The sequence below is a fragment of the Leucopleurus acutus genome (assembly GCF_964270905.1).
Source record: "Leucopleurus acutus genome assembly, chromosome: 3".
Taxonomy (NCBI): domain Eukaryota; kingdom Metazoa; phylum Chordata; class Mammalia; order Artiodactyla; family Delphinidae; genus Leucopleurus; species Leucopleurus acutus.
In genome coordinates, this window is record NC_139145.1 from 13,852,526 (window position 1) to 13,991,885 (window position 139,360).

The 139,360-nt window shown below is 52.0% G+C and overlaps 6 protein-coding genes across 9 annotated transcripts in view; 5 read left to right on the forward strand and 1 right to left on the reverse strand.

Moving 5' to 3' along the window:
* Nucleotides 1-5,131: 5,131 nt before the first annotated feature.
* BRD4 (bromodomain containing 4) lies at nucleotides 5,132-48,304 on the forward strand. Of its 2 annotated transcripts, XM_082836724.1 has the most exons (20): nucleotides 5,133-5,227; nucleotides 13,926-14,244; nucleotides 17,975-18,112; nucleotides 19,240-19,375; nucleotides 21,006-21,295; nucleotides 21,975-22,340; nucleotides 23,225-23,353; nucleotides 28,941-29,150; nucleotides 29,904-30,103; nucleotides 30,449-30,744; nucleotides 31,851-31,961; nucleotides 41,177-41,229; nucleotides 41,368-41,731; nucleotides 42,356-42,949; nucleotides 45,049-45,161; nucleotides 45,261-45,423; nucleotides 45,557-45,687; nucleotides 45,832-46,037; nucleotides 46,120-46,360; nucleotides 46,700-48,304. In XM_082836724.1, the coding sequence occupies exons 2-20, from the start codon at nucleotides 13,960-13,962 to the stop codon at nucleotides 46,766-46,768; spliced, it is 4,095 nt and encodes a 1,364-aa protein (XP_082692850.1). In that variant the 5' UTR covers nucleotides 5,133-5,227; nucleotides 13,926-13,959; the 3' UTR covers nucleotides 46,769-48,304. The 2 variants fall into 2 exon arrangements, with proteins under 2 accessions (XP_082692849.1, XP_082692850.1); XM_082836723.1 differs by having other exon boundaries at nucleotides 5,132-5,227; nucleotides 45,049-45,423.
* A 3,535-nt stretch (nucleotides 48,305-51,839) lies between these two features.
* Nucleotides 51,840-54,665, forward strand: EPHX3 (epoxide hydrolase 3; the record flags this gene model as incomplete). The annotated part of the gene is made up of 7 exons (XM_082836701.1): nucleotides 51,840-52,082; nucleotides 52,259-52,344; nucleotides 52,715-52,872; nucleotides 52,985-53,113; nucleotides 54,029-54,132; nucleotides 54,210-54,346; nucleotides 54,440-54,665. The coding sequence occupies 7 exons, from the start codon at nucleotides 51,840-51,842 to the stop codon at nucleotides 54,663-54,665; spliced, it is 1,083 nt and encodes a 360-aa protein (XP_082692827.1).
* Nucleotides 54,666-63,909: 9,244 nt separating this feature from the next.
* NOTCH3 (notch receptor 3) lies at nucleotides 63,910-96,139 on the forward strand (the record flags this gene model as incomplete). The annotated part of the gene is made up of 33 exons (XM_082836613.1): nucleotides 63,910-64,024; nucleotides 66,699-66,777; nucleotides 70,029-70,171; nucleotides 70,252-70,590; nucleotides 70,683-70,805; nucleotides 70,883-71,116; nucleotides 71,952-72,107; nucleotides 72,196-72,381; nucleotides 73,005-73,118; nucleotides 73,361-73,474; nucleotides 74,037-74,270; nucleotides 74,391-74,501; nucleotides 74,989-75,181; nucleotides 75,257-75,408; nucleotides 75,629-75,742; nucleotides 76,193-76,348; nucleotides 77,254-77,479; nucleotides 77,869-78,070; nucleotides 78,277-78,430; nucleotides 78,810-78,994; nucleotides 79,580-79,712; nucleotides 79,798-80,055; nucleotides 80,137-80,255; nucleotides 80,701-81,266; nucleotides 82,688-83,020; nucleotides 84,927-85,081; nucleotides 85,180-85,402; nucleotides 86,325-86,409; nucleotides 89,081-89,243; nucleotides 90,367-90,671; nucleotides 90,937-91,084; nucleotides 94,183-94,280; nucleotides 95,093-96,139. The coding sequence occupies 33 exons, from the start codon at nucleotides 63,910-63,912 to the stop codon at nucleotides 96,137-96,139; spliced, it is 6,963 nt and encodes a 2,320-aa protein (XP_082692739.1).
* Nucleotides 96,140-114,951: 18,812 nt separating this feature from the next.
* OR10H2 (olfactory receptor family 10 subfamily H member 2) lies at nucleotides 114,952-118,681 on the forward strand (the record flags this gene model as incomplete). The annotated part of the gene is given in 3 exon segments (XM_082836538.1): nucleotides 114,952-115,011; nucleotides 117,705-118,260; nucleotides 118,263-118,681. Coding segments are annotated over 3 exon segments (1,035 nt in total).
* An 8,126-nt stretch (nucleotides 118,682-126,807) lies between these two features.
* ILVBL (ilvB acetolactate synthase like) lies at nucleotides 126,808-136,455 on the forward strand. 2 transcript variants are annotated; one of them, XM_082836651.1, is made up of 16 exons: nucleotides 126,808-126,903; nucleotides 127,442-127,586; nucleotides 128,820-129,021; nucleotides 129,143-129,270; nucleotides 129,356-129,494; nucleotides 129,583-129,694; nucleotides 132,345-132,444; nucleotides 132,579-132,676; nucleotides 132,786-132,922; nucleotides 133,893-134,027; nucleotides 135,078-135,192; nucleotides 135,282-135,451; nucleotides 135,528-135,598; nucleotides 135,681-135,752; nucleotides 135,929-136,034; nucleotides 136,164-136,455. In XM_082836651.1, exons 2-16 carry the CDS (start codon nucleotides 127,452-127,454, stop codon nucleotides 136,340-136,342), a joined length of 1,899 nt encoding a protein of 632 aa, XP_082692777.1. In that variant the 5' UTR covers nucleotides 126,808-126,903; nucleotides 127,442-127,451; the 3' UTR covers nucleotides 136,343-136,455. The 2 variants fall into 2 exon arrangements, with proteins under 2 accessions (XP_082692777.1, XP_082692778.1); XM_082836652.1 differs by lacking the exon at nucleotides 126,808-126,903 and adding an exon at nucleotides 126,930-127,154.
* A 1,075-nt stretch (nucleotides 136,456-137,530) lies between these two features.
* SYDE1 (synapse defective Rho GTPase homolog 1) overlaps nucleotides 137,531-139,360 on the reverse strand; it is a 6,260-nt gene continuing 4,430 nt past the window's right edge. For both annotated transcript variants that reach the window (XM_082836645.1, XM_082836646.1), the window contains exons 6-8: nucleotides 139,161-139,321; nucleotides 138,336-138,561; nucleotides 137,531-138,034 (exon numbers count right to left, since the gene is read on the reverse strand). In XM_082836645.1, coding sequence (XP_082692771.1) covers nucleotides 137,631-138,034; nucleotides 138,336-138,561; nucleotides 139,161-139,321 — 791 coding nt within the window. In that variant the 3' untranslated portion in view covers nucleotides 137,531-137,630. The remainder of the gene's footprint in view (nucleotides 138,035-138,335; nucleotides 138,562-139,160; nucleotides 139,322-139,360) is intronic.

The window sequence follows — 139,360 nt, forward strand, 5'->3', positions numbered from 1 at the left end:
GCAGGGGTTTTGGTTTCTGATGGGCTGAGAGCTCCTCACCAGTGAGCAACTCTTATTTTCTTAAGTGGATGCTAAGGACAAGCTGACCTGACCATGTCTGCCAAGGAGTAAACTTGGGCTGTGCAGCAGAATATGAGTCTGTGAAATTCTGCTGCAGCTGAGGTCCCCTGGGGCACAGCACATAGGGATGACTTTGCCAGTGGCCACTGCCTGCGGCAAGGCCCAGCTGCCCAGAGCAGAGTGGCTGGAGGCTTGGGATGGGAGGATGGGGGGCACCCCACCCCCACCCCCCACCTTAGAGATCAAACATACTTTGTGGTGTTTGACCTTTTCTCTTCAGCACCTGTATCCACTTTTCTGTCTGTGTCAGAGTTGGGGCACTTGACCTCTGTGGATCATTTACTTCAGTGGGAGTTAGGTGGAATTAATGGCAAGCAGAAACATTAATTTTCACAAAGAAACAGATCCCTGTCAAGTTCTTTGCTTCCCTAGCTGTTCTCATCTGAAATAGTGTGAGTTTTGTCCCTGATTGTCTTCTTTGCACTCTGAAAGTTGCTGAGATCTAGAGGAGGTTGGTTATTTAAATCCACACATCCATCTGAAACTGACATGGTTAGATCCTGAGGGCAAAAGTAAACATTGAATGTTTGCTGAGGGCAGAGACCTCCTTGCAGTGCATGGAGGTGGCTTGCCCTTACCTGAGAGGAGAAGCACCTGTCTGGAAGTCAATGGTGTGTGGAAGCCAGGGCCACTCGGCTTGTTTCCCTGGGGCTGCTTGACTGTTAGAGCACCAGCCTTTGCTGTAACCTTGGCAGTGCATGTCTAGTTTAGACACTGTCAGCTCTCATTGTTATTTGGGTTCTGTACCTGATGAAAGGTGAGGCAAGGTAAGAGGGAAAGTCATCTTAGCTGGAGCCACCTCTTGAGAGTGCCTGATAATGACAGATGTATCCTTCTTTTTCTCAGATCTTTCTTTTAAAATTCAGCTTCACAGTGAAGGTCAGAGGGTAATATCATTAAAGAAGAGGTCACCCATAAGCCTTAGCTCTTCATCAAGGTAACTAGGCTCTCCTGCATCTCTAAACTCTGAGTCAGTGTGTGCCCTTGTCCTTGATAGATGTGTCTGTTCCTGGCTCCTTGGTGTGTCTCCATGTCTCCTCTTGGCCTTTGAGGGGCTGATTAGGCCTTCCCTCTCAGTGAGGAGTCTTGGTGGTCAAGGCTGAAGTGTCACTTGGATGTCAGGATAATGGTGTCTCTGGAAGCTCTTGTGTTAGCCATCTTCCTGGGCCCCTTTTTTCCCCAGTAAGTGTAGTCTTGAGTCTGCCTCTCAGCTACCATTCTGCTGCTTTGAAGAGAAGCTTAGAGACATGATGTGCTCTTGTGGGGATATCTCTCACCCTGTTAGCCTTGCATACTCATGGAGGTTGCTTCCCAGGGAATGAAATTGTAGGAAAGTTGGTTGGAATGTCACCTTTCCCACTTATGGGTCTATTCATCAGTTTTATGTTGTTTCCACTTAAACATAGCAGGACTAACTGTGTGCCTGTGAGCTGGCATGTTCTGGAACATTTCAGCCACAGACAGTAAACTACCTCTCGCCCATGTGCTGCTACCCATCGGCTCTTGGAGGTTGTTCATCATCTGCACTTCATTTACCTTCCTCTTTGCCTCCCAAATTCCCAAACAGCTTGACTTTGACCACTTGCTTGGAGGTCAGCACTAACATGTTTCCCTGGTGTTTGGCGTGCTAGAAAACACCATAGTTGTTTTTTTTGTACTAGTTTTAAATTTCATTCATGAGGACCATGAGCTTGGATTTTATCCTTTTGTTGGAAATGGGAGGGTTCCAGAGAACCAATGTGATGTCACTCTCAAAAGCTTTCTGATCTACACCCAGGCCACCCAAGACTGTACTTTGAGCCTTGTTTGGTTAATCCTAGTTTCTCACTCTTAGACATTTTCTTCACTTCAGTACTTTATCTTTAGCGAAGTGAACACCATCTCCCATTCTTGCTTCCTTGCAGATTCTTCTGTTCTCCATCGTTACCTATGCTTCCTTCCTACTGGGGAACTCTCATCTAGGCAGAGGAAGTGCCTGGCGTCACTGCCTGCCTTGGCTTTGCAATCCGCATGACTCTGTGGCTATATTGGAGTCCACCTCTCAAAGCAGGATTTTTCTACATGAAATAATAGCCTGTTTTGTTGGCATTTCATATTGTAGTGTCGGTTAATCTCAGTGTTGCATACACCAGAACAGCTCTTTTGGAAAACAAAATCACTTAAAAATAAAAGGTTTAAAAGTAATGGCAGACAGAGAAGTAGGAGTAATAACTTTACAAGAGGCAACCAGAAGAAAATGTCAGTCTTACCTTACCTATGAAGGGCACAACCTGAGACCTAGGTCAGTGGGAATGCAGAGTTTGAATTAATGGCACTGTATTTCTGTCAGTCTTCCAGCCTCTAACTTGGAGACTTGGCCAGGTCAAGCCTGCTTTGAGAAGCAGTGCCTGGAGGCCAGCTCACCAGGTAAAGAGGCAGACAGATCAAAAGATCACACTAACAGGTCAGTGGGGGCTTGTGAAAGGGGGCAGATTGTTAGTTGGTTGTTTTTTGTTGTTGTTGTTGTTTTTAATTTATTTTTTCTTGGCTGTGTTGGGTCTTTGTTACTGCGCGCGGGCTTTCTCTAGTTGCGGCGAGCAGGGGCTACTCTTTGTTGCAGTGCACAGGCTTCTCATTGCGGTGGATTCTCTCGTTGTGGATCATGGGCTCTAGGCACGTGGGCTTCAGTAGTTGCGGCACACAGACTCAGTAGGTGTGGCTCACGGGCTCTGGAGCACAGGCTCAGTAGTTGTGGCGCACGGGCTTAGTTGCTCTGCGGCATGTGGGATCTTCCCAGAGCAGGGGTCAAACCTGTGTCCCCTGCATTGTCAGGCAGATTCTCTACCACTGCGCCATCAGGGAAGCCTCAGTTCGTTGGTTTTTAAATGTAAATAGGTGTAGTGGTCCACAGACCCACCACCATATCCCACTTCATTTTATGGTTTCACGTACTCACCCACTTGTATATCTTTACCTAATTTCATCTGTATTGTGCATTTTGCTTTTCTAACATAGCATTTTGTCACCTACATTTCCCTCACCTTGACGCAAAGTCTAGAAATGTATGGAACGGGTTGCAAACTGAGGCCTGTGGGCCAGTCTGAATTTTATGGGCACATGGCCATAGCTATTTGTCTAAAGATTGTTAGCAGGCTGCGTTCATGATATGGCAACGGTAGAATGAGGAATTGTAAAGACTGTATGTCTTGCACAGCTGAGTATATTTACTGTCTGGCGCTTTGTAGGAAAAATTAGCCTCCCCCTGCTGTTTTAGTAGTTTTGATCTTCTCCATATCAAAGTATTGCTTTCTTTTTAACTGCATGCCCATCTCAGGAACATTTTAAATTCACACATTGTCTGCCCAGATTTAACCATCAACACCATGATGTAAGCCGTGTGTCATGGTGGAACCTTTTACTGTACCTCCAGCTGCTGGCAACTTTCATAGGGAAAAGATGGTGCAAAACTTTCACTGCCCCTAATTTAATGTGCCTGCTGATTGGTTTCTAAAGCAAAGGGACTGGAATTCTCATTGACGGGGCGGGATTTGTGGCCTGCTGGGGTCTGGCTCCTGGTCTTCCTGGCTGCAAGGTCCTTGTGGGCCTGGTTCCCTCCAGTGGGGGACAGAGAGCTAGAGTGTGTCTACACACCCTTAGCAGGAAGGCTAGCTCGTCTCCGCTTTGGGTCCCCTGGTTCAAGGCAGCTGCCAGCTTGAGTCTGAGGTGATGGGGCCCTGCTTGGCAAGTCCATGGGGCAGGGGGACGGGGCATGTACAAGCTGCATGAAGGAGGATTAAGGCTTCTAAGAGCTGCCTCAGCACACAGCCACTGGCCAGACTCCAGACACGTCAGTCTGGCTGATGACACGAGCACTGTTCTTAGCAGCCGCCTAAGCCGGTCAGATGGAAAAGTAATCCTGTTTGTGCTTCCCTTCTGACACAGATCACACTGTGGAACGGGCCTTCACTGTGAATGGGGGAAGTAGCTTCTGCTCTGGGACCAGGAGGAAAACATACCTTCTGATATTAGTGTTCCATAGTCAGTGTAACTAACATTTCAAGGAAGATGTTCCTAGCACAGGATAAGATTTACTGCAGATTGACTAGTATTGAGAAATTGCCAGGTTTTTACCAAAGTCAGGGTCCCCCATCCCTTTCTCTGTCTGTGGTTAGACTCTTTCTCTTGCCTCCCAAGTGATTCTTTATAAGAGAACCTTGCAGTGATGGGGAAGGGTCTTCCTTTGTCTGAAGGGTGAATGCTACTGTGAACTTGTAATTTCTTGAGAGACTGGGGTCAGCTGGCATTGGCCAGCATTTTTCTTGACATGAAACAAATTCAAGCCATAGCCACTCTGACCATTTACTGCTTGGGAAGCATAAATAATTTGGTCTCTACTCCTTGACCACCTCCCCTCCATGGCATCAGCAGGGAAGTGTACCGCTGATTTCACCCATGATGTGGGCCAATTCACAGATAGCCAGGTGCTGCGAGAATTATCTTGACTTTGATTTGTTTGTGGGGGTGAAATTCTTTGGAACTTGCTTGAGGGTCATGTGACATTCAGCTGCTTCTGCAGAAAGGGAAAGTCTGTTGATTAATACATGCCAGGACATGGATGTAGGGTGCCCTCAGCCAAACAACAGACCCTCTGGGTCTGTTTTACAAGAGGCAAACAACAGACCTCAGCCAAACAACAGACCCTCTGGGCCCAGCAGTTGACTAGGCCTTTGCCCCTGGGCTTGGTGAGCAGAGGCAGCTGTGGAGCAGAGCACTCAAGAGACAGACAGCCCTAGGTGACCTTCTGCTGACCAGACCACCACCCACTCTGTTTCTTTGTTGCCAGGAGGATGAAGATGAAGGTGATGAGGCCACCACCTCCCATGTAGGCTTGCTGTGAGGATTAAATAAGTGTTCAGTACAGCGTGTCAGCCCAGGAAGCAGCAGTTACCTACTGGCGAGCTTATCTAGGCCCTAGCAGAGATGTGTGTGTTGGTAGGTCGCATAAAGCTCTGCTGAGTATGGTCACTGTATTTCATGGGAGAGTTCATGAAGCTTTCCAGTTAATCTGCACTGTTCCTGCCTTCCCTTGCATCTTGCTCCCGGCGTGCTGTATCACTTTAGGATGGAGGTGAGTGAATGGACAGGACAGAGTCAAGGTGGGGTCACTGGGCTTCGTGGGCCCTCTGGGACACCAGGAGTTAAGGTGGAACTACAAGTACAGAGTGTAACTGTCAGCCTCTCACAATGGACAGAACTGGAACTGAATCTCCAGGAATCAGCCTTTCTCTTTTCCTCTGTTGCTTGCTTTCAGAAGCCTAGACCCAAGCCTACCCCATGTCTGTCTCGCCTCCTAATCTCCAGGAAAGAAAGTGTTTCTGTTGCAATTTGAAAAACATTGCAATTGTGTTGGCTGCTAAATACTATCTGTCCTTAGATGAGTTGGAATGATAGCAAACAATATCCTTGAAAGCAGGAGTGCTTAATCAGGGGTCTATAAACATAGGAAAAGAACTGACATTTTTATTTTCATTAGCGCACCCAGAGGTTCCCGAAGTTTCTTGGTTCACAGCATCATTAGCATCTCAATTTTTTCATCATGATCTTAGGCCAAAGGAAATACCTAACAATTTTGTTTATTAGGTAGTTAGATACAAACAACTGAATAAATACTAATGTCCCAACAATGGTATAGCTGTTTTGGAGGGGAGGGCACATAAATTGAAGGGAAAAATATGATATTCTTGGATTACTACAGCCAGTTCCTTATGGAATGTGTGTGCCTGTTGGGTACCGCACAACTCCTCAAACCTTAGAACCAGAACCTTAGACACCTGCCATCCACATTTCCTATCCCACGTTAGTTTTTACATGGTACAGTTGTCCCTTGGTATCAGTGGGGGATTCATTCTAGGACACACATAACAGACACACACTGCTAGGCACCCAAATCCGCAGGTTCTCAAGTCCCTTATATTGCAGCAACATGGATGGACCTAGAGATTTATATTAAGTGAAGTAAGTCAGACAGAGAAAGACACATGTTGCTTATATGTGGAATCTAAAAAAATGATACAAATGAACTTACAAAACAGAAAGAGTCACAGGTGTAGAAAACAAACTTACGGTTACCAGTGGCGAAAGGGGAGGGGAGGGATAAATTGGGAGATTGGGATTGACATATACACACTACTATGTATAATATAGATAGCTAATAAGGACCTACTGTATAGCACAGGGAATTCTACTCAGTACTCTGTAATGGCCTATATGGGAAAAGAATCTTAAAAAGAGTGGATGTATGTATACGTATAACTGATTCACTTTGCTGTACAGCAGAAACTAACACAACATTGTAAATCAGCTATACTCCAGTAAAAAAAAATTTTTTTTAAATGGCATAGTGTTTGCATGTCCTCTGTCCTGTACTTTAAATCATCTCTAGGTTACTTATACCTAATACAATGTAAGCACTATATAAATAATTGTAAACACTGTGTAAACTCTTTGTAAATAGTTGCCAGTGCACAGCAAATTCAAGTTTTGCTTTTTGGAACTTTCTAGAATGTTTCCCCCCAAATATTTTTGATCTGCTGTTGGTTGAATCTGCAGACACCAAGGGCCAACTATTTGCTTTTTATCACAGCAACCTAAATTCAGGCTTTGTAAGATATGATACTGTCGAAAGGAATATGGTGCAGTCTAACATTATGAATTACCTTGTGCTGCTGGTTCCCACAGTGCCTCTCTGAGTTACTGTAACACCCTGTGGTCCTTCAACACTCAGTTTGGGAACCAGGACACTGACCATCTAATGTCTCTTCATCTTTTTCTTCTTATTCCTGTAAACTGGGAATATGTTGTAAGATACCTGTTTGGAGTAGATCCAGAAATTAGACACACAGTTGGGTCATGCAGCCTTCTTTGGGTTGGAAACAATAGGTGAAATTCTCTTCCTGTCCCTTGACGTTCAACTATCTCAACACAGTACCTGCTGGCTCCCACCTCGACCACAGAACAGTGTGAAAACAGAGAGGGAAAAGCATATTTGGATCTTTCAGATGTAAAACTTTTGAAGACGGTATACTTTGTCGTGAGAATCCAATTAATTCCTCCATATCTGCAGATAGATTTATAAGTTTGAGTTTTCAGCCTCCTTTCCCCATTGAGCCATGGTGCTGAGAGCCATTCATTTCCTGTAGGACTGAGAGCACACAGAGAGCACCCTGCGTGCACCCTCATTGATTAACTCTGTCCCCACGCATCCCATCTTTTGCACCTGTAAACAGCGTGCTGCTGTGTGCAGGTATAGTTGAGGATGAACTTACTATTCCCTACCCCACAGTCTGGGACTTGTGAAGAACAAAAGCCCAACATGGTCACATGGCCCTTGCACTGTCCCATCCTGCCTGTCCTCCTTTAAGCTCTTCATATGCACTGGTATCTCTCCTGCTTACAGACCTGTGCCTGTGTTATTGCATCAGTTGTGCCTTCCCCTGTCCATCACAAGCCTTGTCTCTCTCTACCTTACCCACCACAGGAGTGCACACCCTCTCTGTCCATGGCCACAGCAACCCTGCCATTCTTTTTCACAATACTCACCCAGGTATTGCTTAAGCACTCAAAGAACATCATGTCGACTGCAGAGTCCCTAAGCCTGGCATGTAGCTCTGATGAGATGCATTGGCTGAGCAATTTTCCGTGTGAGACTGTGAGCTGATTTCCTTTTCCAGAGCTTTGAAATTGAGCTAGAAGCCCCAGGGTGACAATCGTGTGTGGTCACTGTAGCCCCTGAGTTGTTCACTGAGTACTTGCTGTGTACTGAAAGGACAAGAGAAAAGTAAAGATGGCCCTGCCCTTGGGCTCCCAGGTGTGTGTGTGTGGGGGGGCTGACCATCAGAGTCACTAGACAGAGATCAGGGAAGCACCAGGTACAGCAAATGAAAGGCATGAAGGTGACAGAGAAGGTGCCCATTGTGGCCACCATGTTGTTCGGAGTGTTGATGTCAGGGGCTGGGGCAGTGCAGAGTAGAGGCGACCACTGTGGGAAGAATTTACCCAAGGTGTCAACCCAGTTGGATCTGTGCCTTAGAAGAGTCGTCCTGTGTGGCTTTCACATAGCACTGCTCACCAGTGCCTCTCTTTCTTGGCCCACAACAGACTAGAGATTCTGGTGTTCTGCTGCAATATGCATGAATGGCTTCTTAAAGTTTCCCAAGGAGTTTACTTGCCCACAGTCCTGGGAGGGCTGAGCTGCAAGCTACAGACTGTCTGGGTGTGGTTTCTTGAGGTGCGAGTCCTGCCTGGGCCCCAAGTGGGTACAGAACAGAAGTCCAAAGCATCCCATGATTATCCCCATGGCTCAGTTTTCGTATTTCATGATCCCTCACATCGGGGCCATGGGTGTCACCTGTCATTGGTTGTCCTCAGAGCATCGTAAGACAAACTGATATATTTATGGATCCCATCTCATCTGTCACAACCACGTTATCATGCCTTCTCATTTGAGCTGGCAACCTCCAGCAATTTTTTTCCTTATAAATTGACCTCAGTTGTTACAAGTATGTGGGTCTTGTGCTTAGTTTTTCATGTTACTTAAGATGGGCCAGCCCATCCTGGCTGTTTGCATTGGACGCTCCTGGGGGTGCATGTTCAGCTCACAAATGGGGATTTCTCAAAGCTCAACTGAAACTTCCCAGGAATCATGTCAAATTATGGGCCACAGCAGCCCATAATAGAAGTGGCCTATCTTTCCACTTCCTGGGTAAGTTACTTCTCTGTGCCCTGGTTTCCTTATCTTTAAAGTGAGGATGAGGCTAGAAGCAATCTCAGAGTTGTGAGGATTTAAATGTCACTGTCAGATGTGAGCTGGCAGGCTAAAAAGGGTGTTTTAGCCTCTGTGGTAGAGGTAGTGATTTAAAGCAGAGATAAGACAAAGTTAAAGGGTCAGATTTTCTGTAGAAAAAGGTCTGTTCATTTTCTGAGCAGAAAATTCAGCTTCCTTGGCTCAAGGGCCCATGTGGGCCTGGCTTGAAGGTGAAGGAAAGTGATTGTGTCCAGAGTCCTCCATCCTTTGGCTTTGCTGAGAGTCCATTTGGAGAGAGAACAGGCACAGCCCAGCCCGGAAGCTCCAGAAGTCATTTACCTTGATTTCAGCTTGCCTCGGGGACACTGCTTGAAGGGTTCCAGAATGTCATTACTTAATAGGAAATTTATGGGGCTGCTTCCTCCTGGTGGGATGGGCTTGTCTCGCTCCCCTCCCTCCCCCCAGCAACCTGCGTCCTTGTGGCTGACAGAGCTCCACTGTCCTAGGGCCAGAGCGTCTCCTTCAGAGTGGGGCTGCTCCTGTCCTTTGTGTGCCATAGCTCACCTGGCACATGCTTGGCTGTGTAATTCCTGAGCTGCTTTCTAGGAGACCTCTAGTAGAAACCAAACTGCACATCATTCTTGATCCTCACTTAATGAGATCCTCACTTAATGCCACCCTCCCTCCCATGCTTGCTTCTCCAGCACATCCAAGACTCCCTTCCTGATGGAGCCAGAGTTACATTCATCCCCTTTTGCTCCTTTGGACATGTTGATCCTGCTGCATGAAAACCCCTCTCCCAAACGACTCCAAGGTGTCCTTAAACCCCAGTGACATATTTCCTTCTCTGTGGTGCTGCCCCTCTGTCAATACTTGTGTCCAAGCACTCAGCATATCCTGTATCTTTCTGTATCTGATTTGTGGCCACCGTCTCCCCCTTCTGTCTTACTAGCCCCAAACCCCAGTTTCTGTTGTTGCCCAATAAATGATCGTCCCCATCCACTTACCTATGAAGGGTTTGCGAGGGAGAGTCTCTGCCATCTTGTGGATGCCTCTCCATCCTCCCTCCTTCCAGCAGTTTTCTACAAATTCTTCTAGCCCACTGGCTTCCCCACCTGGAATCTGCAGTAAGTCTTGGCTGGCTCTCCTCTGGAGAGGGTCACAGAGTGAGGCCACAGGCCAGGCTGCCCTCACCACTCCCACTTTATCCTTGTCCTTCCCTGTCTTGATACTTGCATCCTTAACTGTGGGGGTTTTTTTCTTTTTTTTTAAATGAGTTTACTGTTTTGTTTATAGTACCTTTATTTTGAAAGGAAGCTAAATCAGGAGCCACACATGGATATCAGTAAAATTAAAAACCACAAGAACAGGGCTTCCTGGGTGGCGCAGTGGTTGAGAGTCCGCCTGCCGATGCAGAGGACGCGGGTTCGTGCCCCGGTCCGGGAGGATCCCACATGCCGTGGAGTGTCTGGGCCCGTGAGCCATGGCCACTGGGCCTGCGTGTCTGGAGCCTGTGCTCCACAGCGGGAGAGGCCACAACAGTGAGAGGCCCGCGTACCGCAAAAAAAACCCCAAAACAAAACCACGAGAACAAAACAGTGATGTTAAATTCCATCCAAATAATAGTATCGTCTGCTGACACCTCTGAGCACAACCTTTCACACTGGCACAGACAGGGACTTTTCTTGTCAATGCTGGAAGGAGAATAAAAAGAAATGAAAAGAGGGGAGTAAGTAATTAAATGCCATCTACCTAAAGGCAGTCTGTGCTTCCCTGGTGGCTTCAGGGACACGGTTCTGTGAACCCTCCTATGGCCCCACCTGAGCCCTAGCATGTCACTCTGCAGGTGGCTATAGACACTGCTTCTCTGAGATTGAGGTCCCACTCTTTATCAACTAAACCTCATAACTTGGAGAAATCTTTTCTCTTTTCCTTGCCCAGTCACTTTAGGAATGAAGGCATGCTTTTTGTCTGCAAAGCTCCATGCACAGCCAAACGCAGCTTCCAGGTACTGCCTCCTTCTGTCGCCTCCTTAGGCTACCCTCACATCCTGCCTTAGGTCAGCAGTGACATGCTCTCAGCCAGATTCCTCCCTTCCTCCCACATTACACTCAGTGTCGAGTGATTCAGCCTAGCCCCTTGTTCTCTCTTCCCTCTGTTCTCTTCTCTGAGCAAGCCCTTTCTGATGATTCTACACCTTATCCCAGCCTTTGGATGCTCCCTCTCCCTGGATCTGTATGTGGCCTCATCCTGCTTTCTTTGGGGTATGTTTACTCAAGTCAGGGCTCCAGGATCCACCCTGTCCTTTCCAAGCTCCCAGCCAGGTGCACTTCATGTACCTCCCTTCCACCAGTAGCACCTCCATCCCCTCTGTCCCACCTTGATTCATTGCATGACACTTCTTCCCAGGACCACATGGTGCTTAGTTCTGGCCATATTTGTACCAGAAGTACCCCTGATGGGAAAAGGAAAGTGCCTTGTATCCCCAGAGCCTGAAGCAGGCCTATCCAGTCATGTCTGCCTTTGGAAACTATTGTAGTCCACAGTGCTCCTTCGAGGTGGTTGTGCTATTGCAAAGTTTCATCAACCCATCATCAAATTAAGTTGCTTCGGGAAATGTCCCTTCGTGGTCCTGAACTCCTAGCACACTGCTCTCTTGGCTTCAGGGATGCTTTCACAGGCTGCTGGCCAGCCAGTCTCCACCTCCAGTCCCCATCACATTCTTATGCCAGATGCCCATTTGGTTTTAGCTTTGGGTGTCACTTCCCCATCTCTAGCACCGTGTGTGCAAGAGAGGTACCAGGGATCGGCTTTGCACCTACAAACCCTCCTTCCTGTAAGTGTTCTTCCTGGGCTGGTGTTCTCCGTGTAGAAAACTTAGAAGTTGTCATAGGAGCTGTCCCTTCCCTCTTGGGTCTTGGGAGTTACCTGGGAGGGCGTAAACTCTAAATTCTTGCTGGCATCTTGAAAGCAGTTGGACATCATTAAATAGTTAAGTTTAGCATCAGATGCAAGACCACATCTAGACACCTAACTCACACTGCTGTAACACGCCCTTCCTCCAGCACTGGACAATTGCTAAGATCCAGAGTCTTTTGCATGCAGTGGCCATGGGCTGCTCCTGCACAGGTTCCCGCCCTGCGGCAGCGTTTTCCTTGGGGCAGCACTCTCTTCATGTATGCTCTCTGGCCATTTGATAGCTAGACCTGTAATCAACCAGAGCACCCTGGAAGGAAAGCGATCTCCTTGGCCATGTCAGTTTTGTCAGGCCTCGGGCCAAGAGGTCCAGCTCTCCACAGCCCCCCATGATGAACTCACCACTGAGTTGCTTTTACATAGCAAGTTCTCCCTTGTGCTTTAAAATTCGGTAATTTGCTGGAACTGCATTTACAGAAACCACTGTGAGAACCTTGTTTCAAATTACACTTGGACTGAATTATAAAGTAATTCATCAGCAACTAGAGTGCCTAGTATGTGCTAAGTGTGTTCCAGAAAGAAAGCTGTGACAGAGACAGCCAGCTTGCTGTGTTTTTTCTTGTGCCCTCTGCCTACCAGCTCCTGTGGTCCTAAAAATCTTCCCTCTTTTCCTAAGCCCTTGCCTGACTTCGTCAGCCACAGAGGTTTTCTTACCCTCACTGAACTCCTAGGTTTATTACTGGAGTTGCTCATTACATGCAGGCAGCTCCTAGCTTACTTTCAGTCTTTCTTCCTGCAGGGACTGATCATTCCTTTTTCTTGCCCTCAGAAAGGTGTCGGAAAAATAGTGCACAAAAAGTGCAGATGATCAGTACTTTTGAGCAGATGTTTCTTTTCATTAATAGAGTGAAGAAACTCGACATTCTGAGTAAGGGGTGAGTTAGTGCAGGGGTCCCCAACCCCCAGCATCAGTCCGCGGGCTGTTAGGAACCGGGTTGCACAGCAAGAGGTGAGCGGCGGGCCAGCAAGTGAAGCTTCATCTGTTTCTCCCCATCTCTCACATTACCACCTGAACCATATCCCCAGCCCCCACCCCCACCCCGCCTTCCGTGGAAAAATTGTCTTCCACGAAACCAGTCCCTGGTGCCAAAAAGGTTGGGGACCACTGGGTTAGTGTGTTTCTGAGGGACAGTTTGACATTAAAAACATGAACCCACTGCCCTGTGGTTGTCCTGTTAGAATAACTGGACAGGTGCACAAAGTCGCCCTTGCAGTGATGCTCATGGTGTGTCTTGAAGCAGGTGTTGTTGAGGGCAGTGCACAGGACAGAGTGCTAATAAGGCACTGATGGAGGGGGGACGCTCATGTGCCACCCCCAAGCCCCTAGCGGATCACAGGAGGTGCCCCTCTACACCTTTATAAATAAGCTTCGAAAAGCTGGTTAATAGAACAGTAGGTCAAGTATGGATTCATTTTTATGTTACCACAGTTACCTTGTGGTATTTCTGTAATCAGCAAACATATTATTTAAGTTACCAAGAAAACGTTCTTCATAAGCGTGAGCACTCAGCAGTGGACTGCGTGGGCTAGTCAGGAGTGGGCAGCCTGGCCTTCCTGCTCCGTCCTGCCTGGCCCCCACTCACCAAGTGGAATTACTCACTTGGCTAGATGTTTCATGAACCACAAATACAAATAAGAATTTTAATGAAAACGACATGATTTGGGGCTTGCAAATCATCCTCTCTCATACACAGTGTCCCGTAAAAGCTCTCAGATGTGAAAACTTGGTTTGTCGCATATTGTACCCACTTCCCTGTGAACTCCATAGCTCCCACAGACCCTTCCAGCTCCTGGTTGACTCTAGACTCCATGTCCCGGCCCTCGGAGTTGGTACCTGATCTCTCTTCCCTACTGGATGATGAATCTTTGAGGAGCACACTCACTGGGGCCCTTTTAGTCAGTGCATGGAGTGTCTCCCCAGCCAACCTGATCAGTCTTCACCAGAGGAGCTCAGCCTTTGGAGGCCACAGCCCTGGGGGATGTGTCATTGTGAGTGGCACCCATCTGCTGCCTGGTCTCTGATGGTAGCTTTTCTCTTCCCTTGTAGAGTGCCCAGTGAAGAATGTGATGGGATCAGTAGCATGTCTGCGGAGAGCGGCCCTGGGACGAGATTGAGAAATCTGCCAGTAATGGGGGATGGACTAGAAACTACCCAAATGTCTACAACGCAGGCCCAGGCCCAACCCCAGCAAGCCAACACAGCCAGCACCAACCCCCCTCCCCCGGAGACTTCCAACCCCAACAAGCCCAAGAGGCAGACCAACCAACTGCAATATCTGCTCAAAGTGGTGCTCAAGACACTATGGAAACACCAGTTTGCGTGGCCTTTCCAGCAGCCTGTGGATGCCGTCAAGCTAAACCTCCCTGTGAGTAACTTGGGCAGGGTCCGGGGCTGCCGTCCTCAGGTCTCCTCCTGTGTTGCTCCTGGTGAGGGTGGACTTACGGGAGGGTGGAGATGCCTTTGGAGTCATTGTGAAAAGCGCGAGGTCCAGCTCTGAACTCCAGCACGCACGAGGCCCTTGACTGAGTGGTTTCAGCAGTCCTGATGAATGGAAGTGGGGAAGGAGAGAAAACGTGCTCATTGGCCTAAATAATAACTGGTTTCTTTGATACTAGCATTCTGGGAAATATTCTGTAGAGATGTTGAAACGGGTAGAGGGCTGCTTGCAGCTTGCCTTTCAATTCCATGGGGAGCTAAAGTGGGGTCACTTGGTGGTCCGGGCCCTCCCTCCTCAGATGTGGTCAGCTCACTTGGCCCAGTAGGTTCAGCAGACGTGGTTGGTCAGATTGTGAGAGGGATTGGCTTGCTGCAGTACCTCTTCTGGTACTGGTGCTGTCATCATCACCCAGAGCACAGGGCAGGGAAAGGTAGTAGAATAACTCCCAGGGAGCCAAGTACATGGAGGTGGCCTGGATGGAGAGAGGGAGTATGGGTGCAGCTTTGCCTCTGGCTGCCTCTGCACACCCCCTCACACCTGCCCGCCTTGTTGTGGCCATGCTGCACTTGCCTTTGTTCTTTTGTACCCCTGTTCCTCTCCTTTTTCCTTTGAGAGCTTTCCATATGCCCACATTCCTAGCAAATGTTTCTGGAAACTCAGCTTGTACCTTTAACTGAACCTCGGGAGCAAACAGGATAAATGTGTTAATTTTTTCCTTTCTTCAAAGCATCAAGGACTAATTGTCTTTAAATTGCCCTCTGCTGTTTGCCAAATCCCACACACTGACCTGGGCGAGGGAACTGGAATCAGATGATTGTTACAGTTGACCCAGACGTGGGTTTACGAGTTAGAGCTGCATGGGTATAGGATCCTCAGCCTCTGCCAGGCGTCCGGTTTCAAGGAGGAGGGACACACCAGTGTGACCTTCTCCTTGCTTGAAAGTTGCTATGTCTGTAACAGCTGGCCAGTACTCTCTGTCCATTGAATACCCATCATATGCACTCAGGGGAAGAGAGTCAGGAGGGGGAGCTGCAGGTCTGGGTCACGAACCAACTGAGGAAAGGGTATGGGAACAAAAGAAGGGTCCTCACCAAATCTGCACTTCAGAGGTCACTCTCATCATTGACCACAATCAGGAGTAGAGGCAGCGAGCCCGTCACTGCGGGGAGTCTCTTGGGAGAGCTTGCTGTACCAGTTTCTAGCTGGGCTAATGGGCTGGGCCCTGCAGGGTCCACAGGTGAGGTGACCTTCCCAGAGCAAATGCAAAGAATGGGGAGAGAAGGAGCTGGGGGTTGGAATCCAAGGGGGGCCCACAGCTCTTATAGCACTGGAGGGAGGCGGGAGGCCAGTAGAATCAACCGCAGAGAGCAGACCCCCAAGTTTCTACGTCAGAGACTACAGGGAGGTCAAACAGATGAGGATTCCGACCTGACCCTACTGTTGGCCTTTAGGAGGGCATTGGTGACCTTAGGAAGATGTGACGCAGAAGTAGAAACCAGATTCGCGACGGTGTGAATAAGAAGGTGAGGATGTGAAGCCATCATTTCAAGAAACTTGGCTTTGAAGGGAAAGCGCGGCAGGGCCAGATGGAGGAGGGGTTGGTTTGTTACAGGAAGATGCAGAGGGTGCAGAGGCAAGGAGAGCTGAGAGGGTGAAAACTAAGGGGAACTGGGGGGCTTGAGATCCTGAGAAGGCAGCATCCCAGCCAGCAGGACAGACACGGGTGGGTAGTCTGTTAGGCCAGGGGGTTTGGGAGTTTGAGGTCATTCTCTGAAGTGGAGGCCAGGCTCCCCAGGGGCCACAGTGTGACTAGATGTCACCCTCAGCAGCTCTGATGTAGGAAGAAGAGAGGTGGGAGAGCTAGGGGCTAACCCTGAGGGGTGGGGCAGGGCTGTTTGGCTGGGAGCAATGTCATACTAACGCCCAGTTTTCCAGGGACACCCCCTTCTCCAGGAAATATTAATAGGGCCACTTCAAAAAAGGGTTCATTCTTTTTCTGTTTTCTGATGCCTTCCAGATCTTTACCTGTGTTTTGGCCCCTGTTCCTTGCTGGGCTTCTTATTAGAATGCTTGTGCCTCTTTCATTCAGAACACATGTACAATTGGATTGTCATGCCCCTAAACCCCTGTCTCCCTTTCAGTCTTCCCAGCCCCCATCCTCTTTTGTCATCGTCTCACCTCCTCCTTCCTACTTTGTCCTCAACCGCTATCCTGTTGGGCCTTGAACCACTTTTGACACACTGAGGCCAATTCAAGCACCTGACACCATTCTAAGTAGACCTTTGGCCGTGGAATAAACTCTAAATTTTCCCTGGGGCAGATATATTTGGACTTGGTTCTCTTGGGAAAGGTGGTCAGAGCAAATGTAACGTAGGAAGTCTGGTTCAGTCGCCCCTTGCGGCTGGGCAGGGCTGTGATCTTCGCCAGCCCTATGTGTATGCCAGTGGCTTCTGTTCCTTTCTCATGATTGTCAGAGCAACTCAGAACCTCACACCGCTTGCTCACCTTTTCAGTATTGTCCACCACTGTTCCTGGGCAGGACCTGGGGGCTTGCTAAAGCATAGGCCTGCCCCTCTGCTGTCAGGCTTCCCCTTGGACTTGGTTCTGATAACTTCACCTGAGTCTAATTGTGGGAGCTTCAGAGAATGTGGTTCTCAGTGGGGCCGGCTGGCTGTATGCAGGTCCCTCTTCTTGCCTGGCTCTCTGTGGTCCTTCCACCTGGAAACCTGAGCACTGCCTGATCTGTCCCCAAATTCTTCCTGTGGTTGATTTTAAAAATAAGCGTTTGGTTTTAGAGTAGGTTTAGATTTAGAAAAAGTTACGATGGTAGAAGAGAGTTTGATTTGAAGGGCTTTAGGACATCTACACCTGCCATCTGGCTTCTTCTGTTTAGCACTTGTAGAGTAAGATTTGAAGGTTTGAGGAGTGGGTCTGCTGCCGGGTGGGGGGTCGGGGGGCAGGGGGCAGGGAGGGTTGTGTGGTGTTTTTTGTTTTGTTTTTACTAAGGATTGTGAGGGCAGTCCATTTGATTCCTCATCTGGCACTTAACCTGGTTAGTTGTTGAACTGTATCCAGATACTAGTGGATCCTTAGTGGTAGACTGCAGGTAAAAGAAATGGAAGTGCGATGAACTGAAGGTAGAGGCTTTTGCTCCTTGGTTCTTTAGTGTGACAGGAAGCAAGGGATCCAGTTGTTATGGGTGGGCTTGAATGCTGGTTCTGTAGGATTTTGCATTTTATTGATGTGGAAAATTTGAAGCAGGGAGAAAGTAGAAATTACCATGGGTTATTTTACCAGATAAGAACCACTTTTTTTTAAAGGTTGTATGCTTTCCGCATTACTTACTAAAAATGAAAGGATATTTTAACATCAAAAAAAATAGAGGAAAACATAAATCTCAGTTAAGACAGCGTAGCCTGTTCCCAGACAGGACAGTTGGCAGACTTGCACATTTTTTCTCTAAATTGCCACCCAGCTTTTAGTAATCCTTCCCTGATCCACTTTATCTTGGGGTCCCCATGAGATGGCTCACTGATACCATGGAAGAGCTTAGGTCTGCATGTCTGTAGAATGACCTGGAGTGACATCTGCAGGCCCACCTGTGAGTACTGCATGGCTGCAGAGGTGACATTGGCCTTTTGCTCTCTCTGCTCTCCAGGATTACTATAAGATCATTAAAACACCTATGGATATGGGAACAATAAAGAAGCGCTTGGAAAACAACTATTACTGGAATGCTCAGGAATGTATCCAGGACTTCAACACTATGTTTACAAATTGTTACATCTACAACAAGGTGAGATGTGGGGGCTGATAGAGAAGGAGAAGGTAAAGGAGGAGGTGGGCATGTCTGGAACCCATTGGGCAGGGGTGCTGGGTGCAGGTGGGATCAGAGTCCAACGAGAGGAGACCATTGGCGACAGAGGTAAATGGGACCGCTGGTTTTGCCTGTGACTGGGTGTGTTTCTTTTGAGGCCAAAAACATTTTGGTCATGTTTCCAAGCTGTCCTTGTTAGCTGGAAGCGTGTGCTTCTGATACCCTTGGGACTTTGGTTCTTGAGCATGTCTAGTAGAGAAGGTGTGAAAAGGACAGTGACGACGCATTAAAAAGTCTGTTTGGATGACACAAATTGTCAGGAAGGAACCTACCAAGATATAGTTGTACAAAGGTGTGCTCAAACAGAAACCTAAATATGAGAGAGGGTACAGTGGGGCCCACCCGCTGCATCTGGAACTGTGGACATGACCATTGATAGCTAATGGCCATAGAATCAAGTGTTCCCTTACAGGGTCTTACATGTAGACATAAATATCACTTAACCCAGTAGCCAAACCATTCAGCTCGATTGTGCCTTGAAGCCAGATCATTTGTTTAAAGTCTCAGCTCTCACCACTAGGTTTAAGGGAAATGTGGACAGATGAGGTTCTCCATTTAGAGCTGAGTGGGAACAGCATGTGGCAGAGTGGGGACCCATAAGGCAGTGTGAAGTAGACATTTCCCCAAGCCCCAGTGAGCTGCTTTGGCGATATACTAGGGAACATTATTGGAGCCCTGTTCATGTATCTATGGCAAGAAATCCTGTGTAATTCAAATAATTCTAGTGAAGTTGCATTATGTCGAAGGAGGCTCTAGTGCAAGGAGGGCCCCTGTGTGTGATTGGCAGTGCTTGATAGATACTTAAGGCATTGGGATGGTTTCTCAAGCCAGAGGTTAAAAGACTAGAGAGGCAGCAGACCTGCAGGCATATGAAGCTTCCATGATGCCAGTTAGGATAGCTATGTTTTGACCCTTTAGGGTTTAGATTGGGGAAGGACCCTGAATATGATGCTCCACACTTTGGGGCATAGGGTGGGGAGCTCTTGTTCTGTCTAGAAAGGTGGGGAGGGCTTTCCAACCCTCACCACATGTGTCTCCTCTTTTAGCCTGGAGATGACATAGTCTTAATGGCAGAAGCTCTGGAGAAGCTCTTCTTGCAAAAAATCAACGAACTGCCCACTGAAGAAACTGAGATCATGATAGTCCAGGCAAAAGGAAGAGGACGTGGGAGGAAAGAAGCAGGTAGGGTACCTTCCGTGTCCCCAGCACTGTTAGCTTCACACTGAAATAGCCTGTGGCAAAGTGGGGACCCATAAGGCAGTATGAAATGGGCATTTCCGCAAGCCCCAGTGAGCTGCTTTGGGGCTATACTGGGGAACAGTAAAGCAGGGAAATTGGCTTTATTTCTCCCTAGTCTTTGCCAGCCTTCTCCAATTTCACTGGGAGACTGGGAGTGGTGGGAAGACAACTATATTATACACTCCCTGCCTTGTTGCTGTTTGGGTATGGTGAGGCCAGGTTCATCAGGGGAACCAGCCCAGAGGGTCATATGACCATGTGACCCTCCAGCAAAGTAGGAAAAATTGAGCCTAGCCTTTTTTGATGGACTTCAGTTAAAAAGAAAGTACAACTTCTTCAAAGCATTTTTAAATTATTTGAATTCTTCATCCCACCAGTGCTATAGTCAGTCTTTGTTTTTCATTTTAGATAAATTAACCTGATGAAGGGCAGTTTTAATTAATATTCCAGTCCTAGAGCCTTAAGGTTTATTATTTGAATTATTTATTAATACACTTGTGTTGGAGCCATGTCTGCTATTTGATAGTCTTCTGAAGTCAAGCCCTCTTTGTCTATCTTAGCACCTACCCCTGCCCCCAAGCCTGACACGGGATTCCGAAGGCCAGCTGGTAGGGAGTAGCCTACTCATGAAATGTTTCTGTCTAGGAAAAGTTTAAACAGCTGCCTTCTGCATCTTGCCATCCGCAGCTCCGTGCTGCAGAAAGGTGATGTTTGCAAGGTAGCCTGTGCTGTGAGTTGTTTGCTTCTCTAAGGAGTGGGCTTTCACGTGACTTCCTATCCCACGTGGAAGTGGTGGCTTCATGGGAGCAGAGGGGGTTGGCTAGATCCCCTGTAGTGCTGAGGGGTGGCCAAGGAGAGCTGGTCTTGAGGGTCACCCCTTAGCCATGGAACCTGCCCAGAGGCGTCCAGTATCCTTACGACCAAGGAGCCCCATCCTCCCTTCCTGGGACAAGGGGTTTGGTCTTTACATGGGGTGGATGTAGGGCCTCGTGTGTTTCGGCTCACCCACACAACTGCAGGGAGGCAGTCTGAGCCGGTCATGAAGGGCAGCAGCCGTCCAGCCTCCCCCTGTGATTCAGAGAGGTGGGGGTAGCCAATTTCCAGAAACCTTGGCCAGGGCTGCCGATTCCGTCCCCCTGCCAGAAATGCTTACTCAGAAGGCAGTGTTTCTGGGAATGAGGACAGCTCTGCCTGAAAGTACCAAGGAGCATTTTTTTGCTGTCACTGTCCTGGTGCTGACTCTCAGCGCGTGTTTCCTGTGCCTTTGGCTCAAGCCTTCATGCTCGTGAAGGGGTCTCTGTGCCTGAGTCCCCAAGTCAGGACTTGGAGCCAGGACACCCCAGGAAGTGTGGAATGTGGTGTGCCACTGCTCTCAGAGCCCCCTGGGACAGGTGGACAGATTTGGCTGAGGTCCAAGGTATTTAGGCTGTTCTGTCTCTTAGACAAATAGTTACAGAGACACTGTGTGCCATGCCCACGCCGATGTGTGCTTGCCACGTGTGGCAGTGTCCCCACAAGGTCAGCCGGCATGCAGACATGGCATCTAACCACCTGTCCCTTTTATGATTGGTAGGGACAGCAAAACCTGGCGTCTCTACGGTACCAAACACAACGCAAGCATCGACTCCTCCGCAGACCCAGACCCCTCAGCAGAATCCTCCACCCGTGCAGGCCACACCTCACCCCTTCCCCGCTGTCACCCCAGACCTCATCGTCCAGACCCCTGTCATGACAGTGGTACCTCCCCAGCCACTGCAGACGCCCCCACCGGTGCCCCCCCAGCCACTGCCCCCACCCGCACCAGCCCCCCAGCCTGTGCAGAGCCACCCGCCCATCATCGCGGCCACCCCACAGCCTGTGAAGGTGAGCGTCCTGTGCGTGTGTGTGGCCTAGCCTGACCACTGGCTGACTCCGGTCACCTCAGCTAGATGACCCTTGCCTCCCCTTCCACTCCATTATAGTGAGGCTTACAGAAGACAGTCACCTATCCTTGCTGATGCTTCTGGCTCCCAGGGCACTTGTGGGTAATTAGGACCTGGGGGGATCAAGCTGTGTTTAAATCAGCACAGCCTAAAAGCTGTTGTCTTGCTGACCCACAGATCCCATAATTGTGTAACACCTCCCAGGGGGTTGCTGCCCCCCTTCCCATTTCTAATTTAGACTGCATATTTGCAGATGCTGTCTAAATAGTCTCTGAAATGTGCCTCCCATGGGTGGCCAGAGTGACAGAGGTTGGCTGTGGGAGAGGTCCCTGGCATGTAGGAAACTGCTTTCAAAAGTCTCTTTGGCCTCTGGTGAGCAGATCCCACACTTAGTTGTGTGCTTTCTCCTGCCACTGGCAGGGTCCTGTCCCAGCTGCAGAACAGAGTGGTGGGACAGGGTTTCCCTGTCTTCAGTCCTTCACCTGTGGAATTTACCTTTGGGCCCTGTTCCCTGTGAGTGTTGAGACCCTAGAAAGGACCTGGCTTCAGGAGTGACCCTGAGGGCCCGCTGTGCCGGCCGCTGCCTCTGACCGTGCCTATCGCGCCTGTGCTCTCGGCAGACAAAGAAGGGGGTTAAGAGGAAAGCGGACACCACCACCCCCACCACCATCGACCCCATTCACGAGCCACCCTCACTGCCCCCGGAGCCCAAGACCACCAAGCTGGTGGGCCCCCGGCGGGAGAGCAGCCGGCCTGTTAAGCCTCCGAAGAAGGACGTTCCCGACTCGCAGCAGCACCCAGCGCCAGATAAAAGCAGCAAGGTCTCAGAGCAGCTCAAGTGCTGTAGTGGCATTCTCAAGGAGATGTTTGCCAAGAAGCACGCAGCTTACGCCTGGCCTTTCTACAAGCCCGTGGACGTGGAGGCGCTGGGCCTGCATGACTACTGTGACATCATCAAGCACCCCATGGACATGAGTACGATCAAGGTTAGTGGGTGTGCCCCTGGAGCTGGGGAACGGGCTCCCCGGGACAAGGAAGGCCAGCACCTCTGAGGCCTGTCCAAGAGGAGGGCCCAGTCTTACTAGCTGTCTAGGCTCTTCTCACCAGCCCAGGGAAGCCCAGTGCCCCCTGCTGGAGATTATGGGGACATCATCTGAGATCATGTGGTCATTTTGGTCACAGACAGCAATGCTGCCCTTTCCCTCATCTGAAGATGAGCCCTTTTGTGGCCTTGAGGCCCAGTGCCCATAGATACGTTCACTCGGTAGATGCTCCTGGAGAGTTTGGGGAGTGGTGACTTTGCCAGGCTCTATGTCATGAAGAAGGCCTTGGTGTCTCTTAGTAAAGGGCACACAAGTGCTGGCATTTTCACTGTAGTATTCTGAGGCCTTTTTGGTTTTGTTTATTTTAAGCCTTTTGGCACTTTTTTCCTTCTGAGAGTGGAGTAAGCCTGCCCAAACGTGGGATGGGCAGAGCAGGGGACATTGCTGTGTTCCTTTTGACCAGCCCTGTCCGATGTCACCAGGACAAGTACAGGCCAAGTCAGAACTGGGCCCAGCCCTCCCTTTGCAGTTCTGGCTTAAGCAGTACCTCTGTGGCTTCTCTGTCCACTTGCCTTTTAGCCAGGCACAGTGGGTGGGTTTGGATGCTAGCAGGGCAGTTCCTCGCCCTGAGACTTGGTGTTGGAGTATCTCCTTGTCCACCTGGTGCTGAGAACTGGGGTGATAACCTCTCCCCACTATGGTCTGGGTTAAACCCAGAGCCATTGAGAAGTTGACTTGCTCCTTCCTACAGGCAGCCCTCCTTGCTGCCACCTCCCCATTGGAGTAGGGGCAGCCATGGCTAACCAGGACCCATCCTGTCTTTCTAGTCTAAACTGGAGGCCCGTGAGTACCGTGATGCTCAGGAATTTGGTGCCGATGTCCGATTGATGTTCTCCAACTGCTACAAATACAACCCTCCTGACCATGAGGTGGTGGCCATGGCCCGCAAGCTCCAGGTGAGGCTCTGGGGGAGCTCCGGGTGTGGGATCCTGCAGAGGAGCAGGCTGGCTGGGGTCCTGGGTGGGCCAGGCCACTATGGGCCTTGGCAGATTTTGTCACTTGCTTTGGTATAATGCCATGTTGCTTTGGAAGAGTGGACTAAAGTCAGGATAACACATAAATTTTACATTAGGATTATTTCCTTATAATTAAAGCAGGGTGGTTGGTTATGGTCTTGGGCATTTTGGATTTTGGGGTGTTCCACTGAAAGCCCCCCACTCCCCTGCATTCGGTTGCCCTTGGCTGGAAGAGTGCGTGTCCTGTGCATGGCCCAACCTCTTCTCCAAAACAGACCTGTCTCAAGTCGGCGAGGGACACTCTTGCCAGGTAGACAGTTTGTCACAGTTCTGAGCTGAAGTAACTGCCCAACTGTGGGCATTTCTTCACCAGAGCCTTCAAAGCCTTTGTTTGCCTTCCCGCTCCAGGGCGGCTGCTTCTAGATGTTCTGTGTGGCCATGATGCACTAATGGGTGGGATTCGTAACCCCTTCAAGTTGATTCTGGGTGATGTACGCTGTGGAGTGCACACATGGGTGGAAGGGAGGGGCAGATTACAGCATAAATATGTGAACTAACTCCACTTTTTTCTATTTAAAAAAAAAAAAGGAAAAGCATATACCCAAATTTAAACAGAGACATATATTTGGGTAGAACAATGAGGAGTTAAAAATTATGGAGAAAAAAGTCGATATTTAGTACTGTTATGATCTGTTTTATTATTATTTGAAATTACACATAATAAAAATTCCCAGCCTCTTCTCCCCAAGGTCCCACTTTGCACTTCTGCTTTCAGGGTCAAAGCAGACTGTGGGCTGAGCCACCTGCTGTCACAAGGTACAGGTCCAGTCTGCACATCCTGCATCAGGTCCTCTCCTGGCACCTGGGTGGGCCTTTCTCAAACCAGGCTTTCTCAGCCAACTGTGAAATGCTTCCAGAAGCAAGGCTTGCAAAAGGCCTTTAGTGACCTGTGGGTTGGTGTCTATCAGGGGTCACCTGAGCCCTGCTTGCCCACCTGCCTTCCAGCTCTGTTAACTCCACACGTTGTCATGCATTCACCAGCATAGTGTCTCCTATGTCATCATGTTGGAGCCAAAGCATGGTCCTCTTTGTTCTTTCACTGCAGCCTGTCTGGGTTAGCCTTTAGTGCTCTGAAACTCTAGGTGTTTAAAAAAAAAAAAAACAACTTACTAGCATGGATCTGGCTATCGTTAAACACACACTCAGACTTGATGGTTTGTATTTCTACTGGCTGTTTATTAGTTTTATTTTATCTGAGGTTTTTTGTTTAGTTCTGTTTTATGTTTTTGGAAGGGGGACTCTCTTTAATTCAGTGCTATGTTGTCTGCTTTCTTCACAAAGCTTCCTTTTTCAGTATTTACTTTTGCATTTCCCATCCTTGAAGCAGATCAGGGTTTATAACTTTTCTGCAATTCTCATATGTAGCCACTAGGTGGCAGTGGTGCCCAGAGAGAGAGGGGGAGGGAGGGGGAGAGGAGAGAGGAGAGAGGGAGGGAGGCACACCCACCCCCTTTCCCCATTCTCTCTCTCCTTCTCCTCCCTGAGGACTTGGATAGCATTTGCCCAGATTAATACCCGTGCCCTTTATTTGCCCTCATGCAAACAGCTAAACCAAAACAAGTTCTCTGTCAGCACCAAAGATCACTATTTTGAGCGACTTTATTTAAAAAGAAGAAAGAAGATATTCTCTGATATATTTTAGCTCTTCGTCTTCCTAATTTTTGTGCCTGTTTTAAGGCTTTTTTTTGTTTCTTTTGCTTTTTTTTCCTTCTGGGAGTGGCATGAGCATGCCCAGACACGGGATTTGCTCATAGCAAGGGCACTGAGATATTTGCCACAAAGCAGCCTCTTTTCTAAACATTGACTCCAGACACCAGGCTGGATGGGACAAGGTCCTTGCTCTCGAGGAGGGTCCACTTCAGGTGGGGGGAGGGGGCAGTGCGCAGTGGGCCACTCAGCACGAGGCTGCCTCTGCCCCCAGCTTGCTTTGTCCCTTGCAGGTTGGGTCTCCACGCTGTTGAAAGTAACATGCCAGGAGGCAGGTGGGGGTGCCTGATTCAGCCCAGTTGACGTGGCAGGCCCCCTGTGTGGACTTTTCCTCTAGAAGGCAGTTCCTGTATTTTGTAGCATCTTGAGCTGTGTTTTCTTCTTTCTTTCGAAGCTTTCTAGGATCAGCATGGTTTAGGTGGCAAGATTACCCACTGGGGAGGAGGAGTAACAAAATCCCAGCCCTTGTTTGCCTCAGTAAGAGGTGTTCGGATCTACTGTCTCTTAATTAGGCTGTGCCCAAAGACTGGGATTTACCCAGAAAGTTTTACGGGAAATGATCCACTTTATATTCCTCCTTCAGCCTGTAAATTCTGGGCCTTTAGAAAACCCACATCCCGCCACCTGGCAGCTGTGGTCACAAAGGTAGTCAAGAGCCCCTGGGCTCAGGGTTTCCTTGGGAGCCTGAGTGTGGCTTGAGCTGAGGGCTGCTAGCCTAGCTGCTGGGCCCAGAGCTGCTGGTGGTACTGTCCTCTACCCTCTGTTCTATTGTGAAGTGAGGAGTAATTTAGGAAGTTTTGCACCTATGTGGATTACCAGAGTTTTATTTTGAGAGAAAGTGCAAATTCATGGTGGTACGCAATTGTTTTTACGGCAAGGAAAAAAATTAAACTGAGAAAAGTGTGTTGGGGTCCTGCATTAGATCCCAGAGGTAGGAAGCTTGTGAAGCGTGTGTGAGAGTGTGTTTGTGTATCTGAGTGTTCACTCACGGCCGCATCCCCACCACCTGGCACCTCGTGTGCCTCCACGGCCTACATTGTACTCCCCACCTCTGTGCCCTGGTTTTGCCCAGGTATGGCTAAGCCTCACAGCAGTATCCAGGCATGGCCAAAGAGGGGCCGACTGGGCAACACCTTCTCCTTGGGTCTCCACCTGTGCTCAGCTGCAGGCTGATTTGCCTGGGAGTCTTCGGACACTGCAACCTCCCAGCACCTGAGCATCTCTGTTTCACTAAAGGGGAAGGGGGGAGCTCCCTCCATGAACCTGATGTAGCCCAGAGTAGATGGCCCTGGTCAACATTCCAGCGAGAGGAGATACTTACTCTCTGAAACCAGTGTTCTTTCTGATATTGAGAATTGCGACATGGCTCAGATTCTTGGAGTGGGGTGGAGGTAATGTCACACCAGGCGGAGTAGATGGGTTCATCTGAATACACTGCCAGCTCTGGTGCAGGAGCCCTGAGCCCCTGCTCCCCTGGTGGGTGCTGGTTGTTGGTGTTCACTGCTCCTTTCTGTCACTGTCCTCCCTCATGACATACTTGCCCTGGGTGCATCTCATCGGGTTTTACCATCCTCTTATCTGCCCCCACGCCCCTTTGATCTTTCTTTTGTACCATCCTCCTGGGTGTCTACAGCTATTGTCCTCCTCTCATTCTTAGGTCTCAAGTTCCCCAAAGGCTCTTTGCCACCCCTTGCTGTTTCTACCTTAGCACTTACGGCACTGTACAACTGTTTGTGTTCACCCCTTCAGGACAGGGAGTACATCATTCTTGTTTGCCACAGAGCAGGTGCAAGTCTCAGCCACTTGGGAAGGTTTTCTGCAGCAGCCCTTAGCTCATTGGCACACAGGCCCGAGTGTGTTTCCCAGTATGTCCCCCACTTGGGCTGATGCAGGTGGGAGGATGATGGGTCATTCAGCTGGGCACAGCCAGGAGGCAGGCAACCCACCTGGCTTTTGTCTCATGCTCCTTGCTGTTTGGTCTTGGGGCTTTGGGAGGGCAGGGACCAGAAGCAGCTGGGGAGGGGAAGGAGGGCTTAGGGCAGGTGCCACCCCCATTTCTACAACAGTCACAGCCTGTGGGTCAGGAACAGGGATGTCCTTGTGGTAAGGGTAGAGCTGTCTGGCAGCTGGTGTTGGGGGCTAGGTTCACAGACCAGTGGCACGAGATAGCTTCCACTTGCTAAAGTGTCACCTCCCAGCAGCGCCAAGTGCTTGGCCCTGCTTGCCACCCTTCTCCCTTCTTGGGGTCCTGATGCCCTACCACCTTCTTAGACACATTTCTCTAAGAGCAGGCCTGGCTCTTTCAGATGCTCATGTGGGTCAGTCATGGACCTGAGCCTGCCCACATCCAGGGCACTGTGAGCAGAGAGGGTCTTGCTCACCTGGTCTGAAGGCCCCCTCTCCCTGGCAGCTTGAGTGATAATGGTATCTGGTCATCCCTCCTGTTTGTCTTCTCTGTTGCTCTCAGATCTGCTCCATGATTTATTTCTGATTAAATTAGAAAGTTTTTGCCTTTCTAGTACTTAAACTGAAAACCACTCAGATAGCAGAGTTCAGGCAGCACCTTGCTGAGAGGAGAACCTGCCTTGGAGGAGGCCGAACCTGAGTAGTCTGGAGGGGAGGGGACAGTACCACAGTTGTGTGGAATGCCTGCCATGCTGCCCAGGTCACTCATTTCCAGTTTCCTGGGGGCGGGGAAACCTGAAGCTGCATTCCAGAGACATCAGGAGAGTCTTGTAGGGTGGGCTCTGTCAGATACACTCAAGTTTGAAATACCAGCCTTGGAGCTCTACCCCACAGCCCTTCTGGGCCATGCTGCTCTCTCCAACATGGATTCACACTTGAGGAAGGCCCCCCTTCTGTTATGTGAGTTGCTGTGTTAACTGACTTATTCCAGGCTTAAAGCAGGTCTCAAAATCCTACTGGAAAACCAGGTCTCAGGAGCTCCTGGGGTGGGATCCTATGCTCAGTAAGCCCAGGGTCTCTGCTCACGTTGCTTGCACCTCACAAGGCTGGCTGTCTCCCATAGCCTATTCTCAGCATCCCATATCTCGTCTATAACTTTCTCACATTTCTGGTGTACCCTGGAGATGCCTTAGGCAGTGGCATGGCCCTGCTCAGTGTTGTGCCCACTACAGCGAGGACTTGATCTCCTCACTGGCTGTGGGCTCTGTGCTGGGCACACTCCCACCTTGGGACCTTTGTTCCCTCTGGAACTCTAAAACTGCAGACCCCACCCGCTCCCTATGGGAATGTGAACCGTAAGACCCCTGTTCTGTTCACTGTTGTGTCCTGGTGCCCGGCCCACCGTCCGGAAGGCTCCCTTGAGATGTGCTGACTGAATGAGCATCAACCTGATGGGAGCCTCAGAGCACTCTTTCTGTGGGTCCTGTCCGGGCCTGCCATCTGTCAAGGATCCCCAGACTGATGTCCTCATTGGGCTGGCTATCTCCTGTGATGTGAGTCACCTGTCCTTACCTCAGCTGTGTCTCCCAGGGAGTCGGTGCCAGGCCATGTCGGGAGCACCTTTCTCCCCAAAGTGAGATTTGAAAGAGGAGTGTTGAAAGGGTTATCAGGGGGCCCTTGCCAGCCCCTCGCCTTAGTGATAAGGAAGGGGGTCACCATTGACTCAGCCCTCTTTGCTTCCTGTTGAGTCACCCCCAGCAGCCAGGGATAGTGTGACGCTGGGCCACAGTCCAGGCACCCCCAGGGCACCCAGCAGCCCTCATGGGCACAGCTTCCCCCTACCCCTCACCTCCAGGATGTGTTCGAGATGCGCTTTGCCAAGATGCCAGATGAGCCCGAGGAGCCTGTGGTGGCTGTGTCCTCCCCAGCGGTGCCACCGCCCACCAAGGTTGTGGCCCCGCCCTCATCCAGTGACAGCAGCAGCGATAGCTCCTCAGACAGTGACAGCTCCACTGATGACTCCGAGGAGGAGCGAGCCCAACGACTGGCTGAGCTCCAGGAGCAGGTGAGGACACAGGCAGCCCCATTTTCAAACCACAACCCCTCGCCCCCCCCCCACCTCCCCCCGCCCCAGCATGAGTTCCAGCATGAGCAGAATTCCCACTGGTCCCCTTGTGCCAGGTCAGGTGCATATTGTTCATACTTAAATGTACACTGTGGGTATGGAGATGGGGTGACGTGGCTGTTCCCTGGGCAGAGGTGAGGCTTTTGTATCCTTCTGGTATCTGGAAGAAGGAGGCCGAGCCAGCATATGGTGCGTCTCTTCTGGGGCTTCCAGGATGCTCCTCTCTCTACAAGCTGACCATTAGGCCTTTAGTGCCCACATGTGTCTATGCGCTCTTTTTTTTTTTTTTTTTTAATATTTATTTATTTGGCTACGCTGGGTCTAGTTGCTGAGTGCGGGTTCTTTGTTGCGGCATGTGGGTTCTTTCAGTTGCCACGTGCAGGCTCTAGTTCCCTGACCTGGGAATGAACCTGTGCCCCCTGCATTGGGAGCGCAGAGTCTTAACCACTGGACCACCAGGGAAGTCCCTGTCTATGCACTCTTGCCCAGCCTCTTTAGGGATCCTCTTCTTGGAACCAGCATGGTCATGGGGATTGAGTGGCTCCTCTGACAAGGAGGACACTGGGCCACCCTGGGAGTTCAGGGTCTGGGTGGGCATGGGCACTTTGGATATCTAGTGAGACGGCAGGTCGTGGAGCTGAGGGCCAGAGACCAGGGTGACGGGATTGTGTGTCTTGCTTGTCTGCTCCACAGCTCAAAGCCGTGCACGAGCAGCTTGCAGCCCTTTCACAGCCCCAGCAGAACAAACCAAAGAAAAAGGAGAAAGACAAAAAGGAGAAGAAAAAAGAAAAGCACAAAAAGAAAGAGGAAGTGGAGGAGAATAAGAAAAGCAAAGCCAAGGAACTTCCTCCCAAAAAGACAAAGAAAAATAATACCAGTAACAACAACTCAAGGTCTGTGGGTCACCCCTACCCCCACCAGTGCCCCTAGTCCAGATGGGGACAGTGGGGAGGGAGGCTGCCTCTCTGCTCTTTTTTCTGGGATGGGCCTTTGAGGGAGAGAGGATAGCAGGTAGCATGGTGCAGGCGGCCAGACAAACCAGAGCAGCCCCCCAGTTCACCATTTGTGGTCTCAACTGCAGCCATGTGCTCCCAGGAAGGTGCTGCCAGTGCCCCCTGTTTCCTGTGAAGACCACTGGGTGGGGGTGTGGAAGCCTCCCCAAGCCCTAAATGGAGAGATATGTGCCCACCTTCCCCCAGGGACCCATTCTTAATGGTGTCTGCATCACCCCATCGTAGCAAGAAGGAGCCAGCACCCATGAAGAGCAAGCCCCCTCCCACATATGAGTCGGAGGAAGAAGACAAGTGCAAGCCCATGTCGTATGAAGAGAAGCGGCAGCTTAGCCTGGACATCAACAAGCTTCCTGGTGAGAAGCTGGGCCGCGTGGTGCACATCATTCAGTCGCGGGAGCCCTCACTCAAGAACTCCAACCCCGACGAGATCGAGATTGACTTCGAGACCCTGAAGCCATCCACCCTGCGTGAACTGGAGCGCTATGTCACCTCCTGTTTGCGGAAGAAAAGGAAACCTCAAGGTGCCCTTGGGCACCCTGGGGCGGTGGCGGGGGGGTGGTGTTCCCAGTCCTGGGTGAGGGAGAGGGCTGGGCAGATGGGCCAGGCTGCTACCCTTGCACCTCTAGTAGTGAGGCCCCTGTTGGCACCTTCAGGTAACTTTGCCTTCCAGTCTCGGCCCTCATTCTCTGCAGGCTTGCTTTCCTTCCGATTATAAAATCTGCATTCTTGACATAGAAACCTCTGAAGGTTTGTGACATCAGACTCAGCCCTAGGGTTATTGGTGCCTTTGTTGATCTCTCTGGCTGCTGGCCATCTGCGGTCCACCTGCACCTAGGTGTCCTAAGCCTTGGTCTGAGCAGCAGCAGCTTTTGTCCTTAGCTTCCTGCCTCTGAGTCTTCCCCAGAAGCCACCCCCCTACATCTTTGGGGTCTCTGGGCATGGGGGGTGTGGCTAGGAGGAAAGGCATTAAGTTGGCACTGTGCCTGCCTGCTGTCTTCTCTAGCTTGGTGTGACACCCCCCCTCCCCCACCCCCAGGTCTTCCAAGCAGCTCTTTTGTGTTATCAGTGCCTTGTCTTGGCTCACAGCTTTTGCGTTAGAACCAGTAGGACTTAGGATCCACATCAGGGCTTTGCACACAGCCTTCATTCCAGCCCGGACTGACTCCTGGGGTCCTTGGCACACACACACACCCCATCCTCCACCCAGGGTGCCACACAGTGACACTTGCCTCAGTCTGCACACTGAGGTGCTGGGAGATCCCTTGGGGCTCTTTCCTTGTCTTGTTTTGTCTTTGACTGTCATGTCCCCTTTAGGTCCTCTTTACCCACTGTCAGAAAAGTAGCTGAGGGAGCATAATCACAGCAGTCCCTTGTGTTAGAGAATTCCCTCCTGCCCTGGTCTCTTAATCCTTGATGAACCCTGTAAAAGGTTGAGAGATTGGAGGGACCTTGAAAGTCCAGTGTAAGCCAAGTGTTTGGCTGGCATGCATGGTAGGCTAGCTGCTTGCCATTGGGAAATGTGGGTCTGGCCGGGGTTCGGAAGGATTGCAGCCGGCCGTTAGGAGCAGCCTTCGGGCTCGTGGGACTCAGGGCCCTGCCTGACTCTGTCCCTGTTGCTTTATTGCAGCTGAGAAAGTTGATGTGATTGCTGGCTCCTCCAAGATGAAGGGCTTCTCATCCTCAGAGTCGGAGAGCACCAGCGAGTCCAGCTCCTCTGACAGCGAAGACTCTGAAACAGGTTAGGTGTCTAACTTAGAGTCTTGTCGGAATCCTGCCTGTGCTCCATCCTGTGTCCAGGCTACCAGAAACCAGAGATGGCAGTCATAAGAACTTGCTGGGCCCTCCCATCTGTCCATCTACTTGGTCACCATGTTAATCTCTAACTGGGGGTGGGGGTAACCCTGCACCTGCCCCCACACTACCCTCGACCTGGGCTGGGGCAGGGAAGACAGGTAGCCAGGGGTATTGACACTGCAGAGACCTGGGAAAGAAGGGGTGGGAGCAGATGATGGAATTGATCTTAGCGTGAGCCTGCCCAGCCTCACAGTCTTCCGTGTGTCACAGTTGCATGCAACACAGCCCTTTCAGGTGATGTGATTTGGCAGGTGTGGAGCAGCCTGCTTTTGGCCCTGCTGTTCCTGGGGCTTAGGGCACTGCCATCCCCCCCATAGTGTGCTCACTGCTGCATTGGCTACTCCTAACTGCACGCACTTGGACATGCGTGTCCTGTACCTCTAACAGTTCCTTCTCTCCATGCTCCATGGGCGTGCATTTGTATCCACTGGTGCTCCTGAGCAGCAGCTTTGACACGGGAGGTGGGGGCAGGTGGAGATGCTGAGAGCTGTGCCAGTGGTGGGGAAGGGGACCTTTTCTCCAGATATAAGCCCTCCTGGTTATTCTCAGGGGAGCAGATGCTCAGACTGGCCCAGAGGAGAGGCTAGGGAAGAAGCCTGGTGACTAGCCTATTCTGTGAGGTGGAGCTGGCCTTCTCTGGGTGAGCAGAGTTGTCCCTGGGCAGGTCTAACTCTATCAGCTGAGCAGACAGTCTGTGGACCACCCGCGAGCCTGCCCTGGGACCCTGGGTGTGCCCCTCCAGGCAGGCTGCAATGTGCACATCCACAGTGGGAAACGTGTGTTTGGGCAACGAAGACTCCTGGCATATTCTTTCATGTACCTATTTTATCCCTGATGTTTTATTTTAACTGGAAATAAACGATAAGCTCCACTTTGTTCACATAAATAATGTGACCTGGTGGTGCCAAGGAAGTTTTAGGATCATTTGCGGCAGTTGGAAAGAGTGAAGCTTCCCTGAGGTGTGTGGGTCCACAGGTCCTCCTGTGGGCTCAGCCTGCCTCTGTCCAGGGAAGCTGGGGACAAGGGGGCCTCTGGGTCTTGTCACTGCTCCTCTTCCCTTTTATAGTAAGGACACCAGGTTTCCCAAGTGTTGGGGGAGGGCTCAGGACTACCTCATTTTCAGTGGGCCAAAGTGACATGAAAGTCATTAAGTATATTCTGTATTTATTGAGCTCCTATTGTATGCAAAGATTGCTGTGAGTAGTTTGCTGGCTGCCTCTTTCTCCATCCTTAACCATTTTTTCTTTCTTCCTAACCAGCTCCCCCTTCCATTGCTTTTTTAAACCTGTCTACCAGCAGGGGGCGCCGCATCTGGTGCTTGCTCAGGCAGAGCTGGCCCTAGGCCAGGGCCCAGTGCCCTTAACAGGGTGAATGGCCATATTCTTGGGCTCAATTAGCATTCCTGGTGGCTGCTGACTTCTCACTTTCAGTGCCAGCCAAGCCTCAGGTTTGTCTTTCCCTCTGGGGTTTTGTACCTCCTGCATTTTCTAGCAGGCTGTTTCTACTAGGGGTTTCATAGCCTTTTCTCCTAAGGATCTGAACAACCAAAGAATACCCCAGAGGTTGAAATTGGCAGCGGACCTGATAGCTAAAACAGCATGGTTTGGCCCCACCCACTGTGGCACCTTAGGGGGCCATGACCATCACACCTGATGTCCCCGTTGCGAATCTGTGACTGTGGCCTTTGTCCCTGATTCCTGAGCTTCTGAGCGTCCTACAGCCCGCCTGCTGCCGCCTGCTGTGGAGTGACCATGACGGTATTTCTAGCAGCTCCCTGCTGCTGCCGAGATTTTTTTTTTTTTTTTCCTCCACATTTTTCCCCCTTTTAAAGAAGCTGGAAGGATTGTGCAACAAGTAATCTGAGAGTCCTGGGAACAGCTGTCCTGGCAGGAAGGAGGGCGAGATTTACAGTCTCAGAGCCGCCAGCCTGCAGGCTCCCAGGCTCCGGCAGTCCAGCCCTGGCGGCTCCCTCGGCTGCCTCCAGCTCCTTCCTCTTCCCAGGCACCCTCCCCACCTTGGGTTTTACGAGCCTCTCTTTTGTCTTTGTGGTCCTGACTTTTCCTTTGCCTTCTGTGTGCGCTGGAGAGCTCTGTCGGAGGCCAGCTGAGAGCTTTTACTCTTGGGAAGGACCCACCCTATAGGTTTGTGCCCTGCAGCTCAGATGCTACAGGTTCCAAAGTGGGAGCCTGTGCCCTGGCACCACTGAATGTGGCCATCTGCCACCCCCATCCTGCACAGGAACCTGCACTTGCTCTCTGGGCAGCTCCTCCAGCAGCTGCTCGTGCTGGGTCCATGGAGCTGGGTAGATTTCTCTGACCAGTTACAGGTGGTTCTGCCTTGTGGGGGATGGGGCCTGGTGGGGGGCATTGAAGGTATTTCTCTTGGTGTTTGGGGGCTTAATTGTTTTGCCCTTCTTGTTCTTGTGTTTCCATTTGGATTAGTGCTGAAATTCCTAAGGGCCTATATTTGTCAGTTCTGCCGACACAGCCCCGAGACATGAATCACCAAAAGAAATTGAACCAGAGGCACTAAGTTGGGGCTAGGGCAGTGGTACGTGGACTCCTCTCTGGCCACTGTCCATAGACAAGGATACTGCTAGCTGCTCAGGACATGGGGGCTGGTCCTTGGGGCAAGGCCGCTTTAGGGAGGCAGTGCGTCCACAGACTGGGGCGGAGGGGGTGTTTCTTTTCCAGCTCTGTCCCAGGCCACTGTGTGTTCCTCCTCCTGTTCAGGAGCATGCAGCACTGCTGGCCAGTCCCACGACATCTTTTGAACCCAGCTGTTACTTGAGTCGTGGTCTTCCACTGAGCTTTGATTCTGGTTAAACTCTGAATCAGCTTGAGGGACAGAAGGTGGTGGTACAAGTGCCACCCTCCCACTGCCCCTGAGCCATCTTAAGCTTTCACCCCATCACATTGCTGATGTCTGGCTCTTCCCAAATGCCACCCACAGATCTTTATGGGCAGGGGTGGCCACACAGTTCCTGTCACTCTCAAGAGCACCCCTGGCCTGGGCTGGGACAGGAGTTCAGGGAATTCTCTTGGACTTGATTTTGGTCTTTTAGTTGCAGAGGGAGCACACTCCAGCTATTTTAGTCTCCTGGTTTCCTTTTCCCAGGATCGGAGCATGTGGGTGTTTCTTAATAGCTCCAAGGGGAAAAGGAATGCTTGATGTTTTGGAAAGATTTGAGCTGGAAAGTGCAGGCAGAGGCCATGGGGCATTCTTCCCAGACAGCCAGCCTCAGCTTCCGACCCCCTGGGGTCCTGGAAGGACTCGGTTCCAGTCCCATCTTGGGGCCTGCTGCTGCCCACTCCAAGGGTGTGACGCACGCTCTTGGGGAGGGGGTAAGTCCCCTGGTGGGGGTGGGGGTAGGAAGAGATCTGGAGGACGGGGCTATAGCCAGTCTGCCTGCACTGCCAGGTGACCCTCACACTCCCACACACACGCAGGGACGGATTTTAGGGCTTCATGGGCGAAGGTGAGCCTTGTGGAATGTGCCTTGAATGAGAGACCGGCCGGTGGGCGGGTTTTTCCCACATGCGCACTTGGGGACCATGGGAGTGCAGTGTTGGTTGCATCTGTGACTCTAACAGAAGCATCTGCTCTGCTATATGGGTGGGAAGAACGAGCCCCACACCCCCTCCCCCATCAGGGGGAGCTGCATTCGATGCCTGGGACAAAGAAGGGACAACTTTCTTTCTCAACCTGTTTTTATTTTTTGTTTTTTTCTTCCTTAACAGTGTATGTAACTGGCTCCTCTTTTTATAATTTTTTTTGGTTTGTTTCTTGCGGTTTATAGGAATGCAGAGGTGAGGCTGTTAGCTAGAGGTCCTGCACTCCATATCTTTCTTAGGGTCTTTTCCTACCTCCACCCAAGCCCTGAGGAAGGGTCAGCATCACCTCCTTGAAATAGACAGGTGCAGAAAAGCAGACCCTGGGGGATAAGATCAGAATCAGTGGGCGCCTAATGCGCATGGCATACCAGGCTGGTCTTCAGAAGTGATGGCAAGGAGGACAGGCAGGGTAGCCTCTCAGATGCAAAGACCAGTAAAGGAAACAGCAGCATGCACTCGGCACATATGGAACTTGTTACTGGAAGCAGTTCTGTCTAGAAGCATAAACAGCATAAACAGACTCAGGCGGTTCTGGAGACATCCATGCGTGCCAGATCCGAGGCCCTTCTAAGGGAAAGGTGGGTCTGTCCCCACCTGCAGCTGGCCAGGCAGGGGGTGGAACTCCTAGTCTGCGGCTATTCTCTCGTGCCCTGACAGCAAGCAGGGCACAGGAGGCTGGCTTGGTCTGCGGTTCTTCTGTTCTTATGACTTGAACGGTACATTCCACACCATTTCTCTCACACTGGTTTCTCTCTCCCTCTATGTAGGTCCTGCCTAATCATTGGACACGGACTCTTAATAAAACGGTCTTCAGTTCCAGATTCCTTCCCAGCAAGCTATAGCTTAAGTCCATTTTCTTCCGTGAAAGGGACAGGACTCCATCAAGTTATGGAATTCCTCAGAGCCCTGGGCCTGTCCCCTGGGGTGGATTAGTCATGTCCAGCAGCTCACGCCTAGTCCCGCCTCCGGGAAGGCTGCCTGCCTGGCTGCCCGCCCGGGCCTCCTGTGTAAAGACTGCCTGGCTGTCCTGCCCCGCCTCCCTGGTCGTCTGGGGTCCTCTGGGTGGGTGGCATCTCCCAGAGGGTGATGACAGTCCCCCCTGCACACGCATACATGTGGTGCTGCTCCGTGTGCAAGACCCCAACACAAATATGTTTTCTCTCCTCATCCCTCCCTCTTTTTTGGGGACTCTGGATCCTAACTGGTTCCCTCCTGGACCTTGCAATGACGTTAGCCCAGGGAGGATCTCATTCACCCTAAGGAAGAACACTGTAACATCTAGAGCTTCCCCAAGTGAGGAATGGGGCTTTAGAGGCGAGGCCAGCTGGGCCCAAAGGCTCACTGGGGCTGTCCCTCAGCATGCCTTCTCTCTGGTGACCTATAAGGCTCCATTAGCCAGAGGCTGTCACCAGCCACAGCTGATTCACAGCCCCCTGGAGTCCTCCTTTCTGTTTTCATTGTTCCCACTGTTTCTGTTGGGCATTTTCCCAACTTCTTTGGCCTCTTCTCCTAAAGTCACATAGGGAAAGTACTTCCTAAGCTGCCTCCCAATCCCTCCCTTCCCAGGCACTTAGAAGCAGGCTCCAGGAGCTGCCAGGCAGGCCATTAGTGAGGGGCGTCTGGGGAGGAGTGGCCGTGTAGCCAGTTGACCTGGCTCCTCTAGCCCATCATCCTTTCCTTTGGTGGGGATTGGGATCTGGGCTAGTGGCAAGAAAGGGTTCTTGAAACCCAGAGCACTGGACCAGTCAGTCGTGAGGGCATCAGAGCCTTCGGGCCCTATTCCATGCACATGCAAGTAGTCTCCTAGTCTTCAGTCCCCTAGAGTGATGACAGCTGCTGGGGATGGGGCAGGTCAGGGTGGCCACATAATCCAAGCCCTCTGAGAGGCACTAAATAGGCTTTTTTTTTGCTCTAAAAATAAATGTCGGCCCTTTTTTGGTCATGAATCCAGCATCTCAACAGAAAACTGCCTGACGTGAAAAGTTCCCTAAGGAATAGCATCTGCATTTCAGAGAGCTTTTTTTGTTTTATATATAGTTTGTGTGTACTTCTTCAAGGCCTAACCATCTCCTGGCATCTTGGAGTCTGCCTTCTGCTGGAGCTGGAAGCAGGCTTGAGGAGGTGCAGTTGGCCACCGCCTGTGTGGAAACCCTGGCACTCCTCCCCAGCTCCTTGGGGCCTTGGGCCCAAGCAGCTCTAACTGCCCCAGACTGGCCTTGGCCTTGGGTTCCCGGTTCAGCCTCCCCAGAGCCTCCAGCGCCCTGCAGTGATACTTGGGAGTTCCTAGGCTGCTCCCTGATCCTGTAGCCGGTCAGCTTCCAGTCGAACTCATTCGCCAAACAGACTATTTTGAGCTGCCCTTTGGCCTGTTCCTGATGTGTTCCCAGTACAACTCAGCCTGGCTGGGGTCAGGGAGCTTCATGCCCGGAGATTCCCACAGGACAGTTGGGAAGCTGCTGGTATTGTCATTCTGGGAAGATTCTTCTGTCTTAGAACAAAAGTCAGGCTAGATTCCCACAGTGTCGGCCTGTTTGCCTCCCCACCCCTCCTTCCCACTCGTGTGCACATGGGCTGTAGCCACGGGCCAGCTGTCCTGCGTGGTCCTTGGAGCCTCGCTGTCCAGGGATCCCGTCCTTCTTGCCCGTGGGGCTTCCGTCTGGCAGAGAACCTGATCTTTAGATTCAAGCTGTCACCTATGCCCAGTGCCCCAGGAACAGAGCAGAGAGAGCAGAAGCCCACTCACGCCTTGTCGGCAGCCTCCAGCATGCGGACAGTGGGAGGTGCCAGCCGGGCCTGAGGAGTCGCTGTAGGAGGGGTGGGAGGCCTGGGCATCTGCTGGTGCTGAGGCTCCCAGCCGGTTCAGTTGAGGGGCTACGCACCTCTGCCCTTACCTTCTATCCTGTCTCCTTCCCTTGAGTTGTGGGGGAGTGGGGAGAAATCAGTGTTTTAATCAGATTTTACAAAAACGTTTTAATTCTTTGTACAATTACCATCCTATGTAAAGATGAAACTTGTGTTGAGTTCAAGATTTTTATGGAATAAAGATCACACAGTACTTGAGGCCATCTTCATGTAACCCTTTCTAGAGAGTTTTGTGTGGGGGTGTCTTGGGGCTGGTGTGTTGTGAAGTTGTGCACTTCCTGTCTTGTCTTCCTACCAGTAACTCCAGCATGAGGCCCAGGACACGTGAGCCAGATGTGGCTGTCCCAAAGAGGCTCCAGCACCCCTTGGTCCCCACTGCTGGCCCCTTTAGTCCTCTTGTCCTGGTGGTTTGCTGTGCACCTCCCACCTTCTCTCCCATTCTAGGCCTGCCCCTCCCGGCACTTATGTGGAGCCCTGGGATGGTACTCCCAGGGACCTTTCTAAGGCAGCTGAAAGCCACTCCCTGGATCCTTAAGGGCCCCATTGCACTTTTTCCCCTCTAGTTCCCAGATGGGCCTCTCTGCTCATGGCTGCAGGGAGATGGTGTGGGTTCAGAGCCACTGTCCCTCTTTTGTGATGAAAAAAAGTGTTTCCTCCCAAGGCCATGAGATGACAGGCCACCCCTACCCTGCCCAGCCTTCTCCCCATGACACAGTGGCCTCTCCTGGTCAGACTTGACCCATTGGTCCCCTCCCTCCAAAGGCATGCCAGCATGCAAGCAGCCGCCCCCAGCCTCCCCAGCTGCAGTTTCTGTTACTGGAATCCATGCTGGGAGAGGAGCCCAGCCTGGAGGAATGCTCTGGCCTCTTTCTCCCACTCCCTTGGGTCAGCAGCCTCTGTGTACCATGCTTTATCCCTGTGTGTGTAGGGTCCGCTCGGTCCTGGGCCTCCAGCCTCTCCTTTTCCATCCTGCGGCTGCCAGACACCCTGTGGCCTGATCCTGCAAATCACCCAGATGGCTCCCTTTTGTATGTGTGACCCTCAAGAGTGTCCTCACCAGCTTTTGTATGTGACCCAAAGAGTTCTGTGCCCTGTATCCTGGCATCTCTCAAGTCTGGGTTTGGGGCTGGGCCTACAGTTCCTGTGTCCCAGGTGTCCCTAGTCGCTGCCATTTGTATGAGACATGTCTGTAGCTGCTGAGTTTTGTGTCACTGTCTTATCACTTGCATGGAATGGTGAGCTTTTGCAGGGCACAAAGTCCCTTCTCATCCCTTTTGGTGACACGTCGCACCAAGGCTGTGCACCTCACAGAAGTTTAGCACGGCCCTCCATGAAGCAGCTTTGGAGCTAGCAGTGGAGCTAGCCCCGCTTTGGGCAAAAGCATGTGTCCTCCAACACCAGCAGCAAGAGCCAACACCCTGGCAAGGAGCTCAGGGAATGCCAGGCAAAGCCATGAGGTGCCTCTCAGTGACAGGAATCTGAAAGGCACCATGGGTCCTACCTCCCACCTGGTGGTTGGTGACTTCATTTCCTAGCCCTTGAGCACTGGCTGGGCTTTCTCTCCTCTGAGGTTTACACCCAGCAGTGTTTGGCAAGGGGCATCCAGCTGGCAAAAGTTCCTTAGCATAAGCTTCTAGAGTGGGGGCAGAGGGAGTCATGCTGGCTCTTGCACACTCCTCACAGAGACAGGCACACCCCAGATTTATCCACACAGTGGTGGCAACAAGCCATTGGCTCCTGAGAAACCGGGACACATACTGCTTTCTCCCTGCAGCACATTGACTGTATCCCAACACAGGGACTTCTCTGAGGCTGATCTCCTGAGAGGAAGGGGAGTCTGGCCAGTGTCGTCCTCCTCTGCTGGCAATGGCATTGAGTACCTCCCCCATTGGCTCCTGCGTCGTCCAGGGAGGCTGGCTGGCTGGCTGGCTTCTCTCTTCCTCCACAAAGCGCTCATGCTTGTCAGCACTCTCTTCACCTGTCCCATGGCTCTGTGGCCAGGCCTTGGCCCATGCTGGCACCAGTGGTCTTTCTCAGCCCAACTCACGCATCTCTGTTTCGTCTGGGAGGGTGGGAAGGAGCGAGCCTCAGAGGGCAATGCAGTTGGAGGCCACCGAGTTGTTACTTTTTAGCTGTGTGACCAGAGCAAGTCCCTTAACTTCTCTGAGCCTCACTTTGCTAATCTGTAAAATGGACAAGATCATTTCAAACACCATGGTTGTTGCAAGGCAAAGCAGGTTGGGGTGCAGATGCTCAGGTCACTGTAGAGGCTTCTGACCAGCAAATTGGAGGAGAAGTTGGGCAAGGAGGTTTCTCGTAGCTCAGTTCCCAGTGCATTTGGGTGTCATCTTTTAACGGAGCTGGTGGTCCGGAGATTGGCAGGCAGCTTTTCAGGCATGGTCCCTGCTAGGAAAAAGCAGCAGGCAACTGGGTAGGTGGCACCCCACATGTCTTTCCCTCCCCTGTGACCAACTTCCATCCCAGACAGAACCCAGCCACCCTCCCTCTCACTGTCACCGGTCCTTCTCCTGAACTCATCCTCTGTTTTCTCCTTGCTCTGCGTTCAAGGCCAGCTCCCAGTCTTCTCCCCCGTAGGCTCACCACCTTCTCTTTTCCTCCACAGAGATGGCTCCGAAGTCAAAAAAGAAGGGGCACCCCGGGAGGGAGCAGAAGAAGGTATGTGGTTTTGGGGGTGTCCTTTAGCAGGTGAGCAGTGGCCACCTGTCTTTTGGGGCCCTGGAGGGACCCTGCGTCTGACCCAGACGGGTTTGGCCTGCCTGACGTCAGCCTGTCTGTCTGTCTGTCTGTCTGCAGCACCATCACCACCACCATCAGCAGATGCAGCAGGCCCCGGCCCCTGTGCCCCAGCAGCCCCCACCGCCTCCCCAGCAGCCCCCACCGCCTCCACCTCCACAGCAGCAGCCCCCGCCCCCGCCCCCTCCGCCCTCCATGCCACAGCAGGCAGCCCCTGCGATGAAGTCCTCGCCTCCACCCTTCATCGCTACCCAGGTGCCCGTCCTGGAACCCCAACTCCCAGGCAGTGTCTTCGACCCCATTGGCCACTTCACCCAGCCCATCCTGCACCTGCCGCAGCCCGAGCTGCCCCCTCACCTGCCCCAGCCTCCCGAGCACAGCACTCCGCCTCATCTCAACCAGCACTCGGTGGTCTCTCCTCCAGGTGAGCTGCAACCACACCCGCAACAGTGTGGGGAGGTCCCCTTCCCACCCTGGTCTTACCACAGTGACAGGGCACTCTGGGCGACCTGCAGAACCCCTCTTAACCTCAGTTGTCTCTAAGGGGAGGTTAGCAGCTTCCCGGGGCCATTATGGAAATTACACGAGAGGCCCCAGAACAGGCCTTGCACAGAGAGAGAGTGCTTTGGGTACAGAAGACACTGATTCAGATCTTCTGCTGGGCCAGGCGTGGCGTGAGATGGAAAAATATGTGATCCTCTGTAGCTCCCAGTCAGGGATAGGGGTTTGAGAGGGCGCACAGCCTCAGCCGAGAGTGGACACACCTGTGGGAATCAGGAAAGACTTGCTCTGAGACCTGAAGGGCAAGTGCAGCAGTTGGAGGGAAGGGAAGGGAGGAGAGTTGGGGGCGTGGAGCACGGGGCAAGATGGTGAGGGGCTGGATCCTGTAGACCTCCCTGGATGCTGTCCTTATTCTGGAGCTTTTGGGAAACCAAGGATGGTGGAGAGGTTGCCAGTTGGAGGGAGACAAGTAGGAGGTCAGGATGGAGGAGACCCCGGGGGCCACGGGGTGTGTGAGCCTCACCACCCTGCTACTGTATCCTTCCAGCTTTGCACAACGCACTGCCTCAACAGCCATCACGGCCCAGTAACCGAGCTGCCGCCCTCCCCCCCAAGGCTGCCCGTCCCCCGGCCGTATCACCCGCCCTGGCCCAGCCTCCCCTACTCCCGCAGCCCCCCATGGCTCAGCCCCCCCAAGTGCTGCTGCAGGAGGATGAAGATCCGCCTGCCCCACCCCTCACCTCCATGCAGATGCAGCTCTATTTGCAGCAGCTGCAGAAGGTGCAGCCCCCCACACCACTACTCCCTTCCGTGAAGGTGCAGTCCCAGCCCCCGCCCCCTCTGCCCCCACCTCCCCACCCCTCAGTGCAGCAGCAGCTACAACAGCAGCAGCAGCCACCTCCGCCACCGCCCCAGCCCCAGCCGCCACCCCAGCAGCAGCACCAGCCCCCGCCACGGCCCGTGCATATGCAGCCCATGCAGTTCCCCACCCATATCCAGCAGCCCCCACCGCCCCCAGGCCAGCAGCCCCCCCACCCACCCACGGGCCAGCAGCCACCCCCGCCGCAGCCCGCCAAGCCTCAACAAGTCATCCAGCATCACCCTTCACCCCGGCACCACAAGTCAGACCCCTACTCAACTGGTAAGTGTCCCCCCACCAGCACTACCGTCCTGCCCCTGGGTTCTGGGGAGGCGGGCTCTAGGTCTAGAGTTTGGTCCTCAAGAAGCCAGAAGGGTCAGTTTGTGCTGCAGGCTGAGATGGGCTCAAAGCTGAGCCTCGAAGGCTCTGGGTTGGTTGGAGAGAGGGAGCTGAAAGGGGGCGATGATACTTGATGCAGTGTTTTAATCAGGTGTCCATCTTGCGTGCAAGCCGAGATGACAGATTAAGGCCCCAGTGGGCCATTTTCTTGGAACTCACAATCAAGTGCATTAACAGTGCATTGTGATACCTGCTAGGTGAGGAGGCCAGAAGCCCAGGGGAGGCACCTGCTCCGCCTCTGGGGATTGGGGCAGGCTTCTTGGAGGAGGTGACCAGAGGATGAGCAGGAGTTAGCTTAACAAACAGTGGGGTGTGAGGTCCAGGCAGAGCCATGAGCAGGTCGGGGCAGTGTGGTCTGTTTGGGAACCTATGGAAACAGGTGCTCGGCTTTTGGTGTTAGGAGGCCCCCCTGGTGGAGCTGGGAGGGAGAATTAGGCTGAAGCTCACAGGTAGCTCACGACTCACCCAGGAATCATTGCTATCTCCTGCTCCCAGTCTCCAGCCTGATCTAGGCTGCCATTTTCCAGTCAACAGCATTGGGCAGGCCATGTCCTCTTGCTTTTCCTGGGCACTTGTTTTCTAGGTGTCTCTGACCAAAATGTTTTGGCTGACCATGGTGGGGCAGTGTTCTAGTAGATGCCTCATGGTGTGGTGGCACATTGACGTTCCTGGACTTGGCATGTAGATCATGCAGCCTGGCTTGGGGGTGGGGGGTGGTATCCCGTGAGTGCCGCCTACAAATTGAATAAAGCTGTTGACTTTAGGCTGTGACTGCTCCTAAACCCAGCAAAAGCTGCCAGGTGCCAAGTGGATCACTGTGTACCCTGAGCTGAGAACAGCTGGCTGTCCTCCCTGGGAAAGAGCAGTGGTGGTCCCAGCAGCTCTGCAAATGTGCCTGTTTTCCACCCTCAAGCAAGACAGGGTTTCCTTGTGGAGACCAGTAGTGGGCAGGTGATGAGATGCCTTCGGAGGAGTCAGCACTTGTGGTGGGGCAGGGCAGGTCCCCTCTGGCTACCTTTGCTTAGAGTCTCTGGGCCCATCTCTCCCCGAGTCTCTGTGGCCTGGAATGAGTCACAGGGAGTGACATGTGTTGGAGCATAGCTGGGGGCTTTGGGCCAAAGACCAAGTTGTTGGAGTCCAGGGAGGTTTGGCAAGCATCCCTGGGCACCAGGCCAACTTGGAGGCACCGCCCCTGAACTACTGGGCTCCCCTCTAGGTGCTGCTGGATGAAGCTTCTAGCAGGCAGGAGATTTCTGCAAGTCATAGGCCTGAGAGCCTGCCATTGCCCAGGTCGGCCTCAGCAGGTGCTCCCAAGGGAACCACCCAGACAGGAGGCTGTTGCAGTTGTGTGTTTGCAGATTGCTGGCAGGCCCAGGCCAAGGCTGCCTGGGTCCCCCCAGCCTTTGGTTGGATGAAGGTGGGTGGGCTGGCCCACTTTCTCCAAGAACCATGAGCCCAACACCTGTTCTGCCAGTTCTGCTGTGGTGTAGGCCAGGTCCAGGCTTCTCCCCATTGTGTGGGCCTTGCAGGTTGAGTTGTATTGGGGAGGTTCCTGGGGATCTAGCCTTAGGCCCGAAGCAGCTGTCCAGGCAGACCGGCCTAGCCACATGGGGACAGCCGGGAGCCCAGGCTGCCTGCTCTGTGGGGTTATTGACATCCCTTGTATTTGACCCAGGCCATACCATAGGACCACCTGGAGAGCTTTTAAAAGATAATCAAGCTCAGATCCCACCTGGGATCAGATGTATCTGCGCTTCCTAAAGTTTCCTAATGGAAAGTTTTTTTTCTGACACACAGTGGTATCAAACACCAGGATTGCGCTCATGGCTCCACAAAGCCCTGCTGCACTCTGAGCACAGGGCCTGACATGCAAGGGACTGAGCCGTTGTGGGGCTTCCCTTGGGTTGGAAGGGCCTGGCTGGGCCCAGGGCCGGCGGCTTCCATACCAGACATGCTGATAAGCTCCTTGTCCCTTCTCCTAGGTCACCTCCGTGAAGCCCCCTCCCCGCTTATGATACATTCCCCCCAGATGCCACAGTTCCAGAGTCTGACCCACCAGTCACCACCCCAGCAAAACGTCCAGCCTAAGAAGCAGGTAAAGGGCAGGGCTGGGCCACAGCCCCCAGGGATGGGCGTAGGCTGGGGCCAGGGGCGCCCATCCACCTCACCAGCTGCCATGCCTGTGCTGTCCCAGGAGCTACGTGCAGCCTCCGTGGTCCAGCCCCAGCCCCTGGTGGTGGTGAAGGAGGAGAAGATCCACTCACCCATCATCCGCAGTGAGCCCTTCAGCCCCTCGCTGCGGCCAGAACCCCCCAAGCACCCAGAGAGCATCAAGGCCCCCGTCCACCTGCCCCAGCGTGAGTGCCCTCTCCAATCCCAGCTGAGGTTGAGGCCCCCAGGCCTGCACTGGATGTGAGCTTCCTGTGGGCCGGTCAACCGTGCCCCACTGAGGTGGGTTGGGCCCAGGCCCATGGGCTATTTGTGTTCCAGGGCCTGAGATGAAGCCCGTGGATGTCGGGAGGCCTGTGATTCGGCCCCCTGAGCAGAATGCACCCCCACCGGGGGCCGCTGACAAGGACAAACAGAAACAGGAGCCGAAGACGCCAGTTGCACCCAAAAAGGTAGGAGCAGTGGACCCGTGAGTGCCCCTGACCCCCACCCCAAGGAGATGCCTTGGTAGCTGTGTCCTCAGACTTTGGGCCTCTCTGGAGGAGTCCAGTTGCAGCAGGGTCCCTCACTGGCGCCCTGGTCTCTCTGCCTCGCAGGACCTAAAAATCAAGAATATGGGCTCCTGGGCTAGCCTGGTGCAGAAGCATCCCACCACCCCGTCCTCCACAGCCAAGTCATCAAGTGACAGCTTCGAGCAGTTCCGCCGGGCGGCCCGGGAGAAGGAGGAACGCGAGAAGGCCCTGAAGGCGCAGGCTGAGCACGCAGAGAAGGAGAAGGAGCGGCTCCGGCAGGAGCGCATGAGGTGGGCGCGGGCTCTGGGCAGGTTGTGGGGCTCCCAGGGCTTGCACTCATCCCCACGTGACACGGAGCCCTGCTCTGCTCAGGAGCCGAGAGGATGAAGATGCGCTAGAGCAGGCCCGGCGAGCCCACGAGGAGGCACGCCGGCGCCAGGAGCAGCAGCAGCAGCAGCAGCGACAGGAGCAGCAGCAGCAGCAGCAGCAACAGGCAGCTGCTGTAGCCGCTGCCGCCACCCCCCAGGCCCGGAGCTCCCAGCCCCAGTCCATGCTGGACCAGCAGAGGGAGTTGGCCCGAAAGCAGGAGCAAGAGCGAAGGCGCCGGGAAGCGGTGAGCTGGGGGACTCTGGTGGGCACTGCTGGGCAGAGATCCACCCCTGGAGGAGTTGAGAAAGGGGACCCTGAACCTGGAGTGGGCAGGGAGGCTCTCTCCCCAAGAAGTGGGGTGCAAGCAGAGAGCCATTGGGTGGGTACTCAGGGCAGAGCTCCTTCTTATGTACGCCATGCTGGCCTCTGGGCCTCAGAGGTGCTCTGGCCCAGTGCAGGGGAGGTTTTGGGGTGTGGGCCCTGAGGGAATAGCCCATGCTGGAGGTCAGGGGTGAGGGTTTGGGAACCACAGCAAGGGCAGGACACTGAGTTTCACTCCCTCCTGCTCTCCTCTCTCCTCCAGATGGCAGCTACCATTGACATGAATTTCCAGAGTGATCTATTGTCAATATTTGAAGAAAATCTTTTCTGAGAGCACCTAGGTGACTTCTGACTTTGATTTCCTGGCAAAACGTTGACTCTCCATAGTGTTAGGGGCAGCAGTGGAGGCAGTACCAGTGGCAAGGGGGTAACTCCGGGCCTGGCTCTCCTGCATGCTATGCCTGGGGCAGGCCTGATGGGCAGCTGAGGACTGCAGAGCCTATCTGCCTTACAGCCAGCCGGACGTCCCGCCACCCCCACCCCCACCCCGCCCCACAGGACGTCGGCTCAGAGCACGCCTCACCACGAGCAAGTGCCGGCCAGACCCAAGCCCCAAGTCCCCACGTGTGGGGCAGAGGCCCTTCTCTCTGCCAAATGTCTACACAGTATACACAGGACATCGTTGCTGCCGCCACCGTGACTGGTTTACTGTCCCCAAGAACGTGACGTTTGTGACGTCCTGCCCGCCGGGAGTCCTCCACACCCCAGCTGCCCCTGCCCTCACCCAGGAGACCAGGGCAGGCCTGCAAGAGCTGGAGGTGGCGAGGGCGCTGGCCCACCCCCTTGCTGGCACTGACTTTGCCTTGAACAGACCCCACCCCTCCCTTCCTCTCCCCCCACAAGCCTTTAATCGAGAGCCGCTCTCTGTAAGTGTTCGCTTGTGCAAAAGGGAATAGTGCCGTGGAGGTGTGTGTGTGTCCATGGCAATCTGGAGCGAGGTGACTGTCACACGCGCGTGTGTGGGCCGGCCTCGCCCGGCGAGTGAGGCCACCAACCAAAGTCAGTTCCTTCCCACCTGTGTTTCTGTTCTTTTTTTTTTTTCTATATATATATTTTTTGTTGGATTCTATTTTATTTTTAATTCTCTCTTCTCCTCCAGACACAATGGCACTGCTTATCTCTGAAATGGTGTGATTGTCTCCTCATTGAGCGGCGGCTGCCACCGCGCTGTGGGTAGTGTGTGACCGTGGCTGTACTGTGTAGTGAAACATAGTTGGCATATCTTTGTTTGAAGTTTGTTGGTGACTCCACCAAACTGGTGTAAAAAAACTCAAAAAAAAAAAAACCCCACAAAAAAAAAAACAAAACAAAACATACAAAACACACAAAAAAACTGCCTATATTTTACTCAGTTTCAGACTTTACTAGTCTATTTTTAATTATAAAACCAGAAAGCCACGTTTTCTTTTCCTTTTTTTTTCTCCCCGCCATTCGTTGGCTGCTTCTTTGTTTTTTAACGTCAAATCTGTTTCTGAGTTGTTGTTGTGTTTTTTTTTTGTTTTTTTTTGTTTTTTTTTTTTTACCAGGAGAGGAAGGGCCAGGGGACGTGGTGGGCACAAGGGGCCAGGGGCCACAGGCCACAGACTGAGGCAGAAGCTCCCCGCCTGGCGCTTGGCCCTACCAACCGGCTGCCCCTTCCCCCGCTTTTTTTTAATTTTATAATTGGAGCCCTTGGTGAGGTTACGTGTGCCATGAGAACCCACTCTACACCATGACGCTGGTGCCTCAGTGTTGGCCAAACTCTGGAGTCACTGACTGGTTTGACTTTCATACGGTGAATATGCATTTGGTCTGTACTGATCATGGAATAAACACATCTCTCTTTTTTAATGCTGGCGTCTCCCTGACATTTCTTTGTGAACCACCTGTTGGCCTAGGTTAGGCCCAGGGGCCCCCCACACCACCTCTGTACCTCTGTACAAGATCTACCGACAGGGGACCACGTGTCCTGTCCCTACTGTCTCTGGGCAGGAGCTGACCCCTATAAGCTGAAGCTGTGTCAGGGAGCCCAAGTACCCATTCTTCCTGTGGACCCTGGCCTAGGTTGGCTTCTTCCAGCAGAACCTGGTCAAACTCCAGACAGTGTTCTTCCCCTTTGCCCTTCCTCCATCTTGGTCCCCCACTCGGCCAGAGGACTTGAGCCACTTCTCCTACCTTGCCTGCCTCTACTGAACTACTCCTTTCGTTTAAGCTCAGGGTTAACCAGTTATTCTTAGATAAGTGTACATCCCCCAAAATAGGATCCTCGCCCCCCACCCCCCCAAGCACACACACGCACCCATTCCTCCCTGAGAAAGCCTGCCAGGTGGACACCCTGCAGTCTGCCCGTGTACCCATCTGTACACACGCGCCCCAGCCACAGGGCAAAGGCAGTACCCAAGAGCGGCCCCCAGGATGTAGGATGAAAGTATGTGATTTATACGTATGCAAAGACACAAAGTGATTGAAACATTTCCAGCACTATTAACCCACATCCCACTTTCTGTTTTTCAACCAGAAAGACCCTGTATCTTGTGTTTGGAATCTGCCAAACCTCTCAGCTAATGGTGTATGTAGTTCAGGCATTCAGCCAGAGACCTGCCCCACTCCTGCTACGCAATCCTGCCCCCTTTCCCTCCCACAGCACTTCCTCATAAGCCACTGTGCTGGTTCAAGTGTGACTTATATTTTGGTTCCTTGGGGTTTCTTCCATCTCATCCCACCTCCTCATTTTTGTTCCGTGTTTTATTCAGAAACTTCCCCAGGCCAAGTCTGACTGTTTAGCTGGAGAAATGGTTTTGTCTGCATCTTCCTTCTAAAGATTTAATTCTGCTATGGCCCTTTCCACACCTCCCTGATGGGTGTTTCTCTTAACTGGGTTGTAATTAGAACTTGGATCTACTATTTAATTTCTTTGGCCATTTCCCAGTCTCTCCCACAGTACTAGAAATCTTAGTTCAATACAAGAGTTAGAGGTGTGTACAAGCCCATACTGTACTGTATGCACGGATCGCTTGGCCAATAATTATGTCAGTGAATCTGAGACTTGTATTAAACACCTTAGACATTTGTAGAAGGGAATTCGTAGACTTTTCACTTATATACTAAAGTTTTTTTTTTTTGTGCAGTTCTCATTGCAAAAATAAACATTTGTACTGAATATAAAATTATCATCCTGTGACTACTGCTGTCTTTTTGCTTAAGGGTAGAGATTGGGCGGGGTGGGGGGGGGGGCGGTAGCAGGAATGTAGGAGTCAGTGTTCTGTAGCAGCAGCAGAAGGGAGGTCCACAGACACCCACCAGCCATGGCTGGTAAATGCAGCCAGGTTAGAGGACTCAGGAGGGATACTGGGATCATCAAGTGGTTGGAGAACTGATTTGATGGAAAACGTAAATGAAATCAAAGCCATGATACAAGCTAATCATGCAAGAAAAGGTGGGTGATAAATGCAAGGCAAACAAACGTTTGTGCAATATAGACGTCTCTTCGGCTCTGAGATGCATTGTTAATGAAGCAGAACCACATAAACCACTATTTCCCTTTAAATAGGGACCTATGGACTTACTTATGGTCCCAGGACAAGTATAATGTTTAGCAGCTTTGAAACTACAAAGGTAAGGTTAACAGTGGTAGGTGTAAGGGAAGATGGGAGGTGATAAAAAGGGGGTAAAGTTAGAGGAAACCAACAGGAAAATTAACCATGGATACAGCTCCTGCAGTGGTGGTGACAATGAGATAGTCAATGCCCCAAATTGGTAATCAAGAAATAGCCACATAAGCACATGTAGAGATAGCTAAGTGTGCGAAAGAAGAAAGCGAAAATCGTTCCAGTGGCTGCCTCCGGTCGGAAGGAAAGATGGAGCCGAAGACTGCTGCTTTTCTCAACTCCTGGATTGCTGTTGAGCCAGCTGTTAGGCTTTAGGCAAATGACATTAAGTCATTTGCCGAATTTCAGGCTCTTGGTCTATAATACGGGAAGGTAATAATAGTACCTACACTTAATAGGGTTGTTATAAGGGTTAAATGATGAGCGACCTTGAAATGTTCAGCATCTTGGGAGGAAGGTTGCGAAACTGGAGGAGGAAGAAGCTGCCCTGCTCGCCCAGCCCTGCTCTGCTTCCTCTTTCGCCCAGAGCCCCAGTGATGCGACCAGCCCCGTTCTCCGGCGGCCGGGGCGGGCCCTGCCCTCTAGGAGTTGGTCTCCCCGCCGCCTTTGGTCGCCATTGGCTGAGCCTCGACCTCACCAACTGCGGATTGGGTCCCGGGCGGGACCTGTCGCCTGCACATCAATGACCAACATTGTCCAATCACAGCTGTGCAGGGGCGGGCCGACGCGTCCGCTGGACCAACTGGAGGCCAGCGTGGGGTAGAGGCAGCTGGACCACCGTTGGAACCAGGGCTTGGTGAAAGTGGTGCCAGGTCTCTCGGAGCCAGACCGAGGGGAGGGTCGCGCGCTCCAGGGCGGGGAGCCACCACAGGGGGGCTGGCGACAGGGACTCCCGAGGCTTCCTTGGGCCGCGGCGACCGCCCGCGCCTCCCTCCTAACCCCAGGCACGGCACTGCCTGTCCCCCCCTTCCGCTTCCGGGCCCACCTGACCCGCCATATTAGTTCTGACTCCGCCCCTCCGTCTCATTGGCCCGTACCCAGGCCGACTGGCGGCTCAATGGCCCAGCTCTCGCACCGAAGTCATCCAGGCCCAGCCTCGGGCCTTCTTCGCCCAACGTTAGGCCCGCCTTCTCTAGGCTCCACCCTCATTCCCACCCTCCTAAGCCACGCCCCTAACCCATACCTCGCTCCTAGGCCTAGTTGGGCCCACCTTTCCAGCTGGTAGGCCGCACCTACCCAGCATTGCCCCGCCCCTTTGCTCTAGGCTCCGCCCATTTCACCCACTGCACCTCCTGTCTCCCGTTCTTGCAGGACCTGAGCTCCCTCTAGACTTTAGACCCCACCCACACACCCAACTCGGGAGTCCTACTAGGCCCCGTCCCTTTCTTAAGTCCCGCCCAAGCCTTTCTAGGTCCCGCCCACAGCCCTAGCCCCTAGCATCCCTTCTCCCCAAGGCTCCACCCCAACCACACGAGCCTGGTCCTCGCAGGCTCCACCCCCGCACCTCAAGCCTTGCTCCCTGTCACTGTCGCGCCTGGGTGTTTACCTAGCCCTTAGGTGAGTCGTTCGCGGTGGCGGTTTCGGTCTGAGCCGCCCGCCTCTTCTCTTGGTGTGTTCCTCAAACCCCGACAGCACCGGGGAGCCCCAGACCAAAGGCGGCGGGGTCCCCAGCCCGGATCCCGCCTCGCTGCTGCTGCCCGCGTCCCCCGCCCATACACCCCAGACGGCATCGCGGTCGTCCCAGGACGCGACGACATGCCCGAGCTGGTGGTGACGGCGCTGCTGGCGCCGTCGCGCCTCACTCTGAAGCTGCTTCGTGCCTTCATGTGGAGCCTCGTGTTCTCGGCGGCGCTGGTGGCCGCAGCTGTCTATGGCTGCATCGCCCTCACGCACGTGCTGTGCCGGCCCCGACGCGGCTGCTGCGGGCGCCCCCGGCGTACCCCACCCGCCTGCTTGAGCGACCCCACGCTGGGCGAGCACTGCTTCCTGACTCTCAGGGTGAGCATGCGGGGGCGCCGCCGGGGTTTCGAGGATCGAAGAGCCTGTTGTGGGGACGGTGCGGGGGTGGCAAACGGTTGAATACAAGTCTTGGTGTGCACGTGGCCTGGCGGAAGAGGGGTGTTCAAGCCCGGGGAAGAGGAGATTCCCAAGTCTCAGACTGTGCCTTCCCCCAGAGTTCGGGCCTGCGTCTGCACTACGTCTCCGCTGGACAGGGCAACGGGCCCCTCATGCTGTTTCTGCATGGCTTCCCGGAGAACTGGTATGTCTGAGGCCCAGAGGCCAGGGACCCACAGGGCTAGGGGGAGGTGAAGCCCGGACCACCAGGGCACCAAGGAGGCAGGGACAAGGGCTGGGCAGACTGGGGGTGCAAAGTATATAGGGTCTAGATAGGGCACTCGGGGACAGGGGTCTACATGAAGACAGATGGGGACAGGAGGCCCTGAAGGGATGGGATGAAGAAGTATCCATGTTGAGGCTGCCCTGGATCCATGGCGCAGCCCACCTGCTGCGGTTCCCTTCTGGGAAGTTCAGGGCAGGAAGGTGGGGTGGCCCAGGGCCCCTGCTGGGCGTAGGGCAGAGGTGTATTCTGGGGACCCTGACTCAACCTCCCTCCCTGGACCGCTTGACAGGTTCTCCTGGCGCTACCAGCTCCGGGAGTTCCAGAGCCGCTTCCATGTGGTGGCTGTGGACCTGCGGGGATACGGCTCCTCTGATGCACCAAGGGATGTGGACTGTTACACCATCGACCTGCTGATGGCAGACATCCAGGATGTCATTCTGGGCCTGGGTGGGGATGTGCCCCCCCATCCCAGCCCTGGTGTCTGTCACCCCTGCCTCACCTCTTCCTGGCATCTCACTTACACTAGTTCCTCTGACCACCCCCCCACCCCCCCGCCCAGGTTATTCCAAGTGCATCCTTGTGGCCCATGACTGGGGTGCACTCCTAGCCTGGAATTTCTCCATCTACTACCCATCCCTGGTGGAGCGGATGGCAGTGGTCAGCGCTGCCCCCATGTCGGTGTACCAAGGTGTGTAGGGGAGTCCAGGATGCTGGGATGTGCCTGTGTGAAGGGGTGTGTGTCTGTGCCCGCACTTCTTTGTCCACCAGTCAACACTGCAGGGGCTGGGGACACAGCGGTGAACCTGGGTCTCTTCCCCGTGGTGCTCCCAATCTACAATCAGTGACAATACAGTGCTCATATTTTTGTGAGCACTTACAGGTTACAATTGCTTTGACAAGGAGCCTGCATAGAGTAACCTACACAAGCATCCTGAGCTATGAAAGTGTTATTATCCCCATGGTCCAGATGGGGAAGCAGAAGAGAGAGAGGTTAATTTGCTTTTTTCTGGCAGGGAAGACATAGATAGCTAAGCAACTACAATAGCATGAGATGCCATCTCTGGCTACCCACTGTCCATCACATCACCTGATTTGAATTCCCAGAGTTGTAGTCATAGCTGTATGATCTCTTTCTCTTTCTTTCTTTTTCTTTCTTTCTTTTTTTTTTTTTTTTTTTTTTTTTTGGTGGTTTTCTTTTCTGTCCCCGTCTCCAGCTTCCTGAGGGCAAGGGAGTTTTGTCTGTTCCATTCACTGCTGTGTCTCCAGAGTCTAGAACAGGGCCTGGTACACAGTAGGTGCTCAATAAGTGTTTGCTGAATGAAGCAGGGGAAATGCATCCAGGCCTGGGCGGGGGAAGCACACCAGTGGCTCTGGGGGCTCCCGGGAGCTGTGGAGGAAAGTGCCCCCATTCTGTGGGTACAGTGACCACTTGTCAGAGAGGCAAGCTGGTGCCTGGGCCAAGAGGAGCGTCCAGTGTCCTCACAGGCTCAGGCCGATAGCAGTGGCATTCCTGAGTGTTGGCATATCTGTGTGCATGACCTGGGTATGGGTATGTGGGTCCACCCGAGAGCCAGGCCTCATGCCTGCCTTCCCTTCCCCCCAGACTACTCTTTGCGCCACATGGGCCAGTTCTTCCGTTCCAACTACATGTTCCTGTTCCAGCTTCCCTGGCTTCCCGAGAAGTTGCTGTCCATGTCTGACTTCCAGGTGCAGTAGGGTGAAGGCCCAGGGCTGGGTGGAGGGTCGTGGGTGGGACTGAAGGCAGCGTCCTGCTGTGTGCCCAGATCCTGAAGACCACCCTCACCCACCACAAGAGGGGCATCCCACATTTGACCCCCAACGAGCTCGAGGCCTTCCTTTATGGCTTCTCACAGCCTGGTGGCCTCACTGGGCCCCTCAACTACTACCGAAACCTCTTCAGGTAAGGCCAGACCCAGGGCAGAAGCTCAGGAGAGTTCTGGGGGTGCGGGTGGGGGCAGTCGTCCTTCTGCCTGTCTGTCTGTCTTGATCACAGGGCCTTCCCCCTGGAGCCCCAGGAGCTGGCCACACCCACCCTGCTGCTGTGGGGGGAGAAGGACCCCTATTTTGAACAGGGGCTGGTGGGGGCCATCAGCAGCCGTTTTGTGCCAGGCCGGCTGGAAGCCCACATCCTGCCAGGCATGGGGCACTGGATCCCCCAGAGCAACCCTGAGGAAATGCACCAGTACATGTGGCCCTTCTTGCAAGACCTGCTGGACTAGCGGCACTCGCTCACTGGCTTGCACGCACCCGGGCGTTCTCACGGTGTATTTACACGGGTGAACTTCTGATGCACACAGGTGTGGAGCTCCTAGATTGCACACAAGTGCATCTGTGGGTGCCCTCAGGCACACCATCCCCATATGCTCACGCACAGTCATGAGTGTATGCATGTGTGAGCAAGCACTTTGACCCCAGGACCCAGGTACGCCTCTGTGTGGAGCTGGATGCTGAGTGTCCCATCTCTCCCCTCCATGAGGCCCCACTCTTGTCACGAAAGGCAGTGCCCAGAGTTGCATAGACCATGAACTCTGACCTGGCTTCCACCTCCAGTCTGAGTCTTCAGCTAAATACTGCTCTGTCCAGTATAGTACTGGTAGCCACGACTGGTTATGTCAATTTAAATGCCAATTAATTAAAATTAAATACGATGAAAAATTCAGTTCGTCAGTCACACTAGCCATATTTCAAGGGCTGAATTGAATCAGAGTAGAAAGTTCTGTTGGACAGTGCTGATGAGCGTATTCCTAGCTTAAGAGTAGGGGGCTGGCTCCTGACACCTCACCAAGGCAGGACCATCATGGGCAGGCAGGTGGATGTCCAGACTCCTCTCCAGCCAGGCCCTGGGCAGCTCCCATGATATCCCACCTGGTCATGACTCCAGGCCTTATGAGGTCAAGTTCTCTCACCACTGCCTGGGAAAGATCCCTGGAAAAACAGCTCTTGGCTCTGTTAGGATATGTGAGATTCTGGACTCGGCACAGGAAGGGACCAGCTCCCTGAATAGCCATCGGGGGTCTGAGGCCTGTCTCTCCAGTTCCCGGAATCTTCTGTTCCAAATTAACCATAGTTGCTGCTGATTCTTTCTGGGGACTCCTGGCTCCAGCCTCCAAGTGAGGGCCATACAAGCTGAAGGTGAACCACCCAGCCCCAGGCTGGTCACAGCAGTAACTTCTATCTCCCTAGCGTTTTCCTGGCCTCTGGGAACACTGTCATGACTTGCAGCAGCGTGATAAATCAGTCTGGGGACCCAGCAGACCTCAGAAATACATTCTCTCTCTGGGATGGGCCTGCCTGGCCAAAGCCTGCCTGCTGGTCACCCGCTCTGTCCTCCCTTGTCCCCAACGTAACATCCTTTCACTCATCGTATGTGTCAGGAGCTGTTGTAGGCCCTAGGGATAGGGTGCGAACAAGGGCACAGCCCCCATTCTGGAATTAACCGAGAAGAGGCAGAGAGAGCTATGCAGGTGTGTGACAGGGCTCAGGAAAGTCTTCCCTACCTGGGGTACAGACCTTTCAGGGAGTGGGAAGCAGTAAATAGGAAGGTCAGAGGCTGGAATAAGCTTGGGCTACTGGAGTAACAGCGTGGAGATTAGTGCCTGCTGCAGCAGAGCGAGAGGGGGAGGCGTGTGGAAGAAGAGGCCACAGCCAGACCGCCAGGGGCTTCGAAGAGTTTGGATTTGATTCTCAAGGGAAGCCAGGGAGGGTTTTCAGCAGGGGAGGGACATGGTTTGCATTTTGAGAAGCTCCCTGTAGCGGCTGAACAGTCCCACGCAAGAGCGAGAGTGAGGAGACAGGCTCAGGGCTGCGCACAGCTTCAGGACCGGACGGTCCAACAGCCCCGACAAGAGCCGGGACCCCCAGGGCCCTACCCATCCCGCCCCCCGCCAGGGTGGGAGCAGTGCCCCTCTGGGGCTGGGGAAATGGGCGAGAGGAGGAGGGAACCCGGGACCTCAGCTTGGGGCGAAGGTTTGGGGCGAGGAGGCCTGCGTGCAGGATGAGGACCGTGTGTCCAGGGGGGGCGGTGGGTCTGGTGACTGTTGCCAGGGTGACGGGGAAAGGGCTGATGGTTAACCGGAATGGGTAGCAGTTGTCTGGGTGACCGAAGAGGCCCAGGAGAGGGCTGACGGGAGGCCTCGGACCGTTGCCGGGGTGACAGGGTCCGCTGACGGTTGCCAGGGTAACGAGAAGGCGCCGTCTTCCTCCTCCGCTGCTGCAGGCGGGAGAAAGGCGGTGTGGTGGGGAGGGGAGAAAAGCGATTGCGTTGATTGGGCAGGGTCCTGGAAAGTGAGCCAATAGCGACTAGTGGCTCGGCCGAAACCCGCCTCTCCCAGCCTGAGCCAATCCGGGAGCGTCTTTCTTAGAGCCAGGGGCTCAGAGACCTCATCACTTCATGAGGGAGCTGGCCCCCGGAGGGTTTGGACTCTGTCTGAGGCCCCTTCCAGGCTCAGCCTCTCCCTCTCCCTCTTCCTTCTCTGAGCTCCCTCCTCCAGATCACCTTACATCCTTTACTCACTCATCATTCATTCATCCGCTCACCCACTCATTTACCTGTCCTCGCTACCAGCTGTAATCCGTGGCCCCGCACCAGAGGAGGGACGGGGGAGACAAAGCCGGGCAGACTCTCCCAGCCCTAGGTGGTCAGGCCTGAGTGGAATGCGGGCCGGGGGGTGAGGGGTGGGGCACCTACCTGGAGGAGGGCAGGGAAGGCCTTAGAGCTGACTCCTGCAAGAATGTGCTCCAATCCACAGAAGCCTCCCATGCACGGGTGATTTAGCGTTTCTGTGAGACTGGGAGGAATGTTTGGGATAGGAAGACATGGGATTACAAAGGGCTTCTAATGCCAGGCCAGGAGCTTGCTCCCAGTGTGGTGGGGACCGCAGGGGAGGGTCCCGGACAGATCTGTGTGTCTGGAATATTACTTCGGGGTTGGTGAGGGGGCAGGACCAGGGACGGAAGATTGAGGGTGGGGAGGCCTGGAAGGAGGATGGGCATGGTCCAGGCAGTAGAGGACGAGGTCTAAGTCCAGGCACTTGGGGGAGGAGCAGATATGCAGGGAAAGCCAGAAGCAGGTTTGGGGCATGTTCAGCCTGAGGGGGCTGGACCCCTGAGGCAGGGACCTAGAAGCACCTTTGTCTTTAATGGGTAAAAGACAAAGATGACCGAGCAAGCATCCATGTACCGTGGGGTAGAAGGGCAGTGAAGCTGGGAGAGAGAATGAAGTCTCCCCAGAAGAAAGTGGAGAACGAGACTGGAGACTGAGCCCTGGAGGCCCCCAACATCTAAGGGACAGGCAGAGGAGAGAAACCAAAGAGGTAGGAGGGGAAGCAGGTAAGCATGATGCCTCAGCAGTGGGGGCGGGGGGGGGGGGAGGTCAGGAGGAGGGGCATAGCCCATGGTGTCAAAAGCTGCTGAGAGATTGAGCCATGCAGATCATGAGGGAGGAAACCTGAGAGTGGGGGCTGAGGACAGAGGGCTTGGATGCTCTGAATGTGGTTAAGCAGGGATGGGAGGGAAGAGTGGGGACCCCAGTCAGGATCCTGGAGGGAACAACTGGCACATTCAAATGGGACAATTTGAGGCAGGTTTTCTTCAGGGACCATATACAGCAGGCAGGGTTTGGGGAAACCAACAGGGGTTCGTGCAGCACCCCCAGCGAGCACCCCTGGAGAGCCAATACTATCTCCGGATCCCCCTGACCTGATGGGGAAAAGGGAAGGAAGGATGTTAGCAGAACTCAGGGAGAGGTTTGTGTGGACTATGTGGACAGGGCCTTTGGTCAAGCAACACAGTCAGCCGAGGTGGTGACCCTACAGGGAAAGATACAGGAGAATTAATATCTTGTTCTCTCCTCCCCCCCACCCCCACTTCATCTTCTGCCAGTGCCTCCTATTGACCAAACCCACCTGGAAGCCTGAAGACAAGGATGTCCGTTGATACAGTCTGTAGAGGTCAGCCTCTTAGGGCATAGAGCAGAGTGGAGAAGGGGGAGAACGGAGGGAGCAGTGCGGCGGGGAGAATGGAGGGAGCAGTGCGGGGGGGAGATGCTGGGGAGAGAGACAGGAGCTTGGGGAAGGGCTGTGTGTGTGTGAGATGAGCGTTTGCTGCAGATTTCACTTTGTCACAGAAGAGACCTCAACCTCTGGCCACAGGAGGAGGTAATGAAAAGCCCTAGGAAAGTGCTCCCCTTCTCTGAAGCAGGAGGAAAGGTGGGAGGACAAGTGCCACACCTGCAGGAAGGAAGGAAGACAAGTTTCAGCAGCCAGGGAGGCAAGGAGGCAGTTAAAGGACATTGGAGTGTCATAGTTCAGAGGTGAGCTGGAGGAGGTGGGGTCCTGGGTGAGGCCATGGACGAGGAAGGCTGGAGTGGTCTGAGCCCAAAGCCCATGAGGCCAAGACCTCCATTGGATGTCCTGCCCAATGGAGGGTCTTAAGGCAGGGAAACCACTGCCTCCACCCCAGAAGGGGTGGGGTATGGCCTCCCTGCTTCCCCTGCCCAGAGTGGCAGAACCAGTAGGTGCTTGATTACAGTTAAGTTCCCTTCTTTTCATTCCCCTTTCTTCCACATTCAGCCCTCACATCCACTCCTCCTCCAGGAAGCCCCACCAGCCCACATCCCTTCCTCTGACTGAGCTCTGATCTAACGGAGGCCAGACATGTCTGTGTCCAGACAGGGACATCTCAAAGGCTGGCTCTGAGCAGGTTCGGGTCCCAGCTCCTGGGTCCTGCTCTTCCCCCGAGATGTGCTGGGTATATTCATTCATTCAACTGACAATTATTTTACCTACTATGTGCCAGGCTCTGTGCTAGACATTGGGGATTCAGTAGTCAGCAAGACAGAGGCCCACAGAGCTCAGAATGACGTGGGAGCCAGGTAGGGTCACATGGAGTGGTCGGAGTTGAAACGGAAGAGGCCGTAGGAGCCAGAGGAGACCATGGGAAACTGCAGGGAAGGTTCCCTGGGAGAAGAAATGGCAGTGTTATTTTTTCCAGCCTCGATCACATCAGCTTCGCCCTGCTAAAACCCTTCAGTGGTGTCCACTGTACTTTTCATACAACCCCAGACCCTTTGGCCCCTTGGAACTTGGCCCCCATCAGCTTCCCTGAGCTCCCTCCCCTTGCTCACTCTGCACCCAGCATCCTGGCCTCGTTGCTGTTCTTCTTTTCTACCCACCCCTTTCTCCTCTGGGCCTTTGCACTTGCTGTTCCCTCTGCCTGGAACACGTTTCCAGGCTGTTTGCCTCGCTGGCTTGTTCTCCTCCTTCAGATCTTAGTTCTAATGTCCCCTCGTCAGCGAGGCCTATCCTGACCCCCTAGAGCTGAAATCTCTTCATCTCTCATGCACATTCTATAGTTCTTATTTGTTTGTCGTCTTGTTACTTGTTTGTCTCCCCTATCAGGGCAAAAACCTCTGTCTTTGTCACCTCTACCTATCATAGGGCCTGGCACCAAGTAGTTACTCAGTATACGTTTGTCAAATGACTGAATGAAGGTGAGAAGAGCTGGAGGGTCAGAGTGAGCCGTCAGGTGAATGGAGTCTCCCGAATATGAGAAAGGTGTTCCTGGCAGTGGGCACAGCCTGTGCAAAAACCGGGAAGCCTGGGAGACAGGGAAGGGGAACTGGCAAGGTGAGGAGGGTGTCACTCTGGGCAGCGGGGAGCCAGGGAGGCAGTGGCCTTGAGCCACTTGAGCATGAGAGAGCCCCAGGGAGGCAGTGGCCAGGATAGCTGGCTGGGTCTGCAGCCCACAACCCCTGGGATCCAGCCTTCCCACTGTTGCCCAGGCCCCATACCCACCAGCTCTCTCTCCTGCTGGTTCTTGTTGGGCTCCCATGGCCCACTGCCTGGGTGTGACAGCCTGGCCCCAGCTTCCATGTGTAGAGGACAGGACTGTGGTCCCAAGAGGATAAGCCAAGGGCACGTTCTCAGGTTCCCGGTCAGTGGGCCTGGGCCCAGCAGCTGTGTCTTGGCTTGGCCCCAGGTCCCGCATCCCTGGGGACTGAGCTCATTGAGGAGAAATGCAGTCCCTGGCCAAGGCAGCCGGCAGGGGCAGGGGAGACGGCTCAGGCCCACCCCTACCCCCACCACGTTGGGAACTGGGCAGCTGTCTGCTGCAAAGCCGTGGGAATAATTGCTCTGACTGTCCTGTCCCTCAAGGATCCGGACACCTTGGGCTATTCCGGCCACCGTGGCTGGAGGGCAGCAGAAACCTGGAGAGGGGACGCTCACCTTCTGCCTTGCTGAGTGGGTGCCCTCAGAGTTTGGAGGCTTCAGAAAGGGACTGACACCAGTAGGGTATCTTCCTTTTGTCCCCACTCCCCCCATGCTGTACTCACCATTACTGCTCCCTCTCTGTCTCTGTCTGCCACAGACCAGGGGTCATTGGATCAACAGGGTAGCAGACTTTGGACTTCCTGCCTAGCAAAATGTGTGTCCAGGTTCTTGGTTGCTCCTTGTGACAGGGAGATCAGCACCTATGAGAGCATATCTTCCAGCAGAAAGTCCTTTCTCAGATGGGTCAGGGGAGGAGCTAGCTCCCACTGCTGAAGACTCTATCTTTGCCCCCTGGACCCCTAGTCTCTGGACCCCCAGATCCCTAGAATGGTACTGAAGAGAGTGGTCTGGGCCCCCAGTGGTGGCTCTTCTGGGCTAAGCATCCCAACTCCTTCAGCCACTTCCGGAGTCACCAAACTCTCCCATGTTGCCCCCTTAGTGCCCACCTCATGCCGGGTGATGCCTGGCGCCTCGGGAGCCCCCAGTATAGAGGAGCAAAGAAAGAGCAGGATACAGACACCCCCAGCCCCCTGTGGACAAGGCCGAGCAGTAGGGCAAGAGGGCACTAGGAGAGCTGGTGGTGGGGAGCAGAGAGGGCTTCCTGGAACTGGAATCTTGAAGAATAGGAGTTCATCAGGTACAGGAATGGAGGACGGATAGGCATGCTAGAAAGAGGGACCAGCATGGAGAAAACAGCGGCATGTGCAGGAAGTAGTAGAGCATTCCCTATAAATAGAAGGAAATGCATTTTTATTTATTTATTTATTTTTGGCCACGCTGCGTGGCATGTAGGATCTCAGTTCCCTGACCAGGGATTGAACCCGGGCCACGGCAGTGAAAGCCTGGAATCTGGGACTTCCCTGGCGGTCCAGTGGCTAAGACTCCAGGCTCCCAATGCAGGGGGCCCAGGTTCGATCCCTGGTCTGGGAACTAGATCCCACATGCCACAACTAAGAGTCTGCATGCCACAGCGAAGATCTAGCATGCGGCAACGAAGATCCTGCGTGCTGCAACGAAGACCCGGCGCAGCCAAATAAATAAATATTTTTTAAAAAGGAAGAAAGAAAGCCTGGAATCCTAACCACTAGGACACAGGGGAACTCCTATGAAATGCATTTTTAAAGAGAATACATCTGCTGTGAGTTCCTGCTTGGGGAGGAAGCAATGCAAAAGGGTCCTTCTAACTAGCTGGGTGTCCCAGGCAGAAACCTGAGCAAAGGCCATGAGAGTGCAAAGCCTGCTGGGTGAAGATGGAGTTTGCCTCAGTGTGATGATGAAGGGGACAGGAGGGGCTGGAGAGGGGCTGAAGGCTCTGAAAGCAGGGCTGGGGGGCTTGGATTTCCTCCTGGGGTGACGGGCATGGGAAGGACTTAGGCGGCACCTGCCCCATGGGCCTGTTGACTCAGCACACTCACAGTGAGTAAGCCCTTCTTATTGTGCAACTCTTGTCCTTTTCTCTGCCCAGTCCCTACCCCCATTCCCACCCCTCTCACTCCACGTGGCCTGGAGTCACTCAGACTTGGGTTCAAATCTTAGCTCTTCCTCTAGAAAGCCTTCAGCAAGTCACCATAAGATGGGCAGATACCCACCCCCATGGGGGCTGACCCATAAGATGGGTGGATAGCTCTCCTCCCAGATGGAGGTTGCACTCATAAGTTGAGAGTGGCAGGACATCCTCAGTTCCTGTCCCCCGTGGCTGGGCTATCTGCCAGCCTCAGCAGGGCTGGGGGTCATCTCCCATACTGGGCCCGGTCAGTTGTGACTGTCTCCCACCCTCGTGCCCCATGCTTAGGCCCAGTGTTTAGCTGCCTCATGGGCGATGCTCAGGCTCCTCGGTTTCAGCACCTCACCCCCAACCCATTCCTCCCTGCAGCCTCATCACCGAGCCAAATACTTACAGGTCAGCCTGGCCTCTTTCTCCTCCTCCTCCTCCTCAGGGCCAGCCCGACCCCTGAGCTGCCCACTGTCCCCTCCCTCCCGACTTGACTCTGCCCCCTCCTCTGGGTTCAGACCTGTCTCTGCTGGGATGTCTTTCTTCCAGTTCTGGGCTGAGCCCCTCTGAACCCTTCTCAGTGACGCCCTCCCTGGGGGAGGAAACTGTATCCCCAGCCTCTGGAACAAAGCCGGACATAGAGCTGGAGCTTTATATTTATTTGTTGAATAAATGAATGAATGAATAAGTAACCCCCCCCTCCCCCAGCAGAGCCCCCACCGACCCCTCTGCATGCCCTCCCCAGATTCGTCCCTCCCTCTGGCCCAGCCCTAAGCCCACAGTGCTGGGGGTGTCTGTGTCTGGTTTTTTCTTCCCCAGACTGAGAGCTTCTCTAGGGCTGGGCATGGGGCCTTTCTGGGGCCCCCATTCTTGCCACAGGGACAGAGCCCACTGCAGGGTGGCTTTGCAGTATGACTGATTTTGGAGAAGACAGTTTGATCAAATTGAGCAAGACTGGCTGATTGGCAAAGTTGTGTAGGGTATGGGGTGGGGCTGGGCGGTGGGTTGGACTTTTGGGGTTCACACAGGGTAGTGAGGAGGAAGGGGTTGCTTTCAGGGAGGGCTGAGAGTAAGAAGGGTTGTGGGTGTTTGGTAGCACACATGACCCCTAGCCTGTGTCTGAGGTCCGAGGCTGCAAAAATCGCCTAAGGCTCAAGGTCTGGCTGGGCCTGAGTTCAGAGTTTGTGAGTGTTTCAGATTTTAAGTCCCCAGGAAGCTCTGTGCATGCCTCTGCATTTGTGCATCCTGGCTGTGTGTTCATGAGCCTTGCAGGACGTGCCTGGCTTCAGTTTCGGGGTGTCGGGGGTGGGGGAGTATCTGTGTTTGCGTCTTGGCTCTGTGTGTGTCTCCCGCTCTGGATGGGTGTTGGGGAGCAGGGGTGATGTTCAGGAGGCTGGGTGTGTCTGTCACGCTGGTTGGGCCCGCGTCTCACCGCAGAGCTGGCCTGAGTTTCCAAGAGGGTCTTCGGGTCCCAGGCTGTGTGGGTGGAGGGTGGGCAGGGACCCCGGGAGGCCAGGCCGGGGGCGGGGGAGCTCAGGGCTGGCCCCGGGGCGGAGCGAGCCGCCCAGGGCTGGGGGCGGGGCTGTCCGGCAGTCTCACTTCAGCGAAGTTGGCGGCGCGGAGGCTGGCCCCGGACGCGCCAGGAGCCCAGGGAAGGAGGGAGGAGGGAGGAGGGAGGAGGAAGGGTCGCGGCCGGCCGCCATGGGGCCGGGGCCCCGGGGCCGCCGCCGCCGTCGCCTGATGTCGCCGCCGCCACCCCTGCCGTCCGTGCGGACGCTGCCCTTATTGCTACTGCTAGCGGGGCCGGGGGCTGCAGGTGAGGGGCCGGGACCTGGCGGGCGGGATGGGGTGAGTGGGTGGGGGAAGGGTAAGAACGGAGTGCCAGGCCTCCCCGAGTCTGGGGCTGGCGGGCCTGGGAACCAAGGACCAGACAGCAGAGACAGGGAGCGCAGGAGCCCGGGGACTGTGTGGCAGTCCCGGGGGTCAGGGACCCAGAATTGGGAGTGGGGGCGAGGCAGGACCCCAGAAGCCCGAGGAACTGGGGCCCAGGGGAGATCTGAGCTGGGAATGAAGGGACACAGGAGCCCAGGACTGGGAGCTCGAGGTGCGGGGATCAAGATTGGCGCGGGGCTTGGTGGTGCGGGGGCGTGGGTAACCAAGAATCTGGGTATCTCTCACAACCTACGCCCGTCTGGAGTCCTGGGAAGGTCACGATTGGAACCCAAGTACCCCCACGTCGGGGACCCCTCACACAAAAGCCCCCCACCCTACTCCGAGCAGGGCTGGCCGGGCGGGGGGCGGGGAGGTGGCGCGAAGTTCTCGGAGCTCTAAACTCGGAGAAAACTTCCCAGGCCGGAGCGCGGCAAGACCCGGACCCGGACCCAGAGCTGGAGCTGGAGCCAGAGCTGCGCCCGCGCCCCTTCCCCCGCCCGCGGCCCCGCTCCCGCCCCTGGCTGCCAGGACCGGACGGCCCCGGCACCCCGTCCCCGCCTTGGGAAGGGAGGGGAGGGCGGGGGGCGCGAGCCCACGTGCTCCTCTCCGGCTCCGGCGCCCCCTCCCCGCAGCCCGAGCCCCTACCCAGCCTGCCGGGGGACCCCGCCCCTCCCCTTCCCCCTTCTCCCCTCCCCCGCCCGGGACAATGGCCGCGCCGTCTAGACACCCCCTCCCCCCGGCCAGCCTCGCGCTTTCTTTGCCAGACAAAGCGGGACAGCGGCGGGGCCCGGGCCGGGGCTGCAGGGGTTCACCCCGTAAAGGGAGGCCTGGCCGGCAGGGAAGGGATGCGGGCCTAGTGGCCCTGGCCCTGGGTCTCTGGACCCTGACGTGGGGCTCAGCACTGGGAGGGGTGGGGGCTGCGGGAGGAAATGGGCCTCCCCAGCTCAGCCCCGGGGTCGATGGGGCAGGACCAGGCAGAAGCAGCCGCCCCCGCGAGGCCAGCGCACACCCACATGGCCTGTCACACATTCACAGGACACACAGTCTTGGGTCGCACATGCAGAGATGCGGACGTGCGCGTGCGCACACACGCACAGAGTACACCTGCAGAGGAATACACCCAGCTCACACAAGGCACAGACATACACAGCTCACATGTGTTCACACTCGCATGCACATACAGTGACACATGTTCACACATACCCTGCACCACCAGCCCAAGACCTCACACACACTGCCTGCACACACTCAGATGCACATAGATGGAAGGACATGCCTACACCCAGCTCACACATGCAGACAGACGGGCACATCCAACCCATACACAGACACACCCAGGCACACAGAGGTCACACACAGGCACACAGCTATATACCCAGATACATAGTTCACATACATGGACACACAAAAAGTTTCAGTCTATAAACCTCTACATCCATGCAGGTCACGCAAACACACATGTGGCTCACAGGGCCCACAGCTCAGCAGGGCCCACGGCTTGTGTCATGTGGCCCCCAGTGTGAGTTCGCAAACACCCACGGGCTCCTCTCTGGGTAATAGTGTCCTGTCTGCTTGTCCCTTGAGGAAGGGGACAGAAGCCCTGTTTGGTGCATTCCCATGTCCAGCTTAATTTGTTCTATCTCTCCCTTTTTATCTGTCTCTGTCCATCTCTATCTCCCTTTTTAATCTGTCTCTGTCCATCTCTATCTCCTTCTCTCTGCCTGCCCGCTTCTAGTTTCCTCTTTTATGTCTGTCTCTGTTTTTCTAATTTTCCTCTTCCTCTCCCTTTCTCTCTCTCTCTCTCTCTCTCATACATGCACACACAGGCACACAGGCACACAGCAGCCCCACACCTGCTGGCACACACAATTCTCCACTAGCTCACACCCCGCCACGCCCCTGACCCATCTGACAGGACAGTTCGACTGTGCCACACCGCAGAGGGACACAGCCCTCAGGGATGGCGACGCTGGACAGGGCAGCCCACATCTTGTGCCGGCTGCCCCTCCCTTCGATACAAACCCTATCCCTGCAACACCCAATGCTGGAGGCACATGGAGTACATGCCTTGGCATCTCTCCCCAGACCTAGCACACAGGCCTGCCCAGCTGGAGTAGATGCCCAACATCAGCGGAAGGAAGACCCATATGCCCCTAGGACTCCCCGCCACTGCCCCCTCCACAACCCCAGGATCTGGGCACACAGTCCCAGACCTCCCTTCAACACTCAGCAGCACCCTCACTTCCTGCCTTAGCACCCCCCCCCCCCGCATTCTGGCAGCTTCTGAGCGCCCACATCTGGCATAAGTCGGCCCCTCCTCCTGCCCACCCCTGCCTTGTGGTTCCCAGGGCTCGAGCTGGCAGGGACAGCTGCAGCCCTAACAGCTGGGGCCAGGGTGGGGGGCCATGGGAACTGTGGATGGGGGGCTCCCAGCACTCGCAGAGACGCCCCCAGCCTGGCGCAGCTGTTGCCTGGGGGAGGAAAGGAGGGAGTCTCACTCTGGGCTGGGGTTCCTGGGTGCCTTCCTGACACCCCCACCTTCCTTCACCCCTACCCAGCGCCCTCTTGCCTGGATGGAAGCCCGTGTGCGAATGGAGGTCGCTGCACCCAGCTGCCCTCCCGGGAGGCTGCCTGCCTGTGAGTGCCTGGCTCTGAGCCATGAGTGGGCCCTGTCCGGGGAGGCGGTCTGTCTTCTCCCCCTGCCTCTGTGTTCATCACAGAGGCTTCTACCACTTCCTACATGTGTGTGGCTTGGGCAACCCCTTGTTTCCCCACTGAATGCAGCAGAGTTAGGAGCAGAGGCTCTGGAGTCTGCCTGGCCTGGGTTCAAATCCCATATCATGTTGCCGATGGCCTGAGACTTAAAACTCTTTAAGCCCTAGTGTCCCAGTCTTAAAAATGGGCCCATCAACGCCAACTTCACAGAATTCTCTGCTGCCTGAGGTCTTGTGTAAATCCCCTGATGGACCGGTAGTTACTCAATCAACAAATTTTCAGGCACTAGTGACAGTGGCTTGGTAGTAGTGGGTACAGCATCTGCACATTCCCACATCTCAAGATTTAGTGGTGGGGACACAAGAGCCCTGATCTGCCACTTTCTTGCTGTGTGACCTTGAGTGAGTCACTTCCCCTCCCTGAACCTCATTGATCTGTGACACAGGGTGCTTCTCCCTGGCTTGTGACCAGAAGGGGCCCCCAAAATGCAATGTTGGATAATGCAAGGAAAGACAGAGGATTGCGGGAGCAGGGCAGGGCCTGGGATATTGCTGAGCAGAGGCAGACAGAACTCAGTTTGAATTCTGGGCTCAAAGCAAGTGCTTTGAGCTCTCTGTGCCTTAGTTTTTGCATCTGGAAAATGGGGCAATAATAGTTCCCTCCTTTATGGGGCTGACTGTAAAGATTGAGACCCTTCCTATGGTGCAATCAGCATTGTGTTGGGCATTCAGTAAATGCTTAATAAATGGGATTATCATTATTAATAATGGTAGGGACACAGGAAATAGGTGCCATAAGGTGGAGCCTCTCAAAGTTATGGGGAAATGCTTGGTTCCTTTCTATAATATTATCATTAGTAAAAGCAGCTCACCCACTAGCCGTTGATCGATTCATTAATGTATCCATTTATTCAGCAACATGTGTGCCAGGTCCAAGCTGGGTGGTCTGGGTTGACATTAGAGCCCCTTTGAAGTTACACACGCACTTTGGAGCACCACTGTGGCTCACCTGGGTGGGGGTCTTAGACTGGTTGAGCGGGTTCCTCGGGTTGGGACGGTGGGAGTCGGGGGTAAAGTGGGACCTTACCCAGAGCTACTCATCTGGGAGGCGGAGCCGCGTGGCCGGGCGCCTGCGTTTGGAGCTCCGCGCCTGGAATGCTGCCGACAGGTGAATGCGCCCGCGGCTGCCCCGCCCCTCGACAGGTGAATCACCGGCCCACGCGGCGGCCCGGAGCGCGGATCGCCCGGAGTGGAGAGAGCTCAGTCCCCAGACCTGGGCCGTGGGAAGCACTCCCCACGCCCCCCACCCCCAGTCTCCTTCAAGGTTCCAAAATCTCGTGTCCTTTCGGGGTCGCCCCAATCTGTCACCCCTCCATGGATCCCCCAACTCTCCCCTTCAAAGTAGGCTCTCAAACCCTTGTCTCTATCTCTTAGTGCTCGCCTCCCCAGCCAGTCCACCCCGCCAAGTCCGTGCTCCCCCCGCCACACACACACCCCTGCCCCCGCCCGTCTCCCGCAAAGCACAGGCGGTTGGGCGGGGCGCGGGCGAAGCTGGAACCAGCCAGACCGGTCGGCAGGGGCGCGGGGCGCAGAGCGTGGGAACCCGCCCGGAGCGCCGGGAGGGGGCCGCGCGGCCACGCCCTGCCTGACGTGGGCGGGGGGCGGTGCGCAGTTCTCGGCGCCCAGAGCAGCACTTTCTCTCCCGGCGAGCAGTCTTGGCTGCCGTCCTTGGCCTGAGGGCCTTGGGAGAGGGCGCTTGGGAGCTGGGTTCTCCCCTTCTTACACCATCTGCACCCGGCCGTGCCCCGACTTGTTTCAGTGGGGGCTGGGGTTAGGGGATCTTGTGGGTGACGCTAAAGGCTGAGTCAGCTACTTAAGTTTAGCCCCGAGCGACCTGCACAAGCCAGAGGAGGAACCGGCGCGAGGGGTGGGTAGCGTCGGGGGACGGGCCTGGACCCTCTTGTCTCTCCAAGCCCCTCCCTCTGACCCCACCGTCTGGAAGTTTCTGGTCTTAAGACCAACCCCCATATTTACCCGCACATTCAAGGTTGCCTTGGTGGGTTTGGAGGGGGCTGCAGGCTGAAGGACTTTCCTCCAACAAGAGGGCGCCAGCGTTGGTGGCCACCTCCTCCTAGCAACGGAAGGAAGGGTGGTTATGTGCCCCCAGGAAAGGAGTTGAGGGTTGGTGGGGGTTCTCCTGCCTATCCATGTGAGAGTCCATATTCGTGAATGAGGCTATGGGTTGGTATCTGAGTATTTGCCAGGGCAACACATCGTGTTGGTGCGTCCTTCTGTGTATCTGTGTGTATTTTGGGGTCTGTCTGTGTGTGCCTGGGAATCTGAGACTTTGCATTTCTCATTTCCTCTACTCTTCCCCACACAGCCCCATGACCCCCTCCCTCACTGTTGTCTTTTCCCCACCCCCATCACTATCCTCCTTATCCTGTGTCTTAGTTTCCTGTGGCTACTGTAACAAGTTACCACAAACTGGTTGAAACCGACAGAAATTTATTCTAGCAGTTCTGGAGGCCAGAAGTCTGAAATCAAGGTATTGGCAATCACAGCCTCTCCAACGGCTTTAGCGGAGAGTCCTTCCTTCCCTCTTCCAGCTTCTAGAACCTCCAGGTGTTCCTCCAGTCTCTTCACACGGCCTTCTCTTTCTCTCAAATCTCCCTTTGCCTTTCACTTGTAAGTAAGGACAGTTGTCACTCAATTTTGGGCCCACCTGGATCACCCAGGGTGCTCTCATCTTGATGTCCATCATTTAATTACATCACTAATTACATCTCTTTTTCCAAATAAGGTCACAGTCACAGGTATTGGGACATGGACATAACTTTTCTGGGGCCACCACTCAACCCACTACATCTTTCACGGCCCTCATGGCCCTCACCACCGCCCCACCCCGGCATGTTGTTTATTAATTCATTATTTGTATATCTTCTCTTTGCCGGACCTGGCTGTGAACATCAGGAAGGTAGGGACCACTTTAATTGTGTTTGCTGCTGTATTCCTCTTGCTAAGAACTTAGTAGGTGCTCAGGGAATATTTGTTGCATGGATGAATGAGTATGCGTGTTTGTTTGCTTGTGTGTTTCTTGTCTTTCTTGTGCATATCTCTGTGTTTGGGGCCGTCCTGCCCTCACTTTCCCCACCAGGCCATTTCTGCCCACAGGTGCCCACCAGGCTGGGTGGGTGAACGGTGTCAGCTGGAAGACCCCTGCCATTCCGGCCCGTGTGCTGGCCATGGTGTCTGCCAGAGCTCGGTGGTGGCAGGCACCGCCCGGTTCTCCTGCCGCTGCCCCCGTGGCTTCCGAGGTAAGGGAGGGTCTGGAAGGGAGCCAGGGGCAGGCAAGGGTGTGGTCAGCCCCAGGCTCACCCTTTCTGGTTCCGTCCAGGCCCAGACTGCTCCCTGCCAGACCCCTGCCTCAGCAGCCCCTGTGCCCATGGTGCCCGCTGCTCGGTGGGGTCCGATGGCCGCTACGTCTGCTCCTGCCCACCTGGCTACCAGGGCCGCAGCTGCCGAAGCGACGTGGATGAGTGCCGGATGGGCGGACCCTGCCGCCATGGTGGCACCTGTCTCAACACACCTGGCTCCTTCCGCTGCCAGTGCCCAGCTGGCTACACAGGGCCACTGTGTGAGAGCCCCTTGGTGGCCTGTGCCCCCTCGCCGTGCCGTAACGGGGGCACCTGTAGACAGAGTGGCGACCTCACCTACGACTGTGCCTGCCTTCCTGGTGAGGGAGCTGTACCTAAGGGAGGCAGCAGAGGTGGGGGGACAGCAGGCCAGCCTGGCAATGACCATCCTTGCTCCCTCCTCCCATGCTAGGGTTCAAGGGCCAGAACTGTGAAGTGAATGTGGACGACTGTCCAGGGCACCGATGTCTAAATGGGGGGACGTGTGTGGATGGTGTCAACACCTACAACTGCCAGTGCCCTCCTGAGTGGACAGGTGAGCAGTGGGACTAGAGGGAAGACCTTGAGTCGGCATGCACCAGGTGACTAGACTGGTGCATCTGTGTGCCACAGGCCAATTCTGTACGGAGGACGTGGACGAGTGTCAGCTCCAGCCCAACGCTTGCCACAATGGGGGTACTTGCTTCAACACGCTGGGTGGCCACAGCTGTGTGTGTGTCAATGGCTGGACAGGCGAGAGCTGCAGTCAGAATATTGATGACTGTGCCACGGCCGTGTGCTTCCATGGGGCCACCTGCCATGACCGTGTGGCCTCCTTCTACTGTGCCTGCCCTATGGGCAAAACTGGTGAGTGGCTGTTTTCCCTGTAGGCAGCAGGGAGCCATTGATGGTTCTTGAGTAGAGGCAAGGATGGAGTCTGACTTGAGTATTAGACTGATTATGCTGGAAGCTAGATTTGGGGTGAAGGATAAGCCTGGGAGAGGCCTGGGAGGAGGCTGGCAAACAGTCCAGGGCAAAAACCATGGGAATTTAGAGCTAAACTGTGACTGAGAAAGAGAGGGGAAAAAGTCCAAAGGGAAGTGGCAAAGGTCAGAGGAGGTGTTTGGGAGGGGGACTTGGAAATGGAGGGAAGGGTATGTCAGACAGAGGGTACTGCAGAAGCAAAGACTTGATGGTAGGACCCTTTTATAATCAGAAAAAGAATCAGTAGATTTAAAAACAATATGTGGGGCTTCCCTGGTGGCGCAGTGGTTGAGAGTCCGCCTGCCGATGCAGGGGACACGGCTTCGTGCCCCGGTCCGGGAAGATCCCATATGCCGCGGAGCGGCTGGGCCCGTGAGCCTGTGCGTCTGGAGCCTGTGCTCCGCAGCGGGAGAGGCCATAACAGTGAGAGGCCTGCATACCGCAAACAAACAAACAAACAATATGTGGTTGCTTCCAACTTCAAATGGTTCAGAAAAAAAGATAGATAAAGCTTACAATAGTTGAATCTAGGTGGTGGGTATATGAATAAACTTTTTTGTATGTTTGAACTTTTCACAATAAATGATTGGGGAGAAATAGCTACTAAATACAATGCTGGTTAGTAAAAACAAAACACAAAACCATATTTGGGGGTGTGGGAGCTTTGGGCAGAGCTGGGGGGCATATCTGCCCTTGACCTCTACCTACTCCTTCCCAGGACTTCTGTGTCATCTGGATGACGCCTGCGTCAGCAACCCCTGTCACGAGGATGCTATCTGCGACACGAACCCGGTGAACGGCAGGGCCATCTGCACCTGTCCACCTGGCTTCACAGGCGGGGCTTGTGACCAGGATGTGGATGAGTGTTCCATCGGTGAGGGGGCGCTGTCTGAGAGTAGGGAAGGAGGGGAGAGGCGGTGGTCAGCTGGCCACACCTACACCCTCTGTGACTCCTCCTGCAGGTGCCAACCCTTGTGAGCACCTGGGCCGGTGCGTGAACACACAGGGCTCATTCCTGTGCCAGTGCGGCCGTGGCTACACTGGTCCGCGTTGCGAGACCGATGTCAATGAGTGCCTCTCCGGCCCCTGCCGCAACCAGGCCACGTGCCTCGACCGTATAGGCCAGTTTACCTGCATCTGCATGGCAGGTGTGTGGTGGGCGTGGCTGGGGCGGGGCCTGAGGTGGGGAGGCGGGGTGAGAAAAGCCTCAGGCTGGGCCGGGGGAGGGGAGGGAGCTGGGACTGTGAGGCTGAAGCCTGGGATGAGGTGGAGGCGGAGCCAGAGCAGGATCTTGTGCAAGGTTGCAGGCATGGTCAAGTGGAGTCGGTGGAACCTCAGATGGGCTGGGAGTGGAGTCTGGACACTATGGGGTGGCAATGACATGAGGGCAGGACCACGGTCTGGAGTGATCAAGGCGGAGCCTGCAGACAGAAATGCACTGATGCCGGGGATGGGATTGAGGCTGGGCACAAGGCTGTGGTGGGCCCTGAGGCTGGGACCTAGGGACAAGACAGAGTCTGAGGACTGGAGAGGGCAAGGACTGGTCTGAAGGCAAGGCCCATATGGAGTCTCATAAGCCTTGAACCAGTTGGGGCCACAGCTGAATGAAGGTCCAGCCTGAGTCTAAAAACTGAATCTAGGGTTGGGAGGCGGCAAGGCCAAGGCTCAGGGGAACTGTGTGTTAAGTGGGAAGGGGGTATGTCCCCCGTTGCTCTCCCTTCAGACCGGAAGCTAACCCCCATTGCCCTAATCCCCTTCCCTCTACCCCCAGGCTTCACAGGCACTTATTGTGAGGTGGACATGGACGAGTGTCAGAGCAGCCCGTGTGTCAACGGCGGGGTCTGCAAGGACAGAGTCAATGGCTTCAGCTGCACCTGCCCCTCGGGTGAGGACTCTGGGCAGGGAGCCTGAAAAAGACGAGTCTCTGAAGGGGCAAAAGTTCCAGGATGGGAGCTTATAAGACCGTGTTAGTGGTTACCTATCATAACAGAAACTACCTTATGAAAAACATTGAAATTAATTTAAAACTAAGTAAATGGACTCCCCACCCAAACAAGGCAGCTCTGGTGAGGGGTGACTGCTCTGACCCTGTCTGGCCCTCTGTTCCTCCCACACCCCCCACTCCAGGCTTCAGCGGGGCTATGTGTCAGCTGGACGTGGATGAATGCGCCAGCACACCCTGCCGGAATGGAGCCAAGTGCGTGGACCAGCCGGATGGCTATGAGTGCCGCTGCGCAGAGGGTGAGGGAGGGCCAGTGACGAGTTGGCAAGAGTCTGGAGGCGGGGCTAGTGGGGGAAAGGGCCAATAATTACCTTGGGGAAAAGTTGGGGGCAGGGCTGCAGCAAGGCAGGACCTCAGCAGGGCCAATGAAAGAGCCAGGAGGCGGAGCCAATGATGGACACAAGCAGAGGTAAGGCTGGGGGTGAGGCCAAAGGGTCTAGCAGGATAGGTGTGCGCTTAACTGGAGGGGTGGGGTCCGACCCCCTACATCCCCAGGCACCTCCCATGTGTCCCCATTTCCAGGGGAGGGCGAGGCAAATCAGGGCTGATAGTGTAAGGATTGGAAGCAGGGTCACGCTAGGGGTGGGATTTAACTGCGGTAGGGTCCTGGCCAGGGACGAGTCTTGGAGCTTGTAGCTGGATGGAATGGAGCTACATTCAGGGGGAGGGCCTGAACTGAGCCCGCCTCCTGTTGGCTCGATGGGCCGGGCCTGAGGTAGAGCTGAGCCAGAATTGGGCAGAAGCCACGGCTGTGGGCAGGACCTTGGCGAGTGGGCGGAGCCTGACCCTCTGTCCCCGCAGGCTTCGAGGGCACGGTGTGTGAGCACAACGTGGATGACTGCTCGCCAGACCCATGCCACCATGGGCGCTGTGTGGATGGCATCGCCAGTTTCTCGTGCGCCTGTGCCCCGGGCTACACCGGCACGCGCTGTGAAAGCCAGGTGGACGAGTGCCGAAGCCAACCCTGCCGCCACGGTGGCAAATGCCTAGACCTGGTGGACAAATACCTCTGCCGCTGCCCTCCCGGCACCACAGGTGGGGCCGGGGGCTGGGCTGGGGCAGAAACAGTACATCTGGTAGGACACAGAGGGTTCGGGAATGGTGCTCCTGGTAGGGCACAGTGGTGGCAATCCCTGTCATGTTGCCCTTCCCCAGGTGTGAACTGCGAGGTGAACATTGATGATTGTGCTAGCAACCCCTGCACCTTTGGAATCTGCCGGGACAGCATCAACCGCTATGACTGTGTCTGCCAGCCTGGCTTCACAGGTGGGCAAGTGGCTGCCGTGGAATGGAGGTCTTTATAGGGTGAGGGTGAAATCACCCATCTTTCTTGGCCAGGTTTTGCCCCTCTCTTTGCACACTCTGGTCCAACGAGGTTGTCCACGCTTTGCCCTGAGACAGTGCTTTCTCTCATTGGCGTGTTGTCCCCATATTAGCTCAAGATTATCCTGGAACATACAGGAAGGTGTTCAGACTCAGGGATTGAGGTGTTTCTGAGTGGGGCCAGGGTAACCCTTGGTGGAAATGAAAGTGATTTCATATAAGTCTGGGGACAAGGCAAGGATGATTTGGAGCAAGGTATCTTTGGGTTGAGGAGGTGGGTATCCTAATTTGCACAAGAGATGATGTGTTGTGAAGCAAATGAAATTGTCCTTGTTCAAGGGTGTGGCTCTGCTAAATGGGGCAAGGTTGTCCCTCCCCGGTAGGCTCGGCTATCCTCGTTCTGGGACGAGGTTGTCTGCCTGCTCCCCAGGGCCTCTCTGCAACGTGGAGATCAACGAGTGTGCGTCCAGCCCATGCGGTGAGGGGGGCTCCTGCGTGGATGGTGAAAATGGCTTCCAATGCCTCTGCCCACCTGGCTCCCTGCCCCCGCTCTGTCTTCCCCCAAGCCATCCCTGCGCCCAAGAACCCTGCAGTCATGGCGTCTGCCACGACGCGCCTGGAGGGTGAGGCCTCTCCCCAACCCTTGATCCCCACTGCTTCCCTGCCCTCCTGCCAGCTCTGACTGCCTCCCCCTTCAGGTTCCGCTGCGTGTGTGAGCTTGGCTGGAGTGGCCCTCAGTGCAGTCAGAGCCTCGCTCGAGATGCCTGTGAATCCCATCCCTGCTGGGCAGGCGGCACCTGCACCAGTGATGGAACGGGCTTCCGCTGTACCTGTCCCCCTGGTGTCCAGGGTGCGTGTCCCCACTTTCCCTCCCCAGGGCTGCCTTTTTCCTTCTCATTTCCCTTCTGTTCCATTCTTCCTTCCTTCTCTGCATTAATACCCCCCCCCACTTTTTTTCCTCTCCCATCCCTACCCAGGAGCTTGGGTAGTGGGTATCAAGGTGGGGACCTTGGGGGGAGATGGGAAAATGGAATCTCTCAAGACTGTCTCACTCTGCCTTCCCACTACAGGCCGTCAGTGTGAGCTGCTGTCCCCCTGCACCCCAAATCCCTGTGAACATGGGGGCTACTGTGAGTCTGCCCCTGGCCAGCCGGCTGTCTGCTCCTGCCCCCCCGGTTGGCAAGGTACATCAGCTGCTTCTTCCTCTTCCTCTCCCTCATCTCCTTTGCAACCTGCCCCATACGGGGTGATGCTGGCGACCCAGAGAGGGAGTCACTCCTGGTCCTGCCTTTTAGGGCAGCTTCCTTCTGAGAAGAAACAGAGCTAGACACAGACACTTGCAGCCTATGTGGTCAGTTCAGAAGAAGAGGAAGGGCTACGGGGTTGGGGAAGCTAGGAATCAGGCTGAGAGTTTTGGGGACAGCCTGGAGGAGCAGACCTCAGTCACAGAATGCATTCACCACCCTCTGAAACAAGGAGAAGGCAGTTCTGGAACAGTGTGTGCAAAATGCCCAGAGGCAAACTGTTCTTGCCTTTGTCCAGCTCAGGCTTCAGGTTCTTCCTGAGAGCCAGGTACCCTCAGACCCTACCCTGCGCCTTCTAACCCGCTGTGTTATTTTACTCCCCACCCCCAGGCTCACGATGTCAGCAGGACGTGGATGAATGTGCTGGCCCCTCACCCTGTGGTCCCCATGGTACCTGCGCCAACCTGGCAGGGAGTTTCAGCTGTACCTGCCACGAGGGCTATAGTGGCTCTTCCTGTGATCAGGACATTGATGACTGTGACCCCAGTGAGTTCAGGGGAGCTCTTGGTGGGGGGTGCTGACCTAGGGAACAGGTTCATCAAGCCCCTGCATGTGCCTAGCACTGTGTTTTCATTTAATCTCCACAGTTATCTTACTTTCCCCATTTTGCTCATGAAAACTGAGGCCCCAGAGAGGTTAAGTGACTTGCCCAAGGTCATGCAGCAAGTAGAGGGATGAGCTGGGAGAGGACTCTGAGGCCTATATAGATTGCCTCTGGCAGCAAGCAAGTTAGGATTGTGTGTGAAGTATGAGATAACAGGCCCCTAGTGAGTCTCCAGGAGCACTGTTCAATGGACAAATAACGCAAGCCACATATGAATTAAATTTTTTCTAATAGACACATTAAAAAGTAAACAAAACAAGCAAAAACAGGTTTATTTAACCTAGTAACATAAAAATATTATCATTTCAGTATAATCAATTTAAAATTATTGAGATATTTTACATTCTTTTTTTTTTCATACTGAGTCTTCACAATCTGAAATCTGGTGTCTGTTTCATGCTTACAGTACGTCTCAAATTGGACCAGCCACATGTCAAGGGCTCAAGAGCCACATGTGGTCAGTGGCCACTTTACTGGCTAGCCCAGGTCTGGAGGACACCTCCTGTGCTGAGCCCGGGACTTAAGCAGACACAACTAGTACTTGGCAGCTCAAAGGGACCTTTTTTTGGCTTCTCCAACCCCTCCCCCCTTCCACATAGGCGAGGTTTCCAGATAAGGGAGGGGGTGAGGCCACAGAGGGGACAGAGTTTGATCCCCCTGGCCAAATGTGCACCTCCCAATTAAGCCTGGTCTTCTCCTAATTCCCCTCTACACAAGACATGGCCAGGTCAGGCTGGACTGACAGGGGGCGAGCTGTGTGACCAGACCTCCTCCTTTCTGACCATAGACCCCTGCCTGAATGGTGGCTCATGTCAGGATGGAGTGGGCTCCTTTTCCTGCTCCTGCCTACCTGGCTTTGCTGGGCCCCGCTGCGCCCGAGATGTGGATGAGTGTCTGAGCAGCCCCTGCGGCCCAGGCACCTGCACAGACCACGTGGCCTCCTTCACCTGCACCTGCCCGCCGGGTTATGGAGGCTTCCTCTGTGAGCAGGACCTACCTGACTGCAGCCCCAGGTGGGTGGGGCCTGTCCGGGGAGTCAGGGGCCCTGGCATCGGATGGGGAGTGGGACCTGAGGAGTGGGGACAAGGGGAGTCCTCGGCTTGGCACCCACCTCAGGACTCTGATGACTGATGGGTTAGTGTCCGGGAAGGGGCAGGCCATCTGTTGGGAGGTCACCTTAGGTACCGTGGTCGCTGAGGGAGCCAGGCCAGACCAGGGTGGGGTCTCCACGTGGCTTCCACGTAGCCCAGAAGTACCTGGTATATCGGGGCTAAGGGACAGGACGGGGAGGGGCCTCTGCTGGGACTGCAGCTTCTCCTTGGGGTAGGGGTTTCGCCCACTCAAAGCTAGAAGGGGCCCATGGGGGAGGGTGGGGCCTGACGCGCCCCTCCTTTCCCTCCAGCTCCTGCTTCAATGGTGGGACCTGCGTGGATGGTGTGAACTCGTTCAGCTGCCTGTGCCGCCTGGGCTACACTGGCACACACTGCCAACACGAGGCCGACCCTTGCCTCTCGCGACCCTGCTTGCACGGGGGCGTCTGCACTGCCGCCCACCCCGGCTTTCGCTGTGCCTGCCCTGAAGGCTTCACAGGCACGCAGTGCCAGGTGGGCGGGGTCACTGGAGTCTTGGGGGAGAGTCTAGAAGGATAGTCTGAGGGAGGGGCCTGCTGGGTACTCTGATGGGGAAGCCTGCCTGGATCCTGGGGGAGGAATCTGGAGAGGTATTCTGGAGCCTGCCCAGGACTCTGGAGGAGAAGCTGGGTCCGTTTTCAAGGGTCCCCAAGAGCAGACACCGTGGCCTTCCTTTCCAGACGCTGGTAGACTGGTGCAGCCGCACACCTTGTCAGAATGGGGGCCACTGTGCCCGGACCGGGGCCTCTTTCTACTGCCTTTGCCCCTCGGGATGGAGCGGCCGCCTCTGTGACATCCAGAGTCTACCCTGCAGAGAGGCTGCAGCCCAAATCGGTGAGGGGGTGCGCGTGACTGGGTTTGGGGGGCTTGGGAGGGTGTGTATGCACATACTTCCTGCTAGTGTGAGCCGAATGAGAGTGCGACAGAGCACGTAGACATGGTGGGGATATGTGACTCTGTGACAGCTGGCCAGGACAAGGATGGTGCGTATGTGTATCACCATGAGACAACCAGGATGTCTGCAACGCTGTGTGTGACCTAGCTGGCGTGAGCTTCGAAGGTGTGTGCATGTCAGTTTCAGGGGATGCGTGACAACCTGACAGAGTGTGGGTGAGACCTTGGTGACTGAAGCTAGTTGGGGGTGTTGGGTGGTGCTGTGTGTGATGTGGGCCGGGAGGAGGGAGCCTGCCTGACGCTGCTCTCCTCTGTCCAGGGGTGCCTCTGGAGCAGCTGTGTCAGGCTGGTGGGCAGTGCGTGGACAAGGACAGCTCCCACTACTGCGTGTGCCCAGAGGGCCACACAGGCAGTCACTGTGAGCAGGAGGTGGACCCCTGCTTGGCCCAGCCCTGCCAGCATGGGGGCACCTGCCGAGGCTACATGGGAGGTTATGTGTGCGAGGTAAGGAGTGCCCAGTGGAGGGGACAGGGGAGCTAGTCACTCCTGGGTGGGTCTGGCTACACATTTCTGTGTGTCTATAGCCTGGTGTGGTGTCTCTCTCTAGGCATGTCTGCGTTTTTGCTTTTGTGACTCTGGGTATATCTTTGTGGGTGTCATTCGGGGTAGATCTTAGGGTGTCTCTGTCTGGGTGTACTTCTGTCTTTGGTTGTTTCTTGGACATCTCTATGTGTGTCTCTGTGCATGGTGTCTCTTTGGGTATGAATGCATGTCCCAGTGTCTGAATGTGCATCTCTGGTTGTGTGTGTCTTGTGTGTATCTGGGTATCTGGGTGTTTCTCCTGTGGGTCTGTCTTGTGCATTTGTATTGTGTGTGTCCCTTTGCACTGAGTGTATCTGTAGCCCTTGTGCCTGCGTGTCCTTCCGTGTCTGGGTGTGTTTCCATGTACTGGGTGTGTTTCCATGTAGTGGGTGTGTGTGTGTTTCTGCACACTGGGCATGTCCTTTTGCACTGGGAGTCTCTGTATCTTCATGGCGAGTATCTGTGTCTCTCTGGGCTGAGTGGGTCCCTGCCTCACCCCTACCGCAGTGTCCAGCTGGCTACACTAGTGACAACTGTGAGGATGACATGGACGAGTGTGCCTCCCAGCCCTGCCAGCATGGGGGCGTCTGCATTGACCTTGTGGCCCGCTATCTCTGCTCGTGTCCTCCAGGAACGCTGGGTAGGCCAGTGTCAGGGTTGGGGGACAGGACGGGAGGCTGGGTTTCTGACCGCTCCTGACTGCTCCCCATCCCCCCTTCCCCTAGGCGTGCTCTGCGAGATTAATGAGGATGACTGTGGCCCAGGCCCACCCCTGGACCCGGGCCCCCGGTGCCTGCACAATGGTACCTGTGTGGACCTGGTGGGTGGCTTCCGCTGCACCTGCCCCCCGGGATACACCGGCCTGCGCTGTGAGGCGGACATCAATGAGTGTCGTCCAGGTGCCTGCCATGCGGCACATACCCGGGACTGCTTGCAGGACCCAGGTGGGGGCTTCCACTGCCTTTGTCATGCCGGCTTCACAGGTAAGCATGGGAGAGGGGACTGGCCTGCGATCCTGCCTGTGTTCCCCATTGTGGCTGATGCACGTGCTTCTGCTTGCCCAGGTCCCCACTGTCAGACTGTCTTGTCTCCCTGTGAGTCGCAGCCATGCCAGCATGGAGGCCAGTGCCACCCCAGCCCCGGCGCTGGGGGAGCTCTGACTTTCTCTTGCCACTGTGTCCCGGTAGGTGGGGTGGACACTCACATCAACGTCTCTGGGAGAGGAGTGGGATCATGCCCTCATGGGAGGGTGTGGCTTTAGGGGGGAAGAGGTGTAAGATGGAAGGGGTTTCTGGGAAATGTTGAAATTACCTGGAGGTTGTGTGTTTGTGTGTGTGTGTCCCTCTGGAATTTGGAGTTGTGGCCTCTTGGGGAAGGCTGGGCTTACCTGCAAGGTGGGGCTCCAGTGCAAGAGGGAGAGGTTGAGCCAGACCTGGGGAGACTGGAGGTCCAACCTTTCCGAAGTCCTGATCCCCCATATTCCCCTCTGTCTCCCCCTTCAACCCTCAATCCTCTTCTCCACCCTTCCATTTCTCTTTCCCTCCTTCCTCTGTCTCCTCTCCTTCTCTCCCTCCATCCCCTGCCCCCGCACTTTTTTTTTCTCTCCTTTCCCCCCACCCAACCCACAGCCGTTCTCCGGCCCGCGCTGCGAGCGGGTGGCACGTTCCTGCTGGGAGTTGCAGTGCCCCGTGGGCGTCCCGTGCCAGCAGACGGTCCGTGGACCGCGCTGCGCCTGTCCCCCGGGGCTGTCGGGTCCCGCCTGCCGGGGTTCCCGGGGGTCGCCACTGGGAGCCGCCAATGCCAGCTGCGTGACCTCCCCCTGCCTCCACGGGGGCTCCTGCCGCCCGGAGACGCTGGCGCCCTTCTTCCGCTGCGCGTGCGCGTCAGGCTGGGTTGGGCCGCGCTGTGAGATACCTGCAGCGGTGCCCGAGGCCCCCGAGGAGCCGTCTTGCCCGAGAGCCGCCTGCGAGGCCAAAAGCGGCGACAAGCGCTGTGACCGGGAGTGCAACAGTCCAGGCTGCGGCTGGGATGGCGGCGACTGCTCGCTGAGCGTCAGCGATCCCTGGCGGCAGTGTGCGGCGTTGCAGTGCTGGCTCCTCTTCAACAACAGCCGCTGCGACCCCGCCTGCAGCTCGCCCGCCTGCCTCTATGACAACTTCGACTGCCGCGCAGGCGGCCGGGAGCGCACCTGCAAGTGAGCCGGTCCTCACTCTGTGTCTTGTCTGTCCATGTGTCACATCTGACCATCCATGGGGCCTGCCTCTCTATCGGCCCATCCGTTTGCCTTGGTCTGTCAGTCAATCCTTAATCTGTCTGTTGGGTTGTCCCTTCACTTGACCCATCTGTTTCTTGGTGTACCGTCTGCCCATCCAGGTGTCACTTGTCTGTCTGTCTTCCCATTCCTGTGCCCTGTCTGTCCATCCTTGTTCCCTGCCTGTCTGTCAGTGTGCCCACCTGTCTGTTCATCCATGTGCTCCTTTTGTCTGTTTTTCTGTCTGCTTCTGCACTCCATCTGTCCCTCCCTATGGCCTGTTTGTTTGTCTTTCTGTCCATCCATGAATTCCTTTTGTCCCTCTATACACCCAACTGTCTGTCTGCACACCTGCTTGTCCATCCTTGGACCTCATCTGTCCATCTGTCTGTCTCTATGCCAGTCTGTCCATCTGTATGCCCTATCTGTCCATCTTTGTGCACCACCTGTTCATCCATGTGCCTCTTCTCTCTGTCCTTCTGTCCCTTCTCACACCCTTTTTGCCCCTCTATATGCCCATCCATCTCTCCATGCTCCTGCATGTCTATTCCTGCCCCTCTTCTGCCATTCTCTATGTCCGTTCATGAGCCCTGTCTATTTGTCCTATGCATTCCATCTGTCCATCCCTGTGCTGTGCTCTGTATGACCCTCTGTGTGTTCCTCTGCCTGGAACCCTTTCCTTACTTTTATCTTCCTGTCCTCATTCCCACCCTCACTCTCCCCCTTGCTCATTCTGCTCCAGCCACCCGGGCCTTTCTTCCATTCTTCAGATTCCCCAGGCTTGGCCCCACCTCAGGGCCTTTGCACTGGCTGTTCCCTCTGCCTGGAATGCTCTCCTTCAGGAAGCCACATGGCTCCTTCCTCACCTCCTTCAAGTTTTTGCTCAAGCAATGACCTTCTCAGTGAGCTCCTCCCTGGCCACCCACCCCCAGCCTTATTTTTTTCCTTAGCATTTAATTCCATATAGATGTGTGTGTGTGTGTGTGTGTGTGTTTAAATTTAGCCTAAATTTAGCCTTTATTGGTGTGTGATCGAAATGCTGTATATTCTGCTCATTCATCTCCTTTAATATCCGTCTCCGCCCACTGTAATGCCAGCTCCACGTGGGTAGGGATTTATGTTGGGGCCATATCCTTAGAGCCTACAGTAGCGCCCAGCACATAACAGGTGGCTCTCAGTAGTTATTGACTTATTAATAGTTACAAAGCAATGGCTGTGTTTGCAGAAAGCCTGATACATTCCACAAGCACGTGGATACATTCCAGTTCTCTGCGCTTGCGCTGTCTCCAGGGTCTGGGTGCTCTGTGGTGTTTGCGTGCCGCGGAGCTGGAGGCTCCCTTGACCCCGCCCCTCTCTGTCCCCAGCCCGGTGTATGAGAAGTACTGCGCTGACCACTTTGCCGACGGCCGCTGCGACCAGGGCTGCAACACAGAGGAGTGCGGTTGGGATGGACTGGACTGTGCGGGTGAGGTGCCAGCTCTGCTGGCCCGAGGTGTCCTGGTGCTCACTGTGCTGCTGCCGCCGGAGGAGCTGCTGCGCTCCAGTGCCGACTTCCTGCAGCGGCTCAGTGGCATCCTGCGCACCTCTCTGCGCTTCCGTCTGGATGAGAACGGCCAGGCTATGGTCTTCCCTTACCACCGGCCTGGCCCTGGCTCCGAATCCCGGAATCGGCGGGAGCTGGCCCCTGAGGTGATCGGGTGAGTGACTCCCCCCGGGGGAGCCATGGTGCCCACGCAGACGCTAGGCCGGGCGTGGGAAGGGGCACCATTCCTCAGGTCTTGTGCATTTATTTCCCTTAACATCTGGGAGAGCCTTCTTGGCAATACATAGAGCGTCATACAATACATGCATCTCAGTCTTGGCACCGTTGACATTTGGGGCCGGATCATGCTTTGCTGTGAGGGGCCGTCCTGTCTTGTGCGCTGTAGGATGTTTAGCAACATCCCTGGCCTCTATCCACTAGATGCAAGCAACGCACCTCCCCTCCCTTAAGATGTGACAACCCAAAATGCCTCCAGACACGGGCAAGGGTCCTCTGGGGGAACAGAATAGCCCCTGGTCTAGCACTACTTCCTTCTGGAGAGGCAGGGGTATAGCAGAGTGTTTAAGAGCATGTGTCGTTTTTTGTTTGTTTTAGAAATGGAAAATATAGAACTCTCCTGCTGCGGGCCTGGCAGAGGGGCCAGAAGGGAGATGTGGCTTCTGAGCAGAGTGGGATGTGCCACAGGGAGGAGGGCTGGAGGCTAGAGATGAGGGGCGGGGCCTCTGCCTGGGTATGGCTGGGATGGGGGAGACGGAGAGGGTAGTTGATGGATGTGCCAGTCCCTGGCTGGGGTGACCGAGTTGCTGGAAGTGGTCTCATCAAGATGAAGACACAGGGTGAAAACCAGGGGTTACTTTGGGGCTTCCAGAGGGATCTGGGGGTCTCGGAGAGACGCTCAGGAGGCAGTTGGGGTCAGAAGATTGAGAGAAAAAAGAAAAAAGGGTTTGGCAATCATTGCATCCATGGGAGGGACACAAAGCAGCGGGGAGAGATGTGGGGACAGAAGGATCATCTGGGGACACTGAGTCCTGAGGATTGGTTGAAGGAAATTAGCTCAGAAAAGAGAAGGAGGAGAGCCAGGGCCCAGGGCACTGGGTATCCCAAAGAATGAAAATGTTTGGAGGGTTGGGTTCCTGGAAGCAGAGCCTGAGATGGAGATTCAGATACACGTGATGTATTGGAAGGGTGCTCTCAGTAGACAGGGAATGAGGGAAGTAGGATGGGGCAGGGGAGGAACTGAGGCAGGAGGTAGCCTCAGCCAGGGTCCGGCCTCAGCCTGATCCCTTGGAGGGCTCTGGAGGGTGAATAGCACCTCAAAGTTGGTCCCACCTTGAGACAGGAGGGCCAGCTTTTGTACACCCCACATGAGCCAATCCCTGGCTGAAGGCTTCCCTAAGGGGTGTCACCTCCCAAGTGAAGGGATCCCCACTTTGCTGAGGCCAGAGAGGCAGCTGTCAACTGTTAGAAGCCAATGCTCATAGCAGGCAGGAGATGGATACACCAACCTGATAAAGGAGAAGTCGACATGAAAACAATGACCATTGGATTCATGGCTCAGAGGACACTGGTGGCCACAGCAAGACTCGTTTGGGGAATTGATCAAGAATTTTAAACATATACAAAAACAGAGCAGGGTAATGAACGTCGAGGTACCTAGGACCTAGCATTGACAATGAACACATATGGCCGTTATTATTTCATACATAGTCCCTTCAGTTTGTTCTAGTTCCCATGTTATGTTGAAATAATTTCTAGATAGCATGTCATTTCGTACGTAGACACGTCAGTATGTTTCTGTAAAAAATAAGCTCTTTCTTTAAAACACGATAATACCATGATCACAGTTAAAAAAGTAAATATCCTTAATATCACCAAATATATAGTAAGTGTATTTAAAAAAAGAGTGGTTTTGGGGTTGTGGTGGAGTTGGATGCTAGATAGGGGGCAGTGGTGACATGGTGAGTAGAGATGCTGGAGCCTGGTGCAGGGGAGTGGGGCCTGGTGCAGGGCTTGTAGGAGTGCCTGCTGAGTCTGCCTGTCCCTCTGCTGTGTCCCCGCAGCTCTGTGGTGATGCTGGAGATTGATAACCGTCTGTGCCTGCAGTCGCCTGAGAATGACCACTGTTTTCCCGACGCCCAGAGTGCGGCAGACTATCTGGGAGCCTTGTCAGCGGTGGAGCGCCTTGACTTCCCGTACCCACTGCGGGCGGCACGGGGTGAGGGCCAGCCTGGCGGGTGATGAGGGTGGAACCGGGGCTCCCATGGCGGGGTGGGCCTTGGCCCCTGGTTGAGACCCCCTGCTTCCTGCCCGCAGGGGAACCGCTGGAGCTGCCAGAGCCGAGCGTGCCGCTACTGCCCCTGCTGGCTGCGAGCGCCGTCTTCCTGCTGGTCATTCTCGTCCTGGGCGTCATGGTGGCCCGCCGCAAGCGTGAGCACAGCACCCTCTGGTTCCCCGAGGGCTTCGCGCTGCACAAGGATGCTGCAGCTGGCCACAAGGGCCGGCGGGAACCCGTGGGCCAAGACGCTCTGGGCATGAAGTGAGGACCCTGACTCAGCCCATTCCCTGTCCCTGACTGTGGGGCTTTGTGAGCCCCTGAGCCCACCTTGACCTGACTGTGACCTCTGACCCCTACCTGACCCTAACTTCAGACTCCAGCCTGGAAACCCAGTGTTCATCCCCTTGACCACTGACTTGATAATCCCTGGGAATCACCCCTGATGCATGACCCTTGGCCCCATTTCCCATGATCCAGTTCCCTCACTCAGATCCTACTCTGACTCTACCCTGAACCCTCCCTGACCACAGCTTCTCAGATTTCACCCTGATAGTCAGAATTTGTTCCCACATGACTACTGATCTCGTGATCCCTGTCTGCATCCCAGTCCCTTGCTGGCTCCGTGACCCTATCCTCTATGACCCCCAATATCACCTCTGACTCTAACACACCCTGACTTTTGACCTCACCTCTGACCCCCTTTCCACCCCAACTCAGTGCTCATTCCCCATGATCCTCAATCTTGGCCTTGGCCGTGGGCTTCACCTCCGACTCCCTGGCCTGTCCCTCGAGACTCCAACCCCACCCTGACCTAATCCCTGAATTTACCCCTCTCCTGTCACCCCGTGACCCCCGGCCTCTCTCCACAACCTCCTCGATTCTGGCTACATCTCTCGCCTGTTATGAGGATAACTCTATCCTCCATGACCCCTGACGTCATCTTCTATAACCCCTGCTATGTGCCTGGGACCCTCACCTGTCCCACAGCTGACTGCTCTGACCTCTGACCCCACTCCTGTGCTTCCCCAGTTCCACCTTAAGACCCTGGCCGTCACCCATCACAACCCCTGATGGTACCCCCTGCAACCTTGACCACATCCTGCATCCCCTCAATGGACCATGTCTCTTGACCCTGCACCCTGCCCCTACTGACCCATTGTCCCCTCCCTCCTCCCCCCCACAGGAACATGGCCAAGGGTGAGAGTCTGATGGGGGAGGTGGCCACAGACTGGATGGACACAGAGTGCCCGGAGGCCAAGCGACTGAAGGTTGTGTCCCCTCCTCTGACCCCTGCCCTCAGGATCCTGGGTTGGGGCTTGATGGCCAGTGGGAGAGCCAGGAAAATCTCTGCTGTCCCTGGCGCTGGAGAAGAGTCACAGCACTCACCCCATCCTGGTCCTGGCGTCTTTCCAGAGGGGATCCCCTGGCCCAGACAGTGACTCTGCTTTCTCTCTGCTGCGTCCAACTTGGTCCAGCGTGCCCAACCTGAGAGCACTCCCAGCTGGTCTTTTCCTGTCCTGGGGCCACAGCTACGGGCCCTGTCTTAGTCAGCTAGGGCTGCCATAATGAAACACCGCAGACTGGTGGCTCAAACAGCAGACACTTGTCTTCTCACAGCTCTGGAGGGTGGAAGTCTACGATCAAGGTGCTGGCAGGGTTGCTTCTTGGTGAGGGCTCTCTTCCTGGCAGGTAGAATGTGCTTTCTCACTGTGTCCTCATGTGACCTTTCCTCTGTGTGTGCATAGAGAGAGAACTCTGGCGTCTCTTCCTCTTCTTATTAGGACATTGGTCCTGTTGAATTAGGGCTCCACACTCATGATCTTATTTAACCCTAATTACTTCCTTAAAGGCCCTGTCTCCAAATATAGTCATGTTGGGGGATTAGGCCTTCAACATATGATTTTTGGGGAGCACAGTTCATAACAGCCTCCTGCCAGCATTACTTTGACACTTGGTGAATACCTTGAATGTACACAAGGCATCTTATTTCATCTTTATGAGGATGCTATAAAGTAGCTACTGATACACACCTCCATTCTTAGCTGCCTCTCCCCTGCCTATGTTTTCTTTTTTTTTTTTTTGGCCGCACTGTGCGGCTTACAGGATCTTAGTTCCCCAACCAGGGATTGAACCCCAGCCCTCGGCAGTAAAAGCGTGGAGTCCCAACCACTGGACCACCAGGGAATTCCCTCCCCTGCCTATGTTTTAATATTTATTGAAATGAAGACATCTATTACAATTGACAGCTAAAGAAGCCTGCTTGCGCCAGGCTTTTTTTTTTCTTTCTCATCCCAAAGTGGGTGTTAAGTATATGGTACAGAATGTTTATGATGGCATTTTAGCATTGCGGAATGATTACGTCATCCTTATTTTACCAATGAGAAGCTCAGAGCTCTCATGTGATTTGCCTAGGGTCACGAGCCTACTAAGTGACAGTGTCAGACATTGAATCCACATTGAAGGCTGTCCCATCCTCCTTGGCCCTTTCTGGTTAGCTGTCCATCACCTGGCTCTCCCCTTTCATGAAATTCAACTCCCCACCTGGGTCCTTAAGCTCAGGTCTGGCTTGATCAGGCTCTGTGTTTGGTGCAGGTTGTTAAATTCCCAGGCAGGCTAGTTAGGGGTATTCTGTCCTGTTTTCATAACTTCATTCTTCCCGTCTGGACCATGAGTCTGAAATGTATTGAGCTCCTCTGAGGGGCCCAGGTGCTAGACTCCTGAGGGTAAATCAATACATTTGTGTGTGATTATTGGGTCCTGATACCTCACGTTCATATCTGTGGTACCACGTGGGAGCCTACGTGGTATCCAGGGCAACTCCCTGCTTCTCACCTTTCACTTCTTTCCCAGATTAATACTGGGAATTATTATTTTGCTTAAAGATTTCTTTATTATTTATTTATTTATATATTGTTTTGGCTGCGTCAGGTCTTAGTTGTGGCAGTCGGGATCTTCGTTGAGGCACGCGGGATTCTTCACTGCGGTGCGCAGGCTGTTTTTTTTGGTGCGTGGGTTTCTCTCTAGTTGTGGCATGTGGATTTTTCCCTTCTCTAGTTGTAGTGCTCAGGCTCCAGGGCACGTGGGCTCTGTAGTTGCGGTGTGTGGGCGCTGTAGTTTGTGGCAGGTGGGCTCTAGTTGAGGCGTGAGAGCTCAGTAGTTGTGGCGTGCGGGCTTAGTTTCTCCAAGACGTGTGGGATCTTAGTTCCCCAACCAGGGATCGAACCTGTGTCCCCTGCATTGTAAGGCGGATTCTTCACCACTGGATCACCAGGGAACCCAATACTGGGAATTATTATTATTGCAGGATCCCCCAATCCCACATTTCTTTAACCAGTGATTTGGAATTTCCAGAGTACAAGTTTTGCGTTTCTTCTGTTGAATTTAATTTTAAAGTTTTTTGTTCTTTTTGATACTGTTGTCAATAGAACTGTTCTCTTAATTTCATTTTTGGTATGTTCCTATCTAGTGTATAGACAGGTGTGTGCTGACAGGTGTTATGCTCTGTGTCTCTTCCGTTTTTTAAAATTAAAAAAATTTTTATTTATTTTATTTTTAATTTTTTGGCCGCACTGCACGGCATGTGGGATCTTAGTACCCTGACCAGGGATCGAACCCGCGTCCCCTGCTTTGGAAGTGCGGAGTCTTAACCACTGGACCGCCAGGGAAGCCCCCTCTGTGTCTCTTCCTTGATCACTTCCGTGGGTTCCCAGACCCGCTACCCTTCTAACCCGGATTAAAATCCCAGTTCTTCCTCTTATGAGTTCTCTGAGCTCTAGTACATCAATTTTCCATTTCCTTATCTATAAAAGAAGCAGGATGTTAATGGTTTCTTGGGGCCATGTGTGCATCTCCGTGAGAGAAGCCTGTGGGAATGCCCAGACTGTCCCTCTGACTGTGTCTCCCAACCCCTTGTGAGAACCTGGGTCCTTGTGCCTCCAGGTAGAGGAGCCTGGTGTGGGAGCTGAGGATGCCGTGGATTGCCGCCAGTGGACTCAACACCACCTGGTTGCCGCCGACATCCGCGTGGCACCAGCCATGGCATTGACGCCACCACAGGGCGATGCAGATGCTGATGGCATGGATGTCAACGTGCGTGGTCCAGGTCAGGCATCCCTCCCTCCAGGATGCCCTTTATCCATCCTACTCGTGAGAGGTTGCATCTGGGTCTGTTTCTGGGGAAAGCTGGGTGTGTCTGGGTGTCCGTCTGTGGGGGTGTGTGTTAATCAGGACTTTCGGTTGTAACTTTTAATAGCCCAACTCAAGCTAACTTAAGTAAAACAAGGGATTTACCGGCTCTTGTAAATGGAAGCTTCAGGCACATTTGGATCCAGGACTCAACACCTCTTGGCTCCACAGCCCAAGCAGGCTTTTTCCTGCAGGCACTGATAGCTACAGGTGGGACAGGCCTTACAAAATCTTTTTCCCATATGTACCAGCAAAAGCCCCAGGATGAGTTCTGATTGGATGGACATACCAATTCCTGAACCAATCAGTGTGGCCTGGGGCCTGGAATATGCAGATTGACAGGCCTGAGCTCTATTCCTGTCCTTGAAGGAAGGATTTGGCTTTATCTAGGGCTTGAGGATGGAGAATGGGATGCAAGTAGCCTCCTAAGGGAAACAAGAGCAAATGCTCATGAAGCGTATAGCAGACCATGTTATCTAGATCCTCTTGGATTTGTCTTTGCCGCATTTTGGGATATGCCTTCCCCAGCTCTGTTTTGCTTTTGCTCCCAATGACCAGGACCTATGGCTCTCTTTTGAAGCCCTTCAGGCTACTGGGGCCTGAGGTGCTTGGTATTTTATGTCCCTGGGGGCAGCTCCTGACCAGTGGATGCAGGAGTATGAAAGGCTCAGCTCCTTTGACTCAAGCTGGATTACAACTCTGGGGTACAGCTCAGCTTCCACAGTCCCCCTTTGGGATCAGGCTGAAATAACTCTCCAGGCATTTGCCCAAGGTTGCACACTTGTTTGACTGCCTCCCTCCTTCGTTCTGTGTCCCCTACTACCTAGGAGCCCTTCTGTGACAAATCACATGCCCATGAATCCTCATCCTGGGTTGGCTTCTGGGGCACCTGACACAGGTGTGTGTGTGTGATGGGAGGATTTGCCATTCCCTCTTGTGTTTCCACATGTCCCACTTCCTCCTAATGCAGTGCCCTCAATCGTATTCCCCAGAAAGGCCCTGTGCCCACCTCCCTTGTGACACACTCCTGGTCCCTGCAGATGGCTTCACCCCGCTAATGCTGGCCTCCTTCTGCGGGGGGGCCCTGGAAGCAATCCCAGCTGATGAGGACGAGGCAGAAGACACATCAGCCAGCATCATCTCAGACCTTATCTGCCAGGGGGCACAGCTTGGGGCTCGGACCGACCGCACGGGTGAGACGGCCCTGCACCTGGCTGCCCGCTATGCCCGGGCTGACGCGGCCAAGCGGCTGCTGGATGCGGGGGCAGACACCAATGCCCAGGACCACTCAGGCCGCACGCCCCTGCACACAGCCGTCACTGCTGATGCCCAGGGCGTTTTCCAGGTGAGATGGGCTCGCCTCTTTGGACTTCAGAGCTGGGACAGGCATCAGACCGACTTGGGTTCAAGCCCTGGTTCTGCCTTTCAGAGCTCATCTTTCTCATTTGTGAGATGGGGATATATGGGAGTACGGTTTCTGGCAAGAAGCTATTCCCTGAACCTCATCAGTTCCATGGGGTGTATTGGTTGGGGTCCTCAGAGGGCTTAGAGGTGCTTCTCGTCCCTCTGTTCTTGCCATGACTCCTCCTGCTGTGCCCCATCTCCCGTAGATTCTCATCCGGAACCGCTCCACAGACCTGGATGCCCGCATGGCAGACGGCTCCACAGCACTGATCCTGGCGGCCCGCCTGGCAGTGGAGGGCATGGTGGAAGAGCTCATCGCCAGCCATGCTGATGTCAATGCTGTGGATGAACTCGGTAGGCTGTGGGGGGTAGTGGTGGGTGGGGACTGAGAGGGTGTCATCACCCTCTCACACCCACGCTGACACCCAGTCAATGAAACTCGTGTACTCATAACAGGGTTTCAACATGGACCTACACTCATGCATTAAAAAAAAAAAAAAATGGCGCCCATTAGCCCATACTGTGTGGCAGTGGTTCAGGGAAAGGTGCCCTTCCCAAGACCCTTCCCTTCCATCTGCTTTGTTAGAAGAACTTACTCTGGTGCCATCTGCTGGACAACTGGTGTAATAAATTTGCAAATCAGCCAGATCTATAGGTGAGGGCCGCTCCGTCCCTGGAGATGGCTTGCTTGCACAACAGTGACATGCCCTTGGACTCTTAGAAACATCCTTTGGAGCAGGTGTTCTCAATCTCAGCAACATTGACATGTGGGGTTGGATCATTCTTTGTGGTGGGGGCCATCCTGTATAGTGATGGATGTTTTTTTAAATTTATTTATTAAAAAATTTTTTTTTATTTTAAAATTTTTATTGGAGGATAGTCGATTTACAATGTTGTGTTAGTTTCAGGTGTACAGCAAACTGAATCAGTTACACATATACGTATATCCACTCTGTTTTAGATTCTTTCCCATCTAGGCCATTACAGAGCATTGAGTAGAGTTCCCTGTGCTATACAGGAGGTCCTTATTAGTTATCTATTTTATGTACGATAGTATGTATGTGTCAATCCCAATCTCCTAACTTATCCCTCCCCCCTTGTCCCCCTGGTAACCATAAGTTTGTTTTCTACATCTGTGGCTCTATTTCTGTTTTGTATGTAAGTTCATTTGTACCATTTTTTAAGATCCCACCTATAAGCGACATCATATGATATTTGTCTTTCTCTGCCTGACTTACTTCGCTCGGTATGACAATCTCTAGGTCCATCCATGTTGCTACAGATGGCATTATTTCGTTCTTTTTTTGTGGCTGAGTAATATTCCACTGTATATATGGACCACATCTTCTTTATCCAGTGTAGGGTGTTCAGTAGCATCCCTGGCTTCGACCCACTGATGCCGATAGCACCCCACCTCTCAGTTGTGACAACCAAAAATATCTCCAGACATTGCCAAATGCCCCTTAGAGGAAAATCACCCCTGGTTGGGAAATACGGCTTTAGAAGAGCACTGTCCAATAGAACTTTCTGTGATGATGGAAATATTCTTTGTCTGTTCTGTTCAATATGGTAGCCACTGGCATGTGCTGTCAAGCACTTGAAATGTGGCTGGAGTGAGCAAAGAACTAAATGTTTTATTTCATTTAATGTTTTAACCTTTGTTTTGCCTACTTAAAAAAACCCTAGCTGTACTGACATATAATTCAGATGCCATGCAATTCATCCATTTCAAGTACAAAATCCAATAATTTTTAGTATAACCACATAGTTGTACAAATATCATCATAATAAAATTTAAAATGTTTTCATCACCTGAAAAAGAAGCCCTCACCTCTTAGCCATCACCCCTTCAATCCCCCTCATCTTCCCGGCCCTTAGGCAACCGCTAATGTACTTTCTCTCTATATGAATTGGTTATTTCATATAAATGGAATCATACAATATGTGGTCTCTTTTGACTGGCTTCTTTCACTTAGCATGATGTTTTTGAGGTTTACAAATGTTGTAGCGTGTATCCGTATTATTTCTTTTTTGTTTTTTAATGAATAAATAATATTCTGTTATATGGATATACCACATTTTGTTTATCCATTCATCCACCGATTGTTTCTGATTTTTGGCTGTTTCTGATTTTTTGGCTGTTATGAATAATGCTGCTATGGACAGTCCTGTATCATTTTTTGTGTGGACATATGTTTTCATCTCTCTTGGGTATATCCGTAGGAGCAGAATTGCTGGGTCACATGGTAACTCTGTTTAACCCTTTAAGGAACTGCCAGACTGTTTTCCACAGTGGCTGCCCTGTTTTACATTCCTACCAACAGTGTATGAAGGTTCCAGTATTTCCACATCCTCACCAACACTTGCTATTATCCGTCTTTTTGTTCTAGTCTTCCTAGTGGATGTGATTTAGTATCTCATTGTGGTTTGATTTGCATTTCCCTGATGGCTAATGATGTTGAGCATCTCTTCACATGCTTATTGTCCATTTGTGTATCTTCTTTGGAGAAATGTCTATTCAGATTCTTTGCCCATTTTTAAATTGGGTTACTCGTCTTTTTATTATTGAGTTATAGAAGTTCTTCATATAGTCTAGGTATGTCTCGTATCAAACATAGGGTAGGTTTAATATATTTGTAGGTTTTCTTTTTACTTTCTAGATGGTGTCCTTACAAGCACAAAAGTTTTCATCTTGATGATGTCCAATTTATCTATTTTTGTCATTTTTGTTATTGTTGCTTGTGTTTTGGGTGTCATATCTAAGAATCCTTCACCTAATTCAAGGTCATGAAGATTTACTCCTATGTTTTTTTCTAAATGTTTTATAGTTTGAGCTTTTACATTTAGGTCTTTGACTCATTTTGAATTATTTTTTTGTATATGGTGTGCAGTAGGGGTCCAACTTTATTGTTTTGCACGTGGAGATAACAGTTGTACCAGCACCATTTGTTGAGAAAGCTATCCTTTCCCCGTTAAATGGTCTTGGTACCAATTTAATTTAATTTAACTTATTTTACTGTTTTTTTCCTTTTGGCTGCCCTGTGCGGCATGTGGGATCTGTTTCCCGACCAGGGACTGAACCCAGGCCACAGCAGTGAAAGCCCGGAATCCTAACCACTAGACCACCAGGGAACTCCATTTTTTTTTTTTTTTTTTTTGTAATTTTAATTTACATAAACTAAAGAACCACATGTGACTGGTGGCTATTGCATTGGACAGCACAGCTCTAGGTACCACTGAGTGAGGTCCACGTAGTACCCCCCGTATACGGAGAGTTACATGTACAGGTGTGCACGCACATGGACCCAAACACAGTTACTCAGATACTCGTGGCAGGCCTACCCTCCCCCCATCCCAGGCCATATTCTAGACATTTTCTGTCCCCCTGCTGTTGGGGGGGACAGCAAATGAGCCTGGTCCTGACCCTGACCTTCCCTCACTTCCCCCCCCAGGAAAATCAGCCTTACACTGGGCTGCAGCTGTCAACAACGTCGAGGCCACCTTGGCCCTGCTCAAAAATGGAGCTAACAAAGACATGCAAGATAGCAAGGTGAGCCCCAGCCCTTGGCCCACCTGGGAGCCAGCCCCGGCACAGCTTCCACAGGTGGCAGAGAGCAGGTTGGGGTAGGCTAGTGGGGGCATTCACCCTGCCTGCAGCCAGCTTTCAGGTGTGGGATTTGGGCCCAAGGGGTTTCATTAGTGGATCAGAGGAGGAAGTGTATAGCAGTTGCTGGGTGACCTTGGGCAAGTTGCTTAACTCTTTTGAACCTCTGTTCTCATCCTCGAAATGGGGAAGCAACGGTACCCACCTCATTGCCTCTTTTGAGGATTCAGTGAGCTAAAGCTTCTATAAAGTGCCTTAGCACATCCTCAATAAAAGGTAGATGTTATGATTGTTGTTTAAAAACCCTTGCAAGGTGGTATTAGTCTCATTTTACAGATGAAAGAGTGAGGCTCAAAGGGGTGCGGGGTTGGATTCCATCCTTATTTAAAATTTCCAAAATTATATTCATTATGGATTCTTTTTGCATTAATCTTAATTTAAAAATTTTTCATTAAAACATCATTTATTTTGATGCCCCCTTAAATTTTATGCCTAAGGCGAGTGCTTCACTCTCCTCACCCTGGTCCTGGCTTTTGCGGCCTGAAGCTTAGTGGGTGCTGGATGAATGTGGCTTAAAGGAAAGAACTTGCCCAGTTTTCCCCAGCAGAGCCGCGATTCCGACCGAGGTCTGGCTGGCTGGAGAGTATGAACTCTTAGATCTCAGGTTCCCCCAGAGAGAGGAGGCCTCTGTGATGTTAGCCAGCAGTTAATCCTGACTCTTGTGACTCTGACATCTTGTGGGTTCTGGGCCGCCACAGGAGGAGACTCCGCTGTTCCTGGCCGCCAGGGAGGGCAGCTTTGAGGCTGCCAAGCTGCTGCTGGACCACTTTGCCAACCGTGAGATCACAGACCACCTGGACAGGCTGCCCCGGGATGTGGCCCAGGAGCGGCTGCACCAGGACATCGTGCGCTTGCTAGACCAGCCCAGTGGGCCCCGTAGCCCCCCTGGCCCCCACGGCCTGGGGCCCTTGCTCTGCCCGCCCGGGGCCTTCCTCCCAGGCCTCAAGGTGGCGCAGTCCGGGGGCAAGAAGAGCCGGAGGCCTCCTGGGAAGGCGGGGCCGGGGCCTCAGGGCACCCGGGGGCGGGGCAAGAAGCTGACCCTGGCCTGCCCGGGGCCCTTGGCCGAGAGCTCGGTCACGCTCTCGCCGGTGGACTCGCTGGACTCCCCACGGCCCTTTGGTGGCCCCCCCGCGTCCCCTGGCGGCTTCCCCCTCGAGGGGCCCTACGCGGCTGCCGCGGCCACAGCCGTGTCTCTGGCACAGCTCGGTGGCGCAGGCCGGGCAGGTCTCGGGCGCCAGCCCCCCGGGGGCTGTGTGCTCAGCCTGGGCCTGCTGAACCCCGTGGCCGTCCCCCTCGACTGGGCCCGGCTGCCCCCACCTGCCCCCCCAGGTCCCTCTTTCCTGCTGCCGCTGGCCCCGGGACCCCAGCTGCTGAACCCCGGGAACCCCGTGTCCCCCCAGGAGCGGCCCCCACCGTACCTGGCAGCCCCAGGACATGGCGATGAGTTCCCCGCGGCCGGGGCCCACAGCAGCCCCCCAAAGGCCCGCTTCCTGCGGGTCCCCAGCGAGCACCCTTACCTGACCCCATCCCCAGAGTCCCCCGAGCACTGGGCCAGCCCCTCACCTCCCTCACTCTCGGACTGGTCCGACTCCACGCCCAGCCCGGCCACTGCCACCGGGGCCACGGCCGCTGGGACACTGTCGGCCCAGCCGCTCCCCCTGTCGGTCCCTGGCCCTCTTGCTCAGTCCCAGACCCAGCTAGGGTCCCAGCCTGAAGTCACCCCCAAGAGGCAAGTGTTGGCCTGAGGGCTGCACAGTTCCTAGATTTGGGGAGGCTGTAGAGACACCCCATCCTGCTTCCTGTCTGTCTCCCCTTTTAGTCCATTTCATTCTCTCTAATCTCTTCTCCTGCACCCCACCCTCCTTGCAGTGTGACCAAGACAGGTCACAAGCCTAGGGCTTCAGTCTTCCTTTATTTATAAGGGATGCAGGCTGACCCCCACCCTTTGGGTCTTGTGGTGAGTCTGGGACATGCTCCTGCCTCTCCCCTCTTCCTGGGGCCACCGCTCCCCCAATTCTCTCCTGCTTTCTTGCCTCCTCTGGCCTCTCTCACTCATGTTCTGACACAGGTGGATTATTATTATTATTTTTTTTTACATTTTGTATAGAAACAAATTCATTTAAACAAACAATTATTATTATTATTTTTTACAAAATATATATATGGAGACGCTCCCTGCCCCCTGCAAACCCCCCAGTGCCCCCGTGGGGCTGAGTCTGTGGGCCCATTCGGCCAAGCTGGATTCTGTGTACCAAGTACACAGGCATGACCGGGATCCTGTGTACCAAGTACACGACCCTGGTGTGTACCAAGTAGGCACCCTTGGGCGAACCCTCTGGGGCTAGGGGTCGGGTGAGACTTGGGAGCCTTCTCCCCACCCCACCTCCCTCACTTCACTGCATTCCAGATGCAACTTATTCTATAGCTTTGCTGGGGGAAGTGCCCTTCTGGCCTGGAGAGCCTGTCCCCAAGCCCCCCCTCACAGAGTGTGGGCCACCTCCCTTTGGGAACTGGGGGGTGGGGTGGCCGGTGGGAATATGAGGACCAGGGGAGACATGTGCATTTTACTTTGTCTCCCTGTAAATATGGGCCTGCAGGGAGGAAAGGAGCTGCCTGCGTGGTACCTCCTCCTGGTACTCCCCTGGCCCAGCCCCAGGGCAGAATAGAAGTATTTGTAGGCTATTTTTGTAATATAGCTTCTGGTCACAGTCCTTGTGTAGCTAAATTCCCAGGCCTTGCATTGTACAGCCCCCTTTCCCCTCACCACCTAATAAAGGAATAGTTAGCACTCAATGTCATTGTCTGTGTCTAGGTAAGTTTCGGGGGCGGGGGGTGGTAGTGTGGGGTTTCTGTCTCTTCAGCGCTAACTTTTGAGACAGGCTGGGACCTGGGACCCTTTGCTGCAGTGCTTGCACCTGGACGAACATCTACTGGAGCAACAAAAGACGAAGGAACTCTAAGGGACTAAAAATAACTGTGGGCATGTGCAGTTGGGGCAAATTATGGCCAACAAGATACCAAAAGACCAAAAAAAAAAACCCAACTGCCACTTCTGAAGAGCTGGGAGCAAAAGCAGGGTGTCGGGAGCAAAAGCAGGGCCCTGCGCATGCCCCCTGCGCACACCACCACCAAAGGGGTGGGCAGACCACCAAAGCCACCCTTCTGGCTCCACCCTTGGACCCGCCCTCACCCCATACCTCCACCCCTGGGGAGCAAGCAAGCACGGGGGGAATCTGTTCGTTCTCGCTCCCCCCTGCTGCAGCAGGGGTCCCAATAAAGCCTTGCCTGAATTTCTTGTCTGGCCTCTGATCAATTTCTATTGACTAAGGAGGCCAAGAGCCGTGGTTGGTAAAAAGCTGGGCTCTCATCTTGGGGTCAAGCCCTTTGGCTTGCTTGCCGGCCACTTTTGCTTCCTCTTTTGACGGATGATTCCACTGATTGGACTAGGGGTGGCCACCTGACTTAAATGGAACCGGACTCCCTTGCTTGAGAATGTTTTTAAAATGGGGATGCTAAGAAAGCTATCAGTTGGTGGAGCTTCTGCGGCCAAGGCAGATGGAGAAATACTGATGGCCAGCTTGGGGTGGTGGGTACTGATGATAAAACAGCAGAAGACGGGAGCTATGCAGGGAGAATCAGAGATGAGCGTTCAAATGGCTCCAGAGTGTTGGAGGGAGTACCTCATTTCCAAATGGAGTATCAATTCCAGTTAATTGAGCATTTATTCCACTGACATCGATAGGTATTTATTAACCGCCTTCTAAGTGCCTAATGCTGGTTCTGCATGGATCTCACCTCTACTTCATGCTCCCTTGGGGTTTGGAGACAATGCTGCACTGTATAATAAATACTCCTTTATGTATACCAGCTTGAATGAGTTTCTATGTCTTGCAAATAATTGTGCCCCAAGACAAGGTTGTGTTTACACTGAGGTCCTCCAGGAAAGGAGGAATTTAATGTTCACTGGTTCACCCCATCAGTTGGACTGCTCTTGGTTGCAACCGACACAAAAAATCTACCCAGCTGGCTTAAACAAACAAAAACCAATTTATAAATTCATATAACTAAAAAAGACCAGCTTCAGGGGATATTTGAGCTAGTGGCTCAAATGAGGTCAACAAGGGCTGAGTTCCTCATCTCTACAGATTTTTCTCTGGGCATCAGTTTCATTCTCAGGCTGCATGTGGTACTCAACCCAACTTCTCTTCCCACTCCCACAGCTTCAGCCCTCCTGTATTAGCAAAATAGGTGCAAGGATCATAGACCATCTCGCACATGCCAGAGAACCGAGAAGCTTCTAGTCTTGGGGTTGATTTTGTATTGGCTTCAAATGGGTCGCATGTTTATCCTCTAACCTAGTGTTCCTCAACGTTGGTACTGTTGACATTTGGGGCCAGATCATTCTTTGCTCTGGAAGGCTGTCCTGTGCATTGTAGGATGTTTAACAGCATCCCTGGCCTCCACCCACTAGATGCCAGTAGCGCCCCCTCCTCCAGGGTGACAACCAAAAATATTTCCAGATATTGCCAGTTGCCAAGCAATGAAAAATTGCTTTTGAGCACTACTGCTCTAACCAATCACTATGGCAATGGGTTATAGAATGTGCTGATTTCTTAAAGCAATGAGTTTCTGCTCTGGAACTGGGGCGTGGGGTAAATGTCAGGTTTGCAGAAGCAGGAATTCTGTGGAAACAACTAATAAATATTCACTCCACCTCCTCTCTTTTGGCTAAGTCTTTGGAGATGGAACAATCTCTTTTTTAAAAAAATTTATTGAAATATAATTGACTTACAATGTTGTGTTAGTTTCAATAAAGTGATTCAGTTATTTTATATACATATGTATACATATATGTTCTTTTTTTTACATTCTCTTTCATTATAGATTATTACAAGATATTGAGTATAATAAGTCCCTGTGCTATACAGTAGGTCCTTGTTCATTACCTATTTTATTTAATTATTTTATTTTTATTTTTAATTTTTTTTGGCCATGCCATGCGGCTTGCGGGATCTTAGTTTCCCGACCGGGGATTGAACCCACACCCTCGGCAGTGAGAGTGGCGCGTCCTAACCACCGACCACCAGAGAATTCCCTCTATTTATATATAGTAGTGAGTGTGTATATTTAATCCCAAACTCCTGGGACAGTCTCTTTTATTGTCTCAAGTTCATTTTATGTTCATTCATTTATCCTCTATATGCTTATTGGGCACTTACTGCATGCCAAATCCTGGACAAACTGTTGGGAGTAGAATGGTGAATTATATGAGCTCACTCCTTGCTCTTATGGAATTTCAGGCTAGTTAGGGGATGTATAGGGGTGCCCCCCTTGTCCCTTTGGGTCTTACCATTGCAGTACATGCTTGATAGCATCTGACTGCAAACACCAGAACTTCTCTTGTGTGGGCCAGGAACAACCCTCAAAAATGAGGGATGGGGGCTTCCCTGGTGGTCCAGTGGTTAAGACTCCGTGCTTCCACTGCAGGGGGCACTGGTTCAATCCCTGGTCGGGGAACTAAGATCCCGCATGCTGTGCAGCGTGGCCAAAAAAAAAAAAAAAATGAGGGATGGATGGGAGTTGGTGGATAAATACCCCAGCTCCCTCACCCCTCTGTGGGGGCAATTCTGAGGTGTGTTCCACAGACTCTCAGAGGGTGTCCGTCAGGATTGAGCCCCAGTTGCCCATGGTAGCAACTTACTCTTCCTTATGGGAACTTTCTGGAATGTTCCTTTTTGGAATGATCCTATTGGATATTTCTGGAATGATCTCTCAAATAAGTTCTTTGCACTTGAATCCTTGGCCCAAGAGAAGTTCATCTTAGCTGCGTGCATGAGTAGACTCTTGGAGGAAAACCGGAGATATTTGTTGGGGGTGCAAGCAAGTTTGGAGATCCTTCTTCCTGAGTGCCACACAAAAGAGGAGAAAGTCGTTCTTCCCACCCGCTTTGTCCACTTTATCCTGCGACCCTGGCTCTATGGAAGCAGGGCGTTGGAGATGTGTGTCTCACGGGGTGAACCCACTTTCATACCTGGTGGAGCCAACTTTTTTGTAAGCACATGTGAGACTCTTCCACTCTGGAGGCTCCCTGGAATGGTTGGGGGAGGGGTGTCAGGTGGGGGAACAGGAAGCCTGCATCAGTGGTTGCGAAAAATGAACTAGTGGGATTCAGATTCATGTGCATGTGACTTCATTGACCCACAGGATTTGGGGACATTTGGATTCACATCCTAGGTGACTTCTGTTTTTTTTTTTTTTTTTGCGGTACGCGGGCCTCTCACTGTTGTGGCCTCTCCCGTTGCGGAGCACAGGCTCCGGACGCGCAGGCTCAGCGGCCATGGCTCACGGGCCCAGCCGCTCCGCGGCATGTGGGATCTTCCCGGACCGGGGCACGAACCCGTGTTCCCTGCATCGGCAGGCGGACTCTCAATCACTGCGCCACCAGGGAAGCCCCTAGGTGACTTCTTGACCAAGAAGACAATGATAATACAGCTGTGTGTCTACTGTTTGCCCCTCCAGATATATCCTCACACTTCTCCACTCTGCTCTGTGCACTGGGAGGATGACCTGAGTGGAGAGCATCAGTGGACTCAAGCATCCTCTTGCTTCCACTTGGGTTTGGCCAGTGAGAGGCACAGGTGGGAGATTAGAGGGTAGAATGTATTTATTTCCCTGGTTCCCTGCCTGCAGGGTGGCTTTGGTGCTCTCCATCCAGCTGCCCTCTGTTAATCTGAATAATTGTTCCCTCTCCTTGGCCCTTCTGGCCTAGGGGGGTGAAGGCTCTCCACCATTGCAAGTCCCAATGTACTGCAGTATGACTTGTCTACACCCTGCCCAAGCTTCATCTATCTGTTATCTATCTATCTATCTGTCTATCTATCTATCTATCTATCTTCCTACCTATCATCTATCAATTATGTATCATCTATCAATTATCTATCTAATCTATCAATTGTCTATGTATCTATCTGTATATCTATGTATCCAACTATCTTTTAGCTATCTATCATCTATCAATTATCTATGTAACTATCATCTATCAGTTATCTATCTATCTATGTATATATCTATCTATCTTTTAGCTATCTATCACCTAACAATTATCTGTGTATCTGTGTATCTACATATGTATCTATGTATCTGTCTATCTATCTATCTTTTAGCTATCTACCATCTATCAATTATCTATGTATGTATGTATGTATGTATCTATCATCTATCAGTTATCCATGTATCTATGTATCTGTGTATCTATCTATCATCTATCATCTTTTAGCTGTCATATATCAATTTATCTATCTATCTATCATCTATCTTTTAGCTATCTATCTATTTGTTCGTTTTTGTTCAGCTTTATGGGGAATAACTCACATATAATAAAGTGAACCCACTTAAAGTGTAAAGTTTGATGGGTCTTGACAAGTGCACACAGTCATATAACCACTACACAATCATGTTTCATCATTCCCCTTTGTAGTCAGTCCCCTTCTGCACCTCTGGCTCTGGCAGTTGTGGATCTGCTGTCTGTCACTGTAACTACAGTCTTTCCTTTTCTAGAGTTTCATATAAATGGAATTGTGCAGTGTGTAGGCTTTTGAGTCTGGCTTTTTTTTTTTTTAAGTTAGCATTGTGCTTTTGAGATTGATTCACATTATTAGGCATATCAATCATTTTGTTTAATTAATTATTGGCTGCATTGGGTCTTCGTTGTTGCACACAGGTTTTTCTCTAGTTGTGGCGAGTGGGGGCTACTCTTCGTTGTGGTGCGCGGACTTCTCATTGTGGTGGCTTCTCTTGTTATGGAGCTCTAGGTACACGGGCTTCAGTAGTTGTGGCACACGGGCTCAGTAGTTGTAGCACACGGGCTTAGTTGCTCCGTGGCATGTGGGATCTTCCCGGACCAGGGCTCGAACCCATGTCCCATGCATTGGTAGGCAGATTCTTAACCACTGCGCCACCAGGGAAGCCCTAGGCATATCATTTATTATGTGTAGTCGTTTTTACTGCTGACGATGGTATGCGTGTCGTGTGTTATAGATATGCCACAGTTTGTTTATCTATTTGTCAGTTTAGGGACATTTTGGTAATTTTTAGTTTTCGGTGTTTAAATAAGGTTGCAATGAACATTCATACAAGTTGTGTGGACACACGTTTTCATTTTTCTCAGGTTTTTTTTAGGAGTGAGATGGCTAAGTTTCATGGTAAGTGTTTGTTAACTTTTAAAGTTTTTTGCCAAGTGGTTGCATGATTTTGCATCCCCACTGGCAATGTATGAGAATTCCAGTTGTTCTGCATCTTTGTTAATACTTGGTATTGTCAGTCCTTTTAGCTTAATTTAATTCTAGTGATATAGTGGTATCTCACTGTGCTTTTAATTTACAATTAATTTTCAAATGAATATGTCTCTTCATGTGCTCATTTGCGATTCACATCTTCTTTGGTGAAGTATCTGTTCAAATATTTTGCCCATTTAAAATTTTTTAATTTTTCAAATTAAAAATATTGTACCATTGACTTTGTGTGAGTGTGTACAGATCTGTGAGTTTTAACACATGTATAGGTTTGTGTAACCACCATCACACCCAGGATATAGAATAGAATAGCTTTCATCAATCCAAGAAACGTCTTCATGACATACAGATGGCCAAGATGCACATGAAAAGATGCTCAACAACTCTAATTATTAGAGAAATGCAAATCAAAACTACAAAGAGGTATCACCTCACATCAGTCAGAATGGCCATCATCAAAAAATCCACAAACAATAAATTCTGGTGAAGGTGTGGAGAAAAGGAAACCCTCCTACACTGTTGGTGGAAATGTAAATTGGTAGAGTCACTATGGAGAGCAGTATGGAGGTTCCTTAAAAAACTAAAAATAGAGCTACCATATGATCCAGTAATCCCACTCCTGGGCATATATCTGGAGACAAACATGGTTCAAAAGTATACATGCACCCCAATGTTCACTGCAGTGCTGTTTACAATAGCCAAGACATGGAAACAAGCTAAATGTCCATTGACAGATGAATGGTAAAAGAAGATGTGGTACATATATACAGTGGAATATTACTCAGCCATTAAAAAGAATGAAAAATGTCACTTGCAGCAACATGGATGGATCTGGAGATTATCATACTGAGTAAAGTAAGTAAGACAGAGAAAGACAAATATCATATGATATTGCTTATATGCAGAATCTAAAAAAATGATACAAATGAACTTATTTACAAAACAGAAACAGACTCACAGATTTAGAGAATGAACTTATGGTTACCGGAGGAAAAGTTTGGGAGTAGGGATAGACTGGGAGTTTGGGATTGACATGAACACACTGCTATATTTAAAATAGATAAACAGGGACTTCCCTGCTGGCACAGTGGCTAAGAATCTGCCTGCCAATGCAGGGGACATGGGTTCGAGCCTTGGTTCAGGAAGATTCCACATGCCGCGGAGCAACTAAGCCCGTGTGCCACAACTACTGAGCCGACGTGCCACAACTACTGAAGCCCACACACCTAGAGCCCGTGCTTCGCAACAAAGAGAAGCCACAGCAATGAGAAGCCTGTGCACCACAACGAAGAGTAGCCCCCGCTCGCCGCAACTAGAGAGAGCCCGTGCGCAGCAACGAAGACGCAATGCAGCCAAAAATAAATAAATAAAGTAATTTAAAAATATAAAGTCCTCCTGTGCATAACTGCAATGTGACCTAAAATAAAATAAAATAAAATAGATAACCAACAAGGACCTACTGTATAGCACAGGGAACGCTGCTCAATATTCTGTAATAACCTAAATGGGAAAAGAATTTGAAAAAGAATAGATACATGTATATGTATAATTGAATCACTTTGCTGTACACCTGAAACTAACACAACATTGTTAATCAACTATGCTCCAATATAAAATAAAAAGAAACGTCTTCATGCTGCCCTTTTGTAGTCACACCTTCTCATCAGTTCTACCCCCTGGCAACCATCGATCTATTATTCTCCATCACTTTAGTTTTGCCTTTTCCCAAAAAAAGTCATATAAATTGAGTCATACACTATGTAATCTTTTGAGATTTGCTTCTTTCACTCAGCTGAATAATCTTTGGGATTCATGTCTCAGTAGTTTCTCCTTTTCATAGCTGAGTCGTATTCCACCATAAGGATATATCACAGTTTGTTTAACCATTTACTTATTGAAGGACGTCTGCATCGTTTCCGGGTTTTGGATGAATAGAGCTGTCATAAACATTTTGTGCGCATGTGTGGACATGTGTTTCATTTCCTAGGAAAAATATCTAGGAGTGGAACTGCTGGGTCATATGGTGAAGATATTTTAACTTTATAAGAAGCTGACAAATGGTTTTCAGGAAAGGCTATACGGTTTTGCATTTCCCCCAGCAATGTCTGAAACTTCCAGTTGTTCACATCCTCACTGGCACTTGGTATTGTCAGGTTATTTTTGTTGTTGTTACTGTTGTTTGTTTTTATCTTTTGACATTCTACTAGATGCACAGAGATATGTCATTGTGGGTTTTCTATGCATTTCCCTAATGGCTAATGATTTAATCATATTTTCATGTGTTTATTTGCCATCTGTATATCCTCTTTGGTGAAATGTCCATTCCAGTGTGTTTTGTCCATTTTTAAAAGTTGTTTTGCTATAATTAAAAAAGATACATGCACCCCTCTATTCATGGCAGCAGTATTCACAATAGCCAAAACATGAAAACAACCTAAATGTCCATCGACAGACATAGGGAACAGACTTGTGGTTGCCAAGCGGGTGGAGGATGGGGGAGGGAAGGACTGGGAGTGTGGGATTAGCAGATGCAAACTATTATATATAGGATGGATAAACAGCCAGGTCCTACTGTATAGCACAGGGAACTATATTCAATATCCTGTGATAAACCATAATGGAAAAGAATATAAAAAAAGAATGTCTATATGTGTATAACTCAGTCACTTTGCTGTACAGCAGAGATTGCCACAGCATTGTAAATCAACTGTACTTCAAAAAAATTGCTTTGTTTTCTTACCGTTGATTTTTGGGAGTTCTTTACATGTTCTAGATAGAAATCCTTTGTCAGATATTTGCAAATATTTTATCCCACTCCATGGCTTAACTTTTCATTCTTTTAACCATATCTTTCACAGAGCAGAAGTTTCTAGTTTTAATAGTCCAATCAAAGTGTTTTTTCTTTTATGGACTGTGCTTTTGTATCATACCTGGGAACTTGTCTTATTGTATGAGGCACAACCTTAATACGATATTGAACAGAAGTGGTGAAAGGAGACATCGTTGTCTTGTTTTTCATCTTAGGGGAAAAACATTTAATCTTTCACCATTCAGTAAAGCGTTAGCTGTAGGTTTTGGGTAGAAGAAGTGTATCAAGTTGTGGAAGTCCTCTCCTATTTCTAGTGTGTTAACAGTGCTGCATTTTGTCAAGTGGTTTTCCGTGTCAATATATATTTTTTCTTCTTTAGTTTGGTAATACGGTGGATTACATTGATTGATTTTTTTTTTTTTTTTTTGGCCGCACCGTGCAGCATGTAGGATCTTAGCATCCCGATCAGGGATTGAACCCGTGACCCCCTGCACTGGAAGCACGGAGTTGTAACCGCTGGTCCGCCAGGAAATTCCCCACATTGATTGATTTTTTAATTGACATATAATTCACATACTATAAAATTCACAAATTTAAAGTGTACCATTCAGTGGATTGTAGTCTATTCACAAGATTATGCCATCACTACCACTATCCATTTCCAGTTTTCTCATTGCTTTATGGAGGAGAGAATTTTTGGAGGTCATCACTCTGACATGGATTGATTTTTTTTCAAACTTTTTATTTTATATTGGAGTATAGTTTTTTTTTCTTTTAAAACTTTTTATTGGGAAAAAAATTTTCAAATTTACACAGAAGGAGAAAGAATTATTTTCCCATTATTCAGCTGTAATAATTATCAATATTTTGTCATTCTCCTTTCATCTATCCCTTCCACCACTTGGAGTATAGTTGATTAACAATGTTGTGATAGTTTCAGGTGTACAGCAAAGTGATTCAGTTATACATATACTTGTATCTATTCTTTTTCAAATTCTTTTCCCATTTAGGTTGTTACAGAATATTGAGTAGAGTTTCCTGTGCTATACAGTAGGTCCTTATTGGTTATCCATTTTAAATATAGCGGTGTGTACATAATCCCACACTCCCTAACTATCCCTTCCCCCCGACCCTTCACCCTTGGTAATCGTAAATTCGTTTTCTAAGTCTGTTTCTGTTTTGTAAATAAGTTCATTTGTATTATTTCTTTTTAGGTTCTACATATAAGCAATATCATATGATATTTGTCTTTCTCTGTCTGACTTACTTCACTCAGTATGACAATCTCTTGGTCCATCCATGTTGCTGCAAATGGCATTATTTCATTCTTTTTAATGGCTGAGTAATATTCCATTGTATATATGTACCACATCTTCTTTATCCATTCCTCTGTCAATGGACATTTAGTCTGCTTCCCTGACATGGATTGATTTTGGTTGTTGGATTTATGGGTTTGGAGTTCAGAGGGAATGACTGATCTGGGATATATCTTCAGGGAGCATTGGCACAGGAATGGTATTTAACACTATATGATTATACTAATCACCTAGGGAGAGAGAAGAGAGTCAAGAGTGGGGTCCTGGAGGGCTTCCCTTGTTGCGCAGTGGTTGGGAGTTCGCCTGACGATGCACGGGACGTGGGTTCATGCCCCGGTCCGGGAGGATCCCACATGCCGCGGAGCAGCTGGGCCCGTGAGCCATGGCCGCTGAGCCTGCGCGTCCGGAGCCTGTGCTCCACAGCGGGAGAGGCCACAACAGTGAGAGGCCTGCGTACAGCAAAAAAAAAAAAAAAAAGAGTGGGGTCCTGGACTCCCGTTCCAGTGTTAGAGTTGGAGAGAAGAAAGAGATTGAGGAGCAGTCAGAGACGAAGGGGAGAAACCAGGTGTAGCAGGTATTGTCAGCCTTCTGTCCATATCTCCTTGCTCTGACCACCTCAGTCTCAATTCCAACAGTCAGTGGAACAGCCAGTCTCATTCCAACAGCCAGCCAACATCTATTTGCCTGAAGGCTTTCTCTGGCCACAAAAGCTTACTCTATTCACTTGTTCAGCAGGCTGGGAGCACTGGGGAATTAATGCCCCCAGGGTCCTCCCTGAACACTGACTGACTGGAGTGGGTGTATACATACATCAGCTCCCTCTCCTCTCTGTGGTGAGTGCTCTCTGCTGCCCCCAGTGGTTTCCAGTGGGAATGAACCCCAGTTGACACAGGGATAACTTGCTTGATGACCCGTGCTTCGTGAGCTTCCTTTCCTTTCCTTCCTCATTTCTCCACTCTCCTACTTGTGTGTGCTGAGATCACCTCCCAGAGAAGCTTACGTCCTATCAAATCCTTGTCTGCTTCTGGGGGAACTTCAACTATGACAGGGGTTGTTGGTGTAGAGTAGGTAGGCGTGCAAAATCATGAGACTGTACTCATGTATAGTCATGAAATTTAACTCATGATGTTAAAGTGCTCAGCTCAGACTCCCATGTTCATTGCAGCACTGTTCACAATAGCCAGGGTCTGGAAACAACTTAAGTGTCTGGCAATGGACAAAGAAGAAATATATATAATATTATATACATGTGTGTATTATATATATATATATATAAAATATGGTATAGATACATATTGGAATATTATTGAGTCATGAGAAAGAAGGAAATCTTGCTATGTGTAACAACAGGTATGGACCTTGAGGTCATTTATGCTAAGTGAAATAAATCAGACATAGAAAGACAAATACTGCATCATCTCACTTATATGTGGACTCTAAGAAAGATAAACTCAGAGAACATAGAGTAGAGTAGTGGTTACCAGGGGTTGAGGGAGGGGAAAATGGGGGAGATATTGGTCAAAGGGTACAAACTTCCCATTTTAAGGTTAAGGTCTGGGGATTTAATGTACATCATGGTATTATAGTTAATAATACTGTATATATGTACACTTGAAAGTTTGCTAAGAGTATAGATTGTAAATGTTCTCGCCACAAAAAAGAATTAGTAATTATGTGATGGGGTGGAGGTGTTAGCTACTGCTATGGTGGTCATCATTTTGGAATATATAAACATATTAAGTCAACACATCATACTACTCAAACTGGCACAATGTTGTATGTTAGTTAATCTCAATAAAGCTGGGGGAATTTAAAAAAAATTTTTTTTTTTTGCGGTACGCGGGCGTCTCACTGTTGTGGCCTCTCCCGTTGCGGAGCACAGGCTCTAGACGCGCAGGCTCAGCGGCCATGGCTCACGGGCCCAGCCGCTCCGCGGCATGTGGGATCTTTCCGGACCAGGGCTTGAACCCATGTCCCCTGTGTTGGCAGGCGGATTCTTAACCACGGTACCACCAGGGAAGCCCACTTATTGGTAATTTAATCAATGGATGTATGTCGCTTCGCCTGGAGCAATGTCTGGATGTAGAACTAGAGGAGGTAGCTGTGGCCAGATCATGTGAGTCTTGAAAATGAAGATGGGGAATTTTAAACTTTACTCTGAGAGCAATGGGGAGCCATGAAAGGTCCCTGGGTAGAGAGGAAACACAGCCAGAGTCTTCTGTTCTGCTGGCCGGTGCAGAGGATGGACTGAAGGGAGAAGTAGCTGCATGCTTTTGCGACGGGTGAGAAGGATGCAGGTTGAGTTAGGAAGGGGCAAAGGGAATGGGGGGGGGAGTAGAGGAGAAAGAATAGAGAAGACTTGGCAACTAATTAATTCTGGGAGAGCAGGAGAGGGATAACCATGAGAAGTTAAGCCCGGGCAACATTTGTACACCAACGTCAAAGTGATCCACTTCTTCCTTCCTCCTTTTAGGGGAGGGCAGGGAGGGTGCCTCTTCCTTGGGGCAGCAGCCTTGCCCAGCACGTCATGGGCACTGACGGGCACTGGGGAGAATGGATGGAGTGAGGAGCGCATTTGTGACCACCATCCACAGAAAGAAATCATAATTAGTCCTTTCCCCACTTTTTTTTTTTGCCATCAGAGCCTGTGGGCTGGGGAAGCAGACCCTGGGGTCTTCAGTTTCCGGGAGGGAAAAACCCCACAGGGTGTTGACAGCCTGAGCCCTGGGGGGCCTGTTAGTGTCTGGGGAGCCCCTGGGACAGCAGCTCCAGGGAACCCCTGTATAACAGGACCCCGGTCCTTAGCCCCTCCTCTCTCAGGCAGTGAGCGGAGAGTGATGTCGGCAGGCACCGTGGGAGCCTCCCTCGGCCATGGTGAATATGGATTCAGGGCCCCTGCCTGGCTGCAGAAGCCACCCTGGTCCATCCCCAGTCCTAGGGGTGAAATCTGAGAATGAGTTGGTGGAGAGAGAAATGCCGGAGTGACTGAGCATTCAACTGAAAACAGCCAACAGGGCCGGATTTGGATGACATTTGCCCAAAAGGTGTTCAATTCTGTTTTCTGTGTGGAATGTGGGATGGAGAAGATGATATTTGCTTGGGAAGGGAAGGGGACACCTCAAGGAGAACTGTCCATTGCCATGCACGCCGACCTGCCTCCAGAACCCACACCAGAACCTTGACCTGCACAGGGGTCAAGGTGCAAGGTGGGGTGCAAAACGCACACATGTGTGCCCTGCAAGCATCAGGCACACACATGCACATACATGTATCTGGGAGCTTCAGGGGCACAAATGCACACATACACATATAGAGTCATTTAGCAGTGAGGGCTCAAAGGCGATGCGGAAGGGGCACCAGTTTTGGGGGAGGCTTCCTGATGGAAAAGGAAAGACTCCAGATCCTAGAGTCCCATGTGTTCCTCAGCTTTCACCCTCACTGTGGGGGGGCGGGGCATGGGCCTGCCCCTGAGCTTGGGACTCACTGGGTCCCAACTCTCCCACTAAACAAGCAGCTTGCTTGGAGATCTGTCCATGGGTGCAATTGTCACGGGTTCCAGGTATGCAAATAAGGAATTTTCTAGTCCTGTAACCTGACTTCCTTTTGGCCAGGCACTCTCACTGGTCACAATTGGAAAGCGGACTTTGGACACATTGAGGCAAACTCAAACTCATAGCTTCTCAGCTGCCGCAGGGTTAAATTTTAGCCACGGGCTTCCCTTGTGGCTCAGTGGTTTAGAATCCACCTGCTAATGCAGGGGACACAGATTCGAGCCCTGGTCTGGGAAGATCCCACATGCTACGGAGCAGCTAAGTCTGTGCGCCACAACTACTGAAGCCTGCATGCCTAGAGCTCCACAACAAGAGAAGCCACCACAATAAGAAGCTGGCACACCGCAACGAAGAGTAGCCCCCGCTCGACGCAACTAGAGAAAGCCCACGTGCAGCAATGAAGACCCAATGCAGCCAAAAAACAAACAAAAGAAAACAAACAAATAAATAAATAAATTTTTTTAGCCACATTCAGGGCTTCCCTCTTTACTCTTCCTTCTCTCTGGACTGGGCAGATGCCACCTCCGTGGTGAGGATGGAGAGGTGCCTGCCATGAGTCCACTGTGCTCGGCGTGTGTCCGCCCCAGCATTCCCTGAGATGAACGGAATCTCCTCTCATCCTGCCTGAACTGATCCCACCCTCCCCCCCTGCCCCCTCATACAGCTTTGCCAGCTCCCACACCCTGCTCTTTCTTCCACACCCGTATCTAACTCATCAGGACATTCAGTGGGCTCCACCTGCACAACCTGTCCAGAATCGGCCACCTCTCACCACCTCCGTGGTCCCCACCCACCATCACTCACCTGGAACAGCTCAGCCACCTCCTCCTTGGTCTCTTGGCTGTCATCCCTGTCCCCCCACATTCTGTTATCCCACAGCAGCCAGAGAGCACCTGGGAGCCTCTGAGTCAGGTCATGTCCTTCCTCTGCTCAGAATCCTCTGTGGCTCCCATATCACTTGGTATAAAAGCCAAAGTCCTCACTCTGACCCACAAGACACGCTCAGCTCAGTCACCTCTCTGCCCTCACCTCCTTCCTCCACCTCAATCACTCCCTCTATCTCCCTGTTTGTCCTTGCGGTTCTTGTTCCAGGCACAGTCTGGCCCCAGGGCCTTTGCATGGGCTGTTGCCTCTACCTGAAATGCTCTTCCCCATGCAATTTCTTGACTGATTTCCTAATTTCTTTCAAGCATGAATTTGGGGCCTTTGCCAAAGTGGGACAAGCCACCCTGGTCCATTCCCAGCCCTCAAGGTGAGATCTGAAAATAAGGAGGGGAAACAAGAAATTTCAGAGCAACTGAGCATTAAACCTCAGCAAGTCCTTTTCTGACGGTCTTATGTAAAATTGCAGCCCTCCTCAGACCCCTCAATTACCCCCTAAGTTCTCTGCTTTTTCTTTTTCTGTAGCACTGTCTTCCAACATACGGTCTCACTTATTTAGTTATCATGTTCATTGCTTATTTCCTGATTCACTTCCCTAGAGCCTTTTGCTCCTCCAAAGCTGGGATCTCTGCCCATTTAATTCCCTGCTGTGTCCTTAGTGTCCAGAGCAGTGCCTGGCACAGAACTGATGCTCAGTGAATGTGTATAGCATGAAAGGTGAGCCTGCAAAACTTGCAGCCCTTGAAGCACAGCCTCCAGTGACGGACTCCTGGCTTCAAATCTTGGTACCATCACTATGAGAATGTGAGCAGATGATCCCCTCTGTGTTCTGCTTCCCCAGCAGTTCAAAGCCGAGAATAATAATCCCAGCTATCCTTGCAAGGAGTCTGAGACCAAAGGATTCATACCATTGTTTAGGGAATCTCACTATTATCTGTAAGCTCAGAGGATCAATATCTACTTGCACAGATGAGGCTCAGAGGGGCAAAGCCAGCTACCCAGGGTCACGTTGCTCCTAGTTAGTGAAGGTGCCAGTATTTAAACACAGGTCTTTCTGATTCCAGAGCTCAATTTTGTTGTCTCTGCCTGTCACTGTCTTGAGCACAGGATTTCTGCTTTATGTAATGGGGATTTTTATCAGTTAGTGACCTCCCTATCACTGGAGGCAGGTAAGTAGAGGCTGGATAATTGAGGTCGAGGAGACTCCTACACTGAGTGTATGTTGAGCGGTGTTTCCTTCCCAATTCACCTATTCATGAGGCCCAAGAAAGGCTGACATTCCTGGAGGAAGCTTGTGTTAATATTATGAAGGGCCCCTTCCCCATGTGGCAACTGCAGTCGGGAGTCCATCAACTTGGTCTCGACTTCTCCCTCTAAAACGCATCAACTCACTCAAAAATTCCTCTAATTCCCTTAGGTCCCCACACATGCTTCCTGTGATCTTCCTAAAAAGTCTTCCTCATGGCTTGCCAGGGAGCCAAGTCACCCACCTATTTGCAGTTTTTACTAGACATTTGCTCTTCAGATCATATATTGAAAATGTTCATCACAAATGGCATTAGCATATTTTGTATTTCAAAGGGAACCTCTTTATCTCTACCCTTAGCTTCCTTTTTCCAAACCAGATTCATTAAACTTCTTTAAGAACAATAAAAAATATTTACCCAGAGGGAAAAAAAATCCCTCTAAGAAATGTTATTTCTCTGTTTACAAAAATCCCCATTCGATGTAGGAAAATTGGGACATACAAAAAAGAATAAAAAACACATGCATTTGTAGTGAGTCAATTAGGATTTGATTGTTTTGTTACATATTTCTCAGAAAACACATAAATGAGAATTCTTCTCATGTCAACAATTATTCTCAAAGATGTGACCTTTTTTTTTTGCGGTACGCGGGCCTCTCACTGTTGTGGCCTCTCCCGTTGCAGAGCACAGGCTCTGGACCCGCAGGCTCAGCGGCCATGGCTCACGGGCTCACGGGCTCACGGGCTCACGGGCTCACGGGCTCACGGGCTCAGCCGCTCCGTGGCACGTGGGATCTTCCCGGACCGGCGCACGAACCCGCGTCCCCTGCCTCGGCAGGCGGACTCTCAACAACTGCGCCACCAGGGAAGCCCAAAGATGTGACTTTAATGATAGTCCATCTTCTCTCCTATTAAAGTTTTAGGGGTTTTTCCCCTCTTAATGATTTGTAAGGGCATTTTATTGAACACTTATGTTGTTTCTTTTTTTTTTAACTTTAAATAATGCTACTATGAATATCCTTGTACCTGGTGTCAGATAATTTCTTTATGAGAAAAATCTAGAAGCAGAATTATAGAACCAAAGTAGGACTTCAGATAAATGACAAATTGCATGTTCCTGCAACCAGCAATGTAAAGATGACAGTAGACGGCCTCGTTCTGCACACACTCATTAACACCCAGCACTCATTTTCCTCTTTAATCTTTGCCAATTGGATAATTAAAAAAAATTTAGGTCTATTTAGGTCTTTTGCCCATTATTTGATTGGTTTTTTTTTTTTTGATATTGAGCAGTATGAGCTGTTTGTATATTTTGGAAATTAAGCCCTTGTCAGTTGTGTCATTTGCAAATATTTTCTCCCAGTCTGTATGTTGTCTTTTCATTTTGTTTATGGTTTTCTTTGCTGTGCAAAAGAAGAGCCAAAGATTTTTTAGGGCCACAACATTTTCTAGTTTATGATTTGCCTATACGTTTACTTCAATTTAACAATGTTTTGTGATATTCAGAAATTACACTTTTTTAGCGGTCATAATCCAACTACATTTTTTCCTCTGTGAAGTCTTCCAGCTAATTGAATTTCTATAATTCTCACTATATAAAGGCTCTGATGTTCTTTCTGATGCAGTTTAATTTGAAATAAAAAAGTCTTGTTCAGACACATGCTCTGGGCATCTCTGTCAAGTGTGCCTTTTCTTAGATGTAGATTTCTTAAGTGGAGTCTGAGATTCTTAGCTTTGGAGTTTCATTTTGCTTTATTTAGTTTTTGAAGATTTCGAGTCAGGCTTTGCTTTTTTTTCTCAGTGTGAATCCCTCCGAGGACCTCACTGGAATTTCCCTAAGTTGAATATTCTTTTAGTTTTATTTGTGCTGGATCAGGTGTTGGCAAACTATAGCCTGAGGGCCAAATCTGGCCCCCTGCCTGTTTTTGTAAATAAAGTTTTACTGAAACAGTCATGGACACGTATACATTATCTGTGGTTGCTTTCACACTAGATGGGCAGAGCTGAGCAGTTGTGACAGAGATCGCACAGCCCAAATGGCCTAAAATAGTCATTATCTGGCCTTTTACAGAAAAAGTTTGCACTGCTGGCTTGATCAACAGGGCTGCCTACTTCCTGCTTCCTGGTTTTCCTTTCTTCATGAAAAATGGGCATCCCTTCCTCACTTTTTGCACCTGTTAAGTTCTTTGATGGTCCTGAGTAGTCTTTATAAACACAATGTCTTTGGACTTGACCAAGCACATTTTTGTTGTTTTTCTCTACTTTATATATTCTCAGAACTATAATAATAATAATCTAAAATTTATTTTTCACAAATTAAAATTTCAACAAACTTCCAAAACATTTAAAGGGTCATTCTCAATTTCTCTCCTTCCATTGCTGCAGGTGAGTAATTTCAGGGGCACAGTTATTTATTCTCTCCTAAGGGTCACCGGCTTGCAGATTACCCAAAATGCCACTAGATGGCGCATAAATCAGGACTCACCTCTCCCCCGCCTCCACCCATCCTCGTCTCAGAGTCGGTATTTCAGGATTTCAAGGCTGAAATGTGCTTCTCTCCAAACCAATTAACTCTTGATAAGCAGGGAAAGATTACATTAGGACCATTTTCCAAATGAGTGCAAAATACTCAGAAACATTCCAAAATAGGTTATACATATTTTTCTGAGCTAGCAGGTTAATTGATTATAAAATAATAAAACTATCGCCAATCCAGGATTTTTACTAATGCTTCATTGTTTGAATTAAAATGGTCAATAATTTTATGGGAATTTCCTGGCGGCCCAGTGATTAGGACTCCGTGCTTCCACTGTAGAGGGCACGGGTTCCATCCCTGGTGGGGGAACTAAGATCCCGAATGCCGGCAGGGTGGCCAAAAAAAAAAAAAGGTCAATAATTCAGAGTTATTTTCCATTTAATTAACACAGATGTATTTATTAGCACAAGGCCTACGGCCTGCAATACCATTAGGGGGCTCATGAAATTGTGTTAATGTCTAAGATCAGAAGAAGTAAATAAATTTTTAGGGTGAAAATTATATTCATTTTACACCAACACAGTCCTAAAATGTAAAATTTTAAATTTTTATAAAACTGAAATAAATTAAAAAATTAAATTGTATTTAATTTATTTAATAAATTAAATTATATTTAAATAAAAATTTAAAAAATAAAATTTAAATAAAAATTTAAAACGATTTTTTTTCTTTGGCTGCTCTGCGAGGCTTGCAGAATCTTAGTTTCTGGGCCAGGGATGGAACCCCTGCTCCCTGCAATGGAATTGCAGAGTCCTAACCACTGGACTGCCAGGGAATTCCCTTTTAAAACAAAAACAAAAACAAAAACAATTTTTATGGAGGAAGGCAAAAGTGCCTAGGGCTCATGGAAGACTTGATGTAGCCCTGGGTATTAGGTCTCCTAAAAGTATTCCTTTGTTCATTTCAGATATCGATGCTACAGGCTTTGCCTTTCTTGGGTATTCTTTTCACACGGATTGTAGAGGACCCTGTAAATTCCTGGACCATATCCCCTTGGCGCTTATTCTCTTCCTTACCTGCCAGACTTTGAATTCCCTGTACATGTGGCAGGTTTGGAAGTACTGGGAGATTAATGCCTTCTGGTCAAAACTCTTGAGCAAGACGATTGGGGGCTGGTGGACAAACATCCCACTTCCCTTGTTGCCCCTCAGGGACCTCCAGCTGGGATTAAATTGTAGTGGTCCCACTAAAGAATGTCACTGGCCACCGGGCTCTTCAAGAATTGAGTCATTGGCCACTGCAGTCACTGACCTTCAACATACCCTGAAAGGGTTCAGGGTGGAGATCAGGAATGAGGCTCTCTGTGCTCTGGGAAAACTGACAGAACAGCCCTTCAGATAGTTAGATATTTTCAGGAGAGATTTTTTTAAAAATAAATTTATTTATTTTATTTATTTATTTTTGGTTGCACTGGGTCTTTGTTGCTGTGCACAGGTTTTCTCTAGTTGCAGCGAGTGGGGACTACTCTTCGTTGTGGTGTGCGGGCTTCTCATTATGGTGGCTTCTCTTGTTGCGGGGCATGGGCTCCAGGGGTGCGGGCTTCAGTAGTTGCAGCCCATGGGCTCAGTAGTCCATGGGCTCAGTAGTTGTGGCTCGCAGGCTCTAGAGCACAGGCTCATTAGTTGTGGCGCACGGGCTTAGTTGCTCCACAGCATGTGGGATCTTCCCGGACCAGGACTCCAACCTGTGTCCCCTGCATTGGCAGGCGGATTCTTAACCATTGCACCACCAGGGAAGCCCCAGGAGAGACTTTTATGAACCCAATTTCTTGCATCTTCCCATACTTAGAAAAGCACTAAAATCATTAACTAAAATAACTGTGCCTTGTGACCAGCAGTAATTTTCTACGAAGAGGTGTGCTTGATTACTCATCCCCTTCTCCAGAATTACATATATGCTGACCTGCCCCCCACCTCTTCGGAGCAGTTGCTCAGAGCTCTCTGAGAGGCTGTCTCCTGGGCTATAGTCCTCAGAAAGTCCCCAAATAAAGCTGAAACTCACAGCTCTCATTTTGTGTGTTTTTATTTCAGTCAAAACTTTGATAATACACTTTTATTGTCTGTCTCCCTTCCCCACTCCACCACCCATGGCTTTGGAGATGAGGCAAGGATTACTTAGAGACTCTAAGAACTATAATAATTATGTGACATGATAGAGATGCTGAATATGGCTACAGTGGTAATCATATTACAATATATCAATGTATCCCAGGCCCTGGTGACCACCATTTTACTCTTTTTTTTTCTTTTTTTTACAAGTTTGGCTTTTAGGTTACACATATAAGTGAGATCATACAGTATTTTTCTTTCTCTGTCTGACATCATACTTGGCATGATGTCCTCAAAGTCCATCTATATTGTCGAAAATGGCACTATTGCCTTCTTTCTCACCACTGAATAATATTCCAATGTGTCTATGTACCGATTTTTATCCATTCATCTGTTAATTGGCACTCAGGTCATTTCCATATCTGTAATTTTCTCGTCTGTTGAAGAGCTGCTAGCTGGGTGATATGAGGAAAACAGTGACCTCATTTCTGAGTCTCTCTTTCCTTTTTTTCTTTTTTCTTTTTTTTTTTTGTAAAAAAAAAGGGATGATTATCCTATCTCACTGGTATCTGTTGCTTAGCAGAGCCTTATTAAGTTGTCCTATTCCATTTCCTCTGCTTTCTCCTCTCAGGTTCCAGAGAAGCAGTGGAAAAATGCCACCTGGCTGGTGACGAAGTTCATGCTGGTGGGTTTCTCCACCTTCCCAGGCCTGAGGACCACCCTCTTTGCACTGTCCTTCCTCACATACTTGGTTACCCTGGGTGGCAATGTCACCATCATCACCATCATACATGTGGATTGGACCCTTCACACTCCCATGTACCGCTTCCTGGCCGTGCTGTCCCTCTCTGAGACCTGCTACACGCTGGTCACCATCCCCAACATGCTGGGTCATCTGCTCATGGAGAGTGGAGCTATCTCCATCCCTGGCTATTGGGCTCAGATGTTCTTCTACCTGGGCCTGGGATGCACCCACTGCTTCCTCCTTACCCTGATGGGTTACTACCGCTGCGTTGCCATCTGTCATCCCCTGCGTTATTGGGTGATCATGAGACCCACAGTTTGCCTCTACCTGGGAGCCCTGGTTTTCTGCTTCGGGTCCTTGGTGGCCTTGATCGAGACCAGCCTGATCTTCTCCTCGCCCTTGTGCCGCAGCGAACGCGTGGAACACTTCTTCTGCGACATCACGCGGTCCTGAAGCTCAGTTGCAAGGGGAGTGCCGGCAAAGCGCTGGCATTCTTCTTCCTGAGTATCCTCGTGGTGCTGGTCTCCTTCCTCATCCTCCTCTCCTACACCTTCATTGTGGCCGCCCTCCTGAGGATTCCCTCAGCAGCCGGCCGGCACAAGCCCTTCTCCACCTGTGCGGCCCACCTCACCGTGGTCATTGTGCATTTTGGCTGCGTCTCCATCATCTACCCGAGGCCTGAGTCCAGAGGGAACCCGGACCGGGACCGCCTGGTGGCTGTGTTCTACACGGTGGTGACACCGCTGCTGAACCCGGTGGTACACACTCTGCGCAATAAAGATGTAAGGGTGGCATCGAGGAGGACCCCGGAGCGAAGCCGCGGAGTTTTAAAAATAAACACTCGTCCTAAGTTCCGGGTCTAGCTTTTTCATGAACACTTGCCCTGCCTGACACTCAGTTCCCCCACCTGGAAAACAGAGGCCACTCCCATAACCTTAAATGAAGTAGCCTGGGGGAGGCAATTTACAAACAGTGCCTGAGACCCAGCATGAACTCCATAAAGGCTGCCCTTTCCCTTCGTTTTCACTTCTTTGACTCTGCTGGGTTGCAAGGCGGTCTGCAGCGCATAATGGTCACTAGTGGAGGGCGGCCCTGACCCTACCCGGTGCTGGCGGGCAGTGGAGGGCAGTGCTTTACCTAGCAGTGAACAGGGGTTGGCACCCGGTCCAGCATCCTTTTATTTTGTCTCGCTCAGAAGGAGTTCACTTTTTTTGGGGGTGTGTGTGTGGGGAGAATGAATGTTACCAACCAAAGGCTGCCTTTATTTTTCCTGTCACACTTAAATGATGTTTTCACGATTGCTGGCCACCTCTCTCCCCCTTGGGTCTTTTATTTCTTTGGTATATGATGGGGAAAGAAAGAAAAAAGGAAGAATTAAAATTTTTTTATTGTAGTGAAATATATATAACAAAACTTTCTATCCTTTTAAAATTTTCTTCTTATTGTTGAACTTTATGAATTCTTTGTATATTGTGGATAACAGTCCTTTATGAGATACATCTTTTGCAAATATTTTCTCCCAGTCTGTGGCTTGCCTTCTCAGTCTCTTGATACTATTTTTTCCAAGTATTTATCACTAACTAAAATGATCTTATTATCTATTGTTTGTCTCCTTTAGACAGTGTAAGGTCTTCGTACAACCCCTCACTACAGTGTAAGGTCCAAAAATAACGTGTGTTTACAGGGCATAGCATGGAGCCTGGTATTTTGGATTCAGTTGACAAATATTTGTTGATTGAATGAATGGATAAGAACTGTTAATATTATTTAGTTTGCTTTATTCTTTTTGAAAATGGCATTAAGCTGTTTTAAGTTCTTCCATCTCCTTTTTAAAACTTTGAAGCTCAGTTTCAAATTACCACCATTTTCGTCTTCAAAATTAAGGATAATGGTTAGCCACTTACAAGAACATGAGATGAATTTCTACTATTTAATCATTTTTAAGTGTACAACTCAGGGGCATTAATTACATCCACAAGTTTGTGCAACCATCACCACCATCTCTTTCCAAAACTTTTTTCATCCTCCTAAATTGAAATTGTGTGCCCTTTAAGTAATGACTCTTCATTCCCCCATCCTCCCCATCCCTGGTGACGTCTAACTTACTTTCTGTCACTATGAATATGCCTATTCTACATGTTTCATATAAGTGGAATCATATAATACTTGTCCTATTGTGTCTGGCTTATTTCACTTAGCATAACGTTTTGAAGGAGCATCCATGTTGTAGCACATATCAGAACTTCATTCCTGTCTATGGCTGAATAATATTCCATGTTATTCACATGGATATATATATTTTTTGTTTATCCATTCATCTGTTGATGGACACTTGGGTTGTTTCCACATTTTGGCTACTGTGAATAGTGCTGCTATGAACACTTGTGTATACGTATCTGATTGAGTCCTTGTTTTCAATCCCTTTGGGTATGTAACTAGGAGTGGAATTGCTGGATCATAAGGTAATTCTGTTTAACTTTTTGAGGAATCACCAAATTGTTTTTCATGGTGGCTGCACTATTTTACATTCCCACCAGTAGTGTACTAGAGTTCTAATTTCTCCACATCTTTGTCAACACTTGTTATTTTCTGGTTTTGAAGAGTTTAGCCATCCTAATAGATGTGAAGTGAGTTTTGTAGTTTAGTAGTTCACTTCTGTTTAATTAAACACAGATGATGGATTGAAATCATCCAAAGTATCTTCTCTGACCACAATGGAATGAAATGAGAAATGAGTAACAGGAGGAAAACTGGACACTTTACAAATATATAGAAATTAAACAACACACCTTTGACCAATAGGTGAAAGAAGAAATTACAAGTTAGATTGGAATATACTTAAAATAAATGAAAATGAATGCACAACATACCAAATCTTGTGGGATTCAGCAAAAGCTATGCTCAGAGGGAAATTCATAGCTGTAAGCGCTTACATTAAAAAAGAAGAAAGATCCCAGGTCAGTAACCTAACTTTACACCTCAAGAAACTAGAAAAAAAGAGCAAGATAAACACTAGTGATGAGGCTTCCATTATAACAAGTGTTGGTGAGGATGTAGAGAAGTTGGAACAATTGCACACTGTTGATGGAATTATAAAATGGTGCAGTTGCTATGGAAAATGGTATGGTGATTCCTCAAAAGATTAAAAATGAAAAATAGAATTACCATATGATCTAGCAAGTTGACTTCTGGGTATATATAGAAAAGAACTGAGGGACTTCCCTGGTGACCCAGTGGTAAAGAATCCACCTTACAATGCAGGGGACGTGGGTTCAATCTCTGGTCAGGGAACTAAGATCCCACATGCGGCAGGGCAACTAGGCCCGCATGCCACAACTACTGAGCTCGTGTGCCTCAGCTAGAGCCTGTGAGCTGCAAACTACAGAGCCCACGTACTCTGGAACCTGCACACCACGACTACAGAGCCCATGTGCCCTGGAGCCTGCGTGTTACAACTAGAGAAGAGAAAGCCTGTACACCACAACGAAAGATCCCACACGCCTCCACGAAGATCCTGCATGCTGCAACTAAGACGCGACACAGCCAAAAATAAATAAAGTAAATAAATAAATCTTAAAAGAAAAGAATTGAAAGCATTTGTACACTCATGTTCATAGCAGCACTATTCGCAGTAGCCAAAAGGTAGAAGCAACCCAAGCACCCACTGACGAATGGATAATCAAAATGTGGTATATACACACAATGAAATATTATACAGCCTTAAAAAAGGACAGTCTGACAAATGCTACAACGGGGATGAATCTCGAGGCCACTATGCTGAATGAAATAAGCCAGACAAAAAACGACAAATATTGTATGATTCTGTTTATATGAGGTAACTAGAGAGGTCAAATTCATAGAGACAGAAAGTAGAACAGTGATTACCAGGGGCTGGAGCCAGGAGAGGGAGAATGGAGAGTTGTTTAATGACTATGAAGTTTCAGTTTTGCAAGATGAAAAAGTTCTGGGGATGGATGGTGGTGATAGTTGCACGACAATGTGAATGTACCTAGCAACCACTGAACTGCACTCTTAAAAATGGTCACAGTGGTAAATTTTATGGTATGTGTATTTTGCCCCAATTACAATTTAAAAAGTTATGCTATGAGAGGCAGGCAGTATTAGCAAGAGAAGGATTTCTTTGTCTTTTAAATATCTTGGTGCTGAAACACCTGAAGGCATCTTCCTAGGCAGAACCAGAAGGACTGGTGCCCCTCTACTCAGTGTCATACAACAACCACACACTCCTCATATATAGAGTATCCTCTCCGAGGTCATAGCCTGATGAGTCAATCATTCACAGCATCTAATTCACACTGTTCTTCGAGCCCTGGAATGGCTTCTTGGGGCTGGTGACCCACAGACTTGAAAAAAAAACTTCCAATCTACATGCAAAATAAATGTTAAAGCCATAGTAAACCAAAAACCTCAGTGGAAGCATGGGAAGCCCACAGAAATCACTGAATTTAGCAATTAAAATATTTAGTTAGGCAGGAATTGTGAAGACTGCCATTGCTGAGAGTAAGGTCTTTGCCCATGGTCCTTGGCTGTATCCTCTGGGACGTTCCTCACTGGCCTCTCTTTCCCATCACCACTTCTGAAGCTTTCTCATTCCATTTCCTGTGGTATGATTTTAAGGACCTCATGGTACAAACTTGGGGCATTGTTTCTTTTTGTTGTTGTTGTTTTTGGCTTCACCTCGAGACTTGCAGGATCTTAGTTCCCAGGCCCACAGTGAAAGTGCTGAGTCCTAACCACTGGACCGCCAGGGAACTCCCTGGGCCATTGTTTTATATGCCAGAGATCTTTTGCAGGCCAAGCTCATAGTTTCTTTCAAAAATTTAGTAGGTGTCTGGTCTTTTTTTCTTCAGGCAGCTAAATGGGCAAGTAACCACAGCCAAAGATTTCCGCTGGCATGGCTCTTTTTTTTTCCTTTTCATTTTTTAAACTGTGGCAAAATACATACAACATAAAACTGACCATCTTAACTACTTTGAAATGTATGGTAGCTCAGTGGTATTAAGTGCATTCAGAATGTTGTGCCATCACCCCCACCATCCATCTCCAGAACTCTTCGTCTCATAAAACTGAAACTCTGTCCCCATGAAACACTAACTCCTCATTCCTCACCACCCCCTGCCCCCCTCCAGCCCTTGGCAGCCACCATTCTACTGTCTTTTCTTTATGAATTTGACTACTCTAAATAGCTCATAGAAGTGGAATGATAACAGTATCTGTCTTTCAATGAGCATCATGTCCTCAAGGTTCATCCACCTGGCGTAGTTCTTAAACCCGAATGATGCCCTCATTTATTTCCTGGCTTCTATACTTGATTGGACCTTGGCATTCTCTCGAGGATGCTGAGAAATGGTTAATCTCTTGCTATAACTGCCTCCTCAGGGCCACTTTGTACCGCTGCTTCCCTTTGAACCCCCCAAATCACCAGACTCAGTCGATTTAAATCGTAGTCTGCATGGAGAGAGACTACCTCAATATTGTTAGAGTCCCTGCTACCTCTGCTCGCCTCACTACACCTCTCTCTTTAACGACAGTGGCAAGAAGTAGCAAACAAATGTAACAAATAATCTGGCTTTTCCTAACCACTTCCCAGAGGGATATAGACTCAGTAAACACAGTCAGCTCTGCAAGACTCACAGTTTTACCTGCCTGGTGAGGATGACTAGCGGCCCAGGTGGCGCTGTCTTTGGTTCAAGGAGATGGAAGCAAGGACTGCGGCCTTGCATCACAGTTTAGAAGGAGCCTGGTGCCTTGGGCTCCTTCTTAAAGGCTGTAAGAGTGCTTAGAAACACAGGCCACCTCATGCCCACTGAACCAGGGGGTCTGGAGATCTGGGTTCCAGTTTAGCTTTGAACCACTTGCTGAGACGTGGGAAGGTCCCTTTCCTTCTCTGTGTCTCAGAGGTCATTAAACGAAGGTCATTAAACCATGACACATGGTTTTTTCCCTCTTTGACATTTTTAGACCCTGTGCTTTCTCTGAAACTCATAAATATGAGGGTTGATGAGGAAAGGTCTGGTAAGTTCACTGTTTCCCAAAATGTGAAGCTCTTAACAGTAACATATCCTGCATGTGGCATGAAAGAAACCTTTGAATTGCACAGGCAGAAATTTATTCCCTTTCTCAGTTCTCTTTGAAGGCTGATGATTACTTCAAGGAAAAATTTCAGTTTGGTCCTAGTGTATCTTTTAAATACACTAGCTTTATTTATTTATTGGGAATTCCCTAGCTGTCCAGTGGTTAGGGCTCCACACTTCCACTGCCAAGGGCCCGGGTTCAATCCCTGGTCGGGGAACTAAGATCCCACATCCCGCATGCTGCATGGTGCGGCCAAAAAAAATTTTTTTTATTTACATAGTGTGAGTGTGTATAATATCTGTCTATATACACACATATGTATGAAGTTACATGTATAATTTTATTTTTAAAGCATCCTACAGTAAAACAGATTTTTTAGTGTACAGTTCAATGAATTTTAACACATGCAACCACCACTACAATCTGGATACAGAACAGCTCCATCACCCCTCAAAATTCCTCATGCTACCCTCCATATGTCACACTTTCCGTACCCCCTGGCAACCATTGATCTGTCCTCCTACACTATGGTTTTGTCACTTGGAGATTATCATATCAATGGAGTCACACAATATGTAACCTTTTGAGACTGGCTTCTTTCACTCAGCATAATTTTTTTTTTTTAGCAATTTAGCATAATTTTTTTTGAGCTTGTGCGTAGAGAATGCTTTTCCCCTTAAGTTTTTTTTTTTTTTTTTTTTTTGGTCACGTCACGCAGCTTGTGGGATCTTAGTTCCCTGATCAGTTTTTGAACCTGGGCCCTCGGCAGTGAAAGCACAGAGTCCTAACCACTGGACAGCCAGGGAACTTCCTCCCCCGCGCCCCCCGCCAAGTTCTATTGAGATATAATTGACATATGATATTGTATAAGTTTAAGTTATAAAACATAATGATTTATGATTTGTATTTATTGTGAAATGATCACCACAGTATGTTTAGTTAACATTCATCACTTTACATGGTTATAAACTGTTTTTCTTGTGATAAGAACCTTTAAGATCTACTCTCTTAGCAACTTTCAAATATACAATACAGTATTGTTAACTGTAGTTACTACGCTGTACCTTACATACCCAGGATTTACTCATCTCATAACTAGAAGTTTGTACCTTTTGACTACCTTCATCCGTTTCCTCCACCCCTCACCCCCTGCCTCTGACAACCACCAATTGGTTCTCTGAGCATAACTGTTTGAGACTCATCCAAGTTATTGTGTTACCATATTTTGTTCTTTTATTGCTGAGCAGTGTTCTATGGTATGGATGGACCACGGTTTTTGTAACCACCTACTGAGGGGCATTTTGGTTTCTCCAGTTTTTGGCTATTACATATAAAGCCGCTATGAACAATCATGTGCAGGTTTTGTGTGACTTAGATTATTCAAAACCCCTTCTGGTTTCCCAGCTCACTTAGAATAAAATTCAACATAACCACAGTGGTATCTGGGTGGGTCCCCAAAACGACACCCTGTGATAGGCATGAGGGAGCCATGTGGTTGAAGCACAGGCCCATTCTTGATGTGTTTCCAGTCTGGAGGCCCAGGCAGCACTGCTTGAGTTCACATTCTGCCTCTATCACTTACAAGCTGTGCAACCTTGGGTCAGTTCCTTAACCTCCCTGTGCTTCAGTTTCAGCATCTATAAAATGGGGATATTGCTAATACACCTCCCTTCCAGAGCTGTTGTGAGGATTAAATGAGTTCATATGTCAAAAGGGCATGGAACAGCGCTTGCACATAGTAAGTGCTTGACATAAGATAATCACTATTTCATTATTGGCTCTGGAAGTTTAATTGGGCCCAGAAGGCCCTTCTAGGACATTTGCATTTTATCCTGTTCATATTGGCAAGGAGGGTGGGGTTGAGCAGGTAGGTGAGAGACAGTGGGGAGAGGGACTGGTTTGGAGACTGTTGGAATAATCCGGAGCAGCTCTTATAGAGAGGCGGGTAAGAGCCTGTTTGGAGTGGGTTCAAGAATAGGAGAAGAGCTTACGGAGACAGTAAGTATAGATGGATTTTGCTAAAAAAAGGAGCAAATGGAGTCACAAGTGGAGAATGTGGGGCCATCGGAGGTTTTTTTTTCTTTTTAATGGGTGAAATGAAAACCTAGGAATGATTCAATATAAAATAAAATTAACGATGGGGTGGAATCCTTGGAAGGAAATCCCAGAAGTTGACAAGGGATGGAAGTCAGTCTTGGAGGGAATTAGGGCGCTCGGGACCAGAATTACTCCCCCTGTACTGATGAGGAGATCATTTTCCAGATGCCAGACGGCTGCAACGTGGTGAAGCCCTGGTTGGAACCGGGTACCACTCAGAGGGCCCATTCGCTTGCACCGGAAGCAGAAAAACTCCAAGCGTCCGGGGAAGTGGGCAGGGCTTACAAGGGTAGAGGCAACAGCGTAGGCGCGGATAGGGGAGAGGGGGCGGGCCTCTGCCTTCGCTGAATTGCGGTGGGATGGGAGGCAGGGCCTGGAGCTAGAGCGAGGGGCAGGGTTTGTTTGGGGTGAGAGTCCCGGATGGTGGACACTGGGCAGGAGGTCCGAAATCGTCCATGCTGGGCCAACGTGAAGGGGCGTGCAGCACGCCCGGTGTGGAAAGCGGGCTGGGCTCGGAAGGCCCGGAACCTGTGGGCCTGCAATGCTGGGCCAATGGAAGGCCTAGGAAGGTGGATCGCGCCGAACTCCCGGCGACTGGAAGCCGCGGAGGGGCGTGGCCTCTTGTAAAAAAAAAGCGTGAGGCCTGCAGTGCGAGCCAATGGGAAGCGAGGGAGGGCGGAGCTTGTGCAACGGGCGGCCAGTAGAGACAGGGCTCTTATAGGAGGTGCCCTGCAGCTGAGCGCACGCGCGTCGGGCCGGACTACTGGGCGCCCCGGATCCAAGTGGGAAAAAGGGGCAAGGCCACAGCTGTCCGGCCCAGCCTGTTCAAGCCGCGCGCCTGTTCACGTGACACGAAGGGAGCGGAATTCCTCTGGAGTTAGCGCCATTTCCTGTAGGTGAAGGTTAAAATGCCCCGGGGGTTGGAGAAGCATCCCGATGCAACCTGACCTCGACTCGAGGCCTGGGGTCGGGGGACAGGCTCGGGCCCGGGCGCTCGCTAGGGGGGAGGGGTCTGGCTTGTGGAGAGGGTCATGCACGCTAACTTGGGGGCGTAGACGTGGGGTGGGCTCACCACTAGGGCTGAGATTCGGGTCCTTGATGTCAAAGAGAGGCGGGGCTTCCCGCCGATCCTTTGAGAAGTAGGTAAGTAGGAAAATAGCTATCTTGAGGCTTTGTCGCCGCATTGACCTGTGGTGACCTCGTTAGGTGGTTGTGGTGACGTAAGGGGGGTGGGCTGGCGTTGTAAGAGGTGTGGCCAGGTCCCTGAGAGTTTTGGCCTGGTCCGGAGCCTGGGGGTGTAAGGGGCGTGGCCGCGCAGAAACTCTTGCCAAGGGGCGTGGCCCGGGATCTGGGCTGGGAGAGGGGGCGTGCCTTCTTCTGGATAATTTAATTGTCACGCCAACGTCCTAGCCCTGCTCTTTCTCCCTTAGGTGCCATCTCATGGAGACGCCCGCGGCGGCCGCCCCTGCTGGGGGCTTCTTCCCCTCTTTCCTGCTCCTGGGTTTCGCGACGCTAGTGGCCGCCTTGCTGGGCGCCGCTCACCGCCTGGGGCTCTTCTATCAATTGATGCACAAGGTTCAGGGGAAATACAAGGGAGACGGGCCGGGGGCAGCCAAAGGAGTGGACTTCCAGCGTTCTTTCCAGCTAACCCATTTTATAGGCGGGGAGAGTGAGGTCCGGTTAATCCAGAGGGACTGGTCGGGAGATTCTTTCCAGTATCCTGTCGCTGTTGCTGAGCTGCTTACGGGGCTCTGGACTTTGCCTCTAGGAAGAGGTCACAGGGAGGCTACACCTGCCTGGGCACTCAACCCCCCGCCCACCTCCTTCCTCAGGGGCCTCGAGCCCTTTTCACGGAGCAGTGCTCCGTAACACGATGGGGTCAGAGTGCAGAGAGCAGGCACCAGAGGACGTGGACGGCTGTGACTCTTTTGTGACAGTTGCTGTCTGCTGAGCTCAGCGCTTCAGAAGGATTTTCCCACGTACCCAATACATTCCGGAATAGATACTCTTGTTTCTGTCTTCATTTTCCACAAAGGAAACCGAGGCTCAGAGAGGTTGTGTGATAGCTTGTGTTAGGAGACCTGTTTGGGGAAGAGCTGACCCCACAGACCTTGCTCTGAACTACTTGTCTTCTCTCTCAGAAATTTACCCCTTCCCCAGACCCTCTCCCCAGTCCTTCCTCTCCTAACCAGCAGCAACTTGAGGATTTGTGGAGATTTAAGGCAAAGGCCTCTGGTGTGCGTTGCTGTGCAGAAGCACTGTCTGTGTCAGCAGGCTGCTCCCATGTCAGGCACGTGGCGGCTGGCGGCCTGTTAACTGGGCCCAGTGAGTAGGAGGGAGTCTGGTAGGCTGGAGTCAGCAGTCACATTAAGCAAGATGCCCTGATACTGGAGAGCAGGCCGTTCTGGAGTCCCAGCAGATGGCCCCTGGCCAAACTCCCTTGGGTTCTGTGGATCGACCTTCCCTAACCTCTCTTCCTTCTTGCCCCGCCATCCCTGAGGCGGGCAGTGTTACAGAGTGGGGGGCTTTAAGAGCATTGGTTCTATGGGACTTTGAGTCTTGCTCAGGAGTCTTGATCTCTGTAGTTGTAAAAGGATATAACGTCAGGAGGATCTGACAAGATGATATGTCCTACTCTGAGCCAGGTGTATAGTGTAATATGTGCCTAAGCAACACCAAGCTTCCCCTGCCCTCCGACCCTGCCCCTGCCCTCCTTCCTGGGGGAGGGGGATTGTCCTTCTTCCCACCTGCCCTGGTGCCCGTGCCCTGGTCCTTGACAATCTCGCTTCTCCCCCTTTTCGGGCCCAGGTGGACAAGGCAAGCATCCGGCATGGTGGGGAGAATGTGGCAGCCGTGCTGAGGGCCCATGGCGTGCGGTTCCTTTTCACGCTGGTCGGCGGGCACATTTCCCCACTGCTGGTGGCCTGTGAGAAGCTGGGCATCCGCGTGGTGGACACCCGCCACGAAGTCACAGCCGTCTTTGCAGCTGATGCTGTGGCCCGCCTGACCGGTGAGGGCAGAGTGGAGAGGGCTAGGGGCTGGTGAGACTGGGATGTCTTTGAGGGGCAGGGTTTTTGATGGGGGGGCTGGCCAGGAGGGTGGACACAGCTGTGACGCGGTTTGTGTTTCAGGGACAGTGGGCGTGGTGGCGGTGACAGCGGGCCCCGGCCTCACCAACACAGTGACTGCGGTGAAGAATGCCCAGATAGCCCAGTCCCCAGTCCTGCTTCTGGGTGGGGCTGCCAGCACCCTGCTGCAGGTACCCTCTTCTTGAGGGGTGGCAGGGGCCCCAGGGAGCCTGGAAGTTCTCATGTGTTGACTCCCTGGACTCCTGTCTCCACCAGAACCGGGGCGCACTCCAGGCTATTGATCAGATGTCCCTGTTCCGGCCACTCTGCAAGTTTTGTGCTTCTGTGCAGAGGGTGCGGGAGATCATCCCCACCCTGAGGGCCGCGATGGCTGCTGCTCAGTCGGGCACCCCAGGTGCGGGGCGGGGGCTGGGCAGTGGTCAGGCCCTAGGGCCTGGGGGCTGGGAGACACAGCAGACTCAGCGCTCTCCCTGTCCATGCAGGCCCGGTGTTTGTGGAACTGCCTATCGATGTGCTGTACCCCTACTTCGTGGTTCAGAAGGAGATGGTGCCAGCTAAGCCGCCCAAGGGCCTCGTGGGTCAAGGGGTCTCCTGGTAAGTAGCCCAACTCCTACCATACCCTCCCCTATCCGCTGGCTTCTCCTGCAACCTCCTGCTAGCACCCATCTCTCCTTTGACTCATTCATTGATTTGCACATCAGTTGAGAGGAGCCAGCGGTGGGAAGAGCATTCCAGGTAGAGGAAATAGAATATGCACGTATGCTGAGGCAGGAATGAAGTTGGTGGGTTGGGAAAGCAAAGTGGCCCATGTGGTGGCAGCAGGTGAGCAAAGGGGAGAGGGGCAGAGACTGAGCCCAGAGCAGCCAGCAGGAGCCACTTGGCAGACCTGGCTTTGTTTTTAATTTGAGGTGCATTGAGAGGCACTGCAGGGTCTTAAGCATTGGCACGGGATACCCTGGCTTGGGTTTTTATTATGTTCCCTCTGACTATTGCTGGAGTGTGGACTTTCGGGTCAGGTGGAAGCTGGGAAGCCAGGGAGGAGGTGTGGCGGTCACTGGGATGAGAGATGATGGTGGTCTGGAATCTGGGTGGTAGCTGTGGGATACATCTGGATGGATCACATATGAGTGCCTGGACCTCCAGCAGGCCAGGATAAGGGAACGATGTGTCCCTATGGGCCCATGACATGGGCACAGCTCAGTCTGGGACCACTATGGGACTTCTGAGTGGTGAGTGGCCAGGATGTTGGAGAGAGCAGGTCAGTGGGGCTGGCCTGGGACAAGCTTGAAGGTTTTCCTGGAAGAGCTACAAGTTTCAAGGGGGAGTTTCTTTCTGTTGACGGGATAAAAAGCGTTCTAAGTAGGGGCATAGCCCTAGCAGAGGTACATGAAAAGGATCCATTTTTGGTCACCACTGAGGTGGGCCTGGCTGAAACGGTGCAGAAAGGAGAATCAGGGCTTCCCTGGTGGCGCAGTGGTTGAGAGTCCGCCTGCCGATGCAGGGGACACAGGTTCATGCCCCAGTCTGGGAGGATCCCACATGCCGCGGAGCGGCTGGGCCCGTGAGCCATGGCCGCTGAGCCTGCGCGTCCGGAGCCTGTGCTCCACAACGGGGGAGGCCACAACAGTGAGAGGCCCGCGTACCGCAAAAAAAAAAATAAAAAAAAGAAAAGAGAATCAATTTTCCTCCTCCTCCTCCTCTTTGCCCTCTGCCCCTTGCATTTGCCTGTCCTTGCCCCTCTGCCTTCCATTCCCCCTCCAAATATTTAGCAAGTGCTGCTATGTGCTAGGTACCGGGATGGGCATGAACAGGACAGACAGGTCCCTGCACACGGGCGTGTGAGAAGCACCTCGAGGGCCAGCTCAAGGAGTAGCAGGTTTACTCACATGTCTTTTATAACAACCCTTTGAGTTAAGACTCAGAGGTATTATTATGCCCATTTCATAGATTAGGTAACTGAGACCCAAGGCAGTTGAATGACTTGCATGAAGTTGTCCAGTTTGTTAATGGCGCACTAGGATTCAGCCTGGAGGAACCTTCAATGCTTTATCCACAGAGCTGTGTTCCATCTATAATGAGTGAAATGAAAGTCCAGAGAGATGGGTTCGAATCCCAGGACTGCCACTAACTAGCTGTGTTAACCTTGAACAAATGATTAAACCTTTTTTTCTTCCAGTTTTATTGAGATATAATTGACATACAGCACTGTGTAAGTTTAAGGGTTACAGCATAATGATTTCACTTATACATATTGTGATTAAATATATGACTTCAGCTTCCTCATCTGTAAGATGGACCAACGTTGCTTTTTCTCTCTAGACTGAGATTCTGTGATGAATAAAATGAGATGATTTTGACAGTGCAAAGCATATGCTGAAGTATAAAGGAATTAACCATTATTATCTTAAATAAGAATAGGGCTGAGTCCAGTGTCATACCAAGCGTAAGGCAAGGTGTCTCCCAACCTTCCTCCGACATGATTAGGGAACTAGCCCCCTGCAAGGCTGGCTAGTGCCTTGCCTTTTCTTTCCATGTTAGGGTTCCCCACGGTTCCATCCTTGGTCTCTTCTCATTTTCTGCGATCTTTACTCCTCCTCGAAAGAGAAACAGAAGCTTCAGGCTCTGACTAATTCTAGCCGGCTGATGCCCACATGTGTATTTTTGGCTGGATTGAGTGTCCTTGAGGGCAGGGCTGAGCGGGATTTATCTTTGTGTCTCCAGGGCCCTGTGACCCAATGAGTAAGGAGACATCAGAAGCCAGAGAAAGGCAAGGGTACGGACGATTGTTAATAACTCCAATTAATCGAGTGTTTTGCAATGTGCTTTATATCCTGAGTGGCTAGATCTCTGAACCTTGGGAGAGATGTTCCCTTTTACATTTTTCAGAGGAGGAAGCTCAGAAAAGTTGGGTCACTCACCCACAGTCACACAGGAAGCAGCAGAGCCAGAACTCAAGCCCACCTCCGTCTGACCCCGCAGCCATGGCCCCTGATTCTGGCACTCCACGCTGGTGGCACTTGGTTTGAGGGTCTGTGTCAGGTTGGGATGGTCACCAGAACCTTCTGAGGGGAAACAGGCCACTGGGCACTCAGCCACTGGGGTCTGTCTGTCCCTGGGCTGTTGCTTTTGTACCTCTGTTCCTGTCCTACTGCCTTCCTGGTCCCTTTCCCGGCCCTTCTCCTCCTTCAGCTTCTGGAACCCTGGTATGACTCCTGGTAACTGACTCTTCCTCTCCCCTTCGCAGGTACTTAGAGAATTACCTGGCCAACCTCTTTGCAGGAGCCTGGGAGCCTCAGCCTGAGGGGCCTCTGCCTCTGGACATCCCTCAGGCTTCCCCTCAGCAGGTGAATTGCCTCTGTGCCCTGGCCAGGGACCCCCACCTGCTGTGTGGCTTCTCTCTGACCCAGTACTGGGGCTGTGATCTTGGGGGCTGATGGTGACTCAGGGGTGGCTATTTGAGCCCCACCTCTTGCCCCAGGTTCAGCGCTGTGTTGAGATCCTGAGCCGGGCCAAAAGGCCCCTTGTGCTGCTCGGGAGCCAGGCCCTGTTGCCTCCGACACCCTCAGACAAACTTCGGTGAGAAGCCTCAGGCTTGCCCTTACTGTCACATCCCTGGTCCCCTGGGGCCCTGTGAGGAGGGGCAGGCCCTTGGCCACACTCACCTCTGTTCTGCCTGGACCCCTAGGGTTGCTGTGGAGACCCTGGGTGTCCCCTGCTTCCTGGGCGGGATGGCGCGGGGACTGCTGGGCCGGAGCCACCCCCTTCACATCCGGCAGAACCGCAGCGCCGCCCTGAAGAAGGCAGATGTTGTCGTCCTGGCAGGTGGGCCTCATCCTCCCACCCCCCCTTTCCTTTCCCTCCCACTAGGCACCTCCCTAATCGTGTAACCCTGCCCCTCCTAGTCAGGTACTGGCTGGCACCCCACTCTCATAATCAGCCACCCTCCTACCTCTTACCACCCCCCTTCCCCTGGACCTGAAATTCAGGTGAACCCTCGCCAGGTTGCAGTTGTGTCCTGTGACCCAGCTTTACACAGAGATAGCGGGCACCTGTGGTACTTTGTGTACAGCATTTGCATTTGTACGCGTTACACAGCATTTACACAGCACGTACACCTACAGCATATATACTTTTACATAAAGTGCTTGAATCCTGCCAGAGACATAGTAGTTGTATCAGTTAGCTATTGTTGTGTAATAACCACCGTGAACTCAGTGGCTTAAAACGCACGTATCATTTCTCAAGACCCCCCTGGGGTTAGGTGGTAGTTTTTGTCATTTTGGTAGGGCTCATTCCCGAGTCTGCGCGCAGAGAGGCGGGAAGGCAGCTGTGCTGATCCAGGCTGGGCTGGCTTGTAACTTGGGGGTTGGTTGGCTGTAGGCTGGGCTAGCTTGGCCTCAGCTGGGGTAACTGAGTTCTTTCACTCTCCCCTACCTCCTCCATGTTTCTCATCCTCCAGCAGGCTAGCCTGGGCTTGTTCACTTGGTGGATGTTGAGAAACATGCAGGGCTTGGGGAGCAAGTTTATGTGAGAGGGAGAGAGTGGAAGCTGCAGGGCTTCTGGAGGTCTGGCCTCAGGAACGCATGCCATCACTTCTCTCACATTCTATGGGCCAAAGCACGTCCTGAGGCCAGCCCAGGTTCATGGGGTGGGGAGCTGCGAAGTCTCATTGCAGGTGACACTGGTACAGGGAGAGGTGAAGACCTTTATGCGTTCAGTGGATTAAGTAAGGTAGCGGGTACTCCCCAGGATGCTGGCCCTTTGTCCACCGAGACTCTGTCCCCTACCCTAGGAACGGTGTGTGACTTCCGTCTGTCCTATGGCCGTGTCCTCAGCCGCAGCAGCAAGATCATCATTGTCAACCGTAACCGGAAAGAGATGTTGATGAACTCAGACATGTTCTGGAAGCCCCAGGAGGCTGTGCAGGGTAAGCCCCTAGCAGCCCCCTCACATATGTATTCTTTCCGGTTCCTCTCCTCCTGGCCTCTGCTGCAGCTGGCTTGAGCTGGGTGCTGGTGACCAAGGCCTGGACCGTGCCCCAGGGGGGCCCCGAGTCGGCCAGAGACGCGTATTTGGTCCTTAGACTGATGGGGTGCTTCTGGATGAACTAATGGTAGGGTGGGCACCAGAGGGAAGGCCTGGGAATGTGCGTGTGATCACATCCCCTGTCTGTACTCTCCCACGTCGCCTGCTGCCCTTAGGACCTGCCCCGAGGTCTCTCTTGTCCTGTTGTGGCTCCTCCACCCCTGTTCAGTCCTCTTCCATGGCCTTTCCAGGCCCTGCTTTGCCCATCGTTCCAAGGACGTTGACTCTACCCTGCGGTGCAGGCGAGAGGGAACTTGTGTCAAGCAGAGAAGTGGCACCATTTGCATTCATGTTTGGGAAGATCCACTGTAGCAGCTGGTGGGCAGCGAGTTGGAGGGGACTGGGTGGAGGCAAGGGGCCTGTTAGGGCAGGACAGAAACGATGAGGCCTGGAGTGGGGATGGAGAGGGAGGAGAAACTCAACTTCGCTGAGCCTCTGTGTGATCATTTCTAAAATGGAGATGGGGAAAAGTACATCATCACTGGCTTGTTTATTTGTTCACTGTACAAGCACTCTGCATGCCTGGGTTGTAGAGATGTGCTTGGAGGATGGAGGTGTTTTTAGTGACGTGTTTCAGAGGCAGAAATGACAATACTGCCTGATCTGGGGTGTGATGGGGAGGCAGGAGACAGAGGCTGATGTGAGTTTCTAACCCACTTTGTGCTCCCTAAACCTAGCTGCTTTGGCCTTGCTCTCCCTCACACCCCTGTTGCCCTGACTTGTTCCGGCAGGCTCTGGGGTGTGTTTCACCCATTTTGTGCTAGGAACCCCCTGGCCTGCTTCTTTGCCTCCTGTGTAGATGCCTGTTGGCTTCCTGCTGTCTTTGGGCCTCTGGTGCTTGAAGGGCAGGAGGAGGCCATCTCCCTGCAGCTCTGCCCTCTTCCTTCCCCAGGAGACGTGGGCTCCTTCATGGTGAAGCTGGCACAGGGCCTTCAGGGCCAGACATGGGCCTCAGACTGGGCAGAGGAGCTTCGGCAGGCTGACCGACAGAAGGAGCAGACCTTTAGGTGGGGGCTGGGTAGAGTGGACCTGGGGGGTTGCGGGTTCCCGGGGGCCCATGCCGCTGGCTCTGCTGACCTGCGTTCCTCCATCACAGGGAGAAGGCATCGATGCCTGTAGCCGAGCACCTTAACCCGGTGCGGGTACTGCAGCTGGTGGAGGAAACTCTGCCCGACAACTCCATTCTGGTGGTCGATGGTGGGGACTTCGTGGGTACAGCCGCCCACCTGGTGCAGCCCCGTGGCCCCCTGCGCTGGCTCGATCCTGGTAAGGGCGGGCCTATGCCTGGGGCAGCTTGCGTCGTCGGGGCCCCTTCACACCCACCTGCTCTTGGTTCTTCTAGGGGCCTTCGGTACTCTGGGGGTTGGTGCGGGATTTGCACTTGGCGCCAAACTGTGTCAGCCGGATGCCGAGGTGAGTCAGAGCGTGCTGGGGGCAGGAGGCTCGCCGCTTTCTGGGCTGTGAGCCACCCCAGCCATCCTTGCTACCCCCTCAGGTCTGGTGTCTGTTTGGGGATGGAGCCTTTGGCTACAGCCTCATCGAATTTGACACCTTCGTCAGACACAAGGTGACCGGGTGACCAAGGGAAGCTCATAGCCTGGGGTTCTGGGAGATGTCATCAGGGGTGGGGTGGGCTGGGGAGGGGGCTGCTTGGCTCGCAGGGGTCCTGTCCCTGTCTTTGACCTGTGGCTGGCCAAGCCCTGGGACTGAAGGCTGTGGCCTGGCCTCATCCTCTCCCTGCAGATCCCAGTGATAGCTCTGATAGGGAACGATGCTGGCTGGACCCAGATTTCCCGGGAGCAGGTGCCCTGTCTGGGCAGCAATGTGGCCTGTGGCTTGGCTTACGCTGGTGAGGGGCCTGGGATGGGTGGGACGGGGGAAAGCTGTTTCAGGCCCAGCTGAATGTATGTTCCTCTCCTGGGCTAGCTGCATGGTAGGCTGGGTTCTGCCATCATTCTGACTTGATCTCCCCTTTTAGGTTATCACAAGGCGGCCATGGGGCTGGGAGCCCAGGGCTTGCTACTTTCACGAGAGAGTGAGGATCAGGTGGTCAAGGTGCTGCACGATGCCCAGCGGCAGTGCCAAGATGGCCACCCAGTTGTGGTCAACATCCTCATCGGGAGGACGGACTTCCGAGATGGCTCTATTGCCGTGTAGGGCCTCATGGGTCAGTGCCCTTGGCTCTCTTCCCACCCCTGGACTGTGCCAAGCTGGTTTCTCATCCTTGCTTGCCCTGGGCCTATCCCATGAGGCCCAGTGACCCTAGAACCCTCCCTGAGGACAAGGAGGGGCTGGAGGGCTCAGAGCTCAGAGAGGCTCCTTGGCAGCACTGGAGAGCCCTTGGGCCTTTTTCTTTGTGGGCTCAGCTGTGTCCTTTCTCCCCTTCTCTCTTACACATTGAATAAACCACCTCTGGTCCATGTGGGCCCAAGTACTCATCCCAGAACCTGTGCATACTGATTTATTGTCCACAAAGATGGAAGTGAGGGAAAGAGGGAGGAGACAGGAGGGGACCCTACTCTCCCACTGGAACTCTGGGGCTCACTGAGGCACCATTACTGGAGATTTCAGGGTGCCTGGGCACTGCAAACTCTTTCCCCGCTCTGTGGTCCCTGAAAGAGCCCCACATGCCTGCTCTAGACATGTCCATGCACACTAGTCCTCACACACAGACACACACGCACGGAGGCAATAAATATGTTCCGTACCAAAATGCCCCCAGCCTGACACTTCAGGTGGGGCCCCTCCGAAAGGGAGGTCTTATAAGTGCTCAATTTGTTCAGGAATGGGGAGGAAGAATTGGGGAGGGGAAGGGCCATACTCTGCTATCTACTTTTGCTGGTTTGAGGCAATTATGGGGTTTTCCTCGGAAAAGAGAGTGGGGAAACCAGCTGTTTTCCTATAAGCCTCAGGCTGCTCCTATCCAGCCAGAGCCCAGGATAGGGGCTTTCCCCCACCCTGCCTCAAACAGTACCTCATGATAGTCCTTGGGCCCGCCGAGGGAGAAGCAGAGTGCAGTGCTCAAAGCTAATACTGATTTGGTTGGCAGCAGCAAGAGGACTGAACTGGGGGGGTGTCTCACCATCCCAGGGTGATGCTCACAGTAACTGGCGTTTCCCTGGCTAAGGGGAAGCAAGAGAGGCCAGCCAGCCCTGCAAGCAGAACTGCCTTTTGGCAGCCGGGAAGAAGCCCTTGGTACTCAGAAAAGATGGCCACAATAGCTGGTCCCGAAAATTCCCAATCCCCGGCCTTCGCAACCAGTGCCCAAATGTTGAGCACTGGAAACGAGGAATGTTTCTCAGCAATGGGTTGGCTGGTCACTAGGCAACTCCCCAGGAACCAGGAGCTAGGCCTGAGCTACAGGTCTGGTCCCCCTAGGTCGTTAGGGCACCGCCTTAGCAACCAGGAGCCCGGCCTTAGTAATCGGGGTCCGGCCCCGCCCGGCTCACAGACACACGTTGATCTGCTTGGAGAGCTCTCTCTCCAGGTCCATGATGAGGGCATCAAAGTCTTTGAGGTTCAGGTGCGGGTTGAAGGGAGCCTCGAAGTCGTCTTCGAAGTCGGTGGCGACCGTCGGCTCGCCAGCCTCTTCGTCCTCGTCTTCGCTGTCGCTGCCCGTCACGTGGTCGTAGTCCGGCCCGGACAGGAAGTCCCGCCCGCAAGGCAGGAAGTCCCGCCCGCAAACGCTCCAGTCACCGGCGTAGCGGTTGCTCGGCGGGCTCTCGGGGCCGCCCCGGCCGCGGGGCCGAGTCACCACTTCGGGGCTCGCTAGCGGCAAGTGCAGCGGCGGCTGTCGTTTGGGCCGCAGGTACGGGACCAGCTCCGGAGCCTCTGGGGGCCTGCGCGGATCTGCGGAGGGAGAGGGAGGGCTTGGATGATGTCACGCCCAGCGGTGGCAACTAGACCTCTGATTGGCTGCTTAGGTAGCCAGGCCCCTGATTGGCCGGTCGAAAGGCAAGGCCTTCGACCGGATCAGGATTTCACTGGCTGAGCTAGAACTGGTTGCTGAGGCAACCAGGTACCAGCTTACTCGGACTAGGGGGCGCGGCTTGCCTGAAGCCCGAGACTCTGATTGGCCACTGGAGAAAGCATCGTAGCGGCAGCCTGGCTACGATCGGCGGCGCGGGGGCGGGGGCGAGGGCCAGCTCACCTGGCCAGGCTTGCAGCAGGTAGTGCAGCACCTCGATGTGGCGCTTGAAGTCCACTGCATTCGAGACGCCCGGGCCAGAGCTGCGGATGCGGGGCCTGGCGGGTGCCTGGCGCGCCGGCAGCAGCACAGGACCGAAGCAAACGGCCAGGTTCTGCGGAGTCATGCGGTTGTGGGCGTGGAAGGAGGAGACAAGGCGCAGGTGGTCCAGGAGAAGCGTCAGTGTAGCCTGAGAGGAGAGGGTTGGGAGAGCATGAGGTGGGCAAAGCCGGTCCCCTGTCGCTCCTGAGGGAGACTAAGGCGGTTCAGAATGGGGAAACTGAGGTTCAAGGTCTCATAGCTGGGTGATGACCCAGCTAAGACTTAACCATTAGGTATTAGTATTATGATCCCATTTTGCTGGAGGGGAGACCGAAGCGAAAGGTAACTCAACTTTGCAATGGCAGAACTTGGGCTTGAGCCTACTCCTCTGTGTGTTAGGCAGGGCTGGTATTAATCCCATTTTATAGATGAGGATATTGAGGCACAGAGAGGATCGGGACTTGCCCAGGATACCACAGCCAGGAACTTCCCTTATGGTAGGTTGACACACCTGTGTTCAGAGTCTGTATTTTTGATACATTCTGCCTGTGAAACCTTAAGTAACTCACTCAACTGCTCTGGGCTTTGGCTTCCATATCTATAAAGTGGGGATACTAATAGCACCTATTTTCTAGAATTGTAACAATGCCACACATTCATGGCCATCACAGGCCCAGGCATGGGTGAAACATTCTGCTGATGTCAGCCCACTCCCTGTCTTGCCTGCTCCCACCAGGCCCAACTCACCCTCTCCACATCTGGCAGGCAGCTGAGGAGCCCACGGGTGCCCTCAGTGCTGGAAGGAGCCCTGCTTGGGGGCTCTCGGGCCATGGCCTCCAACACCACCTGATAGAGGGGCTGGGTGATGAGCGGGGTAGGCAGCTCCCGCAGATAATCCTTGAGGATGCCTGTGGATACAGGGCCCACTCTGGTCAGGGCACCCCTGG

Bases quoted from the DNA above. Each gene is read 5' to 3' on its own strand.
- ILVBL (XM_082836651.1), top strand. From the start codon at position 127,452: ATGGAGACGCCCGCGGCGGCCGCCCCTGCTGGGGGCTTCTTCCCCTCT. The intron at 132,923-133,892 runs GTGGGCCTCATC...CCCCTACCCTAG, and splicing joins AGATGTTGTCGTCCTGGCAG to GAACGGTGTGTGACTTCCGT. The intron at 135,753-135,928 runs GTGACCGGGTGA...CTCTCCCTGCAG, and splicing joins ACACCTTCGTCAGACACAAG to ATCCCAGTGATAGCTCTGAT.
- BRD4 (XM_082836723.1), top strand. From the start codon at position 13,960: ATGTCTGCGGAGAGCGGCCCTGGGACGAGATTGAGAAATCTGCCAGTA. The intron at 14,245-17,974 runs GTGAGTAACTTG...TCTGCTCTCCAG, and splicing joins CCGTCAAGCTAAACCTCCCT to GATTACTATAAGATCATTAA. The intron at 41,230-41,367 runs GTATGTGGTTTT...GTCTGTCTGCAG, and splicing joins CCGGGAGGGAGCAGAAGAAG to CACCATCACCACCACCATCA.